Source organism: Papio anubis, chromosome 1, assembly GCF_008728515.1.
Source record: "Papio anubis isolate 15944 chromosome 1, Panubis1.0, whole genome shotgun sequence".
In the NCBI taxonomy this organism is placed as follows: domain Eukaryota; kingdom Metazoa; phylum Chordata; class Mammalia; order Primates; family Cercopithecidae; genus Papio; species Papio anubis.
The window spans coordinates 10,589,157-10,703,427 of NC_044976.1; the positions used below are offsets into that span (position 1 = coordinate 10,589,157).

At 52.0% G+C, this 114,271-nt stretch overlaps 4 protein-coding genes and 1 pseudogene across 13 annotated transcripts; 3 read left to right on the top strand and 2 right to left on the bottom strand.

Annotated features, from left to right (window-relative positions):
* The first annotated feature begins 2,857 nt into the window (after nucleotides 1-2,857).
* AGTRAP (angiotensin II receptor associated protein) lies at nucleotides 2,858-18,967 on the top strand. Of its 3 annotated transcripts, none has more exons than XM_009193663.4 (5): nucleotides 2,858-3,179; nucleotides 13,592-13,626; nucleotides 15,526-15,631; nucleotides 16,619-16,814; nucleotides 18,271-18,967. In XM_009193663.4, exons 1-5 carry the CDS (start codon nucleotides 3,153-3,155, stop codon nucleotides 18,384-18,386), a joined length of 480 nt encoding a protein of 159 aa, XP_009191927.1. In that variant the 5' UTR covers nucleotides 2,858-3,152; the 3' UTR covers nucleotides 18,387-18,967. The 3 variants fall into 3 exon arrangements, with proteins under 3 accessions (XP_009191927.1, XP_003891167.1, XP_003891166.1); XM_003891118.2 differs by having other exon boundaries at nucleotides 2,999-3,135; nucleotides 16,619-16,793; XM_003891117.3 differs by having other exon boundaries at nucleotides 3,013-3,135.
* Nucleotides 18,968-27,352: 8,385 nt separating this feature from the next.
* Nucleotides 27,353-28,560, bottom strand: LOC101022358 (annotated as a pseudogene).
* A 1,099-nt stretch (nucleotides 28,561-29,659) lies between these two features.
* C1H1orf167 (chromosome 1 C1orf167 homolog) lies at nucleotides 29,660-56,717 on the top strand. The gene is given in 21 exon segments (XM_009194046.4): nucleotides 29,660-30,516; nucleotides 31,895-33,111; nucleotides 33,251-33,294; nucleotides 34,114-34,312; nucleotides 35,011-35,165; nucleotides 37,698-37,810; nucleotides 38,248-38,425; nucleotides 42,674-42,849; nucleotides 43,692-43,866; nucleotides 45,868-46,024; nucleotides 46,134-46,288; nucleotides 47,000-47,208; nucleotides 49,396-49,540; nucleotides 51,354-51,770; nucleotides 52,312-52,465; nucleotides 54,526-54,631; nucleotides 55,006-55,180; nucleotides 55,282-55,511; nucleotides 55,783-55,876; nucleotides 56,402-56,508; nucleotides 56,511-56,717. Coding segments are annotated over 21 exon segments (4,344 nt in total). The 5' UTR covers nucleotides 29,660-30,446; the 3' UTR covers nucleotides 56,579-56,717.
* Nucleotides 56,718-57,184: 467 nt separating this feature from the next.
* Nucleotides 57,185-73,161, bottom strand: MTHFR (methylenetetrahydrofolate reductase). 4 transcript variants are annotated; one of them, XM_031664456.1, is made up of 12 exons: nucleotides 72,996-73,161; nucleotides 70,009-70,254; nucleotides 68,293-68,531; nucleotides 67,360-67,470; nucleotides 63,350-63,543; nucleotides 62,256-62,506; nucleotides 61,887-62,021; nucleotides 61,517-61,697; nucleotides 61,058-61,240; nucleotides 59,453-59,554; nucleotides 58,389-58,508; nucleotides 57,185-58,064 (listed from the first exon to the last, which is right to left on the bottom strand). In XM_031664456.1, the coding sequence occupies exons 2-12, from the start codon at nucleotides 70,242-70,244 to the stop codon at nucleotides 57,846-57,848; spliced, it is 1,971 nt and encodes a 656-aa protein (XP_031520316.1). In that variant the 5' UTR covers nucleotides 70,245-70,254; nucleotides 72,996-73,161; the 3' UTR covers nucleotides 57,185-57,845. The 4 variants fall into 4 exon arrangements, with proteins under 4 accessions (XP_031520316.1, XP_031520311.1, XP_031520317.1 ...); XM_031664451.1 differs by having other exon boundaries at nucleotides 70,009-70,257; nucleotides 72,996-73,102; XM_031664457.1 differs by lacking the exon at nucleotides 72,996-73,161 and adding an exon at nucleotides 72,718-72,937 and having other exon boundaries at nucleotides 70,009-70,257.
* Nucleotides 73,162-73,180: 19 nt separating this feature from the next.
* CLCN6 (chloride voltage-gated channel 6) lies at nucleotides 73,181-112,346 on the top strand. Of its 5 annotated transcripts, none has more exons than XR_640820.4 (23): nucleotides 73,181-73,456; nucleotides 74,238-74,297; nucleotides 84,767-84,832; nucleotides 85,538-85,603; nucleotides 88,395-88,461; nucleotides 92,527-92,633; nucleotides 93,656-93,782; nucleotides 94,433-94,500; nucleotides 96,104-96,162; nucleotides 97,030-97,162; nucleotides 98,083-98,196; nucleotides 98,437-98,603; nucleotides 99,170-99,296; nucleotides 102,879-103,002; nucleotides 103,241-103,394; nucleotides 103,561-103,720; nucleotides 103,807-103,913; nucleotides 105,260-105,446; nucleotides 106,258-106,415; nucleotides 106,636-106,758; nucleotides 107,596-107,703; nucleotides 107,796-107,921; nucleotides 109,369-112,346. XR_640820.4 is itself a non-coding variant. In XM_003891119.5 (23 exons), the coding sequence occupies exons 1-23, from the start codon at nucleotides 73,370-73,372 to the stop codon at nucleotides 109,447-109,449; spliced, it is 2,610 nt and encodes an 869-aa protein (XP_003891168.1). In that variant the 5' UTR covers nucleotides 73,181-73,369; the 3' UTR covers nucleotides 109,450-112,346. The 5 variants fall into 5 exon arrangements, 4 of the variants coding, with proteins under 4 accessions (XP_003891168.1, XP_021791679.1, XP_021791682.1 ...); XM_003891119.5 differs by having other exon boundaries at nucleotides 106,602-106,758; XM_021935990.2 differs by lacking the exons at nucleotides 73,181-73,456; nucleotides 74,238-74,297 and adding an exon at nucleotides 81,311-82,532 and having other exon boundaries at nucleotides 106,602-106,758.
* The last annotated feature ends 1,925 nt before the right edge of the window (nucleotides 112,347-114,271 follow it).

Below are 114,271 nucleotides of genomic sequence, written 5' to 3' on the forward strand. Positions count from 1 at the left end.
GAGTTGTTTTGCTTTTTTTTTTTTTTTTTTTTTTTTTTGACATGGAATCTCACTCTGTTGCCCAGGCTAGAGTGCAGTGGCATGATCTTGGCTCACTCCAACCTCCACCTCCCAGGTTCAAGCAATTCTCCTGCCTCAGCCTTCCGAGTAGCTGGGACTACAGGTGCACACCCCCATACCCAGCTAATTTTTGTGTTTTTAGTAGAGACAGGGTTTCATCATTGTTGGCCAGGATGATCTTGAACTCCTGACCTTAAGTGATCCACTGGCCTCAGCCTCCCAAAGTGTTAGGATTACAGGCGTGAGCCACCGCGTCCGGCCTGTTTTTCATTTTCTCCTTACAAAGTGATCACAATTTTATTATATACCTAAAGGCTTGGATTAAATCCCTCTAGAATCTGGAGTGTATGAGAAATATTTTTTTTTTTTTTTTTTTGAGACGGAGTCTCGCTCTGTCGCCCAGGCTGGAGTGCAGTGGCCGGATCTCAGCTCACTGCAAGCTCCGCCTCCCGGGTTCACGCCATTCTCCTGCCTCAGCCTCCCGAGTAGCTGGGACTACAGGCGCCCGCCACATCGCCCGGCTAGTTTCTTGTATTTTTTTTTAGTAGAGACGGGGTTTCACCGTGTTAGCCCGGATGGTCTCGATCTCCTGACCTCGTGATCCGCCCGTCTCGGCCTCCCAAAGTGCTGGGATTACAGGCTTGAGCCACCGCGCCCGGCCGAGAAATATTTTTTAGAAGGAAATTGATCAGGTCAGGCACTGTGGCTCACGCTTGAAATCCCAGCACTTTGGGAGGCCGAGGCAGGCGGATCACCTGAAGTCAGAAGTTTGAGATCAGCCTGGCCAACATGGCAAAACCCCATCTCTACTAAAAATACAAAAATCATCTGAGCATGGTGGCACTTGCCTGTAATCCCAGCTACTCAGGAGGCTGAGGCAGGAGAGAAGCTTGAACCTGGGAGACAGAGGTTGCAGTGAGCTGAGCTCACACCGCTGCACTCCAGCCTCGGTGACACAGCGAGACTCCATCTCAAAAAAAAGTAATAATAACATAATATTCTAATATTGATCACTTACTGAGAAATTACTCTCTTCTAAGTACTTTACTGATAACAATGATTAATTACCAATAATGAACTAATAATAATAGCAACCAGTCCTAAATCAAACTGGATGTAGCCATTTGGCTGATCTCTAATTTACCCACTCATTACAACAGCAGATGTTGGATGGCCCTTCCCCCTAGACTGGGGGCATCTGTGCCTCCTAAGAGGGCATTAAGTTAGGGCTATGGGCCCTGCAGCCCTGCAAAACTCTCCTCATCCATCCAGAGAAACCCTTTCTTTGCATTTGGAGAGACTATGGGACTTGATATTATCTAAGGACTCACCCAGGCAGTTTTGTAGGTTCTCACCTGGTTTCCCCCATCCTAGGAACAAGACCAAGTGCTCAGGTGTACCCTGAAGGTGTCCATACCTAGGTGACACTAAACAAAAGCTGGTGTTCTCTAAAGGAAAGTAGATGTTAGGAAGGGACCTGGAGGTAGTGTGGATTAATGTTCTTGTTGGGGTGGGGGGATGCTGTGGTCAACAATCTTTAAGAGAGGTGCCAGGCGAGGCAGGAGACAACCCTTTCTTTCCTCATGCACAATTGGGGGAGGAATTTCTTTTTTTTTTTTTTTTTTTAATTTTTTTGAGACGGAGTCTCACTCTGTCGCCCAGGCTGGAGTGCAGTGGCGTGACCTCAGCTCACTACAAGCTCCATCCCCCTGGGTTCACGCCATTCTCCTGCCTCAGCCTCCCGTGTAGCTGGGACTACAGGTGCCCACCACCACGCCTGGCTATTTTTTTTTTTTTTGTATTTTTAGTAGAGACGGGGTTTCAGTGTGTTAGCCAGGATGGTCTCGATCTCTTGACCTCGTGATCCGCCCATCTCAGCCTCCCCAAGTGCTAGGATTACAGGCATGAGCCACCGCGCCCGGCGGGGGAGGACTTTCTTATGGTTTTTCAACTAGAGTTTTCTAAAACTTTTGGTATGCTGATTAAAGTGGGCTCCCACTAATTTGGCTCCTCAGGTGTTGTGTTTTGTTTGTTTGTTTGTTTGTTTTTCCCAGACAAGGTCTCACCCTGTCGCGCAGGCTGGAGTGCAGTGTCGTGCAGCCTCCGCGGTTCAAGCGATTCTCGTGCCCCAGCCTCGCCCAGCCTCCTCTTATGTTGATAATAACAATAGCTTGTGTGTCCTGCCCATTTACTAAGTGCCAGGCACTGTTCTCTCCTAGACCAAACGGTAGTTAGGCTCCTCTGAGTCCTCAGCTTGACTAGGCCTTGACTTTGGACCTCTGTGTCTTCCTGTCCTTGCTGGGCCTGAGCCTGCATAAACCAGTTTCAGCAAGAGTCCTGCTAAGTTAGCAAGAACTCCTCCTTCCTTGATGTCTCCTCCCAGGAATCTTCCATCCCTGGCTCCCTCACTCTGCACTTTAGCTATAAATCCCTCCTGGGTCCTTGTTGTATTCAGTGTTGAGCCCAAACTCTCACTCCATGGCAATAACCCTACAGCAAGTCTTGAACAGTACTGGTTTAACAACTGTCCCAATAACGTTTTCTTTAGCAACAGCGGTTAGCTCATTTACTCTCACAAGGATCATATGAGGTAGGTATCCTAAATAGCCCATTTACACAGGGAAGTGGGAAGGAGAGAGGGTGCCCCCAAGGACGAGACACAAGCTGTTGCCACATCAGCACTTTGCGCCTGGACGGTCCCCCAGTTGTCCTGGCTGCAGGCAGTCCCCACAGCCCGCTTCCTGGAGTATTAGCCAGGCAGGATACGCCCTGGGCGACAGAAACTCCGACTTTTGCCAGAGGCCCCCAGGTACTGCCTGGGCGGTGGCGGGAGCCTGGAGCTTGGCGGAAGGCGCGCCTGCCGACGCCGTCTCCTAGCAACCGAGCGGCGGTCACGTGACCCGCTCCAGCCCGCTTCACGTGGTCCGGAGCGGCGCTGGGGTTGGAGTAGCCGCAAAGGGCGGGGCGGGGCCGGGCAAGTTTGTTCCCCGAGTTCAGAGCCCAGGAGCCCCCGCGGCTGCCGCGCAGGTGCCCTCGGCCTGGGTCGAGATGGAGCTGCCTGCTGTGAACCTGAAGGTGGCAACGGGCTGGGGATGGGGGTGTCCCCTTTGCGGGAGGAGGTGGGACATTTGCATTTTCCAGGAAGGTGGGAGGACCGGGAGTTTGGGGGAAAGAGGGATGGGAGGAAGGGAAGGTACAGACCCCATGCGAGAAGGAGGTGGGCAGGCAGGCCACAGCAGGGAGAGTGAGTCAGGCACAGGCCAGCAGGGCGACGCAGAGGGGCCGTTGGAGGTGGCAGGGGAGGGCAAGGGCCGCCCCTTCCCGGACTCAGACCCTCCAGCAGGCAGCGCTGGTCCCAGGATTGCTGTTGCCCGCACGCCCAGAATTCCCCTGGAGGAGGAGGAAGGCGCGCGGGAGGGGCTTGGAGGCGGCTCACCTCCCCCGCGCGGGGTCAGGGACTGGGCCTGCCCCCGGGTCCCAGCACCGTCCCAGGACCTCCTTGTTTGCTAAGTCGGGTTCAGGAAATCTGATGTTCCCAAGCAATTGGTTTTATAAAGTTTACACGTCCAGCGCCCTTATTTCATAATGAAGAAGCACAAACTCCCACGGAAATTACTTAAAAGCAGAAAACCCCAACTTTGTGCACTGGGGAAAACGTTGCAGGGCTTCCTGTGGTGAGCTCAGTCCGGGTCTGGGTGCCAGCGGCTGTTCTTTTTTTCTCCCCACCCAGCACCGTCGCCCGCGTGTCTGGGCTCCGTTTGCATGAGAGGGGCCAGGGGCTTTAGCTTTGGTCAGGAAGGTGTGGACCTTGGACCAAACCGGCCATTTTGGGTCTTAGCGCATCCTCCTTTGAGGCAATATCCAGGAATGTCCTCTTACTCATAAGTGACGAAGCATTTAGCTCCCTGTTGGTGTCTGGCAGTAAAGGAATCTGAGAGATAGATGGTTACAAAACAATGGCTTAATACACTTTATCATTACACAACATCTGTGCTGACTTGCCATGGGCCCGTTTCCCTTCTTAATCATACTTGCTTCAGCAAACCTTCCTGAAGCTTCCAGTCAACGGTGGTGGGGAGACATGGCTGGAGCAGGGAAATGGGCTTGGGTGGAACATTCAGCTGGGAAGAAATTTACGTGACAGCAAGCGAAGTTTGTTGGTATCAGTACCCACTCTATTCCAGGCAACGTGGGGTTAACACCAACTGCCTTTTCTCTGATGAGGGATTTGCTTAAAATAATTGCTGAGAGAGGATCAGGTGAGGGCGGTGGGAGGGATAGAGCTCTCATTTATGGGCTTCTGTGGTGTGCCAGGTTATATAATCAAGGCAACCTTATGAGAAAGCTGATGTCATCTTTTTACAGATGAGCAAACTTCAGCTTAGACTGGGTAAGTTGCCAAGGTCCCACAGGCAGTAAGTGGCAGTATCAGGATTTGAACCCATAGGGCTCAGACTCCAGGGCCAGGTCCTTTCTGGGGTACCAGCTTAGTTAGGGCTGACTTTAACCTTGGCTGTTTCTGTCTTTTGGGAGGGCTTAGTCTCTTAGGGGCTTTTTTGAGCAACTTTTTAGGCCCGACAGGCTAAGCGCATCCACAAGTATGAGCTATGCTGGGCAGCTCAGCCAGGATGAAAAGGCTGGTCCTCCCCTTGACTTGGCAAACAAGATCCCCCATCTCCAAGGGTGTTAGCCGCTACCAGTCAGAGACAACTAAGTGCTGGGTGGCCCTGAGGGGTCAGGGTTGCCGGGTCAGGTACAGGAGATCCAGGTGAATTTGAATTTCAGGTCAACAACGAACAGTTTTTTAGTATGAGTAAGTCTCAGGCAGTATGTGGAACATATTAACAAATTATTCATGATCTCGTATTGGGAATTAACTGGGTGTTCTGTAGTTTTGTTTGCTGAACCTGGCCATCCTGTGGAGAGCAGCCGTTGACTCCTTGCTTGCAGGCACTTAGGGGATGTTCTGAGATCAGAGCCCTTCAGGAGGTGGGGAACTGCTCCCTGCGGCCTGCGCTCCCTCATTTTGTATATTCCTTGGGCAAGGGCTGAGTGCCCGCTTCTGCCTAGCTCAACCAGAGTGGGCAGTGGTGCCAGGTGAGAAGAAACAGCTGCCCCAGGCCCTTTGCACAAAGGGCAGCCCCTGACTGAGCCTTGTCCATGTAAGAATGACATTGTGGGCCAGGTGTGGTGACTAAGCCCTGTCCATGCAAGAATGACATTGTTGGCCAGGTGCAGTGGCTCACTCCTGTAATCCCAGCACTTTGGGAGGCCAAGGTGGGTGGATCACGAGGTCAGGAGATCAAGACCATCCTGGCTAACACGGTGAAACCCCGTCTCTACTGAAAATACAAAAACAAAATGAGCCCAGCGTGGTGGTGGGCACCTGTAGTCCCAGCTACTCGGGCTGAGGTGGGAGAATGGCACGAACCCAGGAGGCATAGCTTGCAGCAAGCTGAGATTGCACCACTACACTCCAGCCTGGGCGACAGAGCGAGATTCTGCCTCAAAAAAAAAAAAAAGAAAGAAAGAAAAAGAATGACATTGTGATGAGCTTAGAAAGGACTGGACTTGGGTTCAGAGGTCTTGTGGGAAGAGGACCTTGGGAGGAGGATCCGTTGGTCTAGTGCGTAGTGTAGCATTAGGGTTAAGAACTCACGTGGTGGCTCACGCCTGTAATCCCAGCACTTTGGGAGGCCGAGGCGGGCGGATCACAAGGTCAGGAGATCGAGACCATGGTGAAACCCCGTCTCTACTAAAAATACAAAAAATTAGCCGGGCACGGTGGCGGGCGCCTGTAGTCCCAGTTACTCAGGAGGCTGAGGCAGGAGAATGGCGTGAACCCAGGAGGCGGAGCTTGCAGTGAGCCGAGATCGCGCCACTGCACTCCAGCCTGGGCGACAGAGCGAGACTCCGTCTCAAAAAAAAAAAACAAAACTCAATAATGAACTCAGTAATGAGGGATGCAGGGCTGACTTCCTGACAGGCACTGTGTGGAGTGCTTTCCACACCTCTCCACCTCCCTGTACCACTGGATCCACACAACACTGAATAAGGCATTATTGCCCTGCTTTACAGAAGAGCAAACAGCTGTTCTGAGAGGTCAGGTGACTTGCCCAAGGTCATTAGGTTCTAAAGTCATGGTGCTAGGATCAGATCCACCTGTTTGCCTCCAGCACCCACGAAGTTAACTGCTGCACGACTCTGCCTCCCATCTGTGGCAGCCCTGACTGGTGTCCCAGGGCCCCAGCCACCCTGGGGGATCTCACTAGCGCATGTAACGGGCCACCAAGTGTTTGCACAGGACTGGTAGGAGTATATTCCATTTCTGGGAAGTCCTACCCCACCATGGGTCCTCTAGTGGCAAACAAAGGGTTGAAGTCTTGGTCTTTATGCCCCGTTGGTTTCTCTTCAACCTTTCCTTCTCCAGGTTAGACTTCCTCATTTCCATCCGCCCTCTACGGCTCTTCGAGATCCTGACAGTGTAGCACAGTGGACAGAGCACAGGCTTTGTGGGCAGGCAGGTTTGCATTCAAGGTCTTGAGTAGGTTTCTCAGTATCAATTTCTTCCTTGTAAAAAGAAGATAAATACAATCCCTACCTCCTAGGATGATGGATCCCATGGTCCAGGAGGTAGTCTAGAATTAGGGTTACAAATTCAGGCTGGGCCAGGCATGGTGGCTCACGCCTGTAATCCTAGCACTTTGAGAGGCCCAGGCAGGTGGATCACTTGAGGTCAGGAGTTCGAGACCAGCCTGGCCAACATGATGTAACCCCATCTCTACTAAAAATACAAAAATTAGTCGGGTGTGGTGGTGCTTGCCTGTAGTCCCAGCTACTCAGGAGGCTGAGGCACTGAAGATCACTTGAACCTGGGAGGCAGAGGTTGCAGTGAGTTGAGATCGCACCACTGCACTCCAGCCTGGGCGACAGAGCAAGACTCTGTTTCATAAAACAGACAAACCTCCGGCTGGATACATCAATTCTGACATTTGTGTCTGGGCTCTGTTGTTTGTAAGCTTTATGAATATGGACCACTTAATCTCTCAGAGCCTCAGTTCTACCCCATACAGTTACACGGATGACATGAGTTAGGTGCAGTGCAGGTTAGACGCATGGCAGGCAGGTGCTTGTCAGTAGCAGGAGTTGCTGCTCTTGTTGACGATACAGGATCCCTGTCCCACATAGGTATTTAACAGTTAGTAAACGGATACTTACAGTGACCGTCCAGACAGATGCTTGTCTCTGGCAGTTGAGGCACCCCGTGGGACAAATGGGTACTGCCTCCGTTTCGCAGAAGGGAGCCTGAGGCCTTGGTGCCTGGACCAGCACCCAGGTCTTCTGTTCCAACATAGCATCCTGGGACCCTCTGCTGCCTTGGCCCATTGACCCCTGTCTGGGAAAGAGCTGGGCGGCCTCCCCTGGGCTGAGCACTGTAGTGAGAGTCCAGGGGCTGAGGTCCATCTTTCCTGCCCAGCTGGGAAAGGTCCTGGCCCTGCCACCCATTTAGCTCAGGTCCCTCCCCTGCTTCCAGCTCCTCTTTCAGGCAGTACCTGAGAATCCTGTGTCTCTTTGGCTATCAGGAAGCTCCCCCAGGGCGAGCAGACAGTGCTTTTGTCCCGACAGTTACTGGCCCCTCTCCCTGGGCTGCCAGGAAGGGCAGGGCCCGTTTGGCTCAGTTTCTCCCTGGAGCCTTCCTGCACATTAAGGCCTCTCTGGGTGTCCTTCTGTTACAAAGATGAGGAAACTGAGGCAGGGGAGGCTTAGGCTTCTGGACATTTCTTTTCCCAGGGACTTAAGAGAAGCACATGGTGCTAACTTTCTTCATGTTTATCAAACCAAAGTGACGTCACGCAGAAGGGACTGTGTGTTTTCTAAGGATCTGCAGTATTTCCAGGTTACATTGTTTTCTTCCCTAACAGAGATGACAGAGGTGTGGACCCAGCTGGGTGCCCACTGTGTGCTACAGGCCCTTCCAGCGCTAGGAGGTCTTTATCTCACAGGTTGTAAGTGTGACCCTTGGGGTGCCCTGCAGATCAGCGGCCCCCGTGGGACTCAGCCTTTCATGCTAACTGCATTCTCTCCAGAATAATCCAGGGCTCTGCAGGGCCCATTTATTAAAGACCTTTTGTGCGCACAGTCTAGGCATAGGAGCCAGAGCATTGAAAATGAAGATCATTTCCAAAACAAGCCCAGAGTGGGAAGAGTTAGGTGTCGATTTTGGGGAGGAAAGGGGTGATGGGAGCCACCTCCCCTCTGTCTCTTTCTTCGGTGTCTTCTTTAAGTCTAAAAGCTAGATGTTGGGACCACTGTGGCTGACTGTGCGGTGTGGCCCTGAGCGAGTTCCTTTCTGTCTATGGTCCAGGGTTTACTATCAGACAGAGGAGACAGCGGTTAGCTCTGAAGATAAAGATCAGAATCATCCTCATGCCCAACCCTGCCTGCCCCCAACTTCCTGTCCCTCCCTCCTCTTCCTTCCACTCACCTTCCACTCCAGCCACACTGGCTTCTGTTCAGTTTCTAGAAAGTTCCATGCCCCCCTTCTGCCACAGAGCCTTTGTGGGTGCCGTCCCTCCTGCTCAAAATGCTCTTCTTCCCCTTCTGCCTCCCCCATCCCTTCCTCAGAGAAGCCCCTGACCTCCCCACCCTCCCAACCTCCCCGCTGTTCAATTAGGTGCCCTTTAGCTTGCTATAGCTTTCCTTCAGGATGAGGGTTCACTGCACCTCCATTGCTAGGGCAGAGTACCTGGTTAGCGACGTCAGTCCTGAGAGCGCAGCTCCAAATCTGCTCTGCACACCTCTGACTCCCTAGGGTGGATGAAAAGCAGGTGCCAGTGATGCTGGGTGACACTAAATGTTTGAGAAACTTAACACCATTTGATCACTTCAAGCCCCTGGGAATTGAAATCCATGGAAAACTATACCTCCCCACCTCAGTTTCCCCATCTTTGTAATGGGGAGAGGCCTGATGGCTGGACAACACAGCCTGGGTCTGAGTCCTGGCTCTGCCATTGGCCTGCTCTGTGACTTCCTTCTGAAACTCAGTTTTCTCAGCTGTAAAATGGGGATAATAAGACCTCAGAGGATTGTGAGGATTTAGTGCTTTTATATACAGAAAGCACTTAGAATGGCACCTAGCACGTAGGGAGTGCCCAATAGTAGATGAAGGTAGGTGAGGTGATGGCAAAGATTCCTTCTAGAGCTCGCCTTCTGTAAACACACTACTCAGCCTGGTCAGAGTCTCGAGATCTTTTTTTTTTTGAGACGGAGTCTTGCTCTGTCGCCCAGGCTGGAGTGCAGTGGCCGGATCTCAGCTCACTGCAAGCTCCGCCTCCCAGGTTCACGCCATTCTCCTGCCTCAGCCTCCCGAGTAGCTGGGACTACAGGCGCCCGCCACCTCGCCCGGCTAGTTTTTTGTATTTTTTTTTTAGTAGAGACGAGGTTTCACCAGGTTAGCCAGGATGGTCTCGATCTTCTGACCTCGTGATCCGCCCGTCTCGGCCTCCCAAAGTGCTGGGATTACAGGCTTGAGCCACCGCGCCCGGCCGAGATCTTCTTAAAATTTTGTGCATCGGTCCTTACAGAATTATTTTCCTAGTCTTTTGGAGCTGGGAGAGGAATTTCTTTTGGGCCACAGAGCCAGGCCCCTTGTGGTTCACTCTGGCCCCCGGTCCTGGAGGTAAAGGTGAAGTATCTCAGCCTCCAGCTCTGGATTCCATCTGCCCCGTGTGTGAACCTTTCTCACAAGCCCAAACAGTTCCCAGCTGAAGGCCCGCGCCCCCAGCGGGGAGGTTGGGTGCTCTGGGTTTGGAGGCGGGTTTGAAATTTAATTCCAGTTTTGCCACTTGCTACCTGTGAAGTCTTGATCAACATAATTTATCTTTGAATCTTGTTTTCTCATCTGTGAAATGGGAATAATAGTATCTGTTCCAGAGGCTGCTGTGAGGTCCAGATAAGGTCATGTGAGACGGTTGGCATAGGGCCTGGCACATAGTTGGTGTGTGGTCAAAAGTAACTCTTCTAGAAATGTTTTTTCTCCTCTGCCAGAGCGAGTTTGTCTTTCTTTCTTTTCTTTCTTTCCCTCTTTCCTTTCTTTCCCTTCTTTCCTTCCTTTCCCTTCCCCTTCCCCTTCCCTTTCCCTATCCTCTTCGCCTTCTCCTTCCCCTTCCCCCCTCCCTCCCTCCCTCCCTTCCTTCCTTCCTTCCTTCCTCCCTCCCTCCCTTCCTCCCACCCTCACTCCTTCCCTTCCCCCCTTCTCCCTTCCCCCTTCCCCCCTTCCCCCCTTCCCTCCTTCCCTCCTTCCTTCCTTCCTTCCCTCTGTCCCCCAGGCTGTAGTGCAGTGGCGCGATCTTCACTCACTGCATACTCGACCTCACTGGCTCAAGTGATTCTCCCACCTCAGCCTCCCAAGTAGCTGGGACTATAGGCGTACTCCACCATGCCTGGCTAATTTTTTGATTTTTTTGTGGAGATGAGGTCTTACTTTGTTGGCCAGGTTGTTCTCGAACTCCTGGGCTCAAGCGGTCTTCCCCCTCAACCTCCTAGCGTGTTGGGATTACAGGCGTGAGCCACCGGACCCGGCCCAGAGTTCTTTTTCGCAGGTGGTGAGGGCTCCTTCTGCCTTTTCACCCAGGCCGGAAACCCCGGCCTTCTTTGCAAACCTTGCCTGTTTCTGTGCCAGCACGCTGCCTCTGCCTCAGGCATGTGGCGTCTCTCCCTTCCAGCCTGCCCCCTCGATCCCTTGAGTAAACTTCTCCTAGGGCCTTCATTGACCACCAGGCCTGTTGAAGCTTCCAATTTGGGGCTTCCGGCCTCCCCAAAATCTCTGTGCCACCCCACCCCCACCTCAACCATCTCCACGCTCACCGCCACCCACGCAGGGCCTGGGGCTTGGCCCCACCTTTGCTTGGCTGAGCCCCGCTTATTACTTTGTGCTCAACCCGGGTCCCTTCTCTTTGGAAGCTCTTGCTGCAGCTGCCTGCCCTCCCGAAGCATCTGCTTTTTTTTTTTTTTTTTTTTTTTTTTGAGATGGAGCCTCACTCCGTTGCCCAGGCTAGAATGCAGTGGCCTGATCTGGGCTCCCTGCAACCTCTGCCTCCCAGATTCAAGCAATTTTCATGCCTCAACTTCTGGAGTAGCTGGGATTACAGGTGCCCACCACCACGCCTAGCTAATTTCTGTATTTTTAGTAGAGATGGGGTTTTACCATGTTGGCCAGGCTGGTCTCGAACTCCTGACCTCAAGTGATCTGCCTGCCTTGGCCTCCCAAAGTGCTGGGATTACAGGCATGAGCCACTAGCCCAGGCCCATCTGCCCTTTTTTTATGTGCTTTCCAGTCAGGGCCTTGTTGATGTCCTGGAGTAGAGACCAGTTCCAGGAGAGGAGGCCGTTATTTTAAGGACATAGAGGGCATTAAAAAGGGTAAAATATTGTAGTCAGGTGCAGTGGCTCCTGCCTATAATCCGAGCACTTTGGGAGACCAAGGTGGGTGGATTGCTCGAGCCCAGGAATTTGAGACTAGCCTAGTTAACATAGGGAGACCTCATCTCTACAAAAAAAAAAAAAAAATAGCTGGGCCTGGAGGTACACACCTGTAGTCCCAGCTACTGGGGAGGCCGAAGCAGGAGGATCACTTAAGCCCAGGAGTTCAAGGCTGCAGTGAGCTGTGATGGTACCGCTGAACTCCAGCCTGACCCACAGAGCAAGACCCTGTCTCAAAATTAAAAAAGAAGAAAGTAGAATATTGCAGAAATCCAGAAGAATAGCCAGAGGGATTTTTGTTGTTGTTGTTTTTCGTTACCATAAGACATACCAAGCTGTCTCCCTGTAGAAAAGTCTCAGTGGCGTCCCTCACTGCACTTGGCATGAAGCCCACGCTCCTTCCCAAGGCCCTCAGGCCCCCCTACCTGTCCCCAGCCACCCTCCCTTTGCTGGCTTTCTCCAGCCACAACAGCTGCTTTCCCCTCTGCCCCCACACAGTGCCCCAGCTCCAGTGTCCCAAGAAATCACCCTCATATGAGCCCCCACCCCACCACTCTGCCTCTTCTGATTTCAGAGCAGATTCCCTGCCTTCCACAAAGGAGCCTCCCGCCCTTGTGTTACAGGAAGGGGGTCCTGATCCAGACCCCAAGAGAGGGTTCTTGGATCTCGCACAAGAAAGAATTCAGGGCGAGTCCATAGAGTAAAGTGAAAGCAAGTTTATTAATAAAATAAAAGAATAAAAGAATGGCTACTCCATAGGCAGAGCATCCCTGAGGGCTGCTGCTTGCCCTTTTATTTTTTTAATTAATTTGTTTGTTTGTTTATCTTTGAGATGGAGTTTCGCTCTTGTCCCCCAGGCTGGAGTGCAATGGCACGATACCGGCTCACTGCAACCTCCACCTCCCAGGTTCAAGCAATTCTCCTGTCTCAGCCTCCTGAGTAGCTGGGATTACAGGCGCACACCACCATGCCTGGCTAATTTTTGTATTTTTTATTTATTTATTTATTTATTTTTTTTGAGACGGAGTCTCCCTCTGTTGCCCAGGCTGGAGTGCAATGGCCGGATCTCAGCTCACTGCAAGCTCCGCCTCCCGGGTTCACGCCATTCTCCTGCCTCAGCCTCCCGAGTAGCTGGGACTACAGGCGCCCGCCACCTCGCCCGGCTAGTTTTTTGTATTTTTTAGTAGAGACGGGGTTTCACCGTGTTAGCCAGGATGGTCTCGATCTCCTGACCTCGTGATCCGCCTGTCTCGGCCTCCCAAAGTGCTGGGATTACAGGCTTGAGCCACCGTGCCCGGCCAATTTTTGTATTTTTTAGTAGAGACAGGGTTTCACCATGTTGGCCGGGCTGGTCCTGAACTCTTGACCTCAGGTGATCCACCCGCCTCAGCCTCCCAAAGTGCTGGGATCACAGGCGTGAGCCACCGCGCCCGGCCAGTTATTTCTTGATAATACGCTAACCTAGGGGTAGATTATTCATGCCTCCCCTTTTTAGACCATAAGGGGTAACTTTGTGACGTTGCCATGGCAGTTGTAAACTGTCACGACGCTGGTGGAAGTGTAGCAGTGAGGACGACCAGAGTTTACTCTTGTGGCCATCTTGATTTGGGTGGGTTTTAGCCAGCTTCTTTACCGTAACCCATTTTGTCAGCAAGGTCTTTATGACCCGTACCTTGTGCTGACCTCCTATCTCATCCTGTGACTTAGAATGCCTTAACCGTCTGGGAACGCAGCCCACTAGGTTTCAGCCTTATTTTACCCAGCTCCTATTCAAGATGGAGTTGCTCTGGTTCACACGCCTCTGACTCTTGGAAGGGGCGTGGGTGTCAGTGAAGGCATGAAGCGGCCCCTCCCTGACCTGGCCTGCTTTCTTCCTCCTCCTTCACTCCTGGGCCACCTGCAGTTGCTGGTTTGTCTTTTCAACAGACATTTCTGAGGCCCTCAGAGGTGCCGGGTGCGGGGCCCTCCTGTGTTTTCTGCACCTGATGCTTTCCTGCCCCTGTGGTGGTCATGTTCACAGACCTCTTCTCCCCCCCTTGTCGTACCACAGGTGATTCTCCTAGGTCACTGGCTGCTGACAACCTGGTAAGTGACTCTGTGGGTATCTCTGTGTCTCCTGCGGTCTCAGGGTCTGTGTCAGCCGGGTCAGGTCCTGGCTCTGCCATGTTTTAGCCGGGTCACTTTGGGCCAAACAGCTGTGCCTCTCAGGTCATCTGTACAATAGGCATAAGGATTGCACACCACCCTGCAGGAGCTGGGAGGGAGACGAGGAACAGTGCTCATCAGAGCTCCCCAGGGCCTGCCCCGCAGTGAGGCCTCAGCATTGCGGCTTGATTTTCACCTTTACCATCTCTTTTAATCTGTTGAGCTTCTGGAGACATTTCTCTGCCAAACCAAGACTGGAAACCCCTGAGCTCACATGTGCACTTTGTAAACTTCGCAGTGCAGCACACAGGGCAACGGCTGTGAGTAATATGAACAGTAGCCATCATGGTTCACGACCTTGAGAAGCAGGGCCAAAATACAGATTTCTTTTTTTTTTTTTTTTTTTTTTTTTGTTTTTTTTTTTTGAGACGGAGTCTTGCTCTGTGCCCCAGGCTGGAGTGCAGTGGCGCGATCTCGGCTCACTGCAAGCTCCGCCCCCCCGGGTTCACGCCATTCTCCTGCCTCAGCCTCCTGAGTAGCTGGGACTACAGGGCCCGCCACCTCGCCCGGCTAATTTTCTTGTATTTTTAGTAGAGACAGGGTTTCACCGTGTTAGCCAGGATGGTCTCGATCTCCTGACCTCGTGATCCGCCCGTCTCGGCCTCCCAAAGTGCTGGGATTACAGGCTTGAGCCACCGCGCCCGGCCAATACAGATTTCTTAGTCACACTTCCCCAAGATTCTGAGTTGGTGATTCTGGGCTGGGACCCAGGCACCTGCTTTCTTAAAAGCAAAAGATGAGATGGTTTATTCAAAGACGTATTGAACCAAATGGCACTTCACACCTGCCTTGTACATGTCTTCTGCATGTTACACTGCAGTGAATGTCCTATAAATCTAGGAAGCATTGGTAATAAATGAAGTAGACTTGGTGCCTGTCCTCCTGCATCGTCTTTGCAGCACAGCAGGGTGAGCAAGAGCATGGCCTCTCCAGCCAGACTCCAAATCCCAGCCCCACTGCTCAGCAGCTGTGTGACCTTGGGCAAGTTACTTAACCTCTCTGTGCCTTAGTTTCCTTATCTCTAAAGTAAGGATAACAGTAATACTGCCTTCCTAGGGTTGTTAATATAAATGCACATAAATGAGTTAATTTAAAGCACTTAGAACCATGCCAGGTACTAGCAAGTGATCTGTGTTCACTATGATTTTGATTGGATTGACAAGCAAACAAGTAAGTCAACAATGTCAATACCCTAAAAAAGATACTAGGGCGGGGCTTGTGTTAGGAAAATGGCAAGGTTGTACTTAGCACTGGTGGGTGAGGGAAGGAGTCTCAGGGTGAACATTCAAGTTGCCACTGAATGACAAAAGGAGGGCCAGGTGTCAGGGTAGAGGGTGTCCGCCACACAGGGCAGTGGCTGGGAGGTCAGTAAGGGCGGAGCTTTGTCCGGGATCCCACGGGCCCCTTAAGGCCTGGTGAAGAGTCTGCATTTTATTCTAAATGGGACAGAAAACTGTTGGAGGATTTTTAGCAGAGGAGTGACAGCATCTGACTACATTATGGGTTGCTGTTTAGAGAACAGAGTGGCAGTCAGGACACTGGCACAGGGTGGCCGCGGCTGTCATCTGGCAGGAGAGGGAGGTGCTTTGGATCTACAGGGACACAGCCAGATCCAGGGTCTGGGTGGGAGGCAGAGCGCATAGGATTTGCTGGCACACAGCCAAGTGGCCTCGAAGACTATGGTGTGTTCTGGGAGGAGGCCGTGAGACCCCGGAGCAGGAGGGAGGTGACCTGTGGGGTGGTGGTCGCCTGACAGGACTGAGCTACCTCTTCCTACAGGGGCTGCATTGTATTCTCGGGCCCCTATGCCTGGGCCAACTTCACCGTCCTGGCCTTGGGCGTGTGGGCTGTAGCTCAGCGGGACTCCATCGACGCTATAAGCATGGTGAGCCAGGGTGGGGGAGAGGCGGCAGGGTGGGGGAGAGGCGGCAGGGTGGGGGAGAGGCGGCAGGATGGGGGAGAGGCGGCAGGGTTGGGGAGAGGCGGCAGGGTCGGGGAGAGGCGGCAGGGTCGGGGAGAGGTGGCAGGGTGGGGGGCTGCAGCACAGGGTGAAGCACAGCCTGGCTCTGCCACCCTGTCCCGTCCCAATATTCTCCCTTTTCCTTGGGCTGCCACTTCCCATTGTCTAAAGCCTTGTTCGTCAGCCTCCTGGGCTCCGGCCCATGCCTGTCTTCAGGAGCCCAGCCTGCTGCTCTTGTCTGGCTTAGAGAACCCCAAGTCTGCCATTATCTCCCCGAGGAAAGCCATGGGGTGGGTCCCACCGGTGCCTCAGATTAGCCACTTCGCCAGAGCAGCAGAACATCCCCTGTAACCTGCCCCTGGGACTCTCTTTTAGGGGAGGGGCTGTGGCTGCTCCCAGTGGAGACCCGGCCAAGGGGGCACTCCACACTTTAGGAAGTAGAGGTGACCCTGCCCCACCAAAACCTCCCACAGGGGGAGCTTCTCAGCACCCACCCAGCCCCGTGGGGCAGTGAGCGCTCCCGCACGGGCTCTTTAAGCCAAGGCCAGGGCCTCAGGATGACTGAAAGGGATTTTCTTTGTGTTGGAGACAGACTGGGTGAACTCCAAGGAACCTTCCTCTGTGGCGGTTCTAGAACCAAGTCTTGTGCCCGTCATGGCCTTGGAGGTGACGGGAAATGGGTGGGGAGGGAGGCTCTGGTGGAACCGAGACCTGGACCCCCGGCGTCCCTGCCCCCAGACTGCAGTCTCAGCCAGCGGCTCCCCAACGGGGTCCTGCCTGCTTGCTTGATCTGTTTTCCAACAAAACTCAAGGACACAGTAGGGCACGAAACAGCTTCCCATCCGGTATATGGTGGGGGAGCCACGGGGCGTGGCGGGGGTGCTGTGCTCATCAGTGTGGTGTGTCTTGCAGTTTCTGGGTGGCTTGCTGGCCACCATCTTCCTGGACATCGTGCACATCAGCATCTTCTACCCGCGGGCCAGCCTCACGGACACGGGCCGCTTTGGCGCGGGCATGGCCATCCTCAGCTTGCTGCTCAAGCCGCTCTCGTGCTGCTTCGTCTACCACATGTACCGGGAGCGTGGGGGTGAGCTCCTGGTCCACACTGGTGAGGCCACTACCTCCAGCCAGCTCCCCACTCTTGTCTCTCCCTTGCCTGGCCCCCAGCCTCTCCCTCAGTGAGCCCGCCTTGCCCCATGGGGCCAGGGCTCAAGGTGCAGGGAGAGCGTGGCATGGGCGCTCTGTACCAGGCTGGACAGGTCCAAGCTCCTAGTGTCTGCTGCAGGAGCCCAGGGGTCCTCTGGCTGTCCTGGTCTGCCGCGACCTTCTCCTGCTGTGAAGCTGAGGCTGGGCCCTTCTCTCAGCCCAGAGCACAGGCACAGCTTGGGGTATCATTTAGTTCCCAGGGGCAGCCCTGGGCTGTCTCCATCCTGAGGGCCACAGGCACCTACAGGTCTCCTTTCTGTTCCCACGGGGGCCCATCACTGGAACCCCATTTCCTGCCATGTGGGGTCTTCCCTCTCTTGAGGCAGAGACTGTGCTAGGTGGCCAAGGGAGAGCCCGCACCAGTGTAGGCTGTGGGAGCCTCAGCGAGGACAGCCCTGAACAGGGAGTACTTTCCCTGCCCACTGGCCCCTCCCCACTCGCCCAGCCTTACACCTGCCCTCTCCCACGCCCTCTCTGAACTCCTGAACCCCTTCTCCTGGTGGCCGAGCCATTTGCCTGCTCTCTGACACCTCTCTCTCTTCCTTTCTCTCTTTGAGAGGCGTGGAGGGAGGTGGTGGGGTGTGGCCTTCTGCCTTTCACTCCTGAGAAGAGACGCCCTAGGTGGCCTGTGAGTGCCACCAGCTGGTCGAGGGCAGGAATGGCCTGGGGCTGCCCACAGTGGCTGACGTCAGCACTGCCTGGACCTGCCTCAGGGGAGGGGCGCCAGAATGTTTCTCCCATTAGACAGATGAGGAAACTGAGGCCCACATCCCTTGGGACTTGTTCAGGGTCTCAGGATGAATGTACAGAGTAGGGGATTGGAGTGAGGCATTGGGGTACTCGGAGCCCTACGGCCCTGCCTTGGTCCCAGCCCCAGCCTCTGAGGCCATCTGGATATGGTAATGTGGTGTCCTTGTACCTGGGAGGGGAGCTGGAGAGGACTGCGTGGGCCCGGGGCTGGCGTCCCTCTGCCCAGGTTCCTGAGCACTCGCTGCCTGGGGAAGCCCATGGCACAGGGGCCAGGAGCCTGGCTTTGGATCGGCTGCCTAGGCGTGGATCCCAGCATCATCAGCTTCGAGCTGTGTGATCTTGGGCAAGTCAGTTCATCTCTTTGACCCACAGTTTCCCCATCTGTAAAGTGGGGACAATAAAAATACCCGCTGCATGGGGATACGGCAGGATTGAATGAATAATACATGCTAAAGGTTGAGTGCCTGGGGCTGCTGCCTCTGTCTCTGTGCATGATGTCAGGATGCCCAGCCCAAGGGTGGCGGGGGTGGGTCTTAGGTTGGACTTAGCCAAACATTCCGAGTTCTCACCCTTCATTTTTCTTTCCCGCCATGTCCCCTGCCACCCAGGTTTCCTTGGACCTTCTCAGGACCGTGGTGCCTATCAGACGATTGACTCAGCAGAGGCACCCGCAGATCCCTTTGCAGTCCCAGAGGGCAGGGGTCAAGATGCCCGAGGGTACTGAAGCCAGCCACACTGTGCCCGGCCCCGCCCCGGGCCTTCCTTGTGCCTGGGAGGTCGTTCTAGAGATGCTCCTGACCTCCGTCTCTTGGACCTAAGATGGAATGTGTCCCCAGCTCAGGGATTGCCTGAACCAAGTGCCCTGAGAGGCCAGGAGCCCCCATGGGCCACCCAGTGCCTTGCACACTCCTGTCCCAAACTCCCTGAGTCTTCCCCTCCCTTCAGGGCACCCACTGGTTCCCAGGCTGGACCCATGGTCTCTCTTCACCTCCTACCGCACCACAGAGGCCCCCAGCTGAGTCCCGCCTGAGTGTGGCAGGCTCAGGCCTTTAAGGACCACTGATGCCCCCTGAGGCCTCCCCCGAGTTTGTCAGGCTTCAGTGGAAGCCCTGAGAGCTTCAGGTCCTGCTCAGCTCCAGGAGCGGTCTGGCATGGGAGTGAGGCCCCGTGCTTCTCACTGCCTGGTCACGTGGTGGCTAGGGATGCAGGGCTGGAGGTCAGAGGCGTCAGCCACACTGTGACCCATCACAGCCTCCAGCCTCCCTTTTCAGAGCCACAGCATTAAAGTTTGGGGAATTCTATAGATGGGCTGTGTTTTGAGCCACTTTCAGTCTCCTGGCTGGGCTGGGGCCTGGCCTTGTTCCTGGGAAGATTTCTCCTGCCAATTCCCAGGTGGAGCCTGCACTAGGCTGCCCCAGTCTGTCATGGCGGGAGGAAACGGACATGCGTGTTGGCTGAGCTGGGCTTGTGCCTGACTCTGGCCTAGCAGAGGCCACAGCAGAGAGAGCAACTGGTGGGTGTGGCGTGTGGGCATCCGTTTCTCTGAACCAGATGACGCAGGCACTGTTTTGAATCCTGCTCCGCCACTTACTAGCTGCATGCCTTCAGTGTCTTCTAGAAAGGGTTGGTGCCTGCTCCAGGTGTAAGGTGCCTGGCGTGAGGAGGGCTCCCTCAGTGATGGTGAAGTTGTTAGCAGTGGACTTGCTCCTCGGGCCAGTGACAATGCTAGGTTAGGAGGCAGGGGCGACCTCTTCCTGGTGGCCCTTGTGTCTGGTCACCACTGACTTGGGCTGACACATCCAGAAGTTCCCCAGGGCCCGGGCCCACCCCACGGACAGGTCTGGCGGTTCACAGCTTGCTCTTCTGCCCCTGGGCCCGAAGTGCCAGGGCTTTCCCAGGCCATCCTGGCTTGTCTCTGGCACAGGGTCAAGGCCTAGTGCACAACCCCCACCATTCTCTTGTGTCCATCTGTCAATCAAAAGAGGCTTAGTATCTGCCTGGTGCCGAGCAGACGGGGCTTCAGTGGTGACCTTGGGAGCCTGCTCTCTCAACCTAACAGTCTTATCACCTGGAGGATTACAGACAGAGGCAAGAGCTCTGAAAGAAGGGGACACAGGCCTCTGGGCCAGGGAGGAAGGCTGCTGTGGGGAAGGGGCTGTGCTCCGGGCAGAGGGCTGCTGAGCAGCTGCGGTTGTAAGAAACTGGAAACAGCCTCGCTGTCAGGAGACGGACTTCATTATAGGGAGTATGGACCAGTAAGCCACGGTCCATTCATCGTATGGAGTACGGTGCAGTGAGCCACAGTCCATTGATTATAGGGAGTATTCATTATAGGGAGTGGACCAGTAAGCCACGGTCCATTCATCGTATGGAGCACGGTGCAGCAGTTACAGCCGATAAACCAGACCTTCTACCAACGTTGGTCCCCTGCAAATGTGAACAAAGCAGATTGCAGAATGACATCGGGATGAATTTTCAAACCTCACAGCAATGCCATATGTTGTTCCTGGGTTTATGTGTGGTCAAATAGTCAAGGTAAAAAGCCTGGACTAGAAGGACACCTGTCAGGTTCATGACTGTAGCCGCCCTGGGTGGAGGAGGGGCGTGACCCAGGGGGAATGGGACTAAGACCCAAGTCTATTTCTCTTGTGTATACGGTGTCCTGGCCCTGGGAGGGCTTGTGTGCCTGCATCATGATGTGTCAGATTCCCAAAGGGAATGAAAAGCCAGGGCGGGGGCGTGGCCCAGGCAATGGGGGCAGATGATGGAACCTGGGCCGCGCACAGGGGAGTGTATCCAGAGACCTCGGTTCCTCATCGTCCCAGGCCCCCAGGTCGAACCGGCTCTGCAGGAGAGGACAGAGGGAAGCTCCTGTCTTGGGGTGTGCCCCAGAAGCAGAGTCTGCGATGAAAGCAAGGGAGCTGGGCTTTCCGGTCATTGGCCAGGAGCTGCTCAGGGAGCGGGAGAGGGTGGCTTAGATTTGCAGGCACTGTGTCCCCCTGACTGTGCGGGCAGTCAGAAGCCAGAGGGCCATCAGAGGCAGACAGAAACAGTGGAGGAGGCACCCGTGTGGCTGCTCCTTCCACACAGTGGGCTCCGCAGGGAGAGCTTCTAACAAACAACAAACGCCCCAGAGCCCACTGTGCGTGAGGCCGTGTTCCAGAGGCAGGGGATGCCAGGGGGCGGGAAAAGTCACCAGGGGCATTCCATTTAGCATGAGAAGTTCTAGGCAGTATGACAGCTAACAAGGCCCGAGGCAGAGAGTGGGTGAGCAGACGGTGGGAGGGGGAGAGAAGACAATGAGGTCAGAAGGTGGCTGGGGTCAGATGTACAGGCTTAGCAAGTCATTCTGAGGACTCCAGCTCTGACTAAATGAGATGGGAGCCCCTGGAGGGTGTTGGGCAGAGCCAGGCAAGATCTGCCTTACATTCTATTTCTTTTTTTTTCGAGTCGGAGTCTCGCTCTATCGCCCAGGCTGGAGTGCAGTGGCGCAATCTCAACTCACTGCAAGCTCCACCTCCCGGGTTCACACCATTCTCCTGCCTCAGCCTCCCAAGTAGCTAGGACTACAGGCGCCCGCCACCACGCCCGGCAAATTTTTTGTATATTTGGTAGAGACGGGGTTTCACCGTGTTAGCCAGGAAGGTCTCCATCTCCTGACCTCATAATCCACCCACCTCGGCCTCCCAAAGTGCTGGGATTACAGGCGTGAGCCACCGCAGCCAGCTTTTTGTTTTGTTTTGTTTTGTTTTGAGACACAGTTATGCTCTTGTTGCCCAGGCTGGAGTGCAATGGTGCGATCTTGGCTCACTGCAACCGGGTTCAAGCAATTCTTCTGCCTCGACCTTCCAAATAGCTGGGATAATAAGTGCCTGCCACCACGCCCGGCTAATTTTTGTATTTTTAGTAGAGACGGGGTTCACCATGTTGGCCAGGCTGCTCTTGAACTCTTGGCCTCAGGTGATCCGCCTGCCTCAGCCTCCCAAAGTTCTGGGATTACAGTCATGAGCCACTGGGCCTGGCCTGCATTCTAAAAGGACCACCTTGGTGCCTTGGATGGGGATAGAGGTGGGGGTGGTGACAAGTGGTCAACTCTTGGGCACTCTCTGAAGGAAGAGCAACAGGACCTGTGATGGGCTGGATGGAGGAGGCAGAGACGAGCCTGGGACTGCGAGGTGTGGGCCTCACTGGCAGGCTGGAGCTTCCATTAGCCAGGAGGGAGGACATGGGAGGGCAGGTCCAGGATAAGGCCAGGACTTCAGCCATGGATGGGCTGCACTGTGCTAATGAGGCTTTCCAATTTTGACATTCTCACCACCGTGCAGCTTTTAAAAGGCCCATGTCTGTAGGGACTTGGAAGTAGGGCACCGTGCAGGTTTATATAGTGTCTGACTTTCTAGAGACTGTCAACCACAGGAGGCAAATTCCTCTTGCCTCTGGTTTCCTGCTGGAGAGGGCTTGTATTAATCTGTTCTCATGCTGCTAATAAAGACATATCCTAGACTGGGTAATCTATAAAGGAAAGAGGTTTAATGGACTCAAAGTTCCACATGGCTGGGAAGACCTCACCATTACTAAGGTGGAAGGCAAATGAGGAGCAAAGTCACTTCTTCCATGGCGGCAGGCAAGAGATAGAGAGCCCGTGCAGGGGAACTCCCATTTATAAAACCATCAGATCTCATGAGACTTATTCACCATCACCAGAACAGTATGGGGGACCAACCCCGTGATTTTAGTATCTCTATGTGGCCCCGGTCTTGACACATGGGGATTATTACAATTCAAGGTGAGATTTGGGTGGGGACACAGCCAAACCATTATCAGGACTGAAGTCACACTTGTCCAGTTTGCAAATCTATTTCTTGTTTTCACAAAGCTGAGCCTTCCACATGAAGAAGCCAGAGAAACTGCCCCACAGGAGGTCACTGCCTTCTCCGGTTGACCAGAACTGGACCAGAGCGGCAGTTCTGGACCAGGCAGGGCCCCACCTCAGGCTGGTTCTGAGAGTCTCCAGAATGGCCTGGAAATGCCAACTCTCACACTGTGTCTCTAAACGGGCTCTGGAGTCAGTGAGCCTTGGATTAAATCCCCTATGTACTCTGTAACTGGCTGTGTAAGAGACACTGTCTCTTAACTTCACTGTGCCTCAGCTTCCTCATCTGCAAATGGGAACAATAATAGTGCCTGACTCGGGTATTAGTGAGGACAGAAAATGGTGCGACATAAGTGTTTAATAAATGTTAGATCTCATTATCTGTACGACTGTGTAATCATTTAGAGAGGGAAGGAGTCCAGGTGGCCTGTGACTGGTACTAGCTGGTTGAGGGCAGGAGTGGCCTGGGGCCTCCCACCCTGGCTGACCTCATTGCTGCCGGACCTGCCCCCAGGTGAGGGGCACCAGAACGTTTCTCCCATTGGACAGACAAGGAAGCTGAGGCCTGCAGCCCTTGGGACTTGGTCAAGGTCCCAGGATGAATGTACAGAGGAGGGGATGGGCGTGAGGAGTGCGGGGCACTTGGGGCCCTACAGCCCTGCCTGGGACCCAGCCCCAGCCTCCGAGGCTGTCTGGATAAAGTAATGTGGTGCCCTCGTGCCTGGGAGGGGAGCTGGAGAGGACTGCGTGGGCCCAAGGCTGGTGTCCCTCTGCTCAGCTTCCATGGGGAAGCCCATGGCACAGTGGCCTGGAGCCTGGCTTTGGGCTCGGCTGCCTAGGCGTGGATCCCAGCATCATCAGCTTTGAGCTGTGTGATCTCGGGCAAGTCAATTCATCTCTTTGACCCAATTCTATGAACATTTCTTGAGTGCTTTCTACAAGTTCTCAAAAGATTGGAAAATTTTTCAGGAAGTAAAACAGATTTTCCTCACTAGCAACAGAACTCAGGACCCAGTTCTACAGGTGGTCAGGTGCTTTTGTACACACCTCTAAGTCCAGAAACTATCTACAGAGTCAACAGGTTGTCATAAAATATTGTCATATCTAAGATGACAATTCAGTATCACAAATTTGAACTTGAAGGAAACTTAGACCTCGCCTAGCCCAGTGGTTTTAAAAATACTTTATTTCAAGGCCAGGCACAGTGGCTTACGCCTGTAATCCCAGCACTTTGGGAAGCAGGAGGATCACCTGGGGTCAGGAGTTCGAGACCAGCCTGGTCAACATGGCAAAACCACGTCTCTACTAAAATACAAAGACTAGCCAGGCGTGGTGGCTCGTGCCTGTGATCCTAGCTACTTGGGAGGCTAAGGTGGGAGAATCACTTGAACATGAGAGGCAGAGGTTGCAGTGAGCCAAGATCATGCCACTGTACTCCAGCCTGGGTGACAGAGCAAGATTCCATCTTGGAGAAAAAAAAAAGACACAAAGGATAGAGTGAGAAGGAACGATATAAATATAGCCAGAGTTCCTGAAGGAGATGATGGAAGAGAAGCAACATTCAGAGAGATAAGTCAGAATATTTTCCAAAATGGAAAGACAACAAAGCTCAGGTTCAAGAAGCTAAACAATTCCCAAACAGGATAAATAAAAAGAGGCTGGGCGCAGTGGCTCACACCTGTAATCCCAGCACTTTGGGAGGCCAAGGTGGGTGGATCACTTGAGCCCAGGAGTTGGAGACCAACCTGGGCAACATGCTGAAACCCCATCTCTACAAAAGACACAAAAATTAGCCTGGAGTGGTGCCTGTAGGCCCAGCTACTCAGGAGGCTGAGGTGGGAGGATCACCTGAGCCCAGGGAGTTCGAGACTGCAGTGAGCCATGATGGCGCCACTGCACCCCAGCCAGCCTGGATGACAGAGAGTCATTCTAACAGAACATGGTTCAATCACTTCTATACCTTCACCACCTAGAACAGTGTTGGCACCCATGGCACCCAGTTAATGCTTTATCAAAGTTGTAGAATGAATGAATACTGCAGAACACCAAAGACAAAAATTAAGCTCCCAAAAGCAGCCAGACAGAAAAGATATTGTCTCAAAAAGATTGACAGTTACTGGCAGCTGATGTCTAAACAGCAAAATAGAAGTCAGAAGACAGTGGAATGATACATTCAAAGTGGTGAGAAAAATAACTGTCAACCTAAAATTATGCACCAGTGAGTTATCTTTCGGGGGTGAGGGTAAAATAAAGACACTAAGAAAAATGACAGTTGAGTTTATCACCCATAGATCTTTGATATAGAAACATCTGAAGAATCTTTTGATGGCACATGGAATTTTTTTCAGAAGGAAGATCTGAGCTGCACAAAGGAAATAGTAAACATGGTTTAGTCTCCCAGACAATAATGTGTAATTCAGGACGATCTGACCAGAAACAGAGTGTGCTGAAGCCCTTTATTTTGACCTAGAAGGAGATTAAATACTGGCAACTTTAGATTTTGTTAAATATACATTTTAAAATATCTTGAAGCCGGGCGCGGTGGCTCATGCCTGTAATCCCAGCACTTTGGGAGACTGAGGTGGGCAGATCACCTGAGGTCAGGAGTTCCAGACCAGCCTGAGCAACTTGGTAAGCCCGATTTCTACTAAAAGTGTAAAAATTAGCCGGGCATGGTGGCAGGCACCTGTAATCCCAGCTACTAGGGAGATTGAGGCATGAAAATTGCTTGAACCCAGGAGGTGGAAGTTGCGGTGAGACAAGATTGCACCACTGCACTCCAGCCTGGGGGATAGAGCAAGACTCTGTCTCTAAATATGTGTGTGTGTGTGTGTGTGTGTGTATAGGATAACCACAGAAAGAAAAGATATGAAATGTGCAGTTTCCAAGCCAGTGAAGAGCCGGGGAGGACCTGAAGAAAAAGAAAACCTTGATCAATTCTTAAAACTGCAAGAAAGGAGAAAGATGAAACATTTGGCTACTAGCAAGCACAAAAATAAGATGGTTAAAATAAATATGTCAAAATCATACATTTGTAAGTGAATTAAACTCGAGATACAGGATTGTCAGATCAGATTTTTTTTTTTTTTTTTTTTTGAGACGGAGTCTCGCTCTGTCGCCCAGGCTGGAGTGCAGTGGCCGGATCTCAGCTCACTGCAAGCTCCGCTTCCCGGGTTCACGCCATTCTCCTGCCTCAGCCTCCCGAGCAGCTGGGACTACAGGCGCCCGCCACCTCGCCCGGCTAGTTTTTTTTTTTTTTTTGTATTTTTTAGTAGAGACGGGGTTTCACTGGGTTAGCCAGGATGGTCTCGATCTCCTGACCTCGTGATCTGCCCGCCTCGGCCTCCCAAAGTGCTGGGATTACAGGCTTGAGCCACCGCGCCTGGCCAGATCAGATTTTTTTAAATACCAGCTATATTATGCTTACAAATAACAAACCTAAGATTATGGACGTGGGAAGGCTGAAGGTAGAAGGATGAAAAAGTTATACCAGGCAAGTAGGGACCAAAGTGGAACTGGTGGAGTTAATTTGACTTTAAGGCAAAAGGTATTACTAGAGATAAAAGACAGTCAAAACCTAAAGAACAAGCTGAGTGTGGTGGATCACGCCTGTAATCCCAGCACTCTGGGAGGCTGAGGTGGGTGGATCACCTGGGGTCAGGAGTTCAAGACCAGCCTGGCCAACATAGTGAAACCTGTCTCTACTAAAAATACAAAAAAATTAGCTAGATGTGGTGGCGCACGCCTGTAATCCCAGCTACTCCAGAGGCTGAGGCAGGAAACTCTCTTGAATCCAGGAGGCGGAGGTTCCAGTGAACCACGGTTGTACCACTGCACTCCAGCCTGGGTGGCAAGAGTGAAACTTCTTTTCAAAAAACAAACAAACAAACAAATAAACCTAAAGAACAAAAGCTTCCATCCACCAGGTTAGGAGGAAAGATTAGACACACAGACCTATGAAGGGAGCAGTAATCACCTCTTCCTCTTCAAGAGTTGCTTTAGCGTTTAAAAAGTCCTTTGGCATTTATTTGTTAAACATCTGACCCTCACATCAAGCCAGAGAGGTAGGGGAGGTAAGTGTTACCAGCCCCCGACCCTTTTTTTTTTGTGAGACGGAGTTTTGCTCTTGTCACCCAGGCTGGAGTGCAGTGGCGCAATCTTGGCTCACTGCAACCTCTGCCTGCCGGGTTCAAGAGATTCTCCTACCTCAGCCTCCCCAGTAGCTGGGACTACAGGCACACGCCACCACCACCCAGCTAATTTTTATATTTTTAGTATAGACGGGGTTTTGCCATGTTGGCCAGGCTGGTCTAGAACTCCTGATCTCAAGTGATCCCACTCACCTTGGCCTCCCAAAGAGATGCTGAGTTATAGGCATAAAAAGCCACACCGCATCCAGCCTTTTCTTTTCTTTTTTTCTTTTCTTTTCTTTCTTTTTTTTTTTTGAGATGGAGTCTTGGTCTGTTGCTCAAAGGCTGGAGTGCAATGGCGGGGATCTCCAGCTCACTGCCGGCCACCCCACTCTGGGTTCAAGCGATTCTCCTGCCTCAAACTCCGAAGAGTAGCTGGGATTACCGTTAATCCCACCACCGTAGCTAATTTTTGTATTTTAGTAGAGACAGGGTTTCACCATGTTGGCCAGGCTGGTCGCCAGAACTTCTGACCTTGTGATCCGTCCACTTGACCTCCCAAAGTGCTGGGATTACAGATTTCGTGAATTACTATTGCCTGGCCTTTTCTTCCAACTCCCTTCCTTTCTTTCTTTCTTTCTTTCTTTTCTTTCTTTCTTTCTTTCTTTCTTTCTTTCTTTCTTTCTTTCTTTCTCTTCCTTCCTCCCTTTTTCTTTTCCTTCCTTCTTTCCTTCCTTTCTTTTTTTAAACAAGGAATTTGTTATAGTTTTATTTTCCTCTGCATTTGCAAAATACTTAGACCAACATGAGAAAGAAATACCTTCTATGGGGAAAAAATGACATTAAAAATGAAGATGGGAAGGCTGAAAAGGGTTAGTGCCTTAGTTGCAAGGAGCTGCAGCATCTCTGGTCCAAGGAATCAAAAAGATATTGGGAAGATATAACAGGAGGAAGAAGAATGTTAATTTACTGAGGGAGAGGGCCCCGAAGTGGGCATTGAGGGGGAACTGGAGGCTAGGGAGTGGGCCTGGGTGGAGGGAGAGGCCTCCGCTGGAAGCCATAGGGTAGGGGTTGGGGAGAGCCAGTGTATCCATGAGGCGGCATCAGTGGAGGAGGTACACGCATACTATGGAGGCATAGTACCTGGGTGACCCATGGGAGATCCAGACTGAGGCCCCCTGGGGCACATGCTCATTGAAGGACGTCCAGGATGAGGCATTCCAGGTCGTGATCAGGGTGGGGGCTGCCCCCCAGATCCTGGGGGCCCATCACGGGGGTGTCCTCAGCCATGAGGGCCATGGTGTGCCAGCCCTATCTGAGATCCCTGGACGGGGCATCGCACCTATTGGGAATGGGTGAGGATGCGAGTGTCCATGACCTGGATGTCCTGCCCCTGGGGTTCCTGCCAATGGGAGCCGGGGGCATGTCCTGCAGCCTCAGGAGGCACAGGTGGTGGGGGCATGGCTAGGGGTATCCCAGGTGTGGGGCGGGGGCTCCAGGAGGCAGCCTTAGGTGTGGGAAGGAGCCAGGAGGAGGCACGCCTGGTGGAGGAAGCCCAGACCCCAATGATGCTGCCACAGGATTCAGGGCAGAGGGTGGAAGAAGTTCCCAGGGACCTGATGGCCAAGAGAAAGTCGCTCATCTTGCACGTGCAAAAGTTGCCCTGAGACCACGTGCCTTGCCTGCGGAGGACCCAGCAAAATCTGTGCCCGAAGTCGGTGGCCACGCCCACGGCTCAGGGCTGGGCGGGGCCAAGCGCGGGGCAGCACGCTCTGCTCTCCCGCCCACGACCTGCGGGGGTCGTTAGCGGTCCCAGCCCGAGCCCCCTCTAGATTCAAATCCGACTGGGTGAAGGAGGACCCGAGGAGGACCCACGCACGTGAGGGCAGGTCCATGAGGACAGGAAACTGACCTCAGGCTCTTTTGGTGGGAAGAAGAGGGAGGCTGTGAGCCCCCTTAAGTGGACAGGGGTGGGGGTGGAGTGGGAGGGGGGAGTCTGAGGGAGGGGGACGAGGAGCAGAGAAATGGACAGAAGAGCCTGGCGTGAGGGGTGGGGGTGCAGGAAGGTCTCCTGTGGATTGAGCAGCCTCAAGTCAACTTGGGCAAGAGGGGATGGTGGGGTGGTCCTGGTTAGAGCCTGCGCTGTGGCGCCAGCCCTGGGGCGCCCCTCTGAGGCCCTAGCCCTGGGGCGCCCCTCTGAGGCCCTGGGCGGGGCAGGCAGCCCTTCTAAGCTCACGTCCTCATTTCTAAAACAGGGAACCTAAGTCCCAGGGCTGCGGTGCAGATTAAATGGCAGGACGCCTGCTGAAGGCTGCACGGTGCCTAGCACGGTTGTCATTTATTCAATGCACATTTACAAGCCCCTGCTGGGGGTCAGGCATTGTTCTATAGGCTGCAAATCCAGCAGGGAAAAAACAAAAACAAAAACAAGACCAGCCTGCCCTCGTGTGGCTCCTAGGCCAATGGAGGAAGAAATTCACTAATGTCGTCACTATATTAGGTGGCCGCAAGTGCAGGGCAAAGAGAGTGAGGAGAGGCCAGGTCGCTGCAGTTGGAGAGACAGTGGGCTGGGAGGGCTCACTGTGATGTGGGAGGCAAGACTTGAAGGCAGAAGGGACAGCAGCACAAAGGCCCTGCAGTGAGGGCATGTGTGCCATTTGGAGGAGCAGCCAGGGGGCTGGTGTGTGTGGAGGACAGTGGGCAAGGGGAAGAAGACTCTGGGAGGACCGTCACTGGGAGCCGGATTTTAAAGACTTTGCGGGGCTGGGTGTGGTGACTCACGCCTGTACTCCCAACACTTTGGGAGGCCGAGGCGGGCCGATCAGCTGAGGTCAGGAGTTCGAGATCAGCCGGGCCATCATGGCGAAACCCTATCTCTACCAAAAAATACAAAAATTAGGCATGGTGGCATGCGCCTGTGGTTCCAGCTTCTTAGAGGCTGAGGCGGGAGGATCCCTTGAACCCAGGGAGGCAGGCAGAGGTTGCAGTGAGCCGGGATCACGCCATTGTGCCAGTCTGGGCGACAAAGTGAGACTCTGTCTCAAAAAAAAAAAAAAAGTTTTGCAGCCTAAGGTATCTTGCAGCTATTGAGCCATTGCAGCTGGAAAGCAGACAGTCTGTAAACAAATGGGCTTTGTTCCAATATAACTTTATTCACATAACGGACCACTAGCCCAGGCAGTAATTGCTAACCCCTCGCCTACAGCCTTGAAGGCTCGCAGGGGCATTGAGTGGGCTGGAGAGCCTCTGTGGCATTAGAGTTGAGGCAGGGCATGATCTGATTTCAGTGTTCACAGGATCACCCTGCCACTGCATGAAGAGGAGGCTGTCGGGTGTGAGGACGAGGGCAGAATAAGGGTGACCAGTTGGGAGGTGGCAGGTGAGGGCCGCTCACCTCACGAGATGCCTGTTAGACATCTGGGTAGGCGTGGAGGAGGTCGCTGGACCTGCATGGTGAGATCTGTGTGCAGATCAGCCGAGAGGTCTAGGGGGCAGGATGGGGCAGCATTTGACCTGGACACTTACCATGGAAAGAGGGGTGATAAGTAGGGCAGGGAGAGGAGCCCCTGAGAGACCAGAACAGTGAGGGGCAAGCCCCAGGCAGCTGGGACCAGGCCGAGAGCAGCCAGGAGTACTGTTAAAGGGAAGGGGTAGGGATCAGAATGGGGTGGGGTTGAATGAGAGCCAGGGCAACCTGTCCTCTCCCCGCAGGGCCCATCTTCTTAAACAGACCAGGCCACTCACTGTGGGGTGGACCAAGGACACCCCTGTCCCTGAGCCCATGGAGCTAAGGTCTGATGCCAGCCACAAGGAGAATGTGTCCCCAAAGCCTGCAGTGCTCCTGAAGCCAGGCAAGAGGCTTAGAGGGCCTGGATGGGAGGTTACAGGAGCAGGGCCCGTCTCGGTATCGGCCCAGAACCCCCCTCCCAGGCAGGCCAGCCTATAGGGCCTGGCTAATTCCACAGATCAGCCACCATGGTTGGCGGCACATAGAACAGTTTTCCCAGCCTGGGGCCTAAGGAGCAGGGGTCTTGGGAAAGTAAGGTCAGGAAGAGAGGGGACCAGGAGTAGGCCTGGTTGGTGCCCCTGGCTAAGATGGGGCCCCCACAGGTCAGCCAGTACCAGGGGCGGTGGGCTGGGGACATCCCTGCTCAGGCTGCTGAGGCTTTAAGAAAGTCACAGAGAGCCGGGAGTGGTGGCTCATGCCTGTAATCCCAGAACTTTGGGAGGCCGAGGCGGGTGGATCACCTGAGGTCAAGGGTTCAAGACCAGCCTGGCCAACATGGTGAAACCCCGTCTCTACAAAAATACAAAAGTTAGCCGGGCATGATGGTGGGTGCCTGTAATCCCAGCTACTTGGGAGGCTGAGGTGGGAGAATCACTTGAACCCGGGAGGCGGAGGTTGTACTGGGCGACAGAGCAAGACTCCCTCTCAAAAAAAAAGGAAGCCACACAGCTGGGCCAGCCAAGAAGGGGAGCAGCCCAAGAACAAATGTGGATTCTTGAATTCACATCCCAGTTTCTTCGTGTTCCAGCTGTGTGACCATGAGGCAAGTTGCTTGACCTCTCTGAGCTTTAGTTCCCATCCACAAAGGCAGCAACTTTTATGGCCCACTCTGCCTGCCAGGCCCCGCGCCCAGAGCCTCCCGGGACCTCATCCATCCCCACGAGGACTCTGTGCCTGTGGAGTGGGCTTAGGGGCTGGGGAGGGCCTCCAAGGCCCTTCTCCGTGTTCCCAGAGCAGCTCACCTTTACCCGCTGCTCTATGGGGTCTTGCTTTCACCCCAGACCACTGCCCCCACCACCTCTTTGCTCAAGCCAGAAATCAAGGAGTCCCCCTTGATTCTTTCTTTTTTCCCCTTTACCTGACTCCCCCAAGCCTGCTGGCTGCACCTCTGAAGCTTGTCTGAATCTTCTCTTTACCCACCTGCTACCCCCGATCCCAGCCACCATCATCTCTCTCCTGGGACCCCCTCAACTACCTCCTAAATATCTCTCTGCTTCCCTCTGTCCAGCTCCAAGAAGCCCCCACTCCAAGAGCCCCAGGGACTACCCATCGCTTCACCCAGGGAGACAGAGCTGGCAGCAGACCCCGGAAGTCTTAGCTCCCTCCCGCTGCTAGGGCCCCGTCCCCTCCCTGGCTCTGAGGCCTGGACAGCTCCACCTGTCCCACCTGAGTGCAGCCACCCAAGTCCTCCCCCAAGGCATGACTGTCTCTCCTCTCTTTAGAGCAACGAAGATTCCGGAGGAACCTGGGCATCAGCCTGAGCAGTAGACATGACCAGTGGGTGCCCGGGTGCCAGGTGGAGAGGGGAGGGCGTGCTGCCACACCCTCCCCAGGGGCGGTGCTAGACCAGGAGCCCTGCCGAGTCCAGACCAACCTGGCCAGCCCTGGTCCCCGCCTGGGCCTAGCCCTGAAGGACACGACTGGCCAACTGGTAAATTCAAGCGTCTGGCAACAGAGCAACCTGCAGCCTCCAGCCCGGAGGTGCCAAGGGAAGGCTCGAGAGTTTGCCATTCAGCAGAGCAACCTGAGCAGCAGGGAGACCAGCAGCCCCCACCTCTGCCCAGAGCCTGGGGGGAGCTTTGGGCCCCACAAGCTGCCCTGGGGTCGTCTCCTATCCCAGGAGCCACTGGCTCGCCCATCTCCCTGTCTGAGGCAGTCCAGGCTGCCGGCCCCAGGCACCCCTAGCGGGGACTTCAGGCCCACTGAAGCCTTTGCCCCTCTTGATGGGCACACACGGCCAGGCCTCAGATTCTGGGGTGGCCTGGGGAGCTGGAGGTCCAGGCTGGTGGGGGAGCCTCTCACCCTGGAGGACCTGGCTATCCCCAGTCAGAACCAGACTCGGGCCCCATCCCATGCTGCCATCCAGCAGCTGCTGGCCTCTGTACGTTGCCTGGCGCAGGAGGCAGCCAGACTCAGGTGCCAGGCACCCCAGGAACTCCCCCGTGCTGTGCAGCAGGACCTCTGGACCAGCGGTGGTCAGCCACTCTCCGCCCACCAGCCTCTCTTTGCTTCCTGGGATGAGAGGCGGAGATGCCTTCCAGGCCAAAGGGCAACTGCAGCTTTCTTGAAGACCCCGGCTAGTCTCTCAGACTCTTGGGCACAAAGCAAGCTAATGTCACCTGAGACCACTCTGGGGACACTGACTGGGGATTCCCTTAATCCCGAGCAGGGGCTCCCTCCCGCCCACCCCCTGGGGTCAGGGGACAGCTGCTCCCCCGCGTCTCCAGATGGCAGGGCACAGAAGGGTGACCCCAGTCTCCCTCAAGGGGTGGGAAGCAGGGGGGCTGGCCCCTGTTCCTCAGCCTTCTCCAACACAGCCTGGGGAGTCCCACCCAAGCAGAAAGGAGAGGAGGGGGCCCCGAGGGAGCGGGTCCACAGGGAGGAGGAGAGGACAGCGTTCCATCTGCCAGACACAATCCCAGCGAGCAATGCCTCGAAGGTAGAGGCTGGGGGAGGCTGGAGGTGGGGTGGGGGGCGGGGGGCGTTTCTCCGGGGCAGGGAGGCTCGGCAGGGGGTGCCTTGTCCTGCCTGCCTGCTGCTTGGCCTGAGAACTGTGTTATGTACTCTTGCTTTCCCAGAACAAGGCACAAAACATTGTAGCCCCAGAGTCTGAGGCAACCTGGTGAGGCCATGGCAGGGTGGGGACAGGGGTTGGAGCGGGGGGGACACATGCTCAGGACTCTGCTTCCATTTGCCTGTGCGAACGGAGATGAGGGCCTGATGGAGATGAGGCAGGGTTTCAAGGAAGAGGAACTTATTTCCTGTCCCTGCTGGGGAATGAAGGGAGCCTCCAGGGCCCCAGGGACGAGAATGAAGGGATGCTTGGGGCACTGAGTGTCCTGAACTTCCGAGGCCACCCTGGGTTTTTGGCAAAGAGGGCAATCTCTGGCTGGATGCGGTGGCTCATGCCTGTAATCTCAACACTTTGGGAGACTGAGGCAGGCAGATTGCTTGAGCTCAGGAGTTCAAGACCAGCCTGAGCAACATGGCAAAACCCTGTCTCTACAAAAAAAAAAAAAAAAAAAAATTTACAAAAATCAGCCGGGTGTGGTGGTGCACGTCTGTAGTCTCAGCTACGCGGGAGGCTGAGGTGGGAGGATCGCTTGAGCCCAAGAGGTTGAGGCTGCAGTGAGCCATTATCATGCCACTGCACTCCAGCCTGGGTGACAGAGCAAGACTCTGTCTCAAAATAATATATATATTATGTAAAAGAAATAAAGATGGCATTCTCCGACCCTCAGGGCCTTGCTTGTGTGGGGTTTCCAAGTCCAGCCATCAGTAAGAGGGAAGTTCTTCCAGTCTACAATGTGTTACTTGTATTGTGGTGTGGGTCACCACCCGACTGATTGCAGGAAAGGCATCTCGGAGGGTATCCAGCCACTGGGCTCTCCCTGGGGATAGGAGGGCAGTCCACCCCTGATCAGCCCTGGTCTGCCCCCAGCTGGCAGCTGTTGTCCAGATGTTTTCGATCCTGGAGGCACTTGGTGAAGAGGCAGTCGGATCCAGTGGTGGCGGCAGTGGCACTGGGCCGCTGGCAGCTGTTGCGAAAGGGCCTTCAGGCCCTGTGGCTCCGGGAGGCTCAGCTGGAGGCAGCATGCGGGCGGTACACAAAGATTCTGCTGGCCTGGAGCTTCCAAGAGGTCAGGAGTCCCCAGGTTGGGCCAGGGGGCTGTGTGAAGCACTAGTGTGTCTGGGGAGGAGACTCAGTCTATGGAGAGGGCACCCACTGGGCATAGGTTGCACCTCATGAATGATCAGCAGTAGATCGTGTAGTTGTGAGTCCACACACCTGAATCAGCTCTGCCTAAGTTCAAATCCTGCCCCCTCTACCACTTGCTAGCTGTGTGACCTTGGGCAAGTTACCTAACCTCTCTGTGCCCCAGTCTCTTTCTCTCTAAAATGGGATGATGATAATAATAGTACATACCTCTCTCAGGGTCATTGTGAGGGTAAATTAATAAGAGACTCAGAACACTGCCTAGCATACAGCAAGCTAGTAGATAAGTGGCTGCTATTTTTTATTAGTGGTTTGCCAGCCAGGGCTGGGAGGGAGCATCTGTGTCCTTCCCTCCTTGGGAAAGGGGTGCTCTGAGAGGGGTCCAGTCCCAGCTTTCGTCTTCTAAGGAAAGTGTTGCCTCTTGGGATGCATCTCTCTGTATTTGTTCATTCATTCATTCCTTCATGCCCAAAGAAGGAACGAATAGGCAGAGTAATGGTTAAGACCACAGGCTGTGGAATCTGATAGGCGTGTGTTACTCCTGTCCCCTCCCCTGCCTGGTGTTTCCTTGGGAGGCAGATTCAAGGCCAACATCTCCTTTCCCCCTCTCTCTTGAGCCAGTGGAGAAACCTGGCTTTACAGCAGAAACAAGTACAGCCCCACATGCAGGCTGGGCCAGGGTCCCCGCCCTCCAGGAGAGCCCAGGGCCAAGGCCCCTCCTTGGGAAGAAGCACAGTGGCGGACCTCTCCCAGAGAAGCAGGCTGGAACACATCAGGTTGGTCAGGGTGGCCTGGGAAGCTGGTGGCCTTCCTTCCCCCACTTCCTGCCTTACCCCCACTACTTCCTCATCCCCACAAAAGAATGGGAATGAAATAAGCAGATGTGGGCAAAGATTGATGCAAAAAAGATGTCCATCACGGCATCATTTATAATTGTAAAAACTTCAAAACAGCCAGGCATGGTGGCTCACGCCTGTAATCCCAACACTCTGGGAGGCCTCGGCCAGGAGTTAGACAGCAGCCTGGGCAACATAGCGAGACCCTGTCTCTAGCAAAAAAATGTAAACATTTAGCCAGGCGTGGGGGCGTGCTTGTAGTCCCAGCCACTCTAGAGGCTGAGGCAGGAGGATCACTTGAGGCCAGGAAATCAAGACTGCAGTGAGCTATGATCATGCCACTGCACTCCAGCCTGGGCAACAGGGCAAGATCCTGTCTCAAAAAAATAAGCTGAAAAGCAGCCTGAATGCTCAACAGTGAGTGAGGAAGTGATGGTTTGACCATGTAATGAATGATTAGCAACCATCCAATATGATGTTTAGGAAGATTTTTTATTGGTTTTGTTTCCAATCATAGCAGTAATGCAAGCTTAATTTGAAAAATATTCCAAATAGTCGGAAGTATATTAATTAACTTGAAAGCTTCATCCTCTCATAGCCCCCTCCCTGGAAGTATTTTTATGAATATTTGCAAAAAATAAAAAATAAAAAAAAAATTTAAAAAATTTTAAAAAAGAATATTTGCATAGCATTTTTAAAAACAAGGGAAAATGGTGTGGCAATGTTAAATTTTTCTTAAAGGAGCATAAAAATGTATCAAAAATATTTTTCCCAACCACATAGTTGCATAGAAACCACACAGTGCATAGAAAAAGGACCAGAAGGAAAAAAAAAAAAACGAAAATGTGCAATGCGAAGCCTAACACTGCTGAACCGTACACTTAAGGAGGCGGAGCTTGCAGTGAGCCAAGATCTCACCACCACACTCCAGCCTGGGCGACACAGCGAGACTCTGTCTCAAAAAAAAAAAAAAATGGTTACAATGGTAAACTTTCTGACATGTATTTTACCACAATTAAGGAGTGAAAAATAAATATTTCATTGAAAAATGCTAAAATGGAAACTATGCTTATCTCTGGAGCAGTGGGATTAAAGTCGGTTATTTTTTTCTTTTCTTTTCTTTTCTTTTCTTTTCTTTTCTTTTCTTTTTTTGCCCAGACTGGAGTGCAGTGGAACAATCTTGCTTACTGCAACCTCCATCTGGGTTCAAGCAATTCTTCCGCCTCAGCCTCCTACGTAGCTGGGATTACAGGCACACACCACCACGCCCAGCTGATTTTTTTTCTTTTTTTTTTCTTTTTTTTTTTTTTGTATTTTTTTAGTAGAGATAGGGTTTCACCATGTTGCTCAGACTGGTCTCAAACTCCTGGCCTCAAGTGATCTGCCTGCCTCAGCCTCCCAAAGTGCTGGGATTACAGGTGTGAGCCACTGCGCCTGGCCTCTGGTTATATTTTTCTTTATTTCCCCAATTTTCTACTACAGTTGGGTATGTTTTTTTTTTGTTTTTTTTTTTTTTTGAGACGGAGTCTCGCTCTGTCACCCGGGCTGGAGTGCAGTGGCCGGATGTCAGCTCACTGCAAGCTCCGCCTCCTGAGTTTACGCCATTCTCCTGCCTCAGCCTCCCGAGTAGCTGGGACTACAGGCACCCGCCACCTCGCCCGGCTAGTTTTTTGTATTTTTTAGTAGAGACGGGGTTTCACTGTGTTAGCCAGGATGGTCTCGATCTTCTGACCTCGTGATCTGCCCGTCTCAGCCTCCCAAAGTGCTAGGATTACAGGCTTGAGCCACCGCGCCCGGCCATTTTTTTTTTTTTAAACAGAGCATTGCTCTGTCACCCAGGCTGTAGTACAGTAGTGCGATCTCTGCTCACTACCACCTGTGCCACCCAGGCTCAAGCAATTCTCATGCCTCAGCCTCCCGAGTAGCTGGGACTACGAGTGTGTGCCACCGCACTGGCTAATTTGTGTGTGTGCGTGTGTTTAAATATATATATATATATATGTATATATATATATAAAAAAAATAACTTTTTTTTTTTTTTTTTTGTAGTAGAGACGGGTTTCGCTATGTTAGCCAGGCTGTTCTCAAACTCCTGGCTTCAAGTGATCTGCCCGCCTCAGCCTCCTAAAGTCCTGGGATTACAGGTGTGAGCTACCACACCTGGCCATGTTCTTGTTTTTAAATTGAACAAATGTATTTAAATAATTATTTAAATGATATTTATTTTAATACATGTTTGTTGTTTTAAAAAAATCCAAATAGTATTAAAGAGAATAAATCAAGAGCAGAACCTCCCCCCAGCAATAGCTTTTAAATCTGACATAAAATGAACTGTCCAGAAGAGGATAGGGGGACTCAGCGCCCCCTGCTCCCAAGGGCAGACCGCATCTGCCTGGGGTGGGGTGGACAGGTTGGGACCGTGTGCCCTCCCTCCCGGGTCATCGGCTTCTCTCTGGGCAACTTCACTTTTAGTCCAGGAAGTCTGAGGGAGGAGGAGAGAGCTCAGTGGCTTCTGTCACGTCCTGGGCAGAGAACAGACAGCAGAGATGAGAGAGTCCAGATACTGGAGGCCCTGCAACTGGCGGGTGAGATGTGGGGTGCTGGGAAAGTAGGGAGGTGGAGCCTGGACATGCAGGGCCTGAGCTCCGCACTGGGCAGGGGCGGGGGACCCAGTTTGAGTGAACGTTTATTGTGCATCTGCTTTGGCACATTCCCAGAGACAATCTCATTTGAGCCTCACAGTGACCCCCAAGAGGAATTATGCCCATTTTACGGATGGGAAACTGAGGCATAGAGAAGTTAAGCAACTAGTTTGAGGACACACAGCATGAGAGGAGCACAGCCTGCATTTCTGGGCTGATACGCAGATGCAGGCCCACACCGGAGGCTAGAGTATTGGAGCTAGATTTAACTTACTCAGAGATGGGGGAGACAGGCACCCCACGTGTCAGGGGCCCCTCCTGGCTCGGATCCTCCCTTCTGCTTACTCTCTCTTTTCTCTCCCTCCTCCCTGTCTCCTTAGTCTTCTTCCTGTGGTGCCAACAGAAGGAACGGGCCAGACAGGAGAGGGAGAGTCTGCAGAAGGCCACCAGGGCCACACAGACGACAGGGAGCTTCCCCCATGCCTGGCACTTTACTGCTGCAGGTACAGCCTGGGTGGCGCCACTGAGCCCCCAGCACCAGAGAGCTTGGCTGTGCAGGTAGGACACCCTTCCCTTTTTTTTTGAGATGGGGTCTCACTCTGTCACGTAGGCTGGAGTACAGTGGCACCATCTTGCTCACTGCACCCTCCACCTCCCTGGCTCAAGCGATCCTCCCACCTCAGCTTCCCAAGTAGCTGGGACCATAGGCACGCGCCACCATGCCCAGCTAATTTTTTGTATTTTTAGTAGAGACAGGGTTCCACCATGTTGCCCAGGCTGGTCTCGAACTCCTGACCCACCTTGGCCTCCCAAAGTGCTGGGAATCCAGGCGTGAGCCAGCGTGCCTGGCCCCCACTTCCCTTTAAGTCAGCTCTTAACTCCTAGTATTGAGAGGCAAGGATGCAAATGGGAAGTGAAAGCAGTCATCGACTGAGCATGCCTAGAACATGCTAGCCGGCCCCACTGGCTGGGATTTGGTTATAAGCAAAGCTTAGTCCCAGCTTCCCACCTCTTCCCATCATCACAGTGGAACCCATGGCTGGTGGGGGAACAGACAGGAAACTGGCAGTCCCAAGGGTGTATGTGAGTACCACCTGGCTTAAGTGTTGTGAAGAGAAGGAACATAGATCTGTGAGTTTCTTTTTTTGCTTCCTGGTGGTTAACTTTTTTTTTTTTTTTTGAGACGGAGTCTCGCTCTGTCACCCAGGCTGGAGTGCAGTGGCCGGATTTCAGCTCACTGCAAGCTCCGCCTCCCGGGTTCACGCCATTCTCCTGCCTCAGCCTCCCGAGTAGCTGGGACTACAGGCGCCTGCCACCTCGCCTGGCTAAGTTTTTGTATTTTTAGTAGAGACGGGGTTTCACTGTGTTAGCCAGGATGGTCTCGATCTCCTGACCTCGTGATCCGCCCGTCTCGGCCTCCCAAAGTGCTGGGATTACAGGCTTGAGCCACCGCGCCCGGCCTCCTGGTGGTTAACTTTTTATTATGGGGCATTATTATTATTATTATTTGAGACAGAGCCTCGCTCTGTCACCCAGGCTGGAGTGCAGTGGCACGATCTCGGCTCACTGCAACCTCCACCTCCCGGGTTCAAGCGATTCTCCTGCCTCACCTCATAAGTAGCTGGGATTACAGGCACATGCCACCATGCCCAGCTAATTTTTTTTTGTATTTTTAGCAGAGTCGGGGTTTCACCATATTAGGCTGGTTTCGAACTACTGACCTCAGGTGATCCACCCACCTCAGCCTCCCAAAGTGCTGGGATTACAGGCTTGAGCCATTGTGCCTGGCTAAAATTTTTTTTTTTAATTAAAAATTAAAAGACTCGAATGACTTATCAACCAACTGCCATACGTGGACCTTATTGCAAACTCTAACACAATATATACTTGCAAAACAATTGGAAATGTGAATACTGTGGGGCATTTTTATCTTACTCAAAAGTAGAGCAGATAGGATAATAAACCCCAGCGCACCAATTACCCAGCTTCAACAAAATCAGCCTCTCTTGACGCTTGTTTCATGTGTACTCCAAATACATCCCCCGCTCCAAATTATTTTGAGGCAAATCCCATGCATTATACCATTTCATCCATAAATACTTTTGCATGCCTCTCTAAAAGATAAGGACTCTTTAGAAACACAACCACTGGCCGGGCGCAGTGGCTCATGCCTGTAATCCCAGCACTTCGGGAGGCCGAGGCAGGTGGATTACTTGAGGTCAGGAGTTCGAAACCAGCCTGACCAACATGGTGAAACCCTCGTCTCTACTAAAAATACAAAAATTTGTCGAGCGTAATGGTGAACACTTGTAATCCCAGCTACTCGGGAAGCTGAGGCACGAGAATTGCTTGAACCCAGGAGGTAGAGGTTGCAGTGAGCTGAGATCATGCCACTGCACTCCAGCCTAGGCGACAGAGTGAGACTCCATCTCAGAAATAAATAAATAAATAAATACATAACCACGATACCACTCTCACACCTGAAAAATAATGAAACAGCTATTCCTTAATACTCACGAATATCTGGCCAGTATTCACATTTCCAATTGTTTTGCAAGTATATATTGTGTTAGAGTTTGCAATAAGGTCCACGTATGGCAGTTGGTTGATAAGTCATTCGAGTCTTTTAATTTTTAATTAAAAAAAAAAATTTTAGGCCGGGCGCGGTGGCTCAAGCCTGTAATCCCAGCACTTTGGGAGGCCGAGGCGGGTGGATCACGAGGTCAGGAGATCGAGACCATCCTGGCTAACATGGTGAAACCCCGTCTCTACTAAAAATACAAAAAACTAGCCGGGCGTGGTGGCGGGCGCCTGTAGTCCCAGCTACTCGGAGGCTGAGGCGGGAGAATGGCGTGAACCCGGGAGGCGGAGCTTGCAGTGAGCCGAGATCCGGCCACTGCACTCCAGCCTGGGCGACAGCGCAAGACTCCGTCTCAAAAAAAAAAAAAATAAGAGAACAAATTTTTAGCCGGGCACAATGGCTCAAGCCTGTAATCCCAGCACTTCGGGAGGCTGAGATGGGCAGATCACGAGGTCAGGAGATCAAGACCATCCTGGCTAACACAATGAAACCCCGTCTCTACTAAAAAAAAAAATACAAAAAACTAGCTGGGCATGGTGGCGGGCACCTGTAGTCCCAGCTACTCGTGAGGCTGAGGCAGGAGAATGGCGTAAACCCAGGAGGCGGAGATTGCAGTGAGCTGAGATCCAGCCACTGCACTCCAGCCTGGGTGACAGAGCGAGACTCCATCTCAAAAAAAAAAAATTTTAGAGACAGGATCTTACTCTGTCATCCAGGCTGGAGTACCGTGGTGCAATCATGGCTCACTGTAGCCTCAAATTCCTAGGCTCAAGGGATCTTCTCATCTCTGCTTCCAAGTAGCTGGGACTATAGGTGCGTACCACCACACCTGGCTAATTTTTAAATTTTTTGTAGAGATTTAATTTTTTGCCATGTTGCCCAGGCTGGCCTCGAACTCCTGGACTCAAGCAATTCACCCACCTTGGCCTCCCAAAGTGCTGAGATTACAGGTGTGAGCTACCATGACTGGCGAATTTTTAAAATTTTTGGTAGAGACAGAGTCCCACTGGTGAGCCATGATCGCACCACTGCACTCCAGCGTGAGCTCAAGCAATCCTCCCACCTCGGCTTCCCTGAGTGCTGGGATTACAGGTGTGAGCCACCACGCCCAGCCTGTTAAAATCTTTATAAACTATAGGGTCCCCTTCATTTTTTTTTTTCATTGCATGTTATTTGTTGAAGAAACCAATTTGCTTACCTGCTAGTTTCTCACTCTCTGCATTTTGCTGACTACATCCCCCAGTGTAGTTTTCCGTGAGAACTTTTAGCACAGGAAGCTGACCTAGACCAAGGTTCGGTGTTGGTGTGAAGGATGAAGAGTTGCCTGGTGGAGGGAGATCAGAGAAGGGTAGAGTGTTCAGAGGCCTCTGGCCAGGAGGGTAAGATCCCGAGGTGTAGCAGAGCCGAATTGGAGCCTTGTTAGTACAGGGTAGGGGGGCTGAGGGTACTTGAAGATGAGATTGGAAAAATCTGTGGGGGCCTTGTTGGCCATGGGGAGGGGTTGAAATTTGATGGTCGAGCAAGGAGGCTACCACTGGAGGATTAGCAGGCGACTATGATGATTTGATTTGAGATTGGAAAAACACCACTGGGTTACGGAATAGGAAATGACTGGAGGAGGCTGAGAGTGGATGCAGGGAGGCCAGGTCAGAGGCTGCTGAGGCCACCGCGCTGCCAGAGGTGACAGTGTCATGGCCTGAGCAGGTGACGTGCGATGCATCTTCAAAGCAGCCCCGTTTTACAGATGAGAAAACAGAGACTTGGCCGGGCACGGTGGCTCAAGCCTGTAATTCTAGCACTTTGGGAGGCCAAGGCGCCTGGATCACTTGAGGTCAGGAGTTCGAGACCAGCCTGGCCAACACAGAGAAACCCCATCTCTACTAAAAATACAAAATACAAAAAAAAAAAAAAATTAGCCGGGCATGGTGGTGCATGCTTGTAATCCCAGCTACTCTGGAGGCTGATGCAGGAGAATCGCTTGAAGCCAGGAGACAGAGGTTGCAGTGACCAGAGATCACACCATTGCACATCAGCCTGGGCAAAAGAGCGGAACTCTGTCTACAAACAACAACCGCAACAACAGCAACAACAACAAAATATGGAGGCTCAGAGCAATGAAGCGGCTTGCCCAAGGCCTGGGTAGTGTGTCTGGCAAAGGTAGGCAGCTGGAACCGCAGTCATCAGACCTTGCAATTGACATGGGTATTTTCCCTCTGTTCTCCCAGGTGCTTTGGGGCCTGGCAGCAGTTCGTGCAAAGAGGGTCCCGGTACCGAGACCACCTGGCTGACCGCCGGACGGGGACCCTGAGGAAATGCCTGGAACAGTGGGTGCGGATGAAACAGCTCCGGGACTCAGATGGGGCAAAGGTGACCCAGCTGTCCCTCTGCCGGCAGAAAGCAGGTGAGCTAGTGTTGGCTTCTGCCCCAGCAAACCATGTCACTTAATCCCCTCCTTCAGTGGGCCCTAGTTGAATACGTGAATTCTTGTGGGAGGTGGTAGAACTGGGGCTTTCTAGGAGGGCAGCGTGTAGTCCTGGGAGGGGGCAGGAGGGGTCCCAAAGTGGGCAGGCCCCGGCTGAGCCACATCCCTGTGTCCCATCGCGAGCTGCTGTGGGTGAGACACTTGGTTCTGCTCCTCCCACTGCAGGCTCCCTCGGTGCTGGTTATCCCAGATCCCGCCCGGAAGGGATGTAGGACCCACTCTTGGGAAGCTCCTGGTGTGATGGGGGACACACAGCCCTAATCTCTACCCCAAAACTTAACTGGGAGCCCAGTGTAGTGGCTCGCGTCTATAATCCCAGCACTTTGGGAAGCCAAGGAGAGTGGATCACCCGAGGTCACGAGTTTGAGACCAGCCTGGCCAACCTGGTGAAACCCTGTGTCTACTAAAAATACAAAACTTAGCCAAGTGTGGTAGCACACCTGTAATTCTAGCTACTCGGGAGGCTAAGGCACAAGGATCGCTTGAACCCAGAAGGCGGAGGTTACAGTGAGCTGAGATCACGCCATTGCACTCTAGCCTGGGCAACAAGAGCAAAACTCTGTCTCAAAAAAAAAAAAAAAAGCACTTAACTGGGGAAGATGGGATCTTTGAGGCCACCTGGAGGGGAGGGCTTGGAAGCGCTGGGAGGGGACAAGAGACGAGAGCTCCCAAGAGGAGCCCGAGGCAGCAGCTATCAATGGCTGTGGGCAGAGTGAGGTCAGTCGGGGGGGCAGCTGACTGGCCTCTTGACGGTTTTTCAGGACGTGAGGCTCTCCACACTGCAGGCCCTGCAGCCTGTGGCCTGGGTACAGTGGGCCAGGCCCAAGGGCTGCAGGAGCAAGGCCGGGGCTCTCTGCAGGATGCTTGCCGGACACTGGCCCTCTGCCGAGCGCTGCTGCTGTGGAAGACGCGGCTTTTCCAGTGCCAGTGGGCCAAGTAGGTGTCCCCAAGCTTGTGACCTGGGGTTGGGTCTGGGGACTGTGGTATGGGCACATGAGCAGTGCTCAGCACCAGGAGGAATGCGGGAGGAACATCCCATAGGGCAGTAACTGCATCCCACTCCTCCCCGTGGCCCTGCACAGGCCCTGGCACACTGTGGTGCCCAGCCGATGTCAGGCCCTGGGAGGTGGCCTAGGGACACTGGAACAATGATTGAGCAGAGGTCCACTGGGGGCCGGGGGGCTGCCAGAGACACAGACATAGAGCTCTACAGGGGTGGCCGGAGCCCTAGTGAATGCCCGTCTCCCTGCCAAGTGCAAGTCCTGTGGTGGCAGGGACCATGTCTGCGTGGCTGTCGTTGCTGGCTCCCAGCTCCCTGCAGGTGCCTGGCATGTTGCAGGCACAGAATAAATACTGTAAAGGAACAAGGGCAGGAGCCAGGGATCAAGCTCTTATCTCCTCCCCCATCGGCCTCATTACACAACTAGAGAAAGTGAGGCTCAGAGGGCCGGAGCAGGTTGCTCTAAATCCCAGTGGGAGTCAGGAGCAAGAAGGTCCTGTGGTGAGACCTTGTTGCTGCCCCCACACAAGATGGTCACTGCTGGAGTTCAGCCCAGACAAAGGCTGTGGGTGAGGGGAGGGTGGCAATCAGGAGCAGCCAGCTTCCCCGAGGGAATGTCAGGAGGAATGGAGGCCAGCAGTTGCAGGGTTAAGAATTCTGTCCTTGGCTGGGCGCGGTGGCTCACGCCTGTAATCCCAGCACTTTAAGAGGCCAAGGCCAGTGGATCACCTGAGGTCAGGAGTTCGAGACCAGCCTGGTCAACATGGCAAAACCCCGTCTCTACTAAAAATACAAAAGTTAGCCAGGCGTGGTGGCAAGCACCTGTAATCCCAGCTACTTGGGAGGCTAAGACAGAAGATTGACTTGAACCCAGGAGGCAGAGATTGCAGTGAGCCAAGATCATGCCACTGCACTCTAGCCAGGTGACAGAGTAAGACTCCGTCTCAAAAAAAAAAAAAAAAAAAAAAAGAATTCTGTCCTTGAAAGCCACATACCCACATGGTCCACTTGGACCCTCAGCCTCTTTCAGTGTACCCCTGCAAGTCCAGGAGAATTCAATTCACCGTGACCTTTCAGAATGTGAGGGTACTACTCATTACTCACATGCCTGCCCCACAGCCCCCAGGCCCTCCCTCTCCAGCCCATCCTCTGGCCTTTGGACCTCAGGGCACAGTTGATATCTCCTGGCAGCTCTCCCGGGGCACCCTCCAGAGCCTAGATGAATCCCAGGTCTACTGCTATCCGGAGTTTGGGGAAATGACTTTCCCCCAGGCTCAGCTTTCTTATTTTTATAAGTGAGTGGAGGCAGAAGTACTGGTGTGGTTGTGGGGGTGGGCCCTGGCATCTGGGGTCCCTGGGCCTGGGGCTCAGCTCCATCTCTGATCAGCTGCGTGGGCTCCCAGGCCGCCCCGGGAGCATGATGAGGCCAGCCAGTAATGCAGGTGGAGCATTAGCTCTATTAGCCAGACGTGGTGGCACGCACCTGTAATCCCAGCTACTCGGGAGGCTGAGGCGGGAGGATCGCTTGAGCCCAGGAGGCAGGGGTTGCAGTAAAGCCTGGGCCACAGAGTCAGACCCTGTCTAAAAAAAAAAAAAAAAAAAAGCATTAGCCCAGTCAGCCCAGTCTCAGCTGCTCACTGAGGTCACTCAGAGAACTCTAGAAAAGTCTGGAAGCCCAGGCTGTACCCTGACCATTAAGGCAGAATCCAGGGATGGGACCCTGGTGGGCATCAGTATCTCTTGAAGACCCCAGCGATCCCAGCATGCAGCCGCTGTGGGGGGCGGCAGCGTGGAATGCTAGCCCAGTGTCTGGCCTGTGGTGAGCACCCTTCCAGCCCACCTCTTTCACAGCGGCTGGGGTGGGGTAGCCCTTGCTTGGCCACCCTGCCCAGCCTGGGGGTGAGGCTGGGCTGGGCACTCACCTGCCCCTTCTCTAGCTCCTTCCTCCAGGGCCTGCAGCAGCGGATGCTGCAGCGCAGCCTGAGATGGTGGCACGTGAGGGCATTGGGCCCAGATGCCACATCAAGCTGCACCAAGATCCCCTCAGCTCCGGAGCCAATGGGCAGCAGCACATCCCAAGGCTCTCTGGAGAAGGTAAGAGGTAGGTGGGTGGGGAGGGGCTGGGGCAGGTAGGGGTGGGTGGGTGGAGATTGTGGGAAGGGGACAGGGTGGGGGACCCAGGACTCCACACCTCCTTTCCCAGGTTCCCAGGGCCCCCGCCCTCCCGGAGACTCTCCAGGGGAGCCTTCTGTGGGCAGCTGGGCAGCGGCAGCAGGGGCAGTGCTTTCGGCTCTGGCGGGCACGGGCCTGGCAGTTCCAGGGCACAGCCAGGTGGTACCAGCATACCCTCCAGAGGCGGTAGGGACCCCTCCCCATCCGCCTGCCACTCTATGGACTTACTGTTTCCCAGCCCCTTCTCCCATCCACCCTTGGCCTTCACAGAAGCAGCCCCTTGGGGTCTGCACCTCAGGGGCCTTCAGTTCCTCCTGTCTTCCTGCCCTGTCCTACTGAGAGGGTGTCAGGGAGCGGTGAGGCACTCTACAGAGTCACTGTTCCTCTTGGAGATTTCACAGCCGAGGTTCATTCATTTATAGCACAATGCATAAGAGTTGGTCTCCCTGGGTTCTAATCCCAGCTTTGCCCCTCACTGGCTGTGTGATCTTGGGCAAGTTGCATAACTTCTCTGTGCCTCTATTTGCCTATCTGTAAAATGGGGTTAATAGTACTCGCTCCAGTGGGGCAGTGGCGAGGCAGGGCACAAACATTTCCCAGTGCCGTGTGTGGCACGTTGTGAGTGCTCAGTCCGCAGCAATGTTTATGGCTAGTGGTTGAGCACAGGACTTGGCAGTGGGGGTCTAGAGTCCCACCGTATCCCTCCCACTAGTCATCATGACCCTTGGAGAGGTGCTTGGCCCCTCCAGTCCTCAGCAACCCACCCTCCCATAATGGAAACAGAAGAGTCACCCAGAGCCCCCCACTGCTGGAGAGAAGAGAGAGGAGGGCGGGGCAGGGCTGGCCTGGGATTTGGGGGACAGTGGCCATCCTCAGGGTGGACCCTCCCTTTCCCAGCATCTTCCTCAGCTGGAGCCGCTGGGCAACAGCCCAAGGGGCCTGGAGAGAGCTGGCTTCCCACTGGGCCTGGGATCGGAGCTGCAGGGCTGTGCTGGGCCTGTGGCGTCGGCGGCTGCTGCAGTTGCAGCTGGTGGACAGGTGGGCCCAGGAGCGGGGCTGGCGACTGGCACGAGATGCCCTATGCCACTGGCACTCCTCTTGGCAGGGTGAGTGGAGACTGGGTTGGGGGCACTGCAGGTGAGGGCAGGGCCAGGGTCTGTCTGAGACCGATTGCAGCCCTGGCCAACAACTTGACTGTAACCTCATGGGAGGCCTTGAGGCAGAGGCTAAGCTACATCTGGACTCCTGACCCATAGAAACTGTGAGATAACAAACATCTGTGGTTTAAAACTAATAAGTACTTGGGTAATTTGTTACACAGCCATAGATAACAAATGCAGTTGATCAGAGAGGTCCGCTGAGCTGTGACACTGACTTAGCTGGATTCAAAGAAAACAGGCTGACCAATTCTTACACATTGTGCTATGTATGAGTAAATGAATGGACCTCAGCTGTGAAATTTCCTAGAGGAACAGTGACTCTGCAGAGTGCCTCACCATCCCCCATACCCTCCCATCCCCTAGCAAAGTCTGGTGATGAGATCCCCACAGGCTACATCCAGGAGTCGGGTGGCTGAGCAGAACCTGGGGGCTTGGACTCTGTAGTCTTGAGTTTGAATCCCTGCTCTTCCATACCCTGGTTGTGTGAACTTTAAACAACCTACTTAACCTCTCTGAGTCTCAGCTTACACATCTGTAAAATGGGGATAATGTAGTCCCTACCTCATCACCTTAATCTTCATCCTTATCCTCACCTGGCCTCTAGGAGTCACTGGTCTGAGGCCTGAGCTGGGGGAGAAGTGGGCAGAGTCATGGTGCCCTTAGAGGCCGGTAGAGTTAGTCAGAGAGGGTCCCAGGAGGAGGTAAGGAGGGCTCAGCAGGCAGAGCAATGGAGAGAGAAGTTGAGGTGTGGGAAGGGTTCAGCAAAATAGGGCAGTGGGAAGGACTGGATTTGCAGAGCTGGCTGAGGGTGCAGTGTGTTAGAAGCCCTAAGGTATGTGGCCAGTGAAGGGAGGAGGGATAGTCCCAAGGCAGGCTTGCTGTCTGGGTCTTCGCCTCTGGGCAAAAAGAGCTGTTGCATAGCCCAACCAGTCTTTCTTTCTTTCTTTCTTTTTTTTTTTTTTTTTTTTTTGAGACGGTCTCGCTCTGTTGCCCAGGCATGCAGTGGTGCGATCTGGGCTCACTGCAACCTCCACCCCCTGGGTTCAAGCAATTCTCCTGCCTCAGCTCCCCTAGTAGGTGGGATTACAGGCGCCTGCCACCATGCCTGGCTAATTTTTGTATTTTTAGTAGAGACGGGGTTTCACCATGTTACCGGGCTGGTCTCGAATTCCTGCCCTCAAGTGATCAACCCACCTCCACCTTCCAAAGTGCTGGGATTACAAGCGTGAGCCACCGCACCCGGCCACAAGCAATCTTTTTATAACCTGATATCAGAAGGTGACATCCCATTGCTTCTGCCAAATTCTGTCTGTTAGAAGCAAATTAATAAACCCAGCCGGTATTCAAGGCGGGGCATTGCCCAGGACAGGAACACAGGATGCTATCTTGGAGGCTGCCCACTACACCAACACATTGCGTTAATGCTGGCAGGCAGGGCTGTGGTTGTTCTGGAAAGTTATGTCCTGTCCGCTGGGGACAGTTGCTTACGCAGCCCAGTCATTCCCCAGCGGGAACACTGAACCAGTGTTTCCAGAACTTCCAGTTTTTACAGAAAAATTGAAAATTGGATTTTTGGGCCGGGCACAGTGGCTCACGCCTGTAATCCCAGCACTTTGGGAGGCCAAGGTGGGCAGATCACGACGTCAGGAGATCAAGACCATCCTGGCTAACACGGTGAAACCCTGTCTCTACTAAAAATACAAAAACCTAGCCGGGCGAGGTGGTGGGCGCCTGTAGTCCCAGCTACTCGGGAGGCTGAGGCAGGAGAATGGCATGAACCCGGGAGGCAGAGGTTGCAGTGAGCTGAGATTGGGCCACTGCACTCCAGCCTGGGCGTCAGAGTGAGACTCTGTCTCAAAGAAAAAAAAAAAGACAATTAGATTTTTACCGGAATTCTCCCGATTGGAAAACATTGTGGCAAAATTAACAAACAAAAACAAACCCAACAACGCTATGAGCTGGGCTGGCCTGGTCACCAGCAGGATACCTGTAATAGAGGCTTTTTAACCCAGACGGTCAGGGCAGCCTCGTCTGTTCCCACCTGGTAGGGGGTGAAGGGCTGGCTAAGCAGAGACCCATGGGGAGAGGCTGGGGTGAGCACCCAGTGGCTCTTCAGCATCTCTCTGGCCCCAGGACAGCAGTTCCTGCATGAAAAGTGCCAGACATGGGTGCAGGGCCACCTCCAGGGCCTGCAGAGGGCTGTGTTGTGGAGCTGGCAGCAGGCAGCAGCGCGTCAGAGATGCACAGTGACCCGGCCAGAGCAACTGCTACTGCAGAGGTGGGTGGGCCTGGCGGTGGGAGGGTGTTGGTCCTCCCCACCTAAGGAATAGCAAGAAGAGCACCCAGGGGGTGGGAAGCTCAGAGGGTGGCCCAGATAGGAGGCCTATGGCCTGGGGAAAAAGGGGCATGCAGGGAGACCCTAGCCCGGAGACAGAGGGTCATGACCACTGATACCTTATCTATTTTGGGAGTGGTGGCAAACCCCAACCCTAACCTGTGGCCCCAACAAGCCCTGCGAGTCCAGCTCCTGGCCAGGTCAGTTCTTTGGTTTTAGAGGATATGATTAACATGGGAGAAATCAGCTGGGAACAGTGGCTGACGCCTATAATCCCAGCACTTTGGGAGGCCGAGGCAGGTGGATCACTTGAGGTCAGGAGTTCAAGACCAGCCTGGCCAACATGGTGAAACCCTGTCTCTACTAAAAATATGAAAAACAGCCAGGCATGGTGGCAGGTGCCTGTAGTCTCAGCTACTCAGGACACTCAGGCAGGCAAATCACTTGAATCCAGGAGGTGGAGGTTGCGGTGAGCCGAGATTGTGCCACTGCACTCCAGCCTGGGTGACTAAGCAAGACTCCGTCTCAAAAAAAAAAAAAAAAAAGGAGAAATCCACTCCTCAGAAACCTACCATAATGCCCATTGTGAGGAGTCACAGCAAGGAGGTGTCTGCTGTACACCGTTGCTAAGAGAAGACAGTGCAATCTTCATTGAAGTAAAGATGTTCTGGTGGAACATGTATACAGTTTATGAATGCACATTGTAAAACCAAGCAGAGGGACGCAGAATGGCTCCTCCCACAGTTCAGTACAAATGCGAACGTTCAGTGTCCCCATAGGGGCAGTGAACTGTTGGCTACAGAATGGCTGACGTCTGTGCTTTTGCATCTGAGGGTGTAGATGGGTTGTTTTTTTTGAGATGGAGTCTCGCTCTTGTTGCCCAGGCTGGAGTGCAATGGCGCGATCTCGGCTCACCGAAGCCTCTGCCTCCCAGGTTCAAGCAATTCTCCTGCCTCAGCCTCCTGAGTAGCTGGGATTACAGGCATGTGGCACCACGCCCGGCTAATTTTGTATTTTTAGTAGAGACGGGGTTTCTCCATGTTCATCAAGCTGGTCTCAAACTCCCAACCTCAGGTGATCTGCCCCTCCTCTGCCTCCCAAAGTGCTAGGATTACAGGCGTGAGCCACTGCACCCGGCTGTAAATGTTTTTTTTTCTTGGCTTCTCAGTGAGTGGGAGATGGTGTTCCTCTCCCTCACCAACCACCTGGGCATGTGATGGGAGGCAGGACGTGGCTGGTGTGGGACTTGAACCCATACTGCTGGTTCCCATGCCTTTGCAGGGCAGGCTCTGCCCTCTGAGGCTGAGATTCCAAGACGGAAAGCCAGTGCTTTCACCCGTTCCTAGTCCTTTAGTGTTTTGTGGGAGCTTTGCTGGTGTAACATTGAATAAATGTGACTTTTGACTCTGAGAACGAGACAAGCCCTCCCATGCATCTGTTTTTGGTTTGTTTTGTTTTTTTGAGATGGAGTTTTACTCTTGTCACCCAAGCTGGAGTGCGGTGGCGCGATCTCGGCTCACTGCAACCTCTGCCTCCCGGGTTCAAGCAATTCTTCTAAAATTCCCAAGTAGCTGGGATTACAGGTGCCCATCACCATACATGGCTAATTTTTGTATTTTTAGTAGAGACGGGGTTTCACCATGTTGGTCAGGCCGGTCTCAAACTGACCTCAGGTGATCCACTCACCTTGGCCTCCCACAGTGCTGGGATTACAAGCATGAGCCACCACACCTGGCCCCATGCGTCTGTTTTGCAGCTACTTCCAGGCCTGGTGTGAGGTTGTAAGAGACACAGGGGTGCTCCGGGCCCAGCGTCAAGCCTTTCAGGATGACCTGAGGAGAAGGGCACTGGGGGCCGTGTTTGCCACATGGCGGGAAGCCCAGGCAGCTGCAGCCGGGGCACAGGAACAGCGTGTGGCCCAGGCCTCCCTTGCCCACTGGAGAATCTGCGGGCAGCAAGGCCAGGAAGATGGGCAGCCGAAGAAGGCCCAGGCCCCGCAGGCCTTCCCAGCATGGCCAGTGGCCCCGGACGTGCATCGTGAGGCCCAGCAGCAGGAAGGAGAGAGTGCTGGGGCCCAGGCAGCCCGGTGCTGGACTCGGTGCTGGGCACTGTGGGCGCCCAGCTGTCGGGGCCAGGTCAGCCAAGCCCATGCTTCCTGGAAGCTGCGAGCCTGGTGAGTGCCGTGGTCTAAGCGCAGCCCCACTCTGTGCTTCCAGCTCAGGCCTCGAGCCTGTTTTTGGCAGGGGTAGAGCGTAATTCGTGGCTGGGTGGCAGGGCAAAGGCTCGAGGGTGATTGGGGGTGACAGGGAGAGGCCGCCCTAGCCATCTCCCTGTCACCCCGTCCTGGACCACATCCTGGCACCACCTCTTGCTGTGTGTCCCCTCCTTGGGGAAGTCTCTGATGGTCCTGCCTGGCAGTCACCAGCACAGCCAGCCACTCAGCAAGCGCCATAAACGCCAGGGAAGGGGAGGCAAAGTGGCACTGGCAGGACTGTTCCCTCTCTGCCCCTAAACAGGATGTTTGTCCCTGTCTGTGATTTTCTCCTTCCAGGTCGCTCTCCATCCTGTTTACCCAGACTCTCCCTCCAGAAGAGGGAGTGGGAGGTGGCTGGGGCTTGGCCTGGAGGGCCCCCTCCCGCAGGGCACTGGAAGGGCTCCCTGCGGAGAGTCCTGGCCCTGATGGCCCTGGCTGCAGACTCCTTCCTCTCCCGCAGGGTCCTAGAGGCCTCGACGCAGTCGGGGGCTTGCGGCGGTGTCCAACGAGCCATCGTCACCCAGCTCCGGCAGGCTGGGCTCAGACGCTTCCTGCAGATGGCGCAGCTCAGGGTGCGGCTTGGACTGCGGGCCAAGGCCCCAGGAGCCGGCAAGGTCCGCCCCAAGCCCCAGGCTGACCTCACGCTCTGGCCCCGGATAGCCAGCAGGGGGAGCCTGCTGCTGGACACCCCAGCCCCTTGGAAGCAGGTGAGGGGAGCCTAGGCAGGACAGGAGGTCCAAAAATGACCCTTGGACCACCGGCCTTAGAATCAGCTTGATCCGGCCCATGGCGGCAACATGGCTGGATGCCTCCCCAGGGGCCCAGCAGCCTTGTACACACCACCTCTCCCCGGTTCTCAGTCAGCCTCTGACAAGCAACTCTGAATCCATCAGCAAAGATGAACCCAGCACCTCTCGAGTGCCAGCCCACTGCAGGTCTGGACACAAAGACCAGCGTGTTAGGTCACAGCCTGTTAGGGAGACACTGAAATGCATGCTTTCTCACGGTGCAGCTGAAGATCAGGATAGGTACACGGAACAGTAGCATTTTTTTTTGTTTTTTTATTTTTGAGACAGAGTCTGGTTCAATTGTCCAGCCTGAAGCAGAGGTGTGATCTCAACTCACTGCAACCTCCACCTCCCAGGTTCAAGCGATCCTCCTACCTCAGCCTCCTGAGTAGCTGGGACTACGGGTGCGTGCCACCACACCTGGCTAATTTTTGTATTTTTAGTAGAGACGGGGTTTCACCATATTGCCCAAGCTGGTCTCAAACTCCTGAATTCAAGTGATCCTCCCACCTCGACTTTCCAAAGTGCTGGGATTACAGGTGTGAGCCACTGCACCAGATCAAGTTTTTTTTTTTTTCCTTATTGGAAAAGTGAAATATGCTCATTACAGAAAAGTCAGAAAATATAAAGTAGAAAAATACCAAAATCTCTTTCATAATTCTCTCTACCCAACGGCATTGGTCAGTCCCTCTCCAGACCAGAAGCAGTTAGTTCTGACACCAACAAATGGTGATAAGAGGTCGATGGCCTAGCAAGAGGGAAGAAGCCACCACAAAACCAAACAGAAAATGACACTGCACAGCAGTCTGGGGACATGTCCTTGAAGGACACAGCCCCAAAGATACTGGCAGGTGAGGTAGTGTCCCTAAGATCAACAGGCATCATCAGGAATCTTATTTCAGAGTGCCACAAAGAATACATTTTAGAGAAGGTTCTAAGCGAAAAAGCTAAAGTGACTTTTTTCGGTCGTCGTTCTTTGTTTTCAGACAGTGTCTCACTCTGTTGCCCAGGCCGGAATGCAGTGGTGCGATCACAGCTCACTGCAGCCTCAACCTCCAGGGCTCAAACGATCCTTCCACCTCAGCTGCGTGAGTAGCTGAGACTACGGGCGCGTGCCAACACACCCGGCTAATTTTATTTTTTTTGTAGAAATGGGGTCTCACTATGTTGCCAGGGCTTGTCTTGAACTCCTGGGCTCAAGCGATCTGCCTGCCTTGGCCTCCCCAACCGCTGGGCAGGCCCATTGCCCCATGAGCCACCATGCCTCCCAGTTTTTGTTTTTTAAATGGAATTGAAAGGAACTAGCCTTGGCTAGTTGCAGAATTCACACATATGGGGCTATGGCAACAGCAGGTTCTAGGGCCTCAGGGTCTCTTCTTTCTAAATAAGCTACAGGGCAATTGCTTCTCAGAGTACTTTTACATTTCTATTCAAGACAAGGATCCTATATACTGATGGAGAATCCGAGGCCTCTAGAAACTAAACGCTGGGAATGGCACCTAGGGTGCTTAATTCCAGGGCCCCCTCTTTTCTGCCACAGGCACACATGCCCCAACAGCCCCTTTGGAGAGCCTCTCTCTGTAGAGAGTACTAGCCGGGGGCTCGGACTCTGGAGTCAGACCACTTCCGAGGTATGAGGCCTCAGACAAGTAACTCAGCTTTGACAAGTTTTAAGTGGGGAGAGAAACAGCCACCTCCCAGGGCTGTGCTCCCAGGCACTGAGGGGTAACTACTAGGGGCCCACCCCACTGTTGGAATGTCTTCGGCCACATGGGGGAATGGGTGGAAGAAGCAGGGATGTGTCCTGCCAGCCAAGAAATCCCAGTGGGACCCCAGGAGGTCCAAGCCCATGGGGTTCAGGTGCTCCTTTCTGGTTGTTCCTGCAGACCCGCAGCTGCTGGACACAGGCCACAGGGCTGGTGCCGCCCGCGCCATCACTGCAGTGCAGCCTGGGTGGACAGAGGAAGCCAAGGGGAACGGCCTGGGCTCAGAGTAAGGAGACCTTGCCCCGGAGGACAAACAGTGTCTGAAGTGCAGGGGTGAAGTGGTCTCCAGTCCTCAGGGGCCTGGAAATCAGCTCCTTGGGACACGGTGTTATGTGTACTGACCATTCTCCCCATCCATTCCCTCTTAGGAATGTTTCAGGTGTTCTGAGAAAACTTTGTGTTCCTGTCCCGCCCCTGTGATTTCTCTTTGGACAGCAGCCCAGAGCGGCTAGAGGCCTGGGAAGATGGGGGGCAGGGCACAAGGCTGAGCTCAGCACCTTCCTCCACGCTCCTCACTGTACTCAACTCCTAGGCGGGCACTAAGAGCAGCTGCCTTCTTGGACCCACATTAAGCTTTTCTGACTCAACTCCCCTTTCCAGGGTGCGAAGAACATTCCCTCTGCCCTGCCTTCCAGCTCTGGCCGCAGTGGCCTGGACAGAGTAGCTGGGTCCCAGGCCTGCCCCTGTGGATGAGGGACCAGGGACCAAGAGGACACTCCAGCCCTGAGCCCAGAGCCCTCAAAGCCCAAAGCGAGGCCCATAAAAGGAGGCTGGGGTGAGAGGAGCTGTGTGTGCAGTTTGGGGGGTCCGAGGGATGGGGGCAGGGGCCGAGGGGCTCGCCTGAGCCATGGCTAGAGCTGGGCCCTCTCTGGCCAGTGCTCTTTCTTGTAGGATCCTGGAAAAGCAGGCCCAGGCCCATGGCTCTGCCCTCCTTCCGGCCCTGAAGGGTCACGATGCTCTTGGCCATCAGGAGGAAGTACCTGCAGCGCCGGTGCCTTAAGGCACTGCTTCATGGGCTGCGGGGTTCCCAGCAGGCCAGGTGCCTGGCAGCAGCATGGCAGCACTGGGTGGATGCCCAAGGGGCAGAACAGCTGGCACGGACCCTGGTGAGTGGGTGCAGCCCCTCTCCATACTGACCATCTCCCATTTCACCTCATACTCAACCCTAACCCCTCTCAAAAGTATGGCCCTTGGACCTACTGACTCCAAAACCTTGGGGGACAGGCCCAGGAATCTGCATTAATACTCAGATGACACCCCCTTGCCATAGCCCTTTCACTCTGGTGCCGCAGAGGTGTGGGGGGAGAAAGGCAGAAGGGCTGGCGACTGCAGGGGAGCATGAGCGCAAGAGGCCGCCTCTGCCAACTGTCCCCAAAGCTCAGAGAGTGGCACCTGAGATCGGCCTGGCGGACGTGGTGGCAGCGGATCCTGCGACTGCGAGTGGCTCAGCAGTTAAAGCAGCAGGAAGATGGCTGGGTCCTTTCCCAGGTACTACACTCTTCCCTGCACTCCACCCAGCCAGCCTTCCAGAAGCCTGTGCCACAGCTATGCACCGTGGATCTGAGGTTTCCCTGCTTGCCAGCCCCAGAGCCCCTTTGTTTTCAGGGGAGGGGGTCAGTTCCATTACAGAACACACAGGCTGGATGCTGGGGCCCTTGATTTGATTTGTGGCCCCAGCTCAGGCCAGGCCCACCCGGTCCCTCAGTTTGGGAAGGCGTGGCATGAGGTATGGCTGCCGCTCAGACTAGCCCATGGAGGGCCTAGGTCCTGAGCACCCCCTCCCTCATTTGCTCTGCTCTGAGTACAGCTTCCCAGATCACCATCGGATCTATTCTGAGCTTGTGCATTTGGCCTGGGCAAGACTGGCTGGCTGCTTGGGGCAGAGGGAGGGGCCCTGGGGACAAAAGGAGCTGGGCACAGGTGTTGCTCTAGCAGGCACGGCACAGACCCTGGAGAGAGCCCACAACAATAGCATTTCCTCCCCTCCCTGGTTCCAGGCCTTTAAGAAGTGGCACCAACGCCTGGCAGCCAGGAGCCCAAGGAGAGGAGCTGCCAGTAGCCCAAGACCCTGGAGCAAGCCAGGCCCTAAGGGCCCTGAGAGTGGACAGAAGCTGCCGGAGCCCCGCGGGGCTGGGGGCTTGGGGCAGAGCATGGGGCCCAGCTGCAGCTGTGACGTGTTCCCAGAGAATAAAAAACAGAACTGAACTCGGCTTTCCCAGGCAAGGAACCATGCCCCACACATCCGGGGAGTGATGACAGAGGGGACAGCTTGAAGAGCTCTGAAGGACAATAAAACCCACTCCTCAGTCCTAGCTGCTTCTCTCAGTCTCTCCTAGCGGCCGCCCTTCTGCCCTAGCCAGTGAGGCCAGGAAGGGAGTAAAGAGGACGTCCCACAATTGCATCCACCCCTTTGGCCATCAGGCTGCTCTGGGCCACCCCACCCCACCCAGCCTGCTGGGATCCAGGACAGGAAACAGTCCATCTGCACCTGCCAGTCACTGCCCCCGGGCCATGGGGCTTGCAGGTGACTCCTGGGGAGCTGTGCCAGGCAGATAACCTCTGGGACAGGACGAGGGGACGAGGAGGGCAGCTGGCAGGACGAGGGTCTACCTGAAAAATAAGCCAGGAAGCTGGGCTGCTGCACAGCCCCAGGCAGGTCTGGGGCCCCTGTGCTGGTGAATCTCATCTTGGCTTTTGACAGGGAACGGGGTAGCCTTAGGCCTCCACAGCCAGGGAAAAGGGGAAGGCCACGACCCCCACCAAGCACAAGGGTTCAGACTGCTGCTGTCAACCCTTAAGGGGTACTTTTTCTCTCAAAGCTCAGAATAGACAACTGTGCCAGAAAGCAGCATGGTAGGTGTCAGCCCAATGCCCATCCAGGGGGCTGGTGCCATGGACGGCTAAGCGGGCAGGCAGGGCAGTGGTATGTCCCTTCACTCACAAGTAGGTGGGGCCCAGCTGCCCACCTCTAGGAGGTAGAAGGGTACAGCACTTTGCCACATCTCTTCTACGATGCCACCAGTGCCTGGCACCCATGCGTGTTTTGCCTGTACTGCACAGGCTCCAAGTGTAAGTTCACTGGGAGTCCCAGGCTGGCTCTGGAGGCTGCCTTGGTTCGAGGGCTTAGCTGGCAACAACCACTCTCCTCGCCTTCTCAGGAGGTGCCACCCGCTGTGGTTCTCTGTGAGACGGAAGTGCTCCCCACCAAAAGAGCACAGACTCCTGGCTAGAGCAGGGAGTACTAGGTTCCCATGTGGGGCCAACTCAAGTCCAGCCAGAGCCTGGAAGCCTCACTCCAGTCTAGCTGCCATCGTCAGGTGGGGGAGTGGAGGCCAGGGGTGGGAGAGACATGAAGGAGAGTGGGATTCCCAGAGAAGTAGCATTGTGGAGGAGGAAGGTGGGACAGGAGTGGCTCCAGCGCAGGGCGTCAGGACACAGGGTCACGGAGCCTCTGTCTCTCTCTCATTCTGGGTGGGCCTGTTGAGAAGCTCAAGTGCGTCTTCCACCACCTGCCACAGGCAGTTGTCCAGTGGGAAGTCATTGTCCACCAGGTTGACCAGGAAGTAGTTGTCGTGGATGTACTGGATGATCGTGCGGGATGGAGACTCCTCCTCATACAGCTTGCCCCACTGCTCAATCCACAGGGCGAAGGCCTCGTCCTACACACACACCACACACCCCCCGCAACGCACACACGCACACACACAGACGCAAGATTAACAGGGCTCTCCAAGGGCTCTGCTCAGCAGGACATTTCCCGGAATAGAACAAGGCCCACTGCCAGTATCACTTCCCACCCCTGCCCAGAAGCAAACACCCTGCGTCAGCAGTGACACGGGTGAGTGAGTCAGAGCCGGGTATGCCCTGAAGGCTGGGTCCAGCAGGCCCAGGGTGTGGCCTTCAGCACACGCTTGGGACTTGGTCCCAATCCCTCCCCAGGGTTTTCCAGGTGGGCGGGGCAAGCTTGCTCCCGGCTCCTTTACCTTCCAGAACATGAAGCTGATGGGATCCACTACGGTGGGCTGGATGATCTCTCGCCCAGGGAAGATACCCCAAGTGACGGCATTCGGCTGCAGTTCGGGAGCATTGGTGATGTTTTCACCCTAGGGGGTGTGGTGTGGGGGTAAGACCTGGGCCAAGGACAACTGGAGTCCCAGTGCCTGGACAGCCTTGACTCACTGGGGCCATGCGGGCTTAATACCCTCTGCCTGCGCCTCCACTCCTGGCCTCCACTCTCCCTGCACCTCCAATCCCCTCTCCCTGTGCCTCCACTCCTGGCCTCCTCCACCTGCATCTATGAATGACATCTCTCTCCACACAAGCCCAAACCTAGAGGCGTCCTGGCCACTTCCCCCTCCTCCCTGAGCATCCCCTGCTCACTCTCTGATCCGTTCCCTCTTGTCTAGCCCACCTCCAGGACTGTGTTTGGCTTGGGTCACTCCAGGGGTCTCTTTGCTGGCCTCACCGGCTCTAGCCTTCCCCAGTCCCTATCATCTGTATGACGATCCACCGTTATTTGACTCAAATAAAGCAGGAACCAAGCTACTCCATTGCTGGAGAAAGGCTCCCCTTGCATTTAGGGAAAACTCAAATTCCAGCAGGACAACCATGCCCTCTGCGGGCCTGGCCCCTGCTTAACACTCCCACCTCCTCCTGCTTGTGTTCCTGGTTTCCCCAGATGGTGCGGCTCACTGCCTCTGCCTGTCCTCTGTCCTGTCCCAGGAATACCCTTCTCTCCTGTTGGCCAACTCCTCTTTGTCCTTGGTGATTCCCACACCACCCCTCTGAGAAGCCTTCCCTGGCCTCCCAGGTGAGACATCCCTCCTCTGGATCCGACAGCATCCTCTCCTGAACTTGATTTTCCCACTTACACTGGCTGGTGGTCACACATTGATCTGCCTCCCTCACTAGGCTGGGAGCTCCTTAAGAGCAGGGGCCCAGTTCTGCCTGTATCTCTCTGTCTTGCACAATGCCTAGCGCAGGTTAGGTGCTGGGTGTTTGCCAAACGAAGGGCCTGGTACTCTGGGAACCCCGGGGCCTGGCCTACCTTCACATTGACAAGGTGGTAATTAACCCGGAGCTCGTACTTCTTCAGCACTTGCAGAAGCGCTTCCGCTGTCTCACGGGAAGTGAAGAACTCTAAGTAGGCCTGTGGGAGAGACAGGTGCCTGTCACCAACCCCAGCCCTGCCAGACGCCCCTTCACCGACACCTAAGGTATCAGAACTAGTGGCGGCCATGTGGGCAGAATAATGAACTGTGGCGTTGGCACATCCATAAGCAAAGGGTGAGGGGAGCGGGGAGGTGAGTTTCTCAGTCTGGGCAGGTTCGAGGGCTATTGGCCACCCCTCTCCCAGTCAGTCAGGGAAGACTCCATGAAGAAGTCATTTCTGAACAGTGGCAACTGGTTTGACAAGCTGAGCCAGGAGAGAGAGGCCCCACACATTCCATCCTCCCTAGTCACTGCAAGGTGACAATGACATGCCATCTCCTCTAGGACCAGTGCCTATCAGGGATTAAGCTGGGTTTACTCAAACTCATTTGCTAGAATGCTCATAATACTGGAGGCTGGGCACAGTGATCCCCCCATGAGGAAAGTGGGTTCAGCGAAGTTGAACATGTTGGCTACTCTGAAAGTAAACAGAACTGGTCCTTAAACTCAGGTCTTTCTGCTCCAGGGCCCGTGGGCCTGGTTCAGAACATAATGTTAACTCCAGCAGCCCTGGGAGAAAGATGTCAACTCAGGATAGTAACAGCTGCTGCCTTTCAGGGAGTACTTCCTGCTCTTCCCATGTGCCAAGCACATTACATGCTTTGTTAGGTTTCATGCCCAGAACACAAGCTACATCCCATTTTACAGATGAGAAAACCAGGCTCAGAGAGGTCAACTGACCTGCCTCCATAGGTCTGATTTCTACTTTTTTTTTTTGAGATGGAGTCTCGCTTGGTTGCCCAGGCTGGAGTGCAGTGGCATGATCTCAGCTCACTGCAACCTCTGCCTCCCAGGTTCAAGCGATTCTCCTGCCTCAGCCTCCCGAGTAGCTGCAACTACAGGCACCCGCCACCACACCCAGCTAATTTTTGTATTTTTAGTAGAGACAGGGGTTCACCATGTTGGTCAGGCTGGTCTCAAACTCCTGACCTTGTGATCTGCCCACCTCGGCCTCCCAAAGTGCTGGGATCACAGGCATGAGCCACCAAGCCCAGCTGATCTTTTTTTTTTTTTAAGACAGGGTCTCACTTTGTGGGCCAGGCTGGAGTTCAGTGGCACAAATATGGCTTACTGGAGCCTCAACCTCTTGGGCTCAAGCGATCCTCTCACCCCAGCCCCCCAAGTACCTGGGACTACAGGTGTGCACCACCATGCCTGGGTCATTTTTGTATTTTTTGTAGAGAAGGGGTTTCACCATGTTGCCCAGGCTGGTCTCGAACTCCTGGGCTCAAGTGATCCACCCGCCTCAGCCTCCCAAAGTGCTGGCCGGGCTCCGTGCCCAGCCAGGTCTGTCTGACTTAAAGCATGAGCTCCCATCTGCTCTGATCCATGCTCACTCAAAATTAAGAGCCCAGGAGAGGCAGGTTGCTCTGCCCTAAGCTCTGGGGAACCCGTGGGTGGCTGTCAAGAGAGGGGGGCACCCTGTGCCTCCCTACCACACCTTCTGGAAGACATAGCCCCCGCTGGGGCCCCAGCCCACGACGGGGTCGGAGGACGGCTTCCCGTTGATGTTGGGCTGTGAGTTGATGGTGAGGATGCCCTGGCGGTTCACCCGCAGCAGCTCCTCCTTCAGCAGGCTGGTCTCGGCTGCCAGGGGCTCATCGTTCCAGGGCAAGCAAGTCACCTGGGAGAGATGGTGAGCTGCCTGGGGCGACCATCAGGTTTGGCACCCCAAGTCCCTCTCACGGCCCACAACAAAGACCCAGCCTGTCTTTGCCTCCCTAAGCCCTTCCAGGTGGAGGCTTCCCAACTCACCCTTCTCCCTTTGCCAAGGTGCCATGTCCACAGCATGGAGAGGAGGGCACAGGGTGGGGAAGTCACAGCCCCGCAGCCTGGCCTGCAGCTGGGGTCAGGCCATGGGCAGGGGATGAACCAGGGACCCCAGCCCAGCGTGACTCACTTTGTGACCATTCCGGTTTGGCTCTCCCGAGAGGTAGAGAACAAAGACTTCAAAGACACTTTCTTCACTGGTCAGCTCCTCCCCCCACATCTTCAGCAGCAACTCCCTGGGGGACTTGCTCTTCAGGTAGAAGAGGTAGTAGTCCTTCAGCTCCCCAAAGGCAGGGGAAGAGGAATTGCCCCTGGCAGAGGGGTGCCCAGAGGTCAGGGCACACTCCTGACAGAGGGCAGTGCCACCACAGGCCCAGGAGGCCATTCCTATAAATCCTGTCCTGACTCCTCCCAGGTCAACCACAAGCATGCAAACAACTTCTGCCCTCCTCCTCCCAAGAACAAAGATGTATTTGCAAGGAAGGTCTGCAGGCCCTCACCAGCGGCCGTTGGGGAACTCGTCCCACTCCTGGGTACGGTAGATGTAACTCTTTGGTCTGGAGGCCCAGAAGATGGGACGTACATCTTCTTCTCGGCGCTTGGGGTGGGCGCTGAGAGCCCAGGGCAGGGGACGCCTGGGTGAGGATGGGGACAGAGAACTGAGACGAGGGACTGGCTACAGGGGGCCGGAAGCAGGGGAGCACCACTGAGGCTGGGTTCTTCCATCTGATGCCCTCTGAGACTGGAGCCCTCAGTGTGCCCAGCTAGCCATGACACAGACATATGTCTGTACCACCGTGAGGAGCCAGCGCTGCAGCCGGGACTGCTCTTGGACCCTCCTCTGGGGATCTCTGGGCCACTGCCCTCACCTGGGGTCCTCAGTCCACATCCCCAGGCGCTTCAGCACCTCTGTGGTAGCCATCTCGCGGTTGAGGGTGTAGAAGTGGAGGCCTGGCACCAAGCCACTGGCCAGAAGCTCGTGGCACAGGCTCACAGCCAGCTCGATGCCATAGTTGCGGATGGCAGCATCATTGTCTTTGATTGGCTCAATCACGTCCTTGATCTCCTGTGGCACCTCTAGCTTGGACAGCTTCACAAGCTGCCGAAGGGAGTGGTAGCCCTGTCCAAAACACGAGGGGCTGTGGCAGCCGTCGGCCAGCCCGTCTCCCACCCGCTTCCGTCCTCTGCACCAACCGCAGTGTCAGGCAGAGGGAGCCAGGAAAATCTGGTCATATGCCAGGAGCACACCTGAGCTTGACCTGCTGTTTTCTGCCCTTTTTTTCTGTTTTTAGAGATGGGTCTCGCTGTTCTCAAATGCCAGGGTTCAAGCCATCCTCCTGCCTCAGCTTCTCAAGTGGCTGGGACTACAGGCACGTGCCACTATGCCCAGCCTTTCCACTTTTTACAGAGTAGAGCAGCTGCCCTAAGCATTCTACCCTTGGGTTGAGCCAGCCTTTTAGCACTAGATGCGTCTATTGATAACATGGTGTCATCTCACCCAGTTGTCCGCATGCTGCACTGATCATCAGAACCGCCTGCCAAGCTCAAGAGGCAAAACACAAACTCCCAGGGCCTCCCTCAGATTTACTGAGTCAGAACTTCCAGGGGTGGGGCCTGGAGATCCATTTTTTGGAAAAGCTTATCAAGTGGTTCTGATGATCGCCACATTTGGGAAACACTGGCTTAACCAGGATTTGTAAAGAGAATGAGAATCCCTTTTGGTGATGCCTGTTGGCCAAAGTGCAACAAACCCCTCAATAGACAGTGTTGCTGGGTTTTGGGGGGAAAATTAGAGGTAACCAAAATGGGGTGGCCAAGCAACGCTGTGCAAGTTCTGGACCTGAGAGGGAATCTGGGAAGAACCCAGCGAACTCAGCACTCCACCCAGAGCCCCCAGCCTATGCGAGGACGATGCGGTGGGAGTGGGGTGGAGGGAGCTTATGGGCCCTGCTGGGCCCCTCACCTGGATGGGAAAGATCCCGGGGACGATGGGGCAAGTGATACCCATGTCGGTGCATGCCTTCACAAAGCGGAAGAATGTGTCAGCCTCAAAGAAAAGCTGTGTGATGATGAAATCGGCTCCCGCGGACACCTTCTCCTTCAAGTGCTTCAGGTCAGCCTCTAGGCTCCCTGCTTCGGGGTGGCCTTTGGGGTAACCTGCCAATAGGGATGACAGTCGGGAGAGGCTGGCCTCCACCTGTTCAAGGTGAGGGATGAAGAGACCACAGGGACTGGGCACAGAGAGCCCTCTGCTTTGGAGGCTCCGATCTTGCACCTGCCAACAGCACAGCATGGCCTGAACTAAAACGGTAAATGGCTGGGCTCATGACTGATATGCTTCCGACCCTGGAGATGACTCTCAGGGGAGGTGGCTCAGAGCCCCCTTCCAAGAATCGAGGTGGATTGCTCCAAACTCCCACACTGTCCTGCCTCGAGCAGCCAAGCAAATCTGGCCTGCACTTGGTGGCCATGGGTAAGAGAAAATGCTACAGTTAGCAGAGCATCTGGGGTTGACTTTTCTTTAGGCACTAGATTAAACATTGTTAAAAAGAAAAGCTTGACTTTTCTTTAGGCACTGGATTAAACATTGTTTTTAATGTAACATTGAAATTACTCAGGGGTCCGAGACAGTGAAAAGCTAGAAACCAAGTTACACAAGAAAGAACGGAAGAAAGTGATGTTTTGTTCAAAGAAAAGAACGGATGGCAGGGTGTGGTGGCTCATGCCTGTAATCCCAGCACTTTGGGAGGCCAAGGCAGGAGGATGACCTGAGGTCAGGAGTTCGAGACCAGCCTGGCCAACACGGTGAAACCCTGTCTCTACTAAAAACACAAAAATTAGCCACGTGTGGTGGTACATGCCCATAATCCAGCTACTCAGGAGGCTGAGACAGGAAAATTGCTTGAATCTGCAAGGCAGAGGCTGCAGTGAGCTGAGATCATACCATTGCGCTCTAGCCTGGGCAACAAGAGCAAAACTCTGTCTCAAAAAAAAAAAAAAAAAAGAAGAAGAAGAAAGAAAAGAGTGAGGAGAATAAAGAAACTCCTTTCAAATGTCCAAAGGTCTGTCCTGGGGAAAAAGGATCCACCGTAGGTGAGTTCTTTTGTTTTGTTTTGTTTCAGAGACAGGGTCTTGCTCTGTCACCCAGGCTAGAGTGCAGTCGTGCAGTCATGGCTCACTGCAGCCTCGACCTCCTGGGCACAAGTGATCCTCCCACTTCAGTCTCCTGAGTAGCTGGGACTACAGATGCATGCCACCACATCTGGCTAATTAAAAAAAATTTTTTTTAATTATTTATTTTTTAGAGATGGGGTCTTGCTATCTTGCCCAGGTTTGTCTGGAACTTCTGGGCTCAAGCAATCCTCCCACCTTGGCCTCCCAAAGTGCTGAGATTACAGGCATGAGCCACTGTACCCAGCTCTCTAGTCAAGTTCTTTATTAGTCATATTCTGTGTTGTTTCTAATCGCAAAACCAGCATCCGGTTCAGAGAGCTGCCTAGAGTACAACAGGCCACCCACAAAACAATGAGCTCCCGGAGCCTGAAAACACAGGGGCAGTGGATGCCCAAGACAGGATTCCGGAATTGCTTGGGAAGGTGAGACCAGGTGTCCCATAGGCTCCTTACTGGCTCTGTGAACTCTCTGACCCCTTCCCTAAATGACTAAACTTACTAGCAGCCTTGCTTGGTCAGGCAAGTAGGACGACCACAGGCCTTCATGTAACGACACGGAGTGCTGGTTTCGTCAGCCCAAGCCCAGGGCAGGACCCTGAGACAGGTGGAAAGTCAAGCTGCTCTGCTCTGATAAGGCAGTTCCGTTCTTAAGAAACCCAGAGTCATCAGAAATGAATATAAAAACTATGGTTTCAAGGGGTAAGGGAGTGGGGGATAAAGCACTGGGGCTTCACACTTTCAATAAGAAAGCTGTTTTCCCAGTAGGAATTTCAGAAACAGCAAGGCTTTTAACAGCTGAAACGATAGCTAAAATACCCAATATTACCGAACAAATCTAGCATTTGATTACATATAGATTTTGCTATTTACTCTATTTTTCTATCATGAACAGCTGAGTGCTTTCTGTTTAAATTTTTTGTGTATTTTTTGTAGAGACAGACTCTCACTATGTTGCCCAGGCTGGTCTTGATCTCCTGCCTCAGTCTCCCAAAGCTCTGGGAGTACAGGCATGAGCTACCATGCCCAACAGGCTGGTGTTTTCTAATTCACTGATCTTCATTACCCACTTGATCAGCAAAGTAAGAAACCATTCAGCAACTGTGAGCTCACAGCTTTGCTAGTTTCCAATCATGATCACGTAACGCCCATCACTGGTGCACACTCCCCCATTAACTGACTATATTGTGGCTGATACAAGCCATGACAATTTAACAGTTGGAAATGCCTGTTCTCTGACTCCTAATCAGTGCTTCCCAGACTTAACACCTAAACACCCCTGTTGACAGAACAGACATATCCATGGGGGGTTAGGGACAAGGCCAAAGTCACCCACAACAAGTAATTTTCTTGAAGCCACATGCTTTTTTTTGTTTGTTTTGAGACAGTGTCTTGCTCTGTTGCCCAGGCTACAGTGCATTGGCGTGATCTCGGCTCACTGCAAGCTCCGCCTCCCAGGATCAAGCGATTCTCCTGCCTCAGCCTACCGAGTAGCTGGGACTACAAGCACACGCCACCATGCCTGGCTAATTTTTGTATTTTTAGCAGAGACGGGGTTTCACTATGTTGGACAGGATGGTCTCGAACTCCTGACCTCATGATCTGCCCACCTTGGCCTCCCAGAGTGCTAGGATTATAGGCTTGAGTCACTGCACCCCGCCTTTTTTTTTTTTAGTTCATATCACTTTAGATGCCGCTCCATAATGTAGCCATGTTTAATATAAAAATGGTAGGATTTCTCCCAAAATATTGGCAACAAACTATCATCCCAGAAAATGTGCCAATCCCGGGAATTCCTGTCCCTGGCGCACACTGCCTCGCCATACCTGAGCCCTGTCTGAGATGCCGAGGGCTCAATCCCAGCCTTTAGCTTCAAGGGTGGAAGGGAAGTCCAACCCACCCATTTCTGTTGGGTAAACCTGGTCTTGTGGCTGTGGCCAATGGTGATTCTCTCTCCTGGGAATTTGGAACGGAGGCCCATCCATTAGCCTGGGGAACTGGCTGGAGCTGACACTCAGGAGCAGGCCAGGTGTGTGGAAAAGCATGGGCATCAGGTCTCCCAGACGAAGCACAGATGTGCAGTGGGAAGTGGAGACGGGGGACCCTGTGGCGCCAGAGGGAATGAGGGAGGTCCTTGCATTTTGACCTCTTCCAGTGCCTCGTGAGATCTGAGGCCATCGCCTGACCTTGGGTTCCCTGCCCTCTGGAATCCTGTTAGTAAATTTCCCTCTTTTGTGGGGTGTTTTGTTTTGTTTTCTTTGAGATGTAGTCTCGCTCTGTCACTGAGGCTGGAGTGCAGTGGCACAATCTCGGCTTATTGCAGCCTCCGCCTTCTGGGTCCAAGGGATTCTCCTGGCTCAGCCTCCTGAGTAGCTGGGACTACAGGCGTGCACCACCATACCCGGCTAATTTTTGTATTTTTAGTAGATGGGGTTTCGCCATGTTGGCCAGGCTGGTCTCGAACTCCTGACCTCAGGTGATCTGCCTGCCTCGGCCTCCCAAAGTGCTGGGATTACAGGCGTGAGACACTGCGCCCGGCCCCCTCTTTTGTTTTAAAGAAAAGAATAGGGCCTAGAAGCGGGCTAAGGGCACAGCCAGGCAGAGGAACAAAAAGCTAAGGGTCGATGGTGGCAGGCCCAGGAGGGGAGTAGGTGATATAAAAGGAGCAAGGACATGGTAACATGTCCCTCATCCAGCATGGACCCATAGGTGCATCTGATCACTGTGTCCTACACCGAACACCAACAGGCTATCTGAGCCTCCCTAGCTCCATCCCCGCCACCAGGATGATCCAGTCACTCACCTGCCACACAGAGGTCAAAGTAGTCACCAAACTCACTTCGGATGTGCTTCACCAGGTCCACTGCGTAGTTGAAGCCTCCCTCCTCCTCTTCCCACTGGTCACCTATGGGGTCTGCAGGGTTGGTGGAGGTCATAGTCACTGGGTCTCACCCAACCTCCAGAGAGCCTTTCTGTTCCCTCTACCTAGCCCTGACACCTAGGACTGCGAGTCCCTGAAAGGCAGAAACTTCGTATTATTTAAGTTTGGTTCTTCTCTTTCTAGCCCTTGGTAAGACAGTGAGAGGGAAGAAAGCAGTCCACCCATTCAGTATTCACTGCGTGCTGACCCTGTGCTGGCAGTGGAGAATAGGAGACCACTGCCACTCCTCACTGTGCCTGGAGGATTGGAGAGCCCTTCCCTACTTCTACCTGGGCATGCCTGCCACCCTCTCCCATCCCACGGCCTTAGGGCTCCTGCCTCCTGGAAGAATATTCTACTCAAGTGAAGGGGTCTTGTGGTGGGGAGCAGGAGGCCACAGGACCCCACCCCTCAGGCTCCCTCTTCCCACTCTTGGGTGGCCTGACGACAGCAGGCACCAGAGGCCTAACCGGCTATTCTCACTCCTGGATACTCTGTGATTGGGCCAAGTGCTGGGTGCAGCCAGCAACTGATGCAGTGGTATAGGCAGGGCAGAGGGTTATCAGGCTGCGACTGCATTCCCGACGGAACTCCTACGTCGAGGTCAAGAGTTGGAAGAGGTGGCTGCCTGTGTGTGGTGCCCAGGGTGACTCACTGCCCACAATGCCTGCTGACACTACTGGCGGGGATGGGATCCTGTGGATCCTCAGCGTGGGGCCCAGGGAGCAGTAAAGGACCGTTTCAGGAACCAAGTTCAGGCTACAAGTGGCCTCTGGGAAAGCCAGAACCCAGAGTGTAGGAGTGCTGGCTCCACACCTCCCCGCAGCGCCATGATGTTCTTCAGGCCCAGCTGCTTGGCTTTGTGCAGATGGCCGGTGATCTCCTCCAGGCGCTGACAGCAGCAGGTCATGTGCAGGATGGTCTCCAGGCCACAATAGTTCACGGCGGTGCTGGCGATCATCATGGAGGAGGTCTCCTTGTCTGAGCCAGGGTCACCTGCTGGGTGCCAGGTCACATCTATGAAGAGGGGGCCGCCTGCCGCCATCCGGTCAAACCTGTAGGGGGTTTGTTTCTGAAGAGAGGTTCCAGGGGAAATACCATCCCTCACTGCCTTCCCATGGGGCCCGGGAGTTAGAGAAGCATAAATGAAGGTTGGAGACAGACCAATCGGTGTTCATATCCTGGCTTTGCTACTTATAGCTGTATGATCTTGGGTACATTACTTAACCTCTGTGAGTTCTGTTTCCTTGTTTATCAGACGCAGCAGATAATAGTACCCACTTCATAATAACACTAGGAGGCTGGGTGCAGTGGCTCACGCCTGTAATCCCAGCACTTTGGGAGGCTGAGGCGGGCGGATCATTTGAGGTCAGGAGTTCAAGACCAGCCTGGCCAACATGGTGAAACCCCGTCTCTACTAAAAATACAAAAATTAGCTGGGTGTGGTGGTGGGTGCCTGTAATCCCAGCTACTTGGGAGGCAGAGGCAGGAGAATTGCATGAGCCAGGAGGCGGAGCTTGCAGTGAGCTGAGATCACACCACTGCACTCGGGCCTGGGCTACAGAGTGAGACTCCATCTCAAAAAAAATAAATAAAGCAACAACAAACAACAAAAAACCATAACAACACTAGGAGAATATGACGGCAGCTGGTTCCACAGCACTTAGAACAGTGCCTGGTGTACAAACCGAATATTCAGTATATATGAGGTGCCATCATGATCACTATTACAGAGGTAAGACACAATAACAGTGCCACCATTTTGTGAGAGCAGCACTTCAGACTTTTCACAGCGTTTGCCCATTTATTATCTCGGGTGAGGTAAGACATCATAGTTGAGAGTTAAGGGAATCCTAACTGTGGCAAGCACAGCCTCGCCGTAGAAACAGTTAGAAAGAGGGTCAGCAGACTCACGTTTCTTTCATGCCACCCCCCAAGCCCTGTGCAGCAGCTTACAGTTGTGCAGACCAAGGCCAAGTTCCAAAACGAGACTCAAAAGCCTGGATGTGCACGAGTACTTGTGTTACAAGCTATCGGCGGTGTATTTAAACATCCTTGTGCGTTTAAACTTCAAAAACTTGGGAGTGACACGTGAGAAGCGCAAACAGTAAAAGCCATAAACTTTAAAAAAAAAGACAACTGCAATTCATGAAGTGCTAATGTAATTCAGTTGGCATTTCTAGATTTCAGGAAGCATAATCCAAATTTCTAACTTGCTGAAAACATTCTCACTGCTTTGTGACTTCCTAAACTGCACTCGTGATCCAGCCCCCAAGTTCCACCAAAGAATATACTGTGAGAATCAACATTTTTAACCCCTTGAAGAGTGTGTCTAAAATACCCTTGACACTGTGGAGGGACTTTTACAGGCAAGAGAAGTGGCAGATCAGATGACCCACTCTGCCTTCTCCTTCCTGCCTGCTCTGGCTGCTTTTTTCTGCCGGGTTAAAGGGCAGCCCAGCCTCAGGGCTGACAGTTGGCTCCCCAGGAACCAGCACTCCCCACCCCCACCTTAACCTTGCATCAATTTACCTTGAGATGAGATTGACAGCTCCCTCAGCAGTTCGAGGAGGGAAGAATTCCAAAGAGAACCACTTGTCACCAGATTCCATTCGCCGCCTCATCTTGTCCCGGAGTCTCTCATGCCGCTCGGGGTCCAGGCCCGGGGTGGAACATCTCGAACTGTCTTTGGAGCTCTCGCTGCTACTGCTGGCACTGCCCTCCAAACAGGGGTTGAGGCTGCCATTTCCTCTGGCTTCGTTCACCATGGCCAGGTTCCTGCTGCACGGGGTGGGGCAGGGAGCATCAGGGGGCAGGCAGCCACACCCCCGGCACATCGAGACACCTGAGTGGCAGGTTCAAGCCGGAGGTGCTGTATTTCCACACAGGAAGAAGGCCAAAAAAGGTGACACTGCCCCCTCCCAGTGGCTCCATGCTACTCAGCTATGGCTGTCGGGGCCGCCTCACTCAAAGCCTAGCCCTCCGCTGCTGCCAGGTTCCTTGCATGCAAGGCAGCCCCCACCCGGCACTACAACGTGCTCCTCGGTGACAGCTACCTGATGGAAGGTGGCACAGAGAACCTCACACTGCCAGCCTGCGAGGCCCATATTCCTAGTGAGGGGCAGTAGTGCCCAGCTGGGAGGACCCTGGCTTTTCGATGGTCCATCTCTGTCAGCTAGGCCCAGAGTGCGTGGGGAGGGAACAGAGGCACCTTCCCCAGCGGGTGGGTGTGTTCAACTGGGCGGAGCTGCGACAAAGGAAGAGGCCTGAGCTCCAGCCAGCACAAGGGGGCGGGGGCAAGACTTCCAGGCGAGGAGGAAGGGCTGAGACTCTAGTAAGGGGAGGCGGATGGAAGGAGGGGGACTCGGGCAGAGATTGCAGGGGTTGGTGGAGATGAGGAACAGCTCACTCTGGCTGGCTCTGCCTGGAACATCTGTTACTTGAAACAGTGTGTGCGCAGGATGGAAGGGGTGAGGGTTTGACTATGCAGCCAGCTTTGTCCTGAGTTCATGCTACTCCAAAAAGACCGTGTCGTGGGTTAGAACTGGAAGCTGGCCATATTCCAAAAATAGCCAGACCCAAGTTCAGTAAGGGCACGAATTTCTCAGAACAAAAGCTGCCCCATCTGTGCTTGCCTTGCAGGCTGGTCTTCTTACACACCACAGAATTCAATTAAAATCATCACAGTGACCCAGCTACTGGGAAGGCTGAGGCAGAAGGATCACCTGAGTCCAGGAGTTCAAGGCCAGACTGGGCAACATAGTGAGACTCCATCTCTTAAAAAAACAAAAAACACACCTGTAATCCCAGCACTTTGGGAGGCCGAGGCGGGTGGATCACCTAAGGCCAGGAGTTTGAGACCAGCCTGACCAACATGGTGAAACCCCAACTCTACTAAAAATATAAAAATTAGCATGGCTTGGTGGTGGGCACCTGTAATCCCAGCTACTCAGGAGGATGAGGCAGGAGAATCGCTTGAACCTGGAAGGCAGGGATTGCAGTGAACCGAGATTGCACCACTGCACTCCAGCCTGGGGCACAAGAGCGAAACTCTGTCTCAAAAAAAAAAAAAAAAAAAAAAAACAGAAACAAGTAATCAGAGCCACCAGGGCACAGTCAGGCCAACAGAGGGCATAGTGCCATCTGGCAGTCTGGTGAAGAAAATAAGACAAACACTTAAAAAAACAAAACACTTGCACAGCAATGGGCAAACACACAGTAGTGAATCAGTGTGTGGTAACATGGCACAACAGAGGAAAGACCAGGTCAGGTTCATTTCTTTCAGACTGTCCACCACTAACCCCGTGTACCTAACCATTTGGGGTCTTAGACTCTTTTGACAATCTGATTAAATGCATTGCTTCTCGCCCCTGAAATACACGCACAGGAGCACAGACTACGCATGGATGCATCCAAAGACAAGGAGTTGATTCCAGACTAAGAACCCTGGGCCAAAGCTTTCTCCCCCTAGGGCTACTCTCTTTCATTCAGACCTCAAACTCCAGATTCTCAGTGGGGATGGCGGTGGGGAGTGAGGAATGGGGGATGGGGGTGGGGTGGGGAGAGGGGTAACAGCAAGAGTAGCCAGTTGGCCTTTCTCCAGCATTTAAGGGAACACCTTGTTAATTGCCTGCTGGAACAGAACCTAGAGTGGGAGGAGGCTGAACCACCTGCAAACCCTTTGATTTTCAAAGACTTATTGCATTCCTAGTATATGCCAGGCACGTGCCATATTTGTAAGCCAACACCCACGATTTATCCGTTACCAGCTGGATTCCCATAGCACCCTGGGTTGTAACTGGGTTAAAGGCCTGTCTCTTTTCTCTTTTCCCAGTTCCCTGAGACCAGGACCAGTGTCCTGCCTGGAGTATCCCCAGAGTTTGGCACACGGTGATAGCCAGCATTCACTGAGCGCCAAAGGGCCAGGCGCTGCCATTCTCTTAAAATAAGCTCTGTCATTTACTGAGCACCTAGTCTGAGCCAAGCACTGGGACACTAAGCCCACGACTCCCAGAAAGGTCCCGGTGGACCCCCGTGCGCAGCGGGACGCAGCGGTCGCCAGGGACCGCAGTGCCCCGGGCCCAGCGCTCTTCTCCAGGTGCTCGCCGTGGAGGGTTTAAAAGGCAGGAGCCGGAAGCCGTCTCGGCGCCCAGATGGCCGAGAATCGAGTCACCAGGTCACTGGGTCACCGATGGGGGCGAGGACACGGGCCTGGGCCGGTCAGGGGGGCGGGATCGTCACCTCTGGCTCAGGGGCCCCTCATTCCCGGGGCCCCCTCCGTCCAGGCAGGGGGCGAAAGTGAGTCTTCGCCTGAGGGTTGACGGTCGCTGGAGGTGGTAGCCATTGGGAGTTACACTAATCCCGCGAAGGGTGCGCGGAGGGGGGCGGCAGCCCTTCCCAAGAAGAGAGGCAGGCCGGCCTCCAGCGCCCCCCGCCCACGAGCACGTCCTTGCCCCCGGGATGTTGTTCGCCGGCTCCGGGATCTCCCTCCCGGCGACCCCGGCCTCGCCGACACTCACCCTTCAGTCCCGGGTGACTCAGAACGCTCGCCCGCCGGCCGCACCAGCGTGGCCTCTGTGGGGGCGGGGAACGCAATGAGGGGCGAGGCGCAAGTGTCAGGTTGCTGGAGAGGCGGGCCCGACAGGGCGGAAACCACCGGTGCGGGTGACCGGAAGCCCCGCCTCCAACATGGCCGCGCCCACCGGTCTCTTTGGAGGCCGTGTCTTTACCGTCATGTGACGCGAGCCGTCGCCCCACCCGTCTGCAGCCACTCCCGTTCTCAGTCCCAGAGCTCGAGAGGGCCACGTGACCGTCCCGGGACCAGTCACGTGAGGCGCAGATCCTGGGTGGGAGGGGGTGGTAGAGGGGTCCAGAGTGGCAGTAAAGGAGGAAGATGGCGGGGTGCAGGGGGTCTCTGTGCTGCTGTTGCAGGTGGTGCTGCTGCTGCGGTGAGCGTGAGACCCGCACCCCCGAGGAGCTGGTAAGGAGCGGGCGGAGCCGGGCTGGGGAGGGGGCGGTTGCTAAGGGACTGCGAGAGGCGTTGCCGGGGGTGGGGCCGGGCCAATCTGGGCCCGCAGGTGGCAGCCGGTGGGGTCTGGGGACCGCAGTCCCGGCTCTCGAAGCGTCTACCCTGCTTCACGTGCCTAAGTCTGGGGTCTTTTCTCATAACCCCTCCTGGAATCTGAGAGAGAATCCAGGCCAGCTCCAGTAAATCCCACCCGTTTCCTTTTATTTCCATCTGAAAAGAGTTTGGAATGAAACAAGCGTTTTCAGAATGAGCTTCCTCACAGGACTTTGTGCTTATCATGCTGCTGTTTTAGCTTCTCCAGTTCTTTCTTACTCTATCCCTCACCCTTTCTGGGTCACTGACAGTCCAGCTTCCCCTTGCAAAGCGTCCTGGGAAAACCCGAGTTGTGTTCCCAGAGTTGACAAGTCCTTTCTGATTTCAGATACGTCACATTGTCAAATGGAACCTGAATTTTTACTCCCCTCTTCAGCTGGCATTGGACATCTTTGAGGTGTCCTGAGGAGGAGGGTGGTTATTTGGAGATTCTATGAGTGGAAATGATAGAGCTCAGCTGATGGCTGTAGATCTCATCCACATGGTCCCTCACCTCCGAAAGGTTTTTTTTAAGGGCTGATTCCTATTTGATAATGGCTCCAGGTGATGTAGAAGCTAGCCACTGATTTCAGTAAATACTTCTACCTCCTTCCACTCTTAACCACTAAAAAGGGCTCCCTCTGCGGATCTGTTTTTCTAGACCATCCTTGGAGAAACACAGGAGGAGGAGGATGAGATTCTTCCAAGGAAAGACTATGAGGTGAGCTCCTTTGATACTGCTTGGGTAACTAAAGTAGTGAGTGGCCTGGTCACTTCAGGCCGAAACATTATGATTCCAACCAGAGACGCTGTTTGACCTTCTGTCCCAGGGAATGAGTGAGTAAGAAAACTTGCTTCTGGGAAAGAGACTGTTTAGCAAGCCCTTTTCTCACCTTAACCCCCAAAAAAAGTCTAGTGTTTTATAAATCTGTGGCACCTTAATCTGGATAGAGTATGTATTTGCCATTAAACTGTTTGCTTTTACAGCTTACAGAGAGACCTAGAGTGAAAGGCACTGGCAGTATGTGCTCCTAACAGGTGTGTGCTTGTAAACTGTTAAGGAGGCCTTGCTTCTCTTCTAGGAGAGCTTGCTTTTCAGATATTTTCTTGCTCAAGCAGCTTGTCTCTGACATGTTCTTGAAGTTGAAAGTTGAAGTTCCAACTTTCATGTATGGGATTCTTAGAGGGTGTGTTTTTAGTAAAACCAACACTTCCGGGGGAAACAACATGCGTGACTTTTTATCATTAAATTCTTAAACTGTATACTTAAAGAAGGTAGACAAAAGCCAATAACCCCATTCATTAAAAGATGACTGTTAACACCTTACTAAGTATCTTTCTACATCCTTACCCATGCTTTTATATATATGATACACGCTTTTTTTAAGTAACAAAAATGAGATTCCACTAAATCATCTATTTTAACCTGTGCCACTCACCACCTTTATTATACTTTTTGTATCACTAGGTAATTTTCCACAACCATTTTTTTTTTTTTTTTTGAGACAGAGTCTCACTCTTCCAGGCTGTAGTGCAGTGGCGCAATCTCCACTCACTGCAACCTCCGCCTCCTGGGTTCAAGTGATTCTCCTGCCTCAGCCTCCTGAGTAGCTGGGATTACAGGCGCATGCCACCACGCCCAGCTATTTTTTGTATTTTTAGTAGAGTCGGGGTTTCACCATGTTGGTCAGGCTGGTCTCACACTCCTAATCTGCCCGCCTCAACCTCCCAAAGTGCTGGGATTACAGTTGTGAGCCACCGTGCCTGGCCCACAATCTCTTTTTAAACAGGAATAGTATTTTATTGTGCCACAATGTATTTACTCTGTCTTGGGTTTCTTCCAACTTTTTTGTATCACGAACTGCATAGTGGTGAACATCCATCTATCCTTTCCTGTCCATCTTTAATTTCTTCCACTTCTTGGAATTAATCATGTATATATCTAGTGTGTTTTAAAAATGTCATATGGGGCCGGGCGTGGTGGCTCATGCCTGTAATCCCAGCACTTTGGGAGACCGAGGTGGTGGATCACCTGAGGTCAGGAACAGCCTGGCAAACATGGCAAAACCCCATCTCTACTAAAAGTACAAAAATTAGCTGGGCGCGGCGACACAAGCTGGTAATCCCAGCTACTCAGGAGGCTGAGGTGAGAGAATCCCTTGAATCCGGGAGGCAGAGATTGCAGTGAGCCGAGATTGCGCCACTGCACTCCAGCCTGAGCGACAGAGCAAAACTCTGTCTCAAAAAAAAAAAAAAGTCATATGGACTTAAAAAAATTAATATGCTAGACAATAACATTCCCAGGCTAACTTTCTTTTCAATATTTCATCTTACTTTTGCCTTAGAATTTAGTGTCAACATTAGGATTTGTGGTGTAGCACTTTTTTTTAATTTTTATTATGAAGGATTTCAACTATATGCAAAAACAGATAGAATAATCTGTTGAAACCCCTTGTCCTCATCACACAGCTTCCACAGTGATTTAACTCAAGCCCAGTCTTCTTTTGTCTGTGCTTTCATTATCCACTTCTCCATTCTCATATTAGTATTATTTTTTAATTGTGTGTGCGTATTTTAAAGTAGAGACAGTCTCCCTATGTTGCCCAGGCTGGTCTCAAACTCCTTGACACCAGCGATCCTCCCATGTCAACCTCCCAAAGTTCTGGGATTACAGTCATGATCTACCATACCTGGCTGCCCTTCCCATGTTATTTTGAAAGAAATTCTGTACATCATATTATTTCACCCATAATTCAATGTGCATCTCTTAACGGATAAGGACTTTTAAAAAGCATAACTCAATACTATTACCACATCTAAAAAATTAGCAATTTCTTGATATCAAATATCTACTGTCCAGATTTTCCAGTTTTCTTGTAAATGTCATATGTATTTTAACTTTGTTTGTATCCGGTTCCAAAAAAGGTCCTTTTTTATTTGTTTGATAGATCTGTTAAATCTCTTTTAATCTGTAGGTTCTTCCTTCATCTTTTTTTTTTTTTTTTTTTTTGTAAGTTATGTGACAACATAATTAGGACCCTGGGATTTTCTACTGTCTGGATTTTGCCATTTGGACCCTTTTGTATAGTTTAATATGCTACTCTGATGCGACCACTTTGAATGAACCAAAAAGCACTGTATCCACTGCTGTGTTTTCTTCTATTTCTTTTTTTTTTCTTTTTTTAAAATTTGAGATGGAGTCTCACTCTTGGTGCCCAGGTTGGAGTGCAATGGCTCAATCTCAGCTCACTGCAACCTCCGCCCCGCCCTAGGTTCAAGGGGTTCTTTTGCCCCAGCCTTCTGAGTAGCTAGGATCACAGGCGCCCACCACCACACCCGGCTAATTTTTGTGTTTTTAGTAGAGATAGGGGTTCACCATGTTTACCAGGTTGGTCTCGAACTCCTGACCTCAGGTGATCCCATTTCGGCCTCCCAAAGTGCTGGGATTACAGGCATGAGCCACCATGCCTGGCCGTTTTCTTCTGTTTCCTAAGTATTTGTTTCCTTGCACAAGTATTTGTTGCCTTGCACATAGTGGAGAAGTTTGCAGGAATTAGTATAAGATACTCTGTATTGTTCTGTCACCTTGCACTCCCTCACTGAACCCTGTTACATCATCCTGACTGTATCACCAGGACTGAGACTGTCTCACAGCCTTCATCCTACTTCTAGGAGCTCACCAAGGCTTCCCCATTGATACCCAGGCTCCCTCACCCCTTCTACTAAATTGCACTTACATTTGTAATGCACTTGCCTTCAGCTGATATGCATATTCATGTAAAGTTTTGTTGTTTTTGTTGTCCTTTGAGACAGAACACCCAGGCTGGAATGCGCCCAGACTGGAATGCGGTGGTGTAGTCTTGGCTCACTGCAACCTCTACCCCTGCCCCTGAGTTCAAGCTATTCTCCTACCTCAGCCTCCTGAGTAGCTGGGACTACATGCATATGCCACCATGCCTAGCTAATTTTTTTTTTTTCTTCTAATTTTTGTATTTTTAGTAGAGACGGGGTTTCACCATGTTGACCAGGCTGGTCTTGAACTCCTGACCTCAGGTGATCCACCCACCTCAGCCTCCAAGTGCTGGGATTACAAGCGTGAGCCACTGCGCCTGGCCATATTCACGTACATTTCATGGGTTAATGTTCTTTTCATATTAGTCATTCATATCTCTCAACCATCTTCAAGAATGAGCTTCTTGAGAGCATTTGCTTTGGTGTAAGAGCAAATTCATTCAGGCACTTAATCAGAAAAGTCTGGATTTTATGTAATCCATAAATAAATCGACTTGACGCACAAAGTATAATAAAGAGGGGAGTGAGTGGGATAGGTTAAAATAGTTGATTTAGTGGAATCTCATTTTTGTTACTTAAAACACGTATTAAAAGCATGTGTGTAAAAACATGGGTAAGGATGTAGAAGGATATTTAGTAAGGTGTTAATAGTCATATTTTAATGAATGGGGTTATAGGCTTTTCTCTACCTTCTTTGATAGTCAATCAACTAGAAAACCCTTCTGTTGAATAACTTTCTAAAAAGTGCCCCTTCTCCTTCCTGTCTCAGGAAGAGTTCATTGCATATATTTGACTCTTTATTTGATAAATTCGGGGTCTTACAAAATGTTAGAATCCCGTTTTGACATCCATTCTCATTATAGGTGGTTTGAATAATAGTAACTTTCTGTGAGATGTGCCATTACAAACAGGAATGTTTTCATGCAGGTCACACAGTCTATTTATATTATACCTTTGAATTAGAAAGAGGCACCCTCAGAACGTAAGACCTAGAATTAAAGGCCTCCCCCACTGGCCATAGCAGCACCCCTAGCTCACAGCCAGTTGAAGGTGGTTTTGGTGTGAACACTAAGATGCCCCTTCCTGGTTGAATTGGGGCTGGTTCAGGCCCCACCTCCTTCCCGGCCAGGTGCCATTTTGCTCATAACCCCCTGTAATAGCCCTGCAAGACACATATAAAATTTTATTTTCTAAAAAAGTTGTTAGTCCCCTAAGCCAAAGAGCAACATATACTGCAGAAATAAAAAGAAGTTAGTCATAGCAAAGAAGAAGTAACAGTATCTGGTTTTAATAATAGGTCATATATTCCATTGGTACATATTTACGAAGTGCCAAACTCAACTAACTTATTTTAAAAAAAAGAAAGGTCGGGCACAGTGGCTCACACCTATACGTCCAGCACTTTGGGAGGCCAAGGCAGGAGGATCGCTTAAAGCCAGGAGTTCAAGACCAGCCTGGGCAACAAAGTGGGAATTTGTTCCTATAAAAAATTTTGTTAAAAATTGGCAGGGGCCCGGGTACAGTGGCTCACGCCTGTTACCCCCATACTTTAGGCTGAGGCAGGTGCATCACTTGAGCCCAGGACTTCAGACAAGCCTGGGCAACATGGCGAGACTCTGTCTCACCAAAAAATACAAAAAAATTAGCCAGGTATGGTGGCGCGCCTGTGGTCCCACCTACTGAGGAGATCGAAGCAGAAGAATTGCTTGAGCCCAGGAGATGGAGGTTGCAGAGAGCTGTGATCGCACCACTGCACTCCAGCCTGGGTGACAGAGCAAGACCTCGACTAAAAAAAAAAGGGATTTCACGCCTGTAATCCCAGCACTTTGGGAGGCCGAGGCCGAGGCAGGCGGATCACAAGGTCAGGAGGTCAGAGACCATCCTGGCTAACACGGTGAAACCCGTCTCTACTAAAAAGGAGTACAAAAACTAGCCGGCCCGAGGTGGCGGTACTGTAGTCCCCAGCTACTCAGGAGGCTGAGGTAGGAAGAATGGTGTAAACCCAGGGAGGTGGAGCTTGTAGTGGCAGGCTGAGTTAAGCCACTGCACTCCAGCCTGGCGACAAACAAAAGACTCAAAATACTCAAAAAAAAAAGGGATTCTGGTGTTCTAGTGTTGTGGTTGTTTCTAAATGCCCTTCCTGGCGGTTTTATTGCACTATAATCGGCATACTATTCAGCTCACCCATGTAGAGTGTACAGTTCAATGGGGTTTTAAAAAATTAGTATATTTAGAGTTGTACAACTATTCCCACACGTCAATTTTTTTTTATTTTTATTTTTTTATTTTTTGAGATGGGTTGGCTCTTGTTTGCCCGGGCGGGTGCAATGTTGGAATCTCAGCTCACTGGCCCTCTGCCCGCCTGGGTTCAAGTATTCTCCTGCCTCAGCCTCCTGATGGCGGAATTAAGCGCCCGCTGGGCCCTATTTTTTAGTAGAGAGGAGGCTTCTCCATGTTGGTCCAGGCTGGTCTCTAACTTCAGCGGCGGGTGATCCGCCGCCTCGGCCTCCCAAGTGCTGGGATTACAGGCATGGGCAGCTGGCGCCCTTGCCAGCTAATTCTACAGTCCAGTTTAGAATATTTTCATCACCTGAGGAAACCCTGCACTCATTAGCAGCCACCTGTCCCTCCCCTTGCCCCTGACTCCAGGCAACCACTAATCTCTCCCTTTCTGTGTCCATAAGATTTGCCTATTCTAGGCCTCTAAAACCTTTTTTTTTTTTTTTTGAGACAGAGTCACAAGCTCTGTTGCCCAGGCCTGGAGTGCAGTGGCGGATCTCAGCTCACTGCAAGCTCCGCCTCCTGGAGTTTTACTTCATTCTCACCTCAGCCTCCCGAGTAGCTGGGACTACAGGCTTCGCCATCTGCGCCCGGCTAGTTTTGTATTTTTAGTAGAGGCGGGGTTTCCACCGTGTTAGCCAGGATGGTCTCGATCTCCTGACCTGCATTGATCCATGCGTCTCGGCCTCCCCAAAAGTGCTGGGATTACAGGCTTGAGCCACGGCGCCCGGCCACCTTTTTGTTTTGAGACGGAGTCTTGCTGGCATCGCCAGGCTGGGTGCAGTGGCACCATCTCGCTCACTGCAAGCTCCGCATGCCTCGGAGTTCCGCGCCATTCTCCTGCCTCAGCCTCCGAGTAGCTGGGACTACAGGCATGCACCACCGCGCCCAGCTAATTTTTTGTATTTTTAGTAGAGGCCGGGGTTTCACCGTGTTATGCAGGATGGTCTCGATCTCCTGACCTCGTGATCCGCCCGCCTCGGCCTCCCAAAGTGCTGGGATTACAGGCATGAGCCACCGCGCCGGGCTGATATCTAAAAACCTTCTAAATGTTTATGGAACCATAGAGTTATTAGATAGAACCATCAATCAAGTAATTGACCAGTAATTTCCATACGTATTTGGGATGAAGGCAAGAGATAAGGACAAACCAAGTCTTGTTTCTCCTCTGCTCTCAGGCACCACTCGCACAACACTGCTGACACCCGTGTGTGGAGGTTGTTTCCCCACACACCTAGCAAGCAGTCTCCAGCAGACACCTGCTGGGTAGCCTCTAGTTCAGTGCCAACACTGTCTACCTGATGACGTCAGATCAGGTGGAGGGCTCTGTCCCACGAGACTGTTTCCACGTCAGATGCTAGTTAAAAGTAATAGGCAGGCCGTGCGTGGTGGCTCACGCCCATAATCCCAGCACTTCGGGAGGCCAAGGTAGGCAGGTTGCTTGAGCCCAGGAGTTTGAGACCAGCCTGGGCAACATGGTGAAACCCTATCTCCACAAAAATTTAAAAATTAGCTGAACATGGTGGTACACACCTATAGTCCCGGTTACTCAGGAGGCTGAGGTGGGAGGATGGCTTAAGCCCAGAAGTTGGAGGTTGCAGTGAACCAAGATTGCACCACTGCACTCCAGCCTGGGTGACAGAGAAAGACCCCATGGCAAAAAAAAAAAAAAAAAAAAGAAAAGAAAAAAAAGAAAGAAAGTAGTAGGTTGTCATCTGTTATTTCTCAGCAACTGGCAGTGAATTGAAGGTTCACAGGACTCCCTCCTCCAGTTTGGTTAATTTGCTAGAGCAGGTCAGAAAACAGAAACGCTACTTACGTTTGCTAGTTTATTAATAAAGGATGTCACAAAGGATACAGAAGAAGAGCCAGATGGACAGATTCAAGGAACGTGGGAGGGGGTCACGGAGCTTCCATCCCCTCTCCAGGCACAAGTACCCTCCTGGAACCTCCAAATGGTCAGCTATTCGGAAGCTCTCTGAACCGTGTCCTTTTGGAGTTTTATGGAAACTTTTTTATGCAGTCATGATTGATTACATCACCATCCCTTGGTGATCAGCTTAACCTTCAGCTTCAGTCTCCTCCCTGGAGGGATGGGTTTCCCACCCCGCTAATCCTGCCTTGGTCTTTCTGGTGACCAGCCTCTTTTCTGAAGCTATCTAAGGGCCCCCAGCCACCACTCATCTTATTAGCAAACAAAAGATACCCGGCTCAACAAAAAAAAAAAAAAAAAAAGGAAAAAAGACAAAGTCTGTGTGTATGTGTATTGTTGGGGCTCAGAAAATGATACTGGAAATACAGTATCATTTGCTGAACTGAAGAAACAGCCTGGGGGTCTCTCTCTGACCTTCTTCACCCTCACACTTTGTCTCTCCCAAAGCACAGGATGAGGCCCTTCTCTGCCATTCCCTTATCTACCTAGAAACTGGACCTACCAAAGAGGAACACAGTTGTCTTTGATCCCTTTCCTGAAATGTCATTAACCAGGGAATGTTAAAACTCATCTCACAGAGGAGACTGAAGACCAAACAATATACCTAGACCCCGGCCAAACTGTCCCAAACCACTGTTTGTTCACTGTCCCATTCAATTTCCAAAGAGAGTCTTTCACAAGATAATGTCTGCCTCCCAGATCCATTCATTCCCCACTAAGAATTATTTCCTCCCACATCCCCATTTCCCCTTCCCTTCTGAAGAAGAGTATAGAAGCATCTGTACCTCACTGGGGTTATTGGGTAATCATTCTGCAGTTCCCCTGTGCAATGCATGTTAAATAAGTCTGGATGCCTTTACTCCCATTAATCTGCCTTTTGTCAGTTCACTTTCAGCAGACCTTCGGAGGGTGAAAGGGGAAGCTTTTCCTGTTGGCCGCTACAATATATATGTATGTGCATATATGTTTAATCACTTATGGATGAGTCTAGTTTCTAAAAGTACTTTTTTCCTCACTGTGTTTTTTTGTTTTCTGATCAGTAAAAAAGATTTTTTTTTTTCTGAGACAGAGTCTCACTGTGTCACCTAGACTGGAGTGCAGTGGCGCGATCTCAGCTCACTGCAACCTCCACCTCCTGGGTTCAAGCGATTCTCCTGCCTCAGCCACCCTAGTAGCTGGGATCACAGGTGTGTGCCACCACGCCCAGCTAATTTGTGTATTTTTGGTTGAGGCGGGGTTTCGCCATGTTGGCCAGGCTGGTCTCAAACTCTTGGCCTCAAGTGATCCACCCATCTCGGCCTCCCAAAGTGCTAGAATTATAGACGTGAGCCATTGTGCCCAGCCGATCATTTTTTAAAATATAAAAAAGCACACCATTTGTGCCATGAGAATTTCAGACAACACCCAGAAACAAATACCCTCTTAAGCACTACCTCACGGATGTTTTCCCATTATGAATGCTGATGTGCAAAAATCCTAATTTTGTTTAATCAAAAAAGGATATTATACTTTTAATTCTCCATCCTGCTTTATTTTTATTTTTTAATTGCATCTTACTCTTTTGCTAAACAATTTTTAGACATTTTCCATATCTTTCTATATAGACTTAACTATAATCATTTTATTGGTGTATAGTCTTCTATATTTGGATGTATAAGTGATTTACTCAGTCACCTGTTGGTACTCCAGGACTCATAAAAAAGGAATTTGGACTATAGGTAAACATATAGATAGAATAAATTGTCATTCATCACATGTGTTTGGCTGACGTGAAACTGTTGTCCAGGAGTGTGGCTGCGACCCGGCTAGTGTCCAGCTGATGTGGGTAGGAACAGGTTGTAGGAAGGAGAGCTCATGGCCGACCATTTTTCTTTGTTGCCAAACTGCTGCGTCTTTTTTTTTTTTTTTTTTAAGATAAGACTCTCGCTGTGTTGCCCAGGCTGGAGTGCAGTGGCATGATCTCGGCTCACTGCATCCTCCGCCTCCCAGATTCAAGCAGCTCTCCTGCCCTAGCTTCCTGAGTAGCTGGGTTTACAGGCGTGCTCCACCACTCCCAGCTGACTTTAGTATTTTTAGTAGAGATGGGATTTCACCATCTTGCCCAGGCTAGTCTCGAAGTTCTGGCCTCAAGCGGTCTTCCTGCCTCGGCCTCTCAAAGTGCTGGGATTACAGGCGTGAGCCACTGCGCCCAGCCCAGACTGCTGCTTCTCTAACAAGACAACTAAAATGATTTCCTTTGAATTGTTTCTCTAAATGTCTGTGGCATACCTGCAGGTTGCTTGCAGGATTTCTGTGTTCTGTGATGCGTGTTGTAAAGGATGCTGCTTTAGATGTAGAAGTTTTAGGAGCCGAGAGCCAAGCTGAGTCTGTGCCTCTTCCTAACATAAAGTTGAAGTTGCTTTTAAAAATACTTTCCATATTAGTTTGTCTTGTGACTAACCTCATTTCCATAGACACTAACTACAAAAGATAATTATAACTAATTGACATTCTAAATTAATTTGGTTCTGACTAACTGAAACTTTTGTTCACATCTAATGGAGTAAGTTTCATAAAGCTCATGATAGCTAAAGGTCTTTACATATTTTGCCAAAACAGGAAGTTTAAAAATAGGTAATTTAAAACTTATCCTAAAGCATGAAGTGTGAACCTGAAGCAACACCGCTCAAATTGTAATGTGCATCTGAGTCACCTAGGGCTGCAGGGCTGCAGAAAGTCTGAGATTCTGCATTTGGTTTCTGTGTTTGTTTTTGAGACAGAGTCTTGCTCTGTCACCCTGGCTGGAGTGCAGTGGTGCGATCTCAGCTCACTGCAACCTCCGCCTCCCAGGTTCCAGAGATTCTCCTGCCTCAGCCTCCCAAGTAGCTGGGATTACAGGTGTGCGCCACCACGCCCGGCTAATTTTGTATTTTTAGTAGAGATGGAGTTTCGCCGTGTTGGCTAGACTGGTCTTAAACTCCTGACCTCAGGTGATCCACCTGCCTTGACCTCCCAAAGTGCTGGGATTATAGGCGTGAGCCACCGCGCCTGGCCAGATTCCGCATTTTGAACCAGCTCCTCCTGGGTGCTGCAGGTACCACTGCTCTGCCCATCCACATGTTGAGTAGCAGGAACCCAGAGGTTTGTCCCTTTGCAGGTCTTCTCACCTGATGTGACTTTTTGACTCACCTTTGCCTCTTTTTCAGAGTTTGGATTATGATCGCTGTATCAATGACCCTTACCTGGAAGTTTTGGAGACCATGGATAATAAGGTGAGTCTTAACAATTCTTCATCTCTGGGGATCAAATCAGTCTTAACATGGCATTTTTTTTCTCTTCTAAAGTTCCCAGTAAGTATCTTTACCCCTTGTTTTTTGAACCTTTTCCTGCGATACAGGCAGACCTCACTTTATGCACTTTGCTTTATTTCACCTTGCAGATACTGCAGTTTTTACAAACTGGAGGTTGGTGGCAACCCTGTGTTGAGCAAGGTGCCATTTTTCCAATAGCATGCATTTTGTTTGCATTTTTTAGCCATAAGGTATTTTTTAATTAAGGTATGTACATTTTTGTAGGCATAATGCTATTGCACACTTAATAGACCACAATATAGTGTAAACATCACTTTTATATGCATTGGGAAACCAAAACACTCATGTGACTCTCTTTATTGTGATATTTGCTTTATTGTGGTGGTCTGGAACCAAACCCATGCTATCTGCAAGGTAAGCCTATGTTGGCATTTATTCCCTAGGCCTTTATCCTGCCAACCAGAGTTCCCCCTGTCAGTGCAGCTTGCCCAGCCTCTTAAGGAGTCCATCATTTTTGCATTGTAAAGCACCTGAAATCCCAACATCATCTTCACTGTGCCTGCTCTCCACGTGGAATTTAGCTTAAAACTGGTTGGCCAAGATATGTTTCTTCCCATCTGCCATCATAACCCTGTAAACTGAATCATTCTTTTCCTGTGTTAACAGAAAGGTCGAAGGTATGAGGTGGTGAAGTGGATGGTGGTGTTTGCCATTGGAGTCTGCACTGGCCTGGTGAGGAGGCAGGGCCTGGAGGGATGGTGGGCCAGAGGGCTGGAGGGACTCACAGGGAAAGCCCTGGCCTGGTGAATAACATTGTTATTTGTCATTATAGCATTTATAACATTATAACACTGTAACACTTGTCATTATAATCAAGAGTACCTTTTCTTTTTCCCTTCTTTTTTTTTAAATGAATAATCGTGGCACAGTTTTTCATACTTCCCTGGTTTTTGCTTTGTGAAATGAAAGCGAGACACATGACGATGGTGTTCTTGAAGCGCTCAAAGGTTTGGGCAGGAGTTATCTTTTATGATATGATTATGGATCATAATCTGTAATCTACCTGATCAACTAGATAACATGTCTCCCTAGTGGGTAGAGAATGCATTGGGTAGAGTAAATAATGGATGTTAAAGTCACTTTTTTTTTTTTTTAATTTAAATAGAGACAGAGTCTCGCTTTGTCACCCTGGCTGGAGCACAGTGGCGTGATCATAGTTCACTGCAGCCTCGACCTCCTGGGCTCAGGTGATCCTCCTACCTCAGCCTCCCGAGTGGTTAGGACTCTAGGCAGGCATGAGATCACTCTTTAGGGAAAAAGCAAAGTCGTGGGTACGGAACTGTGAATATCATGCCCTTCATTTAGCACGGTGTGCCATTGAACAGCATGGCACAACACAGATCTTGATCTCATGCAGGGAGTTCATGGTGCTATCCTGGGCTCCTCCCTGCATGTCGTTAACGTTATCTAGAAGACAGAGCCAGCAGCCATGCATGAAGGGATATGCCCATATGAACAGAGTTGGTGGAGGCAGCAGCTTCACAGGTGAATCACAGACAGGGCAAGATTGGAAACATGGCCAAAGATGAGGATAGCAAAAAGTCTGGAACCAGAACTGCTGACTTCACATTGTTAAATATGAAGAGGAGAAGCTGGAAAAATCAGCATCAGTAAAAATGATCCATGTCAAATCTGATTCCGGTCAGTACAGTGTTGGGATAGGGTATCTGTTCTCAGTAGCAGCCTGTTTACCACCTTTCTTTTGAACTGGCCACAAGCCTCCTACTTAATTTGACATGACATGCCTGGAAAATGTACACATGTGTTTGGTATAATGTAGCCACAGGGGCCAATCACGATTTTTATTTTCATGGCGTACATCAAATTTTTACTATAGTAAATCCCCAAGTAAAGGAACGTCTTACTAGGTAAGACTAATGGCACTCAGAAGACCTCTTCAGTGACATTCTGATGGATACCATTTTGGGGGAACTTGGGTTGATTTATTGTTTTATTTAAATCTCAGGGTGTTGGGCCAGGCACGGTGGCTCACACCTATAATCCCAGCATTTTGTGAGGCTGAGACAGGAGGACTGCTTGAGCCCAGGAGTTTGAGACCAGCCTGGGCAACATAGGGAGACCCTATCTCTTTAAAAAAAAAAAAAAAAGAAAAATCTCAAGGTATTTATTTTGCTGTATATGTTTCTGGTTGCAGATTTCCCTATAATAAGCTAGTCATTAGGCCTCTAGTTGTTAGTGTTTGTGCTACTTTTATATCAAACTCTTTGGAGCTGTCACTTGTCAGTACTACAGGTTAAGTGTCCCTTATCAGAAAATCTAAAATGCTGCAAAATCCAAAACTTTTTGAATGCCAACACGATGCTCAGAGGAAATACTCATTGGTGCATTCAGATTTTGGATTTCAGATTTTTGGATTTGGGATGTTTAACCAGTATAATGCAAATATTAAAAAAAAAAAAATCAGAAATCCAAAACACTTCTGGTCCCAAGCATTTCAGATAAGGGTTACTCAAGCTGAAGCAACTTTACCTCCTACCTTTGTATTTTAGGAAGGCAGACCTGCCTTTATGATATAGGACTCCCAACTCTTGTCTGCTGATGTGTGGCCACTTATAGCTTCAGTATTAAAAAGCCTCTAGGCATTGGCTTGAGGGAAGGCCAGAGGTAAAGGCAAGAAGCCTTTGTTCCTGAATCAATAAAATTAGAAGTCTTTCTAGTTCTCCTTTAAGCCCTGAGCACTTTGGAGAGCGGAATATTGGAATTTGGTTGTTTTCTCTACCCAGAGTAACTATGGACTATAAGATGGTTATAAGTCTAGCCTGGCACAGTGGGGTGTGCCTGTAGTCCCAGTTGCTTGGGAGGCTGAGGCAGGAGGATTTCTTGAGCCCTGGAGTTCAAGGCCCAAGGCCAGCCTGGGCAATATAGCAGGACTCCATCTCAAAAAAAGATGATTTTAACTCAAAATAATGACTTACAGAACCTGCTAATAACGAACATGCAAAAAGCACATACACTTAAATGAATGTTGTGTTTTAAAGCAAGCTTGTCCAACCCATGGCCCAACACAGATTCATACACCTTTTTAAAACATGAGATTTTTTTGAGATTTTCTTTTTTTAGCTCATCAGCTATTGTTAGTGTATTTTATGTGTGGCCCAAGACAATTCTTCTTCCAATGTGGTCCAGGGAAGCCAAAAGATTGGACACCCCTGTGTCAGTAGTCTTTCTTGGTCTCACGTGTTTTTCTGCACCTGCTTCCCTCTTTGTTTTCCATTGCTTCACTCAACTTAGCTGTACCCTCTGCCTTTGTTCTTTGGAGGGGCAGTGGGACCGGGCTGGAGAAGGGATCTCATCCTTCTGAGCTTTTCTGCTGTGCATTCACGTGCTGCTGGCTGGTGAGCAGCCTCCATACATGCAGTGGGGGAGGAGATGCCTTCAAGAGAAGCACACCTGTACTGCACTTGGAAATAAGGCTGTGTGATAGATCTCTTGCTCTTCACAGGTGGGTCTCTTTGTGGACTTTTTTGTGCGACTCTTCACCCAACTCAAGTTCGGAGTGGTACAGTCATGTATCCTTTTCACGGTTCCTGGTGTTCGTGGACTTCAGTGGTCACCAAGGTTCTTTCTTACGTAGAAATGGGTTTAACAGTAAACATGATATTAGAAGGGCCACTTATTAGCTATTCAGCTTTAATATTTTAATGATCACTGAAAGACGCAAAAGCAGGACTTTAATAAACAAAGACATACCCATGTTTGTGGTTGATGAGATTACAGATGCCACAAAGATGCCTGTACTCCCCAGTCTGTAAATTTAATGTAGTTCCAATCAAAATTCCAGTAGAATTTGTTGTGGGACTCAGAAGTTCTTTCTAAATTTGTGTAGAAGAGTAAAGGGCCAAAAGTAGTGAGTCAGTACGGTTCTGAACAACAAGAAGGTGGACTTGGCCGGGCGCGGTGGCTCAAGCCTGTAATCCCAGCACTTTGGGAGGCCGAGGCGGGCGGATCACGAGGTCAGGAGATCGAGACCATCCTGGCTAACATGGTGAAACCCCGTCTCTACTAAAAATACAAAAAACTAGCCGGGCGTGGTGGCGGGCGCCTGTAGTCCCAGCTACTCGGAGGCTGAGGCAGGAGAATGGCCTGAACCTGGGAGGCGGAGCTTGCAGTGAGCCGAGATCGCGCCACTGCACTCCAGCCTGGGTGACACAGCGCGAGACTCCGTCTCAAAAAAAAAAAAAAAAAAGAAGGTGGACTTGACCCTGCCAGATACCAAGTCTTATAAAATTTACAAGTTTGGGGAGTTAGGAAAAATAAAAAAAAAAAGTCATACAATTGAAGATTCCGTCATTGAAATTGGTCACATTGGTGTAGGAATACCTAGACAGTGGAAAATGATAGAGAAGCAGAAACTGGCCCTCACATGCATGGAACTTTGGTGAATGTCAGTTAATACTACACATCAGCGAGGGAGTGCTGAATGGTTTAACAAAAGATGCTGTGTTATTTAATAAATAAAAATACACATCTACTAGTCCCAGCTACTTAGGAGGTGAGCCCAGGAGTTTGAGGCTGTAGTGTACCATGGTTATGTCTGGGCAACATAGCAAGACCCTGTCTTAAAAAAAAAAAAAAAAAAGATGCTGGGACATGGGTGATCCATATGGAAAAATAGTTTTATTCCTATTTCATACTATAAATAAAGATGGGCTGGGCGCGGTGGCTCAAGCCTGTAATCCCAGCACTTTGGGAGGCCGAGACGGGCGGATCACGAGGTCAGGAGATCGAGACCATCCTGGCTAACACAGTGAAACCCCGTCTCTACTAAAAATACAAAAAATTAGCCGGGCGTGGTGGCGGCGCCTGTAGTCCCAGCTACTCGGGAGGCTGAGGCAGGAGAATGGCGTAAACCCGGGAGGTGGAGTTTGCAGTGAGCCGAGATCGCGCCACTGCACTCCAGCCTGGGCGACAGAGCGAGACTCCGCCTCAAAAAAAAAAAAAAAAATAAATAAATAAAGATAAATTCCAGATGAAAATGTAAATATGCAAAACAAAACTTTAGGAGACTATATGTTGTCAAGACTAGGGAATAATTTCTTAAAACTCCAAAAGGCACAGATTATAAGAAAAAACATCAGTGGCTGGGTGCAGTGGCTCATGCCTGTAATCCCAGCACTTTGGAAGGCTGAGGCAGGCAGATCACCTGAGGTCAGGAGTTCAAGACCAGCCTGGCTAACATGATGAAACCCCGTCTCTACTAAAAATACAAAAAATTAGCTGGGCATGGTGGCAGGTGCCTGTAATCCTAGCTACTTCAGAGGCTAAGGCGGGAGAATCGCTTGAACCTGGGAGATGGAGGTTGCAGTGAGCCAAGATCATGCCATTGCACTCCAGCCTGGGCAACAAGAGTGAAACTCTGCCTCAAAAAAAAAAAAAAAAAAAAATCAATAAACTTGACCACATCAAAGTACATATTTTATTTATAAAGACAAAAACTCCAAAATAACAATAAAGCACCATAAAGTGAAAAACAAGTCCACAGCCTGAAAGAGGTTATTTACTATGCAGTTAAGAGGCAGATAATTAGTATCCAGAGTACAGGAAGTAGCTGGGCGTGGTGGCTCACGCCTATAATCCCAGCACTTTGGGAGGCCGAGGCAGGCGGAGCACTTGAGGTCAGGAGTTCGAGACCAGCTTGGCCAACATGGTGAAACCCTGTCTCTACTAAAAATACAAAATTAGCCTAGTGTGGTGGTGTGCACCTTTAGTTCCAGATACTTGGGAGGCAGAGGCAGGAGAATCACTTGAACCCAGGAGGCAGAGGTTGCAGTGAGTCGAGATTGCAACACTGTACTCCAGCCTGGCTGACAGAGTGAGACTGATTCAAAAAAAGAATACAGGAAGAACTCCTACAACACAATCAGAAAAAAAACCAGATGGTCCAATAGATGGAAAACAAGCAAAGGATGTGAACTGGAATTCTCAAAAGAGAAAAACTGAGTAAACCTCTGGAAAAAGGAAGGTGCACATTCCTGTGACTCATAAATTCCTCTTACAGATGTGAACCATAGACGTGTGCAAAGGTGGTAATTATAGCTTTGTGATAGCAAAAAGCTGGAATCACCAAATGGGGCAATGGAAAAATTGTGGCGCATTCATATGGTATCATTTTAGACATCATGTCATTTCTGTAGATTGTAAAAGAAAAATAATTTTAGACAGAAGTGAAAGTGAGGCTGGGCGCAGTGGCTCACACCTGTAATCCCAGCACTTTGGGAGGCCAAGACGGGCGGATCACGAGGTCAGGAGATCGAGACCATCCTGGCTAACACGGTGAAACCCCGTCTCTGCTAAAAATACAAAAAATTAGCCGGGCGAGGTGGCGGGCGCCTGTAGTCCCAGCTACTCGGGAGGCTGAGGCAGGAGAATGGCGTGAACCCGGGAGGCAGAGCTTGCAGTGAGCCGAGATCGTGCCACTGCACTCCAGCCTGGGCGATGAGCAAGACTCCGTCTCAAAAAAAAAGAAGTGAAAGTGAACGAACCACAGAGCTGTGTGTATCAACATGGCTAATTCTCAAAAACTTAATGTTCAGGAAAAAAAAGAGGAAGTTACAGAATATAGAAGTGCTGTGTACAACAGTATGGACACTTGAAATATGCACAATAATTTCAGGTTAATGGTTTCTCCCAGGGGAGAGAGGAAGGAAAACTGTTTTTTTGTTTTGTTTTGTTTCTTAAAATGGTGTCGAATGTTTTATTTTTAAAAAATACCTGGAGCACATATAGCATATTGTGGAGATTTGTTAAAGCTGAGGTTGTGCGGGTATGGGTATTTGTTACTTTTTGTAATGTTTGAAGTATTTCTTAATGTCAAAGGCATCTCAAACAATTTTTTTTTTTTTCTTTTCTGAGACAGTGTCTCACTCTGTCGCCCAGATTGGAGTGCAGTGGTGCGATCTTGGCTCACTGCAAGCTCCGCCTCCTGGGTTTACGCCATTCTCCTGCCTCAGCCTCCCTAGTAGCTGGGACTACAGGCGCCCACCACCATGCCCGGCTATTTTTTTGTATTTTTAGTAGAGACGAGGTTTCACCTTGTTAGCCAGGATGGTCTCGATCTCTTGACCTCGTGATCCGCCCGCCTCGGCCTCCCAAAGTGCTGGGATTACAGGCGTGAGCCACCGCGCCCGGCCTTTTTTTTAAGAGATAAGGTCTCACACTGTCACCTGGACTGGAGTGCGGTGGTGCAATGACAGCTCACTGCAGCCTCAGCCTCCCAGGCTCAAGGGATACTCCCACCTCAGCTTCTTGAGTAGCTGGGACCATAGGCATGTACCACCATACCCAACTAATGTTTGTATTTTTTGTAGTGACATGGTCTCACTACGTTGCCCAGGCTGGCCTCCAACTCTTAGGCTCAAGCGTTCCTCGTGCCTCAGCCTCCTAAAGTGTTGGGATGACAGGCATGAGCCATCGCACCCAGTCATCTCAGGCGTTTTGAAAAAAATTTTATATATGGAGAAAAAGTGCATTCAGCAGACAGCATGATCCAAAGGAGAAGCAGCTACACCCTCTCACGTGATGACGGGGACACCCCTCGGCTGATCAACACAGTTTCCTTAACCCAGTTTCTGCAGCGGTGGAGGAATGTAGCCAGAAAGGCTGCCTCGCTCTGTCTCTCCTTGAACTCCTGGGTTTTAACCTCACCTTTGTCTTCCTGGCAAGCCTCCTTGTTCTCATTGAGGTGAGGTGGTTTGATTCACCTGCTCGCATAGGAGGTTTTAGAGTCCCGCACTCCTTTTCCCCACCTCCTTCCAGAATGTCAGGAAACTGAGAATGCAGATTCCTGCAGAAAGTGGCCTCTTGTTCACTGAAGATAAAGGTTTCACCCTCTGGTGAGATTAAAGAAGAAAAATCCAGATTAGGATGGTGGGTCTCAGCCTTGGCAGTACATTAGAATTCCCTGGAGAACTTTTTTAAAAACATACCTGAGCCCCAGCTGTGACACATGAGAACCTGTGGAATTGAGGTGCCTGAATTGATTGTTGAGAGGTTCCCCAAGTGATGCTGATTCACAGGGAACTTATGCAGATTCTGCAGGGAGGAAAAAAGGGGGAAAGGGCTGAAAACAAAATTGTTGGGTGCCATGCTCACTACCTGGGTGACAGGATCATTTGTATCCCAGACCTCAGCATCATGCAATATCCCCTTGTAACAGACCTGCACATGCAATCCCTGAATCTAAAATAAAAGTTGAAATTATTTTTCTTTAAAAAGTGCAAGTTTGGCCACTTTGGGAGGCCAAGGCGGGTGGATCACCTAAGGTCGGGAGTTCGAGACCAGCCTGACCAACGTGGAGAAACCCCATCTCTACTAAAAATATAAAATTAGCCGGGCATGGTGGCACATGCCTGTAATCCCAGCTACTCGGGCAGCTGAGGCAGGAGATCGCTGGAACCCGGGAGGCGGAGGTTGCAGTGAGCCAAGATCACGCCATTGCACTCCAGCCTGGGCAACAAGAGTGAAACTCTGTCTCAAAAAAAAAAAAAAAAAAAAAAGTGCAAGTCCTCCCATTGCCCCTCAGACCTCCTGAGTCAGATCCTCTGGCGTGGGGCCTGGCAGCTGTGGTTTAGCAAGCCCTCCAGGTGATGCTGACGCTGCTAATGAAGGTGGCCAGCTCGCCCTCTTCCGCTGCCCAGGTTGTTGAGGGTAAACCAGAGAACCAATGGATTTTGAGTTATGGGTGTGCCTGCTCTACTCCATCAGCCCGTGGCAGCAGGTTCTGGGATACCCGAGGTCAAATGCTATCTGAATGGTGTGAAGGTGCCAGGAATCGTCCGTCTCCGGACCCTGCTCTGCAAGGTCCTTGGAGTGCTGTTCAGTGTGGCTGGAGGTAAGAAGGGTCCAACTTACATCCTTCAAATACTCAAGGGGCAGAGATGACAAGAAGCATGACGTATTTCAGTTATTGGATTTGAACTGCAGGGCCCAGCCTCAAACAACTGATGTTTGCACTTTTTGTTGATGGGCTCTTTTTAAAATGCAGGCACTGTTCGTATGTTACCATCCAGATACCTGACAAACACACTCTTCAGTTTTGGAATTTGGAATTTAGTTTGTGGAATTCGCTTCTGTCAAAATTAGCAAGCTTTTTGTGTCAACAGCCAGATAGTAAATATTTCAGGCTTTGTGGGCCAAGAATCAGAATGGAAGCTCTTATGTTAATGCTTATGTAACCAATTACATGTGTCCACTTAAGAATGTAAAAGCCGGTCTTAGTTCTCAGGCCGTGCAAAACCAGGCGGGGAGCTGGTGGTCTGGCCTAACAGGTCATTTGCTGACACGTAATTTAGAAGTGGAGTGTTTTTTCTTCTAGCGAGACTTGAAATGGAGCTTATTTGGTGGGAATTTGGTTCATTCTCTTATAAAGTCTTAGGATCATCTCTGTTTAGTTGTCAGGAGAAAAGGTTTTGTAGCCAAGGTCTCCTGACCCAGGGACATTTCTGCGCTGACCAATGGTCTTCCCTTTTTCACCCTGCCCAGGGCTCTTTGTGGGGAAGGAAGGCCCCATGATCCACAGTGGTTCAGTGGTGGGAGCTGGCCTCCCTCAGGTAAGATGGACTGAGAGGGTGTGGGCCTCCCGGGCAGGCCTAGTGGGAGGTCTGTGGTTACACTGGGCCAAATCCATTCGGACAGCCCTGACATCACATTGGAACCTGGTGCCATTCTGGCTTGATATGAAAACCATGTGTCTGTCTCTCAGGAACGGGCATAACTTATACTTGGAAGTTTTAATGATGCCCTGCTGAACCCTAGGAGCAGAAATGTGACATAGAGAAAAACTATGACACAGGCAGATGAAAGTCACTGGGTGCCTCCGCAGCCATCGCCAGGCGCCTCCGTATAGGGTGGGGTGGATCATCTCAGGGCTGCCAGATCCAAGAGGCCTGAAGCATCGACTGACATGGTTTTAGGCACAGTTCCATGCTGATTCTAGCTGGCGTGGTACAGTCATAATAACAGCTGCTAGCTGAGTGGTCTGTGTGCCAGACGCTGCGTATACTAACTGCTTTCTCATAGCCACCTTCAATGATTTGTTATTGTTACCCCCATCCTCAGATGGGGAAACTGAGGTTTAGAGATGTTGAGGCACTAGCTGGAGACCTCAAAACTCCCGTTCTTAGGGGCTGCTCCAGATCCCTGGGCTGCGTTGGAGAAGTCTCAGTTCCCTGTAAACTGTCACTCACAGTCATTTCCCTCTCCAGTCCTGAGAAGAGGGAGTTACTGTGGTTGGGAGTCTCTGAGGTGAAGGAGGGAAGATTCTTTCTTCCAGAGCTCGTCTTTTGGTCTCTCTTCTGCTAGTGCCTCAAGCACCAGATCTGGCAGGAGTGAGCCAAGGGGTGGAAGGAGTGGGCATCAGCGTGCGCTGTTGTGGAGCCGACCGAGCACAGGCTCTGGGCCCTTCTCTTCCTGGCGCTGCCGAGCAGAGCGGACTCAGTCTTCTGCAACAGCTTCTGCGTCCCCTCCCCTCAGCTCAGCCATTTCCCTTTTTCCTTTCTGACTTGTTGACGCTGCACAAAATGGGATTTCAGAAAGTCCTAGAAATTTGGGGGCAGGAAAAATAAGCTCCTCCCGAGGATGGGGGTGGTAATCTCCTTTTTCCCAAGTTTTTTAATTTTTTTCTTTTGAGACGGAGTCTTACTCTGTCGCCCAGGCTGGAGTGCAATGGCACCATCTCTGCTCACTACAACCTCCGCCTCCCGGGTTCAAGCGATTCTCCTGGCTCAGCCTCCTGAGTAGCTGGGATTACAGGCACGTGCCACCACACCTGGCTGAATTTTGTATTTTTAGTAGAGACAGGGTTTTGCCATGTTGACCAGACTGGTCTCTGACTCTCCTGACCTTAGGTGATCAGCCACCCGGCTTGGCCTCCCAAAGTGCTGGGATTACAGGCGTGAGCCATGAGCCACCATGGCCGGCCTCCTTTTTTCCCAAGTCGCTGTTCTGGACTTTCCTTCCTGCAGCACACTTACCCAGGTGTGCTCAAGCAGCAGGGCCTCCCCTAGTGCTGTGGATTCCCGCAGTTTCAGTCCTTCTAGACTGCCCCAACCTGTTTTCTCTCTTTTTTTTTCTTTTTGCACAATTACTGGGGTACAGGTGGTATTTGGTTACATGAGTAGGCTGTTTAGTGGCTCTTTTTTTCTCTCGCTTTAGTTTCAGAGCATCTCCTTACGGAAGATCCAGTTTAACTTCCCCTATTTCCGAAGCGACAGGTATGGAAAGGTTAGAAATTGGTTTTTTTGGAAGCAACATGTTCGTGCACTGCGGGTCAGACTCAATACTTGCTCTAGTCTGGCACGGTGTCCCCTGCTGGGAAACCCGACTGTGGGAGAAGGGGGCGGGCTTTGAACTTTTCTTCTGGAAATGAGCCGAAGCACAAGGCTAGCATCGTGACTTTTATTTTGTCATGCCATAAGCCCTAGATGCATTTCAGGCAAGTGAAAATGGTCCCAGATTAAAAACCCAACCAAGAAAGGCCTCAGACAGGCATATTCTTAGGAAGGCATTTTGTATTCCCCAGTGATTCACTTGGTCAGCCACCCTCCTGGGTCAGAACGTAGCAGACTTTTTAGCCCTGTATCAGATGTGTGTGTTACTGACCTGCACGCCTTGTGAGGCTCTTTCAATCAGAGACCCAGTTTAGAGTCACGGACCACTTTCTCTTTGTATTCCTGCAAGTCTGGCACATACCCAGAAGGCACCTTGATGTTTTTACGGATGCCGGGGTTTTCTGGAAGGAAGACCTGGTGGGAACATGGTGCAGCAGTGATCGCGCCGATCTTTGATCTGCCGCTGAGCTGGGGGCTGAGATTCTGAGATCACAGAAAACACAGAGGTCAGGGGCTCCTGTTCCCAGGCGGAGTAGCCGCCGTGCTGACAGGGACTCTGGTGCTGAGGTGTGTGGCTCTCGGCTGGGCACGCTCGCGGCAGAGGCTGCCTCCCCAGGGACCTGCCCTTCAGGATCCGTGCCTGTTTGGTTCATAGGTGTGAGAGAAAATGTTCACGATAAGGAAATCAGAAACCGCATTTTGTGGGCCGAGGGCTCTTTTTTGGATAACCCGTCTCTCTCCTCTCCTCAGAGACAAGAGAGACTTTGTATCAGCAGGAGCGGCTGCTGGAGTTGCTGCAGCTTTCGGGGCCCCAATCGGGGGTACCTTGTTCAGTCTAGAGGAGGGTTCGTCCTTCTGGAACCAAGGGCTCACATGGAAAGTGGTGAGGAGGACCTTCAGCGAAAGCCACCTCCCAGACTTAACCACACTCCCCGAATTACACTCGGTGTCCCTTACTTGGTACATGGAATGGTCGTTTTGATGAGACTTGGGGGTGTCGACTGGATCAGAAGCAGCTTTGCTCTTGTGCCCATAACCTCCACACTGGACGGTCTGTACTTCTCATATCAATACCCTCCCCAACTCCAAATCAAACTGCTGTTACCCACTTTTTTTTGTTTTTTGAGATGGAGTCTCACTCTGTTGCCCAGGTTGGAGGGTAGTGACGCGATCTCAGCTCAGTGCAGCCTCTGCCTCCCGAGTTCAAGCGATTCTCCTGCCTTAGCCTCCTGTGTAGCTGGGATTGTAGGCACCTGCCATCACGCCCAGCTAATTTTTGTATTTTTAGTAGGGACGGGGTTTCACCATGTTGGCCAGGCTGGTCTTGAACTCCTGACCTCAAGTGATCCACCTGCCTCGGCTTCCCAAAGTGTTGGGATTACAGGCTTGAGCCACCGCGCCCGGCCTTATTATCCTCTCTTGATGAATCACCTGCCATGAAAATGTGAAACTGGCTGTTGTCATAAAGCAGGAAGTGATGGCGCTTGGACTGGAACTGGTCTCCCTCGGAGCAGGCCGTCCTTCCCTTTGCATTGATCCTTCCTTTTGGTGCAAGGTCTTGTCCATAAAGACTCTAAATAGACTGTCATAGTAGAGTAGGCTGCTGGAATGGAAACTTCTTAAAACCCGATCTAGAGTAGGTCACACCTGGGGTGTATCTACTGCAAGGGTGACCAGATCCCCGTACCCTGATGTGGATTCTGCAGGTCTCTGCATAGAGCAGTGGGTACCAGGAGGAAGGGTCGGTAGAGAGTAGGACATGCCACTCCTGAACCTTCTTGTCTTTTGTCACCTCTCCCTTAGCTCTTTTGTTCCATGTCTGCCACCTTCACCCTCAACTTCTTCCGTTCTGGGATTCAGTTTGGAAGCTGGGGTTCCTTCCAGCTCCCTGGATTGCTGAACTTTGGCGAGTTTAAGGTATGTTTTGCCCTTTCCCGCAGGATTTCTAATTTGACCCATGAACATTTCCTGTGAAGTGAAGGACCAGAGAGAAATGAGCAGAGGGCTAGGTACAGCTTCCAGGGGCACGTCTCGCCCATTAGCCTCTGCCGTGCGGGGAAGCAGCCCCACTCTTGCTTCTCTGTCTTCTCTTCTGTCTCTTCCGGTTCTCATGGCTGCTATGGTTTTTCTCTCCCTCTCCCTTTCCCCTTCTCTCAGTGCTCTGACTCTGATAAAAAATGTCATCTCTGGACAGCTATGGATTTGGGTTTCTTCGTCGTGATGGGGGTCATTGGGGGCCTCCTGGGAGCCACATTCAACTGTCTGAACAAGAGGCTTGCAAAGTACCGTATGCGAAACGTGCACCCGAAACCTAAGCTCGTCAGGTATCTGCGCAGTCGCCTCCCCCCAGCCTGCTGTGGCTCCGTGAGCTTGGTGTGGGCCGCGCCATCTCTCCCGAGGAGCAGACCCTGCCTCCACGGCTTTGATTTCTCATCTAAGACTGAGAATCTGCACACGGCCATGCATCTGCCCTACTTGATAGGCCAAAGGGCTGAGCCAGCTTAATTTATGTCAGAGTTGCTGGTTGACTCCCTGCCTGTCCTGACTTGCCACTCGGACACATGACAAGGTCACGAGGGTCACCATGACCCTGCCGAGCAGCTTGCTCTCAGGAGACTTCTCGCCCCAGGACTTATAATGGAAAGCCATTCATTCCTTGGAGAGAGATGACGTGGACGTAGCAGCCCACTTTAACTGCCCACTTTTTACAAACAAATTGCTGGAATACAGCAAGTCACTGATGAATTCTGCACACGTGTTGACTGACCAGGGGCTGCTGTGAATGCTCTTTGGAGAAATCGGGGTTGGGGGTAGGCAGGGTTATGTTTTGAATTCCTGAGACCGGAGCTTCTTTCTGTGGCGTTAATAACAGCTGTGCTTTGCCTCCTAGAGTCTTAGAGAGCCTCCTGGTGTCTCTGGTAACCACCGTGGTGGTGTTTGTGGCCTCGATGGTGTTGGGAGAATGCCGACAGATGTCCTCTTCGAGTCAAATCGGTAATGACTCATTCCAGCTCCAGGTAACCCCAGTGCACCTGCTATCTTTATCCCATACCCACAAGGAAGAATCCAGAAATGTATGACCTTCCTCTGTTGAGAACTGATAGATGTGTTGGGTTCATCCTTCCACACCCATACCCGAGCGCTGAGAGATACGGGAATTTGTAGTCGTCTTTTTACCTAAGAGCAGGTGCGCACCAAATGTCCTATGTCTTTGCCACTTCTGTGAACAACCCTGGCGTCACAGAGGGAACTCCTCTCTGTTGAACAACATTCATGGGAAACAGACACTTGGGAAGCTGACAGCAAGGTGCTTTCCGAGCCCCAGTTACTCTTCCACCTCCCTTTGCCTGAAGGGGCCACAGCCCAGAGGCTCAGCACCCACCTCCTCACCTCTGTGACTATGACAGTCACTCTTGAGATGAGAGGAAGAAATGTCTGTGTCAGGTCAAGGAGGCTCCTCTCTTCCCAGCATCCTCTGCCTCTTCCCGGCATTGGGTCCTTTGCGGGTGTGCCGCCCTCCTGCACTTCTCCTTTTCCCTTCTTTGGGGGTGCGATATTTTCCAGAGGCATTCCCCAAGAAGTGGGTCCCATGAGGTAGTCCATGGAGCCTACTCCACGCCGTTTTTTTGGTCCAACCCAGTGGCTCTGAGAGCCACACCTGTCGTTCAGTGAGTCAGCCAGATGTGTGATTCCAGCCCTCGGCTGCAGACGGGTGAGCATTCTCTAAGAGATGTCGGCCCTCCACATTTGTGCATCCTGCATCCATGGAATTACATAGGGCAAACCAACTGTGGAGCACATATATTCAGGATGCAAAACATAAAAAAAAACAAGACAACAGTAAAAAATAATGCAAAGAAGAAACAGTACAGTGTAACAATTATTTACATAGCATTTACATTGTATTAGGGTATGATAAATCTAGAGATGATTTAAAAGTATATAGGAGGACCTACATAGGTTATATGCAAATATATACCATTTTATAGCTGGGACTTGAGCGTCCCTGGATTTGGTATCCATCGGGATCCTGGACTCTATCCCTGGTGAATACTGAGGGACAACTGTACTCTCTTCTTGTTGCTTCTCAGTAAACCCTCGAAACTCTCAGATCCCCATTGGGGCCCTTGTCTTGGAGGACAGCCTCTTCAGTGTCCCTAGTTATATGTATATATTATATATATACACACACACACACGTATATATAGTGTGTGTGTATATATATTATATTTTTGTTTGTTTGTTTTGTTTTGTTTGAGACGGAGTCTTACTCTGTTACCCAGGCTGGAGTGCAGTGGTGCAATCTTGGCCCACTGCAACTTCCGCCTTCCAGGTTCAAGCAGTTCTCCTGCCTCAGCCTCCCGAGTAGCTAGGATTATAGGCGTCCACCACCAAGCCCAGCTAATTTTGTATTTTTAGTAGAGACAAGGTTTCACCATGTTGGCCAGGCTGGTCTCGAACTCCTGACCTCAAGTGATCCACCTGCCTCGGCCTCCCAAAGTGCTAGGATTACAGGTGTGAGTCACCACGCCTAGGCTGGTGTATATATGTATATTCTTAAAGGGTCGAGGGGGAAAAAAAGAATATGCTGCAGAGACTGTATGTCACTGGCAACCTCTAAAATATTTATTGTCTGGCTCTTTACGGAAAAGTTTGGTGACCCCTGTTACTAGTTATTCCCAAGCCCAGCTTGTTACCAGACGGATACCTTGATGCATGTGATTTAAAGCATACAAAACACGATTCTATGGTCAAATGTGCTAAGAATTAAATATGCTGCTTCATCTTTTTAGAGACAGGATCTCACTCTGTCACCCAGGCTGGAGTACAGTGGTGTGATCATAGCTTACTGTAACCTCAAACTCCTGGGCTCAAGCGATCCTCCCATCTCAGCCTCCCGAGTAGCTGGGACTACAGGTGCATGCCACCACATCCAGCTTATTTTTATAGAGACAAGATCTCACTGTGTTGCCCAGGGTGGTCTTGAACTTCTGGCCTAAAACGATCTCCTGTTTTGGCCTCCCAAAGTGCTAGGATTACAGGCGCAAGCCACAACATCCAACCTAAATACGTTCCTTTATTACAGAACTTCTGGGGCCTTATTCCCATAAGTGTTACAAGTGTTTGGTGTCTTTATTGTGTACCAGATGTTCCACTGAGCACTTTATATGATTTCGTTTAATCCTTACTAGCACTGTGCTGACCAGTAGTTGTGCCCCCATTTTACAGCTAAGGAAGTTGAGGCACAGTGTGGTCTTGACCAGAAACCTTCAGCTACTCATATATGGTGAGAGGGTAGGTGTTGTTACCATTTTATAGGTGAGGAAACTGTCACAAAATGAAATATCCTTCTCAAGGTCACTAGAGAGTGGCAGAGTTAGAGACAAAGCCATCCGATTTTGAAGCCTGTGCTCAGCTTTTAGCAGACACACTGATTTCCAAGAATTGCTAGGATGTTTCTCAATGCAGTTGACCACAGGACTCTTTCCGGAAAGCCTTCAGGACTGAACTTCCTCCAGACAGTTTGGGAAGCACTGCATGTGTCTATTAAGAAGCCGTCAGCTGAGCTCATCCCCCATGCACTCCACAATGCTGAGGCTCTGCACACGGCTCACCTGTGCCAGGTGCTGCCAGTCAGCAGTGCCATACTGTTTCCGCAGCAGCCTGTATCCCTCTGTATTGCCCGGCCCATTTCACCTGGCGGGGTCATACGAACCACCCCCTGGTATCGGTATCACGTCCACATAAGGGCATCTCCACAGCGTCATCAATAAATGTCATCCAGAAGAAACCCATAGCCTTGATTAACCTTTGTAATAACACTCCCTATTTACATGCACAGTGATAGGTGTGAAGTACAACCTTGTATTGTTGTACACTGTCAACTAGAAAATAAAACAGCATACTTGAAGCACCCTTGCCCTCCGGCAAGGATCCCATCTTCCCGCACAGAATGATGGCAAGCAAATGAGGTCTAAAATGTGTAGAAGTAGAAATCATCTCTTTTTCTGCTTGGGTTCTGCTCCCCAGATGGGGTTTAGGAGGAGAGGCAGCCTGGAGGACTGGGTCTGCTCTCCAGGCATTGTGGAGGTGGGTTTTCTTTTGCAGCAAATTCGGGCGCTTTTTTTTTGTAGCAAATTGCCCCAAAATCGAAGACTTTTTCTATTTGGAACCAGAGTTGGGGCTTTCAGTCAAGCAGTGCCTTGGATTTTCCTCCCCAGATACCTGTCAACTCCCAGTCACTTGCTGTCACTTGCCTCATCTTCCCCAGTCCTAGGGCTCTCAGGCCAGGCTTCTAGCAGCATCACCTAGAAAGTTAGCACCAGGAGAGGAAGCAGAGCCAAATTCACAGTGAATCACGGCCATAGTGACATTTTCATCATGAGTGTGGATGAACACAGGCCCTCATCCCGATTCTTTCATCTGTGCATTCAGAATGTAAAGAATACACTTGCCCGTGTGGCTGCCATTGGTAGAGGTCAGTTTTTGGCCTGTTTGATTGGCTGTGCAGCCACCTGTTTTGGACCCGATGGAGACATCCCACTGGAAGACTCAAAGTCAGGTGTCCTTGTACTGATTTTCTGATTCCTTCTTCTTAGGTCACAGAAGATGTGAATTCAAGTATCAAGACATTTTTTTGTCCCAATGATACCTACAATGACATGGCCACACTCTTCTTCAACCCTCAGGAGTCTGCCATCCTCCAGCTCTTCCACCAGGACGGTGGGTGTCTGCACTGCAGCCCATTCCTGGGCGATTGGTGTCATCTGAGACACAGCCAGGCTTGCCCTTCATTCCGAGCAAGACCAGGACTTCTTTGTAATGCCCACCCAGAGAAAAGATTGGTTTCTGCCTCCAGTGTTGGAAGGGGAACTGGCATGGGGTGTGGTCGGGCCCCGTAGGTCTGCTGGGCCTTGGCAGGCATCTGGTGGTGGGACTCAGATTGGCTCTTCCCTTGCAGGCACTTTCAGCCCCGTCACTCTGGCCTTGTTCTTCATTCTCTATTTCTTGCTTGCATGTTGGACTTACGGCGTTTCTGTTCCAAGTGGCCTTTTTGTGCCTTCTCTACTGTGTGGAGCTGCTTTTGGACGTTTAGTTGCCAATGTCCTAAAAAGGTACTCTGTGTGTGTGCGCACGTGTGTGCGCATGTGTGTGTGTGCATTCATGTGTCTGTGCCCGTGCATGCACGTATGTGCATAGGCACAAGAGTGTGAGCTGTAGGTCCCCCCACAGCCTGTCAGTGTGGTTCAAAGCCATGTTCTTGGTGTTCTTCTTCACTAGCTACATTGGATTGGGCCACATCTATTCGGGGACCTTTGCCCTGATTGGTGCAGCGGCTTTCTTGGGCGGGGTGGTCCGCATGACCATCAGCCTCACGGTCATCCTGATCGAGTCCACGAACGAGATCACCTACGGGCTTCCCATCATGGTCACACTGATGGTGAGCACACGCCCTCCAGGCCTGTCAGGCTCAGGGCCACGTTCACCCGACAGGACCTATTTTTAGGCCTTTGCTTTGTGTTTCAGGTGGCCAAATGGACAGGGGACTTTTTCAATAAGGGCATTTATGATATCCACGTGGGCCTACGAGGCGTGCCGCTTTTGGAATGGGAGACAGAAGTGGAAATGGACAAGTAAGGCCATGATTTTGCTCATGTCCTAGTTTCAGAATGTATTAGCTCTAAGGCCTAAGGAATGTTGATATTAGGGTAGGAAACAGTAACTCACTTTTCTTGGGCTGAAAGAAGCAGCACACCCATTCCTAAGCATGTGTGAGAATGTGGAGCAGCCCATGGGCTGGGCGCTGCGAGGACAGGGCAGGGAACACGGGGACTGCACTGGACAGGGCCTCTTCGTGGTGGTTTGGCTTCCATGGCATTCTGGTTGGATATGAGGTGAGGTCTCTGGATCAAGTTCGTGATGTGATTGAATGTTTAAGGGTATGCCAAGCCCCAGGAGTGAGAATAGCCTATTACACATGTGCCCACCAGAATGCCCTGCTGCTAGCCGTGATTGTTCTGGGCATAATCACCTCATAACCCACCTGCTAATCCACAGGTACCTGGGCTTCCTATGTCTAGACAGCAGGCAAGGCCCTTACGGGATAACACGGGGGCCAGCAGGCTGTTTCTGTGGAGGGCCAGATAGGAGGTTATTTCCAGCTTTCCGGGCCGTATGGTCTCTGTCACGACTACTCGACTCTGCCATTGCAGCAGGAAAGCAATGAGCGCGATGGACTTGATCGGTGGGCAACAGTTTGCTGGGCCCTGATCTAAAGGGGGACCCAAGTGCTGTTTTTATTATTATTATTGTTATTTTTTGAGACAGGATCTCACTCTGTCACCTAGGCTGGAGTACAGTGGCATGATTATAGCTCACTGCAACCTACGCCTCTCAGACTCAAGCGATCCTCCCACCTCAGCCTCCTGAGTAGCTGGGATCACAGGCGCGTGCCACCACACCTAGCTACTTTGTAACGTTTTTTATAGAAATGGGTTTTGCTGTGTTGCCCAGGCTGGTCTCGAACTTCTGGGCTAAAGCAATCCACTGACCTCAGCCTCCCAGAGTGCTGGGATTACAGGCGTGAGCCACTGTGCCCGGCCCGGACGTTGTGGTAAATGCTGTAGCACAATTAGCAGTTCAGGGGCAGTATGTGGAGTGTGCTGCAGGGCACCGAGGAGGACCTGGCCAGCCCCTGGACCAGCAGCAGGACTTCCTGGTGAGGGGATGTTGCTGTTTAGTTGAGGGATGAGCCAGGGCCCATCAGCCTGGCACAGCAGGGAAGGACATTCCAGGTGCGGGGAACAGCATGTGTGGGGGATAGAAGTACAAAGGAATGCACTGGGTTTGAGGGAGGGCTGGAGCAGTTCAGAAGGGAGCTCCCCGCGTGGTCTGAGCAGGGCTGAAGAGCCAGCACAGCTTACTCCCAGAGGCCTGCGGGCGCTGTCACAAGGCTGGATGACTTGCCCTCCTCCCCCAGGCTGAGAGCCAGCGACATCATGGAGCCCAACCTGACCTACGTCTACCCGCACACCCGCATCCAGTCTCTGGTGAGCATCCTGCGCACCACGGTCCATCACGCCTTCCCGGTGGTCACAGAGAACCGCGGCAACGAGAAGGAGTTCATGAAGGGCAACCAGCTCATCAGCAACAATATCAAGTTCAAGGTAAAGAAAACGGCATGAGAGGAAAGGCGGGTGAGAGACAAGCGGTCCCGTCTCACGCGGCTTAGTGCTTTGCCCAGCCAGCTCTCGGGAAGTTGGCACTGTTCTCATCACATGCGACAGGGAGAGTAGATTTGACAGCAGGGGCAGCTTTATCAGGCCATGAAGACGTGTGTGCGTTCCTGCCGCAGTGAGCATATGGATAGATCTGTTTTTCAAGTCAGCAGCTTTCATGGTTTATTATTTACGTGTGAGAGTATCAGGATAAGTTCTAGAGATGCCAACAACAAAAATGGACTTGGACCTACTTAAGAAAGAGAAGGAAATCCACAGGAAAGCTCAGGACAGCCGAGAAAGCTGAAGGACCAGAACCCATGTGCTGTGGGGACCAGGTGAAGGGTCTAGCAGACACCCCTTGGGTACCAGGAGGAAGGAGCACCGGCCCTGGGTTCCTCTTGATTCCGATTCAGAATCCAGGGAGAGGGGGCATCCCGTTGCCTCACTTGGGTCGTGTGCCACTCCTTGGCTTTGGGGGCAGGCAAGTTGATTGGCAGTTCTATGAAGACAGGATGTTGTTCCCCTCTGGAGAATCAGGCTGCTCTTCCCAGATGAAACCACAGAGGCTGCAGCCAGGTCCTAGGGTTCAGACTCCTTTGAACCACCAGCCCAAGCCACTTCTTTGAACCTCAACCCCTTTAAGTTCCTGCATCCGGATGTGCCTCTGACCCCCCCTGTCACCCAAATCCTCAAGCTCCATCAGTGCTGCTGTGTTCGTTTGCCCACACGCAGTAGCCTGTGTTCTCCCCACCCACAGAAATCCAGCATCCTCACCCGGGCCGGCGAGCAGCGCAAACGGAGCCAGTCCATGAAGTCCTACCCCTCCAGCGAGCTGCGGAACATGTGTGATGAGCACATCGCCTCTGAGGAGCAGGCCGAGAAGGAGGACCTCCTGCAGCAGATGCTGGAGAGGAGGTGAGAGCCGGGCGCGGCCCCCGCTGCCCGCAGGGCTACACGGCAGCGGGGTCAGCCCTTGGCTCAGATGTTGTGAGGTGGCTCCTGAGTTTCCTGGGAAAGTTGGATGGGGAGCAGGCTGGGGACATGGCTCAGAAGAGCTCCCGCTGAGGGTATCCCAGGCAGCATCTGGTTTTTGTGTAACAGATACACTCCCTACCCCAACCTATACCCTGACCAGTCCCCGAGTGAAGACTGGACCATGGAGGAGCGCTTCCGCCCTCTGACATTCCACGGCCTGATCCTTCGGTCGCAGCTTGTCACCCTGCTTGTCCGAGGAGTTTGTTACTCTGAAAGCCAGTCGGTAAGTCTCTCCAAGGCAGAAATCAGCCAGGCCAGGCCTGATGAAGCTTGAGGGGTTGGGCGCTGCCCGGCAGGCCATAAACAGTGCTGTAGGGAAAGCCGAATGCAAGGCAAGAAGTACAGAGTGGACTTACGGGAGGAGTTGCCACAGCCGGGTGGCGAGAAACAACAGCAATTTATTCCTTCCTAGTTCAAGGCCAGAAGTACAAAATCCAGTTGTCACCAGAGCAGTGCTCCCTGGCTCTGGGAGAGGTGCTGTCCTTGCACCTTCCTAGCTCATGGGAATTGCCTGCAGTCCTTGTTGCTCCTGACTCTGAATGCAGCCCCCATCCTCACCACTGTCATCACAAGGCGTTCTCCTGTGTATCTTCTCTCCTTTCCCTAAGGACACTTGTCACTGGATTTGGGGCCCACCCTAATCCAGCATGGGCTTATCTGAACTTGGTCACATCTGCAGAGACCCTGTTTCTAGAAAGGTCGCATTCATAGGTTCTAGGGCTTAGGACTTGGCCATATCTTTCAGTGGGGGGACAGATTTACCCCCCCAGCCACTTAGCGCTTTCTCACTTAAACTTCCAAATAAGCCATTTGCGCCTCATGAATCAGGAAGAAAGGGAGTGCAGAGAGATCAGGGGACGGCCCAGGGTGCCACAGCTAGGACTTGGTCAAGGACTGGGTTTGACTGGAGAGCTCTCACCCTGGAGTGCCTGCTGCTGCTGTGCCACCTGCCTCAGCAGCCCAGAGCTGGGCATATTCAGGCATCAAGGGAAGGGGCTCTCGGGTGACCCCGCTGGCCACTGCTGCCCGAGCACGGACAGTGTCTGGGTTGGAATTGCAGAGCGCCAGCCAGCCGCGCCTCTCCTACGCCGAGATGGCCGAGGACTACCCGCGGTACCCCGACATCCACGACCTGGATCTGACGCTGCTCAACCCGCGCATGATCGTGGTGAGAAGGGCCACCCTAGCCTGTCCCATGTGGAGCTTCCTCTTTGCGTCGTTGGCATCTCAGGCAGCCGGTGACACACGGTCTCTTTGCAGGATGTCACCCCATACATGAACCCTTCGCCTTTCACCGTCTCGCCCAACACCCACGTCTCCCAAGTCTTCAACCTGTTCAGAACGATGGGCCTGCGCCACCTGCCCGTGGTGAATGCCGTGGGAGAAGTGAGTGAGGCCCTGGCCCTGCCCCCACCTTTGAGAAAGGATCCCCCAGCCAGGTGCTGTTTGTGCACCCAGGCTTCTCACCAGAAATGTAGGCGTCCCACCAGGAGGGGAGAGGGTGGCCCAACACTGTGGCTTTGAACCCTGCTTGGCTTCTACACACTCGGGACCCTTTCCCCTGCCTGCCAGCAGATGGCACCAGCGTCCCACTGGCTGTCCTTTCCGGCCAGAGCCCCGCCTCCCCCAGGCTGTGTCTTCCTCCGGAAATGCTGCTCTTCCCTCCGGACCACTTGTGTTCCTTGGTTCTCCACCTGTGTGGGGATTCGCACATTAGATGAGATAATTTCAAGCAAAGTACTTTGAGTTTTACAAAGATATAAAACACCTAGTAATGATTGCTGCAGAGTTTCCTTTTTTTCTTTTTAGAACTTCATTATTTTCTTGTTACACAAATATTATGTCATTGTAGGAAAATACAAAAACACATATGAGCAAAAAGCAAACCCTCGTCCCTACCCTGTAGCGGTAGCTGTGGTAACTTTTCAAGGCCACCCTCTCAGTCTTTTGTTGTTGTTGCTGTTGTTTTGAGACAGGGTCTCACTCTGTCACCCAGGCTGGAGTGCAGTGGCAAGATCTCGGCTCACTGCAGCTTCATCCTTCTAGGCTCAAGTAGTCCTCCCACCTCAGCCTCCTGAGTAGCTGGGACCACAGGCATGTGCCACCATGCCTCAGCTAATTTTTGTATTTATGGTAGAGACAGGATTTCACCATGTTGCCCAGGCTGGTCTTGAACTCCTGAGCTCAAGTGATTCACCTCCCTTGGCCTCCCAACGTGCTGGGATTACAGGTGTGCGCCACCGTGTCCGACCTCAGTCTTCTGTGTGGCACGACCCTGGCATGCATAGTGCATACTTACACAGGTTTTGTTACAGTAGGTTAACTTATGTCCCTGGAAATGTAATTGCCAACTACACTGACAGAGTCCTAACATAGTTTATGACGTGACTTTGGAGTTCCCAACAACAGTGACACGTGGGAACCCCTGTAATGACCTGTAACAAATGACTCCCGTAGGTCACTTAGCAAGGTGGTGAGTATGAGGCGTGGCAGGGGTCATAATCTCAGGAGACTTCAGGGGCCCCACCACTTGCACATCTGTGAAGCGGGCTGGTCATGATGGGAGCTGAGCGCTGAGAATGTGCCCTGTGGAAGGACATTTTAGTTCAGATGCCAGCTGGCCCAAGCCCTTTTTGGAGCTAACCTTGTTCCCTCGGCCTCCAGTATGTGAGCCTTCGTTATCTGTTTATCCCAGTCAAGCTGTGTGTCTGACTCTGCACTATCCAGGCCTCCGCATTCTGTGACAAACTAACGGGGCCGGCTCCTCTCATTCCTCTTCTTACCAGTGGGTTTTACCCTGAAGGTGACTCAGGCCTTCTTCTCCTTGCCCTAGATCGTCGGGATCGTCACACGGCACAACCTGACCTCTGAATTTCTGCAGGCCCGGCTGAGGCAGCACTACCAGACCATCTGACGGCCCAGCCCGCCCTCTCCCGGGGCTGCCTGGGGAGGCAGCTTATGCTCGCTCCGGCTGGCACAGCAGCTGGGGCTGTTCCGGGGCATGGAAGATTCCCAGTCACCCACTCAGAAAGCCTGGAGTCATCGGACACCTTGCTGGTCAGAGGTCCTGGGGGTGGTTTTGAACCGTCAGAGCTTGGACTTAGATTCTGACTTCCCCAGCAAGGATCTTCCCACTTCCTGCTCCCTGTGTTCCCACCCTCCAGTGTTGGCACAGGCCCACCCCGGCCCCACCAGAGCCAGAAGCAGAGGTGGAATCAGGCGGGCCCCGGGCTGCACTCCGAGCCGTGTTCCTGGCCGTCTTCGCTACTTTCCTAGAGAACCCGGCTGTTGCCTTAAATGTGTGAGAGGGACTTGGCCAAGGCAAAAGCTGGGGAGACGCCAGTGACAACTTTCAGTTCATGACTAGATTTAGGAATTGGGCACTGAGAAAATTCTCCGTATTTCAGAGAGACCTTCCCTTGTTTGGGACTCCGAACACGGCATCCTCGCTGGTTGGTTTTAAGGGAAACACTGTACTCCTGGGTGTGGGCAGAGGCTCTGGTCTTGCCCCTGTGGTTTGACTCTCCTTAGAACCACCACCCACCAGAAATACAAAGCATTAAAATCACACTAATAACCCCCGATGGTCAATCTGATAATAGGATCAGATTTACATCTACCCTAGTTCTTAACATTTCAGCTTTCTCTCCATCTGCAGGCTATTCCCAGTCTCCCAGTAACACGTTGCTACCCAGACCCTTTTCATTTCCTTAAGTTTTGATCTCCGTCTTCCTGCTGAAGCAGGCAGAGCTCAGAGGATCTTGGCATCACCCACCAAAGTTAGCTGAAAGCAGGGCACTCCTAGGTAAAGCAGCTTCACTGAACTCTGGGGAATGGTGCCATTTTTTTCCAAGGTAGAAAGGAAGCGCTTCTGAGCCAGTGACCACTGAAAGGTGCGCGCTATGATAACGCAGATGGCCTGTTCGAGGAAGAGGGTGTCTGCGCTGCACAAACACCTCTCTCCCCCCTGCACTAGCCGTCCCAAGCTTACATACAGAGGCCCTTCGGGAGGGCCTCCGCGCCGCAGGGAGGGTGCGTGGGGAGGATGCTTCCTGCCAGCACATGCCTGAAGGTTTCGCGTGAAGCATGGGAACCGCCCCATCGTTCAGTGACGTCATTCTTCTCCAGGCTGGCTGGCCCCCTCTGACTAGGCACCCAAAGTGAGCATCTGGGCATCGGGTATTTGCACTTATCTTCCCCCACCTTCTCCATGGCATCTCAGCTCCAGCAGGCATCCCTGGGGCAGGCCTGCTTTGGCTCAAGATGGCCTTCATTTACGTTTAGCTTTTTTCAAAATCGTGGAGGTTGCCCACGGGCCTCGGCACCCGGCCCTGGCAGCACAGCTCTCTCAGGCCCAGCCCTGGGCGACCTCCTTGGCCAAGGCTGCCTTTCACCCTGGGGTGGGCGTCAGTCCTGGCTCTGCCGGTCCAGATCTTGCACTCAGCACACTCTAGGGAATAATTCCACTCCAAAGACAGGGCTGCTTCGAGGTCTTTTTCCAGCTGACTGTGGCCCCTCCATTTTCCCCATTTTCTTACCACTCCGACCAAAATTGCTTTGACTTCTAAATGTTTCTGCTTCCAAGAATGCACCTGGCTTGTGAAACGGGGATGATACTCCCAGGAAATAGTGCAGGACATCACAAGGACCCAAAAGGCAATTCTTACTTAAATGTGACTGTTTGGCCAGCTGCTGCTGTGTTTTATGGCAGTGTTCAGAGCTTGATCACGTTATTTCTTCCTTTTATTAAGAAGGAAGCCAATTGTCCAAGTCAGGAGAATGGTGTGATCACCTGTCACAGACACTTCATTCCCTCTCCCCGCCCCTTCCCAGAGCTGGCAGAGCTAACGCCCTGCAGGAGGACCCCGGCCTCTCGAGGGCTGGATCAGCAGCCGCCTGCCTCGAGGCTGCCCTGGTGAATGTTGCTGGAATTCATCCCTCGTGCACATCCTGTTGTGTTTAAGTCACCAGATATTTTGTTCCCATCAGTTTAGCCCAGAGATAGACAGTAGAATGCGAATACCTCCCTCCCGTAAACTGACTGGACGGCTGCCAAGGAGGCCCCAAACCCAGCCCCATGCAGAGGCACGTGGTTTCCTGTTCTCTCTCTGCATCTGCCCTTTCCAGATAAGCCCAAAGACAACAACTTCTCCACTCGTGACAAATCAACTGTGAGCCTCGCTCCTTCCATTTCTGTCCATTAGAAACCAGCCTTTTCAGCACCTCACCCATTAGCCGCCCCACCACCCAGCGATCAGGCGCCTCAGTAAGGCAGATCCGCGGATGGGGAGCCTGCCGGTGGCCAGAGGTGGTATTTGTGTTTGTCTCCAGCTCGGTGTTCCATGACTTCTAGGCGAGGTGATCAGGGAGTGGGGCCAGTGGGTCCCCGGCCCTGGCTGTGGGACCTTGTGCTGAGGGATGATTTGCTGCTGACCTTGATTAACTTAACAGCTCCCAGCTGGAAGGGACACTTTCTGGACCCAGTCCACTGTATGGCACTGGTGATGCAGAATTACGCACTGACATGACCCTGGGTGACAGGAAAGCCTTTCGAGAGGCCCACGGTGGCCTCGCCAGCCCTGCAGTGTTGATGTGCCGTATTGCCCCACGGCTCTGCAGACCTTGGCCATTGCCGCAGTCAGCTTCCTTTTTTCTGTTTGCACTGTTTGTATGATGTTAGCTAATTCCACTGTGTATATAAATTGTATTTTTTTTAATTTGTAAAATGCTATTTTTATTTGAAACTTTGGAACTTGGGAGTTCTCATTGTAACCCTAACATGTCAGAATAAAATGTCTTCTGTCTCCTTTAGCCTCTTGTCTCCATGCTGCTCTTTCTTTCAAGGGATAGTTGGGTTGTATTTTACTCCCCCTCTTTCTGATGTGTGAAAATTGCACTAGGACATAGTTTCCGAGTCTCAGAGCTCTCCCTGTGCAGCTGGGCAGGGGGCCTCTTCATTCATGGGGGTCCACTTCTCTGTACTAGGCAGCGACCTTAATGAGAACGGATTTCATCCTGTGGCTCTTAGCAGAAGTCACCGATGTCTGTTTCTCCCTTCAGATGAACACTCTTCCTGATCCTCTCTGGAAATCGTCTCCTGCCAGCAGCCGCGTCCCGGAGCAGCAGATGGGGAATTCATTCTGTTTCTTCATGGTGTTTAGGAATTTGCCCCACCAAACAGATTGCCCTGATGTCCAACCCGAAGAAGTGAAATTGCTGTGGGTCTGGAGAGGTGAAGCCCCGTGGCCAGCTTCTGTCACCGCCATCTGCCATTGCTTTTTGTTCCCTTGCTTTTGGTTTTGCAGGAAGCATGGCCTCTGTCTCTGTCTGATCTGCTTCAAGTCATCATTCCATAGTGACAGAAGTGGCCATTCCATCAGTGGTCGCAGCCAGTTCAGCTCCTGCACCCATCCCCACGTGTTCTGTAAGTCCCAGGGGCGTTTTCTGCCTTGTGTTTTTGTCATTTTTCAGTCCGTTCCATTCAATGAGAACTCCCTGTGTTACGGTGACACCTTGGGAATGGGCTACTTCCCCTCCTAGCAACCCATATCACCATCGCAGACCTCAGGAGCCAGGTTTGGGCCAGTGCTGTCTCCTGTCTCTCTTACTTTCATCGTTGTCATTCTCTGCCCCCGGTCCTGGTATTTAAAGTCCAGGTAGAGAACATTTTGATTGGAGGTGGTTAGATGAGGCTCTCCCCCGACCTCCACCCCTTGCCATCAGTTCACTGGGGGTATCCGACTTTCCTCTGCAAGGAGCAAGTTGCTACTTTGTTTCCTCTTTTCCCAATTTCTGGACAAGACCAAGGCAATTTGACCAACATTTATGGGGCATCAACTCTGAGAGTGCCGAAGGGGCATTTGCCCTCAAAGAGCTTGCAGTCTAGGGACATAGACACAAGAAATTGCACATGGGCAATTCGTGTTGTGTGCTATTATAACGGTTATGTGTGCAACACTGCCTACCAAGAGACTCATTGTTACTAGGCACGAGGTATCAGGAAAGAAGTGTTCACATGAGCCTTAAGGAATCAGTACAGTGTCTTCAGGAGGACCGGAAGAAGGACACCCCAGGTGGAAGGAACAGCAGAAATAAAGGCACAGGGGCATGTGTGGGTGTGGGGTGTTAGAGTGTCATAGGATCTGATGAGGAGGTTGGGGTCCATGGGGGTAACAGGTGGGAAAACAGTTAACTCTGTTTAAGGTGAATTTATTGCCTGGTGTTGTGTGCTCAGAGCAAATACCCTTTTCAGGAGCAGATACAGAAAGGCTGCCTCTTCTCCAGCAGCTCTTATCTTAATAAAATACAAGTCCAGGCCCTTTGGACCCAAATTAGGCAAAGACTATGGCTGTTTTCCAAATACTTGTTAGTACACAAAAGGTACATGAACTCGCAGTTTGTCTGCATGGCAAACTTTTCTTCACTTTGCTCGGTTTTCATTATTTTTTTGAGACAAGTCTCATTCTGTCACCCAGGCTGGAGTGCAGTGGCACGATACCAGCTCGCTGCAGCCTCCGCCTCCCAGGCTTAAGCCATCCTCCCACCTTGGCCTCCTGAATAGCTGGAACTGCCGGTGCACATCACCACGCCTGGCTAATTTTTAAATTTTTTGTAGAGATGAGGTCTTTATTGCTCAGGCTGGCCTTGAACTCCTGGGCTCAAGTGATTTGCCCACCTTGGCCTCCCAAAATGCTGGGATTACAGGAGTGAGCCACTACACCCAGCCTACTCAGCTT

Coding starts and splice junctions, on each gene's coding strand:
- AGTRAP (XM_009193663.4), top strand. CDS start 3,153: ATGGGGGTGTCCCCTTTGCGGGAGGAG. Junction 3,180..13,591: donor TGTCCCCTTTGCGGGAGGAG/GTGGGACATTTG, acceptor GTCGTACCACAG/GTGATTCTCCTAGGTCACTG. Junction 16,815..18,270: donor TGAGCTCCTGGTCCACACTG/GTGAGGCCACTA, acceptor CCTGCCACCCAG/GTTTCCTTGGACCTTCTCAG.
- MTHFR (XM_031664450.1), bottom strand. CDS start 70,642: ATGGACCATCGAAAAGCCAGGGTCCTCCCAGCTGGGCACTACTGCCCC. Junction 67,471..68,292: donor CATCATGGCGCTGCGGGGAG/GTGTGGAGCCAG, acceptor CCAACCCTGCAG/ACCCCATAGGTGACCAGTGG. Junction 62,022..62,255: donor ATGTGGACTGAGGACCCCAG/GTGAGGGCAGTG, acceptor ATCCTCACCCAG/GCGTCCCCTGCCCTGGGCTC.
- CLCN6 (XM_003891119.5), top strand. CDS start 73,370: ATGGCGGGGTGCAGGGGGTCTCTGTGCTGCTGTTGCAGGTGGTGCTGC. Junction 92,634..93,655: donor GCCTCCTTGTTCTCATTGAG/GTGAGGTGGTTT, acceptor CTACTCCATCAG/CCCGTGGCAGCAGGTTCTGG. Junction 106,416..106,601: donor CAGCAGATGCTGGAGAGGAG/GTGAGAGCCGGG, acceptor TTTGTGTAACAG/ATACACTCCCTACCCCAACC.